The sequence below is a fragment of the Neofelis nebulosa genome, chromosome 12 (assembly GCF_028018385.1).
Source record: "Neofelis nebulosa isolate mNeoNeb1 chromosome 12, mNeoNeb1.pri, whole genome shotgun sequence".
Lineage (NCBI taxonomy): Eukaryota > Metazoa > Chordata > Mammalia > Carnivora > Felidae > Neofelis > Neofelis nebulosa.
This window is the reverse complement of record NC_080793.1, coordinates 2,928,730-3,067,166: the sequence shown is the minus strand read 5'-3', so window position 1 is coordinate 3,067,166 and position 138,437 is coordinate 2,928,730. Positions and strand designations below refer to the sequence as shown.

Below are 138,437 nucleotides of genomic sequence, written 5' to 3'. Positions count from 1 at the left end.
CCAGCAGACGGAGGACAGGACAAGATGGGCTCAACGAGAGGCTTCGGGGGCTTTGAGGGGCGCACGGCACCAGGCTGGAGCCCTGCCTGCATGCCCGAGGCTGCCTGTACCCGGTCCCATAAGGACCCCTGCCTCCTGCGGGCCTTCCTCTGCTGTGGGGGCTGCTCTGTCCATGAGTATGGAGGACAGAAAGCCGCCGGAATGACCCCCAGGTGGTACGGGATGGGAAGGGCTAAGTCCCCCGTGTTACCAAGCACCCAGCAGAGAGCGCCCAGCAGGCCGAGCTCCGTCCACCTCCTACACCCGCCCGCCTCACACTCAGTCCCAGGATCACCTCCAGAGCAAAGTACTCACATCCAAATCTTTGTCTCGAGGTCTGCTTCGTTGGAAAGCCAATCTTTGACGAGCTAAGGACTCTGCAGGCTGTCCCCGACAGGAAGGTGGCGGCCATGTCTGGAAAGGAGAAGGAAAAGGGTGACTGGTTGGCACCCCTCGATTCCCAGAATTAACCACTCGATGGGGTGGCAACCCCGGTCACGGCACATTTGGCTCACGTGCCAAGGAGAGGCTCCACACCGGACCTTCCCAGAGAACTTAGAGCCAGCCCATCACCAGGCACGGACCCCCTTCTCCCTGGAAGGCTGTGTGACCCTGGTCCTTCACCTCACCAGCTTCTACTGACCCGTCAAAAGCTGACTCCAACCCCACTTCCTCCAGGAAGCCCCCTCTGGCCCCCGAGACAAGTTCTGGCCCCGTTACTTCTTCCAATGGTACCGGGCACCTGCCACTCGGCACCTGTCCCCTTGGCAATTACACTTAGTTCTCAGGTTACTCGGCTAAATCTCTCTTCTCCTCTACATGCTCGGCCCGCTCCTCTGGGATGGTGACAGGCAGGGGGGTTTTGTTCTCGGCACCGAGCAAGGTACCGGCCCAGAGCAGGAACCCAGTGGCCACCTGCTCAGTGAGTGAACGAATGAATGAACGAACGAACGAAGGAGCGAGTGAGTGAAATGCCATCCGGGCTGGGCGCCTGGTTCCTCCACCAGCGCCCCACCCGGCCGTGGCACGCAGCACGCACGGGAAGCCCGGGCTTCACCGCGACTCGGGACTCTCAGGAATGCTTCGGAGCACAAAGAATTCTGCTCAAAACCCCAACTGGACTTCTTATCTGAAAGATTGCATAAAACCCTGGAACTCGCCTTAATCCTGTCCACTGACACGCAAACCAGTAAAGCTAGGGGCCTCGGGGGTGAACTCACTGATCCGTAATCTGTAGCAGATGCCGGGCAGGGCGTGAACAGGCTCTCCTGAAACTCATGTGCTCCCGACACTCCTGGTGAAATTCCTCAGGGGCAGATCTGGGCTCCTTGGCCCCATAGGCCTTCGCCAGAGGGCTGGAGACAGCCATCTCTTCCCTGACCGGTTGGGGGCTTTGGTCGGGGCCCAGACCTCTGGGCTCTCAGCCTCATGCACCTGGGCCCCAGGAGCATCTCTGACACGGCCAGGCGGGAAGACCTCAATCAGCCTTTCGAGAAAATCCACCTTCTCCGCCACCTTCCATGACACCCATTTTCCTGACTCTGAGGGCCTGTGCAGAATTGTACAGTCAGCAATGATCCATCCTCCTGCTCAGTCATCGGGAGAGCGAACCAACTGCCACAAAATTACTCAGGGCATCTGAGCGGTTAGGTGGGTTTCCCCGGAGCTAGAGGGGGGTTCGGATCACGGCTCCCGCTCTGCTCCTCCGTAGCCCACTGACTCCCCCGCTCCCTCAACTACCAATGGGGAAAAAAAAAACACTCTTATCTTGTGGACTCAACATTTTCGCTTCCTACCACATCCTAGGCACACGGTGTTTGTGAATGACTCTGTTACGTACCTGCCATACACCAGGCTCTGGGCCCTGTAAATGTCAGCCCTTGTGGTTGCTGCCCGGGGGGCCACATTTCTGGCTACAGGAGCCTGTTTTCAGCTCAGAATATAATGAAGCCCCTTCTTCATCCACGGAGGGAACACAGACCCAGGGACGAAGCCTGCAAACGAGAAGAATCATGGAGCCTCAAAGCGACTCCCCAACAACAGGCCAAAGAGGCAACTGCTATCTCGGCAATGCTTACTGGAGGAGGCAACGAGACACGAATGCTCTCCTGGGAGATTCTGCCAGTGAGTCCTGACTGAGATAAGCTCAAAGAGCCCACCTCCCTGGCCCACACAGGCCAGACCCGGCCAGGGCAGCTCCACACTCGCAGAAACATAGTAACAAGGCAGACTCTTGCCTGTCCTTACGGTCCGATCCCGGGGCATCCTTGCCGAGCGGCCACCCTGGCCGGGTCCCAGGCTACGTGCTGTTCCCCTATTCGCTCATGGGTTCCTCCCAACGACCCAACAGGGTAGGCAACAGGCATCGCCCCGATTTCACAAACGGGAGGTTCCGGAGGGTCAGTAACTTGTCCAGGACCCCAGGTGCTGGAGTCGGGATCTGGGCGCAGACCGACTGATCCCCGAACTACTCCCTCAGGACCACTCATGTGGAAGAGGAGGACCCAGAGCAGAGGCCTGTCCTCCACAACATTGGCCAGCGGAGCCCAAAATTCCTTGGTGAGAAGGAGCTGACGTTTACTCTCAGGTCCCTGCTGGCTGTCTCTTCTACACGCTGGCTGTCGCCACGTCTACGCTGACTTCACCGTGTCCTCCCCAGGTTTCATGCTAAAGAATGGGCTCGGGGGGCGCCTGGGTGGCTCAGTCGGTTGAGCGTCCGACTTCAGCCCGGGTCACGATCTCGCGGTCCGTGAGTGCGAGCCCCGCGTCGGGCTCTGGGCTGATGGCTCGGAGCCTGGAGCCTGCTTCCGATTCTGTGTCTCCCTCTCTCTCTGCCCTTCCCCCGTTCATGCTCTGTCTCTCTCTGTCTCAAAAATAAATAAACGTTAAAAAAAAATTTTTTTTCAATAAAAAAAAAAAAAAAGAATGGGCTCAGCCATTTGCAACTTTGCTAGCCTCCCTGAAATCCCGAGAGGACGGCTCCTTGCCGTGGTATTAGGCACTGGTACCTAACAGTAGCTGCAGACACCCCCTAGCTGTTACGGCTGAGATTCTGGAACCCCAAGTAGGAAAACCAGTTATCAACATAAGGAAACCGATCCCAGCACCTACCATACACTATGTTCTTCATATCACTGATCTCCTATAAACCACCCCCCCAAACCTGCAAGTCGGGGCACCGCCTACCTTCCACGGGGAACACAGGATCTAAGAGCCGACCTGACGTGAGGCAGCAGGGTTTGATTTGAACCCAGGCTGATGGCTCGAGAGACTGGGGTCTTCTCATCGTCATACTGCCCCCTCAACTTTCACCATGGGATGTTCTCTTGACACCTTATTTCCTTCGGGAAGGGTCACACTAGGATAGAGCGGGTTCCCCGCGTGCAGGGCTCAGTCACCTCTTCACAGCCGCACTATCAGCACATCGACAGCAGGACTCTATGGTGTGTCCTTATATCCACCCCCGCCCCCCCCACAATGTCCACCCCACGGCTAGCCAGGAAACCATCCGCGGTCTCGAGTAACCAGCCCAGGAAAGGCCACCCGGGCAGATCACAGCTGCAGGAAGTCCTACTATCTCCAGCAACAACTCAGGACAGCAAACACACCCTGCGACAACAGGCCCAGCATGGACTTGATTAATACCTGGTCGCTTCCTTCATTTCTGCCCTCGCTTCCAACTTAGGACCCACCAGAGAAAATCAAGTACGCACGCCTGAGCAACCCCAGAGGATGCCGCGTCTGGCTAGCCCACCTACAGTCTCCCCGTGCCTTCCCTTTGCTCCACTACAAAGTTTTCCTGGCCCTCTGCCTGCCTCCGGGTCCCTGCCAGAATGAAAGTAATGATACCTGACCCTCCCGCTACCGCCAGCCGCGAATAACCGGCCTTTGCTGTTCTCATTTCGTTGGCCTTTACTGATTTTCACCTAAGGCGTTAGGTTTACAACGACTCTGAGGCTCCTCTGGCCTCAGTGGCCAGTCAGCCAGGTCGGCCACGGGCCTGTGGATAGTGACACTGATGCTCAGAATCCGCCCCCTCTTGGGGCATTTCCTCCCGCGTCGGCCAGACAGATGCCTCTGCTTCCCCGATCCCGCGGAAACAAACGCAGGAGAGGCAGCTGCTGAGGGGAGGCGGCAGGGGGGGTGGGGGTGGAGGGGGGCTCACCCTCGGTCGGGCCAAGAGTCACACTGGCACGTGGCCAGGTGTCCCGCCGCCCCTCGTCTGGCACCGGGATGGAAGGCGGCCCGCAGGTGTCCTCAATTCCCATCAGGTAACCATAACATCAGCACAAAACGCCGGGTGGCTCAGGTCCCCCCAGAGAGGTGCTCCCGGCCCTGGGGGCGCGGAGGCCCCGGGCCTGCGGTGCGGCCGCCCAGCGGCCCAGGGAGCGCCCGACACCCCGGGCGCCGCCCAGAGCCGTGCCTGGAAGCCACGGCTGGGCCGGGCCGTTTCCCAGCCTCCCTTGCGGCCGCGCGCCCCCACGTGACCAGGCCTCGCCAATGGAAGGTAAAGGGAAGTGCCGCGAAGCACTTCCGGGTCGAGGTGGTCTAAGGCGCGGGCGCCGCCATGCCCGCTGCGGGCCGCCCGAGGCGGCGGGGGTGTCGTGCGGCAGCCCCCGCCCGCGGTGACTGAAGGCCGGAGACAAAGCGGGAGAGCTGCCGGGTGCCCCGTGGGGAGGTGCAGAGCAGGGGGTCGCCTTCCCGGAGGCCAGCGTGTCCTGAGACAGGCATCGGGTGGCAGCGAGCGAGACGCACACCCCCAAGCCGGGCTCGCGGGGGCGTCGAAGCCGCCCGCAGCGCTTCGGAGAAGACAGCTTGCCGCGTTGGTGGCGTCGCAGCACGTTGGGGGTGCTCAAAGGCGCCGGGCTAGGACAGCTAGGAACGGCCCCCCTTCGGCCCTGCCCCTCACCCCTCCTCGCAGAGGAAGGGTGCTCCCCCCCCCCCCCCGGCCGATGCCCGCCCCGCAGAGCCCGTCGGGGCCCACGGCTGCGGCTCGAACCCAGACCTGGAGGCGCTCCAGGTGCCGGCGCCCCGCACACAGCGGGCCGGCCGGGGACAGGGGACACTCCAGCCCCCTCCTGCACGTGGCCAAGTTCCGGCCTGCGGGGAGGGCGGGGCTCTGAGACCCCCTGCCGCGGGGAGCCACTTGGCGGTCCAGCCGCTGGTGGGCACACGGCCGTGGCTCGTCCAGGCCCTGCTGTCCAGGCGGAGCTTTCTTTGGGGTAGTCAGGTCGGGGCCGTTTTCCCTCCGTCGTGACCTTGGCGTTACTGTTTGAGTTGTCGCCAGTGAGCAGGCACTCTGCAGAGAAAAAGCTGTTTTGAAGGAGCGGGCAGAGAGGTGGTCCTGGAGGGAACCTCCCGGAAGGTGGCAGAGGCCAGGCCCGGGTGTGCAGAGAAGGAAGACCCAGCCGCGGACAAATTCATGTCCTGGTACCTAAGAGGACCTCCGAGGCAGAACAGGGCCGCTGCACTGGTCCTTCTCATGTCCCCAGGAGCACTCACCCAGGCCCAGCCCCTCCCTCTACTCCAGAACCCTGCCCCCCAGGCACGTGGCAGCCCTGGGCTCCTCCCAACCTCTGCGACCTAGAGAGGGGGCCAGAGGCCCTGAAGGGGGCATCAGGAGCGGTGGTGGTTGACTCCCCGTGGCAAATACGTCTCAACTCTACCACGAAGCTGCTTTGAGACTGTCATGCCGTCGCCTCCCTGGGCCGCCACTGTCTCCCTCTGTCCACTGAGGAGGTGGGGCAGAGGGTGCTTAGTGGCCCCACCCAACCCCAGGAATCCTATGATTTCATGAGTCCATGGTTATTATCCCTGGGTAAACTCTCCAGCCCACAGGACCACGGACTGAGAAGTTAATTCCAGAACCGAGGAGTGTGTGGGAATGTGACCCTCACACCCACCATACCGGCCCAGCTTTGGTGCGGCGCTGAAATCACCCCGGCCTTCCGTGGAAAATCCACATCTGAAGGCCTCCCCTGAGCATCTGGGACTGATTAGGCTCTGGGCCCTGGGTCTGAGCAGAGTTTTAATAAAGTCTTAGGCCAGTGAATTGTAATCCCGAAGCAATGATACGTGTCTCAGCTTTGAAGGAGCCGAAGTACTGGGCCAGGCCCTGATGTGATCTCTAGTGCCAGAGCCACAGATGCGCCTTGAGACCACTGGTCCCTGATGCGGCAAGAGGAGCTGGGACAGGGCGAGAGGGCGCGGGGCCCGAGACCCCGAGGGGCAATCGGCTGGCCTCGCTGTCGATTTCTTTCTGCCTTTACAACCTTGAGCGTATGTCTTAACCTTCTAAGCCTGTCTCCTCATCTGTCAAGCAGAGGTGTATCTGTTAAGGTAGCTCTCGCCAGTGCCATCTGTCCCCAAGGCCCCCCTGACCCAACACTCCTGGATTTTCTCCTGACTTCCTTAGCGTCAAGCCCAGCCTGTAGCACGGGGAGGACCGAACGTGCCAGGTGGCTGACGGCCCAGAGGCGGCCTCAGCCAGCGCCCGATGGGAGTGGTGGGTGATGCCCAGCTTCCTCGCCGCCCACGCGGGACGCTCTGAGATGCTCATGTCCCCCCACGGCCTGCGCCCCAGTGTCTCACGGCAGTAATCCGCTTGATAGACGTCCCCACTTCCCTCTCGAGGCTTCCTGGGGTCGCCCCCAGGTGAACAAACGGGTTGCACTCGAATCCAGGTCTCAGAGGCTGCTTTCGAGGGACCCTGCCTGAGACCATCATGCTGGACGTCACGGACTTTTCCTTGACGAACCAGAGAGGAAGTTTCTTGAGCCGTATGAGCCAAGAGGCGAAAAGGAAGATGTTAGGTAGGCAGGTATGTAACTAATTACAATATAGTCCCAGAAAAACGTAAAAGCCGTTTTTAACTCGGGCCGACGCACAAGCAGGTGACAGGCCCGGTGTGGCCCCCAGGCCGTAGTTTGTGACCCCTGCTGTCATACATAAAGCCCAGATCTCAGTGGCTTGAGAAAATAACAGTTTGCTTCTTGTTCCTGTAACAGCCAATGATCACGGGGGGCAGGTGGCCTAGATTCCAGGCGGGGTAGTTGTTCAGGGCAGACGGGGGCTCTGCCGTCCTGGACCTGTGGTTTCCCAGAGGCACCGTGGGCATCGGTGTCCAGTTAGTGAGGGAAGGGAGAGCGTCGGTGGGGGGGGGAGGGTTGCGTGGGAGGGTCTACAGACTGGGGCCCAGGGGGCGTGTGTACGTGCATCACCCACATTCCCTTGGCCTGACCTCGGCCACAGGCCCCCCTCCCACCCCGCCACCAGGCGCAAAGGCGTGTTGGGAAGTGTCTGGGCTCCTGGGAGACGGTTCTGTACTTGCTCCCCGTGTGCCAGACCGACAGAAGCTTCTGACAGAGGCGTGTCTCGTGTCACAGCAAATAACGAAACCCGCATTCCCGTGCCCACCACCCAGGTTAAGAAGTAAAACCCTACCCGTCGTTCTGAAACCGCCGTGTTCCCCCGACGCGTGCCGGCGGTCTTCCCAGGGTTGGCCCCGGCCTCAGTTCTGCACGCGTGGGCCTCTTACCTCCCATCCCCCGCCCCGCGTGCATCCCCGGACCCCACGGCTCCGTGTGGCCGCATCTCCCGCCGGGTGGGAACAGCGCCGGCTCCTCGTGTCCTCCTGGAGTCTAGGCTCCCCTGTGCCTCACGCTGGACGTCCGCGGGGCCTCTCCATCGCTGAAGATCATTTATTTTCGTTGCTGATGCGGGCACGCCACGGTCTGCTTACCCATCCTCCTGCCGAGGGACAGGTGGGCTGTTTCCCCGGGCCGGGCCGCCTCGGCATCGTGCAAGCATGTCTGTGCACATCTCTTGGGGCGCACGCGTGCACCCCCCGAGGAGAGGCGCTGCCAGGTCAGAGCACGTGGGTGTGTTCAGCTTTAACAGGCAAGGCCAAACGGTGTCCCGCGGGGCCACCAGCAGGGCACCAGCCCCGGGGCCACATCGCTCGTGGATCCTACCTGTGGGTACGGGCCCCTCCCCCTCACCTCGTTGAGCCTCCAGACGCCATCCCACCACCGCCGTTTCTTACCATCCGGTGAGCCACACAGAACCGGAACTTTGCTCCCCTCTGACAGATACAGAAACAGCAGCTTTGGCTGACCCTTAGCAGCTGGGAAATGGGACGTTTGCCATCGTCCCACCCGACAAGGCCCAGCTCCGGAAGGAAGTGTTCGTCCCTGGCCTCCCTCCCGGTGAGCCCAAGGTCATGCCCTCGGGGGCCTGGGGCCTGCTGGGTCCTCGGCAGGTACTGCTTTGGAGGGTGAGCCCTGCCTTCTCCTCGAGCCCAGGATCAGGCCGGGGCTGCACCAGCTCATGAGGTCCCTGGGGAGGGAGACCGGAAGTTCCAGGGGCTGCATATGACTCACTGGCATGTAAAATGAACTTGATTTAAATTTCAGGATGCCAGTCTCCGCCTCCATGACAGAGAAGGAAATTCCCTGCAGAAGCCAAGGGCGAGGGCTCGTGTGTGTGGGCATCTTCCCCTGCCGCACCAGCCCCACCCGGGCCCGCTGTCCCTGTCCCCGGGGCCACGTGCCCCTGTTCTTTGGCCTCTTCCTCCGTCTTCCTCTGGGGCACCTGGGGCGGCAATGCCGAGTCGGACGTCGGGCAGCAGCCCCAAGCCCACTGCCCTTTGCTGGGCAGACTTGGCCGGCGGTCTTTCCCCCGTGAGCCTCAGTTTCCCTCTCATGAGAGGTGAGGAAAGGGAGTCTCTCCAGCCTCAGAAGGTATCCACAAGCCCGCCATGCGTGGGGCCCCGAGCCGGGCTCAGAGGAAGCACAGGTCATTGCCTCAGGGAGCTCAGTGTTAAGTTGAGAAGACACCCCCCAGACCGTTATTTAATTTCAGTCCCATCTCTGTGGCCGAAGGGGCAGAAGTGCAACCTTGTACAAGAGGAGAGATGAGAGCCGCAAAAACCGAAGACGGCTAGCACACTCCGGGCGAGAACTTTCCAATGTGGGCCACCCGGGACACGATGGCCAGCGTTGGAAGGAGGCGGGCTGGTCAGGGCGGGACACAGATGATGAAACCCCAGGGCCCAGATGAAAGAGCTTGAGGCCGGTGACTACAGAGGGAAGCCTTTGCCATCTCCGCATCTGCCGGAGCATCGGGACCAGAGCCCCGGAGTTTGGGGGCGTGAGGAGGGGCCTCCGGACGAGCGGCAGCCCTAAAGGGCGCCAGGACGGGGCAGCAGGGTGGGGGCGGGAGAAATGAGGGGCCACCTCCCTCTCTTCTTCCTTGATCTCCTGCCAACACTTCCCACCAGCCAAACCCAACAGGTGGCCCCTAGAGCTGGGCTCTCCGGACCCTCCAGACCACGGGGCAGGATGGATCTGAGGGCCGAAACCAGGGTAGCCAGTTTGCGAGTGAGCGCTCCCTGTGGAGCACGAGTTTAGGATGGCCCCCAATCTCGCACCTTCTAGAACGGATGCGCTTGGATAAACCCCTCCCTGAGCGTGGGCGGGACCCGCGAGTGGCTTTTAACCAAGAGACTGTGGCAAAGGTGAGGGCGCGTCCCTTCCGTGGCCAGGTTACGTAGGACTGTCCTGTCTGTCTCTGGCTGGCTTGGCCGAAGAAGGTGGGGAGGCGATGAATTCCAGGCGGCCTTTGGCTAACACCACCTGGGCGCTGAGACTGGCCTCCAGCGGGGGGAAATGGAACCTCTCCGTCCCACGCCACAAGGGACTGAGTCCTGCCAACAGCCCTCCCCCGCCGAGCCTCCAGATGAGACCCCAGACTCAGCAGGCACCTGGGTGGCCGCCTTGGAGACCCCTGAGCAGAGGACCGGCTGTGCCCTGTCCAGACCCCCAACCCACAGAGACTGTGAGGTGATAGTTGGGTGTGGTTCTAAGCCACTAAGTCCGTGGTAATACTGCCGTCCCCCCCCCCCAGCTAAGGGAGGGGGGGTTGGTACCCAGAAGTGGGGGCCGTCTTTGCAAATAGCTGGAGACGTGGGGGTGGCTTTGGAACAACCAGCAAGGGATGAAAGGCGGCCTCTGGTGAGAGCCGGCAAGAAGCTGAAGCCTTCCTGTGACAACCCTCAGGGACCCCGGGGCTCCCAGCAGCCGCGCGAGCTGGTCCCTTCCCCAGCCGAGCCTTCAGACCGGAGCCCGGCCCTGTCGACTCCTTGGCGGTAGCAGAGGACCCAGCCGTGCCCAGACCCCTCCCCCAGGACCGGTGAGGCCATCAGTGCGTGCCGATTCAGGCTGCCGAGGGAGTGGTAACGGTGTGTGGCATCCAGGTCACGCACCACGAGGTGCTCAAACCGCCGTGGCACTACTGGGCGGAGGACCTGCCGTGCTGAGGAACCTTGAATGACTGCCCCTTCGGCGATCGTGCTGCAACCTAGAAGTCCTACTCAGATACCAGGGGCCACTGGGCTCCCAAGTGAACCGGAGGCAGGGTCAAACCCCAAAGCCCCAGATCTCTGTGACGGGGAACATACCCAGGTTCCAAGGGGAAAACGCCACCCGTTTTTCCTTCTGGATGTTTCCAGAAATCGGAAGATTCTCCAGCTCTGATCTCTGCTGGCTGCCACTCGAGGCCTCCGTGTTACATCCGCTCCACTGGAGCCACTGATCACGCCGCATTAGCACCGCTGAGCCCTTGGGCATCGGCGCCCCGTCCTGCCCAGGCGGCCGCAACAGAACGGCACAGACTGGGCGGCTTCAACAGCCAATTTATTCTCACGGTTCTGGACGCTGGAAATCCAAGATCGAGGCCCCAACTGATTCATTTTCTGGTGAGAGCTCTCCTCCTGGCTTGTGGATGGCCACCTTCCTGCTGTGAGCTCCTGTGGCAGGGAGAGAGGGAAGACAGAGAGAGAGAGAGAGAGAGAGAGAGAGAGAGAGACCGCGTCTCTCCTTAGGACATGAATCTAACCTTGATTACCTCCGTAAAGGCCCGTCTCCAGATACAGTGGCCTTGGGGGTTGGGCTTGACAATATCAATTGGGCTGGGGGCAGCGCGAACATTCAGTCCGTCGCAGATCCCCCCTGGGTCTGCAGAGAGGGCTAGATGCCTCTCCCTCAACCGCCTACCACGGATCCTCTCTTCCTTCCTCTGACAATGACCAGTGCTGCCGAACACTTCCCAGTATGTTTCCCACCAGACACCCGTGTGTCTTCGGAAAACAGGATTCCACGGTGAAAAAGCTTGGCCGTGCGGGGTAACCCCGACCTCCCAGAGCCCCGCGGAGGGACACCGGCCCCAGCCAGGGCAGTTCTCCTCGGATGGGCGGCTGGGGGATGGCACCTCTGGCCCAGCCGCCGCGTGGCCACTCGCCCTTCCGAGTCCAGCCACTGAGTCCCGTCACGCCGCCCCCAAGGTGAGTCAGAGCCCAGCCAGGAGACCCACCTACCCCGGCAGACAGACCAGCCCCAAGGGAGCCTCATCCAGGCCAGCACCAGTGGCTCCCACCCATTCGCTGACTCTTCCCGAAGCCGGTTCCTGGCTCAGTCAGGGTTTACTGCTGCTTCATAAACTGCCTGAGGTCACCCCTCCTGCCAACCCATGAGCAAACTAAAACGAGGAGCTTTTCCTCCCTCCAAAGGCCTGAAAGGGCATCTGAGGCCCTGTCAGCTGCACCCGGCACCCGGCTCGGACCCATCACTCCGGGCCGCCCGGCGTGTGGGCAGGGCGCAAGGGAGGACCCTTAACCCCACCGGGGGCAGGCAGGACCCCTCCCGGGTCGCCCTGCTCACCCCTCCGCCTCTCAGCAGGGTCTCCTGCCAGCCCTTGCCCTGGGGACTCAGGCAGTAGCGAAGTCCCAGGTCCCCATCGGGTGGGGAACTCTGCAGAAGGGGCGTGACGGGAGCCCCCCGAGTCCGGGCGGGCGGGGAACCCCGCGGGAGGGGCGTGGGGACGACCACGCGTGCACCCCTCCCGTGCTGCTCTGGAAGCCATCAGAGCCCAGCACCGGCAGGCACCCCGGCTAGATGCACCAGCCGTGCCCAGTGTGGCCGCAGTGACACCACAGGCGCCCCCTGCCTGCACAGAGCCGCCAGCCCGCTGGGGAAATGGCGGTAAAGCTTAGCTACACGTCCGGGTCGCGGAGCCCGACCTCCCCCTCCATCGCGGGGGGTCCGGGTGAGCCCTTCTCACGCACCCACCTGCGTCCGTACCTGGGGGACGGGAGAGAGCTTTCCTTCCAGAGCGCGGCTGAGGCCTGTGCCTCTGCAGGCCCCGCGGCCTGGGGACACGCCAGCTGCCACCACCTCTGGTCGTCCTCGCCGCAGGGAGGCCGTGCCCTTCCCTCTCCGGCATCCCGCGTTTGGGGGCAGCGGGAGGGCTCTGAAGGTCCAGGCATCCCAGCAGCCCCACCCGGGACTGACAGGGCCCCCACAGTAGCAACCGCTCCCCCCCCCAGCCTCCCTTCCCCCTGCCCCACAGTGTGGATCCCTCATACATCTCTGGCCCCCAAAACTCCACGTCTGCTTCCAGAACACCCAGCCCGAGACAGTGGTCGGAGAAGGCGGGGCCTGCCCAGGTGGGGTGGGGGGGCCCATAAACAGCCCTGGGGGGGGGGGGTCAGCTGCCGCAGCTTCCCCAGGAAGAACTGGGAGGGGTGCATCTGGCAGGGACCAAGGGTCTGCGAGGTTATTTTGAAGCCCACTCATGTCCTAGAGAAAGACAAGGGACAGCTGAGTGCCAGGGGCAGGCAGTGGGACCCCAGGTGTGAAAGCCAGGGGGCCTGCAGGGAGGTGGGGGTGGAGAGCGTGTGGGACCAAGCCCGTGGTCCCGGACATTCAGGGCGGCTGGACTCGGCAGACAGCCAAACAGCCGACAGGGCCGGCCTGCAGGCCAAGGTCAGGGGCCTGGTTGGGAGAACCCGGGACCACAACCCACAGGGAGACACCCTCTCCCCAGTGCTCCGAGCCATCCATGTCGGCAGGTGAAGCCCACCCAGCCCCGGGACAGCATCCCTCCCCCTGGGTGGGGGCCTATAACCGGGCTTAGGGAAGAGGGGCCATCAAGTGGGGTTTGAGTCGGAGGGGGCTGGAGCAAGGGGCCAGGGCCCTAGAAACATCCGGGGAGAGGCTGACTGCACAGAGATGCTGGGGAGACAGGCAGGCCCTGGTGGGAGACACGCAGTGAGGACCCCGGCTCTGGAGAGGCCCATCCACGGTGGAGACGGTGTCCCTTTTGCAAGGCAATGCCCGGTGGAGACTGAGGGCCGGACGGTGGGACCCCGGTTCCTCCAAGTGGCAGGGTCCCGAGAGGGCAGGGCTGATGAGCGGCGCCCGGGCCCCTCACTGCCTCATCCCTCAGCGGCTCCTCTGTGACCTGGCGGGGGTGGGGGGGGGGGTCCCACAGACAGCTGAGGGAGGAGGAGCCCCCCACCTGGGGGGCCGAATGGTTCTGCTCGGTTCGTGGACACAAGCTGACACCGGCCGGCAGGTGCACGGTGGCCCGGCCTCGGGGTACAGCGTGGAAACCCTGACCCCAAACCCGGCCGCACCCTCCAGCACCTGTGCCCACGGAGCGGCGGCAGTTCTCGCGAGGTGACACGGCTCCTTCTGCCGACCTTGGAGGAAAGCGGTAAAAGCTCACCGAGAGCCACATCCGAAGCCTTGAAGGCTCCTGGACTCGTGAGCGCAAAGCCGCTTCCATGCCCTGGAAAGGAGAGTCAAACGCTGCACCGAGGCATTTTTAAACGCATTTCACGAGTGTCATAAGCCCTGACTGCAGATAATTTTGTCCACCTGGTTTCTGTATTTCCTAAATAAAGCTTCACAAGGACCTAAAATCCTTTCCCATTCCAGAGGGTGCTTGACAGCACATTTATGAGGGTGGATGAGTCAAACCATGCCGGAGGTGGGGGGTGGGGAGGTTGGGGAGGGCGGCCAACCCCCCAACTTGGGTCTGACTCCAAGAGTCAGCACAGCCCACACTCGAGTCTGATTTCATCAGAGCTTCCCTGCCCCAGACTCCTGGCTCCGGGGCCCGGCCAGGACTGGGGCACTTTGTGTCTTAGGGGCCCAGGCCCCGGGAATCCGCTGGGCCCACCCTTTCCGCCCTCCCGGGCTCCCCACGGGCCGCATCCAGGCCACAGCCCGTCGGAGACGTGCCGAGCACAGCCTGTGGCGGGGTCGACACCTGAGAAGCCGAGAGGCTGAGACGGAGAGGCGGCGGGGGGGCCCCGTGCGTCCCCATGTGTGCCTGCCCCACACCCTCCTCCGGGGCTCTGGACCCGCAGCCCGGATCCGAGCTCCCTTCCGCCCGCCGGCTGAGGCTTCCCACCAGGGCCCGGGGCCAGGAAGCTCTAGAACGTCCCCAGAGTCCGCGCCACCGGGCTCTGGATCGGCGGGCGGAAGCGGCCACGGCCGAGGCTTCGTCGGCGCCCGCTGCGTAGACAGGGAACCTGAGTCTCGGGCAGCGACAGCTTGAAGCTACACGGCCGACATGTGGGCAGACTGGCAGCCGGTCCCTCGTCTACACCCCCTTCACCACCGGGCAGGCATCTCCCGGGACCACCTTGCCCATTACACAGGTGGGCAAACTGAGGCCTAGAGAGCGAGCAGCGGGCTAACGGGTCCCGGGTGTGTCCCTGCTCTGCACTGAGGAAGCTCCGGGAGTCTAGGACTTTCCGTAGACCCCCGCCCTTGGAATGTGTGGGGGCTGAAAGGGCAGCTGGCCGTGGCTGCGTCCCCAAACCCTGCTGGCAAATGCGCACACAACACTCAGGGGCGGGCGGAGTCGGGGAGTGGCTTGCAGGGGGGTGGGGTCGTCTGGTGAGGAGAGGGGACAGTGTGGGCTCCCAGCTCAGCCCCAGCCCCACGGAGCGGGGTGGGGGGTGGGGGGGAACTAGGAAACAGCTCCCTGGCCAGGGCCCGCCTCCCCGGGAAGAGGCCCAGAAAAGGAGGAGGAAAAAATCCACTTCCTGAACATGTACGGAGACAGGGAAGGCAGTGTCCACGTGGCAGCTCCCACGGCATGGCCAGCAGCCTCGCCCCCGGCAGGGGACCGGCGGCGCCCGCTCCTCAAAGCCGGGCCCTCGGGTTCCACCCCTTCAGGCCCTTCGAAAACCCTGCCCCCCTGCCCCCCCCCCCCCGCTCCTCCTTGCTCCCAGGACGGCGGGGCAAGGACCCCAGGGAGCCAGGCCTGGTCGGGGGGGAGGGGGGGGGCGGGGGGGGGCCAGGGTCCCTCCCACCAGCGGGAGCAGGCTCCCCAGCCCCGGGCCAGGCTTTTTCTTGGGGCCAAATCCATGCCTCCGCGTGCTAGGCCTTCCCCGGGGCACCAGGACCACAGCTGGGAACATTCATGCCTGTTTTGGGGCCAGCGCAGAGAGAGGGAAGACACCTCCAAGCGGGAGGAAGGAAGACACAGGGAGGAGAATGAGTGCAGGGGAGCGTGGGGACATCCCGAACGGCCCCTCGGAGAAGGCCCTGCCCAGAAGCGGACGCCAGAGCGGAGCCTCACGGAGAGACGCGGGAAGACCGGGGAGGAGCTCTGGGCAGAGGCCCCGGCAGAAGCAAAGGCCCTGAGGCAGGAACGTGCCCCCCAAGCGCAGCTGCGGGGCTCCCGGGCACAGGTGCCGTCCTCTCACTAACGGGCACCGAGCACCAGCTGTGCACCCGGCTCTGCAGGGGTGGGGCTCTGCCTCCGCAGCTCAGGCTCTCGACGGAGGACAGGTGCGCCGGCCGACGGCCACCCTGGGGGAGCTCACAGCAGGGCGAGGGGCAGGGGGTCCCCAAGCTTAGGCCTTACCTCGTGGAGTGGCTCAGAGGCTGGCCTTGGGTGCTCTCTCCAGAGTGGATAAGTCCTCCCCCCCGGAGTTCCGCCTTGAGGACCCAGGAGGACGCCCCCATCCCCCATGGCGTCGGTGAAGGCGTCTGCGCCGAGCAGACCCTGTGCGGCCCTGCACCCTGTGTTGGCCTCCCTGGTCCCCAGGAGTCTGCGAACGCCCCACGCGGGGCAGCTGTGAAGGAGAGGGGCACTGGGCATGTCACATGACCTGTCAGCTCACCCGGGAGGGGGGATTGCCACCTCCCACCCCAGACATGGGGCACACGGAGGACACAGAGGGCACAGAGGCCAGGGTCCACCACTCCGTCAGTGGTGAACGGGGCCCGCGATGAGCCAGGGCAACCGTCACAAGCCGTCCACACCCTCGAACGGAGCGGGGTGTGAGGGGGGACCCTGTTCCGGGTGCTAGACGTGGGGAGACAAAAGCAGGAGAGTGTGGCAGGTGGAAACGAAGGGTCTGTGCGGCCAAGGGTCCTCGGAAATGCCCCACACGGGGGTCCGGGCAGTGGGGGCTGACTCCCCCTTTGCCAGCTGGGAACTGGGGGGGACCGGGTCCTCTCCGGACCGGGCCTGGACCCTCCCTCTTCAAGACCGTCGAGGCTGGGCCATGAGAGCCACCCGGGGAGGGAGCCCTCCACCCCAGCGCAGGACCCCCACCCCCAGCGCCCTGCTTGAGCGGCCTGCTCTGCCTCTAGCGTCCGAAACCCCAGAGCCGCAGGGAGCTGCGTTCCCCGCCCCCCAGGGGCTCAGCCTGGCCGAAGAAGGCCCCGGATTCTGCGAGAGCTCAGTGACCGGGACCCGGGGCCAGACTCCCCACAGCCCCGCGCTCACCCAGCCGGCCAGGGTCTGAACAGCCGTGTGAGGGGAGGAAGGTTGAGACCCCACGGCCCCGCGCTCAGGAGGCCCGTACCCGGGTTCGTCCTCTGCGGTCGCCCTCTGGAAAGTCTTACTCATTCTCGAATACGGGGCCCTACCCGTCCGTTTTGCGCGGGCCCCACACGCTCTGCAGCCGGTCCAGCTGCCAGCTTTCACACCGAGTGCGTCAGACCCGCCGTGCCCCCACCCCCCGCCTGGACCGCCCATCTGCGGAATGGGTTTATGCCCAGTCCCCGGGGTGGTCTGGGGGAGCTAAAGGAAACAGAAAAGTTCCGAAGCCCTGGGGTGGGTGGCGAGGGGGGGTCCCAGAGAGACGGAGGGGTGAGGGGGAGAGGGAGGAGGGAAGGGGCAAGGAGGGGCAAAGCTCTCTGTGTCTTTTCCGCGTGGCGGGGCCCCCTTCCCTCCTTCCTGCTCCGCGCCCACCTCACCCGGGGAGCGAGGCGGGTTGGGTACGAATCCCGTGGAAACGCGGTGGGGCTGCACATTTTCCGAGTTGTTTTAAAACGTTGTTTTGGCAACGTCGCCTCCCCCGTGGCCCGGGGCCCTGACATAAAACAAGCCTGACCCGCGTCCCGCCAGCCCGGGCTCCCAGCTGCCAGACACTGGGCAGGAGAGGCCAGCCTGCCCTCTCCAAACGGCCTCTTTTTGGGGCCAAAATACACCTCTGGACGAGCCGGGCTCTGCAGTCACTAAATGGCAATACTGCGTCGGTGGGGACGGTTCCAGGCCCCGTGCCGACATCCCAGGCCGGGAAGGGGCCCAGCTCAACTGGTGTAATTGGGCCTGAGGCTCTCATGGCACAGGAGGGGAAACTGAGGCCCGGAGAGGCGGAGGCGCGCGCCTGGAACTCGGGGCAAATGGCCGAGTTGGGGCGGGTCCCCAGGTGGGTTGTGGGATAGCGAAGGGGACTGGCCTGGGGCGTGCAGCCCAGCGGGGGTTCTCTGAGCCTCGCAGCCCACCTGTAGGTGAGAATACGGGATGCTTCTAGACGTGAAGGACCTCATTGTACCCCGACTGCCTGGCCCAGGGCCTGATTCGTGGAGGCCAGCAGAGACTGGCAGCACATCCAGGAAAGGAGGCTGTGCCCGGGAAGGACTCGGACGCGTGAGTAGGAGTTCGCCAGGATGACAGGTGGACACAGGGACCCAGGCCCCCGGTCAGCAGCGGGAGGGAGGCCAGCAGGCCCCACCCTGGGCAGGAGCAGGGCTGCCTCCCCTGCCTTCATCCGGGCTCGTGTGGGGGCCTCCTGTCGGGGAGGGAAAAGTCCCTCCTACCCTCTTAGATTCAGAGTTGGAGGGCTGCAAATTAAACCAATCAAAGTCAGATTCATGACAGAAAAGACAGATTTTTATCTGTATACGTACAAGCTTGGGAGCTACAGAAAAAAATGTGATTCACAAGGGCAGTGTGGGGCTTATCTGCCATCTCACAAGGATAGAAGAGAAGAGGAGGGGAGAAGGGCACTTACAGGAAAACAAGTGACTTTCGGGAACGCTGAACAGGCCTCAGGAGAATCGGTGGGAGGTCTGACAGTCAGGAGAGGGCAAGACCAAGGACTGTGGATGACCCCCCGGCGCTCAGCTCCAGTCCTGCCCCTCCCCCGGCCCAGGCCCTGCGGAGGGAGGCCCCAGGGTGGCCAGCAGCAGGTGACCCCACCTGCCAGCTCCAGCCCCGGAATGGGCATGTGTCGTGTGTCAGGCAGGCCCATCGGGACTGAAGCCAGGGACACACGTCAGAGGTGCGCAGGGCACCCAGAGGTCACGGCCTGGGCACGAGGGAGGCCAGCCACATGAACGGAACAGAGCAGAGGGCAGGAAGACACAGCGGCGGGACACAGGGTCCCGGACAGAGGCCGCGGCTCAGCCTTCCCCGTTCTACCCGCAAGAGGCCCACCGGACTCTCTTCCTCCCCAGGAAGCTCCACGATGGCCCGTCGGAGCCCCAGACGCCGACGCCCTCCGCGCGGGTCGGGGCCTCGCGAGCATCAGACGTAGCTGGGATCCCCCGGCCATCCTCGGCCGCACCCACAGTCCCCCCGGCAGGACTCAAACTCTCGGTGAGGGACAGGAGCTCTGCCGACAGGGCCCCCTCCCGGGGCTGAGGGCTGCCGGCCCAGAACGGGCTGGCCACCCAGGCCCCACGTCAGCCAGGCCAGGACCACGGGGAGAGGCCGTCCACTCATGAGTGTTCACTCTGGGTAGGCCACGATCGTGGAAATTTCCTTCCTCCCCGCCCGGGGAGGGAGGGTGGTGACGGTGGCCTCCCCTGGGGGGGCATGGGGACAGAGAGGAACAGGACAGCGGCAGTTGTCCCCAGACCCAGCTTCCACAGGGAGCCCGCAGCTTCCAAAGTGGAGGCCAGGTGACAAGCAGGCTTTGAGGGCAAACCTTGCCCTTTCCTTTTGAAGCTTCTTTTATGACTTTTTCAATGAGAAGGAGGCATCGAGTGACCGGGAGTGAAAGCGATCGGTATGGAAATGTTCGGGAGGGACTCTCACCAGCGACGTGCACAAATATGGAACCTTCTGGAGCGTGGGGCGGGGCTGGGGCACCGTGCCCGTGGACGGACGCCAGGTGGGCCAGGACGGGACCAGCAGAGGCCGCCCCGTCTCAGCCACTAGCGTCTCCTGGTTGCATCGACGCCACGAGCCTCCCGCCAGGCTGGGCATTCTGCTGGCTGGGGTTTTTATTGTCGAGCTGTTTTAAAGGCTGCGTTTCTTCCCCCTCGCCGCACAAAATTGATGCCCTTACTCTTTTTTTTTTTTTTTTTTTTTTCAACGTTTTTTATTTATTTTTGGGACAGAGAGAGACAGAGCATGAACGGGGGAGGGGCAGAGAGAGAGGGAGACACAGAATCGGAAACAGGCTCCAGGCTCTGAGCCATCAGCCCAGAGCCTGACGCGGGGCTCGAACTCACGGACCGCGAGATCGTGACCTGGCTGAAGTCGGACGCTTAACCGACTGCGCCACCCAGGCGCCCCGATGCCCTTACTCTTCAGACGGCCGGCTGTCTTCGGGCAGAAAAATGCAACGGGGGAGCCCTGCACCCGTCTGGTCTGTCTCCGTAAGAGGAGGGGGCCCGAGTCCGGCCGCCAGCAGCCGGCCCAGGAGCCGGCAAGGGCCGGTGACGAGCTCGGTGCGTTCATAAGACCCTCCCGCCCGGGGGTGTGGCTGGCTGGGCACCCCGGGCATGGCTCAGCCCCCGGCCCGGACCCGCTTCAGAGCTGCTGCCCTCACTCTCCCCCTCCCCGGTAGCTGGGCACCGAACACCCTCCAGCCCCACAGCCCATGTTAACCTAGCGTCACGGCGCTGGGCCTGCTTCCGGCTTCCCCCGGCCACGGCCACTGAGCGCAGCCTGTACCTGGGAAGCCGGTGCCCCTTCCCTGCCTCCACCCTCCTGCTACGTGCCCCCCGGTCCTCCTACCGCGGCGAGGCCCAGCGCGGCCCTCCGAAGGCAGAGGCCAAGAGCACAGACCCCGGCTTGGGGCAAGTTGCCGTCGTGGTGATGCCCACGGGCGCGGCTCCCGGCCGGAGAAGGGGCGGGGGTTCCATTATCCCCAGTTTACAGAGGAAGAAACTGAGGCCTGGGGGAGCTCGGTAATGTGCCTGAAGCCACACAGGCTGGGTTGGAAGGCACGTCCCTCTCGACGGACACCAGCGCATTGCAACACGCCTCCGAAGCCAGAAAACGGCCCCCACGGGCCGTCCAGGGTGCGAGTCGCCCAGGCTGAAGGCAAGCCGGGAGGCCTGGAGGCCCAGTGCTGTTCGAGCACCAACTGGACCCATCCGCCCATCAGACACGGGCGTCCGTGGAGGAGAGGAGCCCAGTGTGCGAGAAAACAGGCCGCGGGGCCGTGCCACGAAAGCCACGTGGGTCTAGCCGCTGCCGGCACCTGGCCGTGCCGGGTGGGCCACCTGAGGGCCGGAACGCGTGCGAGCCACGGCGTGTGTTGGGAGGCCGCCGGAGCCGCCTCCGAAGCGGCCTTCCAGCCCCGGGCGAACCCTCTGATGACGCGGCCTCTGAAGCGCTTCCGGGTCCCCAGCTCACAGAAGCCGCGGAAGATGGCCCGTGGTCATGCGGTCTTCGGCCACGAGGCTGTGAGCTGGGTCCCTGTGCGGGCCCCCCCACGGCCCTCCTTCCTAAAGAAAGGAGGCGACGATCCCCACCCGGGCCCGCCTCCCCAGGCACGGCGGTTTCTCCCATTCGGCCCCCGGTGGGCCCCCGGCGGGCCCCCGCCATCCCGGCGTGGGGTCGGGGAGGCAGCGGGCACCCCCTCTGGCAGAGCATGATGGGGACAAAGGGTGGCCTGGCTCCCTGGAGGAGGCCCACCTGAGCCAGTCTGACTCCCGCCTGACTCGCGGGAGGACCACTGCGTCCCCCAGGGGACATGTGGCAATGGCCGAGACAGTTGTGGTTGTCACAACCAGGGTGGGGGCAGCTGCCGGCATCTGATGGCAGTGGCCAGCTGCTCGCCACGTCCTCCCCTGCACGGGACGGCCCCAGTCCCGGACGCGGCGTGCTGAGGAAGGCGCTCTGGGCCGGCGGGGGACCATGGCACTTCCCCGAGTAGCAGGACCCCGCCCACAGGTGAAGAAACGGCCTGTCCCCAGAGCCCCGGGCAGCCTGGAGGCAGGTGTTGGGGGAAGCCATGGCCCTGACTCCTCCGGCCCGGTGCTGGGGCTCTCCACGGCCGGTGACAGGGAGCCACAGAAGGTATGTGAGACGGAGCCTTGCCACCGGTGCAGAGGGCCTTCCAACTTTGGACTCAGGGAAGCCAAGGGTGGGGGCCACGGCTGACTCAGCACCACCTGAATGTCCTAAAGTGAGTTCTCAAACATGGGGCACCTGTTTCTGGAAGTCCTACCTTCGGTGACCTGGGTGTCCCCTCCCGACCCACTGAGCACCGTCTCCCCCCGCCGGCTCTGGGCCCCAGGGGCCCCGGCTGCCCTCCAGCGGCCCGCTGGCTCCGCCGGTCAGAGGACCCCCCCTTGGGCCCCGTCCCACCCTTGGCTCCCCACTGCTCCCGGCCCCGCCCTGCGCGAGTCCCGGAGGTTCCCGGGCACCAACCCCCGTCTTTGCACACGGCGACCTCGGTGAACTCGCTTCCAATCACCCCGGCGACGCGGAGTGTCCCTTTCCTGCCATCTCCAGGCCCCTGAGGCCCATACTCGGAGGCGGACTAGGCAGCCACCGCGGGGAGGGTGAATTCTCTGGCTGTGACTTCCGCAGGCCTCCGTTTCCCCAGTCGGCAGAGCGAGAGCTTATTCTGCGGGATTCTGAAGGACTTGCCCCGCAAGCCCTCGCGGCCTTCGGGAGAGAACGACAAGGCAGGTGGCCGCAGCGGGAAGTCGTCACAGCCCGGAGAAGGACCACCGCCACCGGCCGCCCCTCCCCCGGGCGGCTCGCGGCCTGGCCCCGGCCGTGTTCGCATTCAACAGCTCGCAGACCCCTCACCAGAGCCCTCTGAGGTAGAAGCTGGCCCTGTGGCACAGATGGGGAAACTGAGGCAGAGGAAAGGTCTGTCGTTACCTAAGGTCAGAGAGCCGAGGAGGGCACGGCCGGGTTCTCCCTGTCCTGGCCCAGAGAGCCCTTATCCTCCCGTCCTGCTGCCTTGTGGCAAATACAGCCGCTGCCCTTGGGAGCTGCCCAGGACCTCCATAGGGGACAAGACAGACCTGGCCCTGAGCCCACTGTTGGCTGTCGGTGCGCATCAGTGACCGCTGCAGGCCGGAGCCCCCAGGGATGCTAAAATTAATGGGCAAAGGGTCAAGAAGAAACAGGATATTCGCATCCTTAAAGGAGCCTCCCTCTCTAAAAAACAAACAAACAAACACTCACCAGTGTCAGTGGGCTATGGGTCACGGGCAGGGCGGGGGCAGAGGGCCTTCTGGAGGCGGCTCGGACCCGGATGGCCTGCAGGCGCCTGGAGATCCGTCACCGTGAAAGCCTTCCGGGAACCCAGGGAGGCCAGTGCCACTACGATCCCATGTCACAGGAGGGGAAACTGAGGCTCAGAGCGGCGGGCCACGTGGTCATGTCCACGCAGGTTGTGGGTGGTGTAGCTGGGGGTCGCACCTAAGCCTGTAGCCCAGGACCCTCTACGGGCCCACACGCCTGGCACCCGCTCGCCCCTCGGCCGACACAGCCAGCGCTCATGGGGAGCTCTCCGGGAGCCGAGATCTGCAGAGACACGAGACTTCTCTATTCACAGAAGCTTGAACACAGGAAGGGCAGACCGTGTGGTCCACAGCAGAGTCTAAAGGAGGAAGCAACTCAGGCGGGCAGACATGGTTCAAGAGGGCTTCCCGGAGGAGGGAGCAGCGTCACAGAGCTTCTGCCGTTGCAGCCCCAGGGCCACGTTGCCAAGACCACTTGCGATAACCAACCCACTTTGGGTCTTTCCTAGGCTGTATCCACACCCAGCCAGGAGGCCACCCACCCAGGTGAGAGACCTGCCGTGCGGCTGCCTCCCCTCCCGCCCATGCCACCGACAGGAATGAGGAGGGGAGGCCCCTGAGCTCGGCCACAAGCAGCTGCTCTGAGGTGACACTGAGCCATGGGTCATCACTGCAGACCCTCTGCCCCTCCCCCCGCCAGCACCGAAAGTTCTGGGGCTCCTGGGGAAGCCTGCGTTTCCCGGGGTGGGGACGAGGCCCTCAAGGGGCTGCAGGGGGGATTGCTAACAGGCTTATGGCCAAGGGGCCCGGGCAGAACGGGCAGGGGGGCACCCCACGGAGTAGGTAGGTGCGTCTCCCCCTGGGCTCTGGTGGGGAGGTCTGCGGGGGGGGCGAACACCCCCCCTCCACCTCCTGCAGCTCCCCACCCCCACCCCACCCCCATCTTCCCCTTGAAGAGCTGACAAAGGAGTCGGGTCTGTCCCCTCCCAGCCGGGCCCAGTGCATCGTCCCATCTGACCCCAGAGTGCGACTCAAACAGAAAGTAAAGCAAAGACTCAGAAGACAGGCGCTCGCTGCAGGCTGACCCAGGTCCCGAACCCGCCCGTCTGACCCCTGCCTGGTGCTCCCACCCCACCCCAGGCCGGTGGAAAGTCCGACAGAGAATCAGCAGCACACTGCCAAGGCCCCCACCGGCGGTGGGAGGGGGACAGAGAGCTCCCTGCTGAGCAGAGAGCCAGCGGCTACTTTCCATGGAAAAAATGTCTTCAGACCCCCCCCAGAGGCCAGGAGGCCCCAGCCCATGACTCAAGGCTCTGCTGCAGCCACCGCTGAATCGCTTCCCAGACAGACGCGCCCCCCCACCCCCCACCCCCGTGTCCTGAGCCAAGCTCCGACCCCCTCCCATCTCGGGGCCCGCTCCAGGCTGAGCCCCACAGCCCCGAGCAGGCCCGGAGCCCTCTGCCCGCACACCCCGTGTCCTCCGGGACCTCAGCCGGGTCCCACCTGTCCGGTGGAAGGAGAGGCTGGGGGAGGCGGGAGGGGGGGGTTTCTACTTGGGCCCTAAGGGCCCACAGGGGCTGTGCTCAGGGGACGCCCTGCTGGGTGGGCTCCCAGGGCAGGGCCTGGCTTTCAGGACTGACACAGTTCAGCTGGTCCGGTTGAACCTGAGTCCCTTCGGGTGGACACCCGCTCGTCCTTGCTACGTCACTGGGCATCTCTGGTTTTATTTCAAGAAACATTTCTGACGAAACGCGGAGACGGCAGTAGGCTAGCCACCCCCCCCCCCTCCCCATGCACACTGTCCCGGCCGCGAAGTCCTTGCAGACAGCGGGGCTATCTGGGACGGGCTGTGGTCCCCTCCGTCGGGGGCCTGGGCTCCATCAGGGTGGGGGCGGGCAGCACCCATGGGGAGGCCCTAAAATCTTGAGGACGGGGGGTTGACATCCTTTCCTGTGCAGCTCCTGTCACGTTCCAGCACCCCTGCTCTGGAGTGGGGTCTGGAGACCCCGGCTAGTGGTGCTGGGACAGGCAGAGGCCCCGACCCGGGGGCAGGGGGGCACAGAGGTCAGCTGTCACCCTCACTCCCACTCCAGGGCAAAGGTGGCCAGGACCTGGGGACGCCGTGAGGGTCACCGGCACTCAGCCCCACACCACAGGGCACCCCCGGAAAGCACTGGAATGGGGGCTCTCTGAACTGGGGAGCCCCGAGGGCTGAGCCAGCCCTGCACCCCCAGGGCACCACCCCCCCCCCCAGACCCGGGAGCCCACGATGCCAAAGGCACGGCCGGCGGGCAGAGCAGAGTGGGCTGGGCCAGGCCCGGATTCGTGCCCCCGGAGTCGGTGGGCTCGCGGCGGGCTCGACAGACACTGAACTTCGGGGAGGAGCCCCGTGGAGCGCTTCTCCTCTGTGCCCCGCCCCCCCCAGCCGGGGCCGCCCGGCCAGACACCCCAGTAAGTCCGCAGCAAGGAATCCTGTCCTGCTTCCCTCGCCTCTGGAAAAGACCCGTGGCCCATTGACTGTCCTGATTCGAAAGCCAGGAGCCGGCCTGGGACCCATTCCGTGTTCTGTGTGTCACCGAACTATCTGGGGCCTCATGTTTTCTCCTGACGTCACCCGCACGGTCTGCATCTGAAGCGGCTGTGAAACCCGCAGGGGCATAATCGCAGTTGCCTCTGCAAAGTGAGATCAGATGGTTTTTCCAAACCTCCCCCAACCCCTGCCTCCTCCCCCGCTCCCCCTCTCGCTCCTTTTTTCATTATGTTCTTTGGACCACGTCCAGATGTTTCCTGCAACAACAACCCTCCAAAAATTCACAAAAAAGAGAGCAAGAGTGAACAGCTTCCTGCCGGCCGGGCGACGTGGCGGGGCGGGGGCGGCCGGCCACGTCCGCAGGCCAGGGAGGAGGCGGGCCCCAGTCCGGCCCGGGTCCTCTGCCGCCCCCACGCCCCGGGTCTGGACCCCAGGAGGACACGGTCCCGGGGCCCCGGGGCGTTAAGGACAGCCCCTCTCCCCGGAGGCCGGGGCCCTGGCCACACTGTGGGCCGAGGGGAGGCCGTGGCCCGGGAAAGAGCAGGGCAGGGCGTCAGGACCAGGCTTCGGGCTCAGACCAGTCCTGCTGGGCCTCCCAGCCCCGCAGCCGAGGCTGAGCGGCCGCGGGGAAGCCACGTCTCCACGCAGAGCCTCCGTTTCCACGGGACGGGGGTTGTGCTGGGAGCCTTAATTAAAAGCAGCCTCTGTCCAGGGCTGGCACCAGGGAGCGCCTCAACTGGACCAAGTCACCTGGAGGCAGGTGTGGAGCTGAACAGGGAGGGCAGGTTCTAGAGGGCTCGTGGCCAAAGGGACACCTGTGCCTCAAAGGGAGCCCGGTTTTTCCGCAGGCCCACGTCGAGGCCGGGGGACAACGTTGAGCAGAGGCCCGTAGGCGGGACAGACACACTGTCGGGGTCCTGAGGCGCCTCTGGGGGGGACTGGCACATGAGGGCCCCTGGCGGGGTGCGGGACGGGGCCAGGCCTCCCGGCCCTGTTGCCACCATCAAAGCCTGGAGCCAGCGGGGAAAGACCCAGATGCTGCCTTTGGAAGCCCCTCCCAGCCCCCAAGCACTCCAGCTTCTGAGATGACACAAAGTCTTTGCGTCCAAAGTTGTTCGCGTCCCCCCCCACCCTGTCTGCTTCCCTGTGACCCAGGAGGTTGAGATCTGGGATGGGGCTGGCACAGGTCCCCCCGAGCCCACGGAGCCTTTGCACACGTGTTCTGCGCGGGGACTCTGGGCTGGCAGGTGGATGTCCTGGGTGGGCAGAGCTGGGGATCGGACGGGAGGAGAGAGGGGTCAAAGGCCCCCGGGGAAGCCTCAGCCAGATGTCACAAGCGTGTGTGGCGCCCTGGGTTCCTGGAACAGGACTGCCCTCTGGGGGCCGTGAGGGAAACGGGGCCGACACCTTCCCCACTCCCCTGCCTCCAGGACCAACCACCAGAGATGCGGCACAGGCGTCCCCAGGACCAAGCTCAGGTTCAGCGATTCACTAGGGCTCACAGAGCCCAGCCAAGCCGCTGCACTCACGGTCACAGTCTCTTCCGGCCGATGGACGGCGGTCAGCTCGCCCAGGACCCTGTGTGACCACACACGTGGGGTGCAGCCAAGCCAGGAAACCATCTGAGCTCAGGTGTCTAGGTTGTCACTGGGCAGCGGCCACGTAGACGCAGCCGACCTGAGCCTTCTGCGCACCCCCACCTCCCACCCCCGAGGTCAAGCTGAAACCGTGTGGCCCGAGGGCCCCCGTCGATGCCTCTGGCGTGGGCCGAGGCCCCAGGCAAACAAAGGCAGGACGACATCCGAAGGGCCCAGAGGTCGCCTCCCAGGAGCTGGGCCGGGGCCAGGCCTTTGGAAAGTGCCGGCTGTGGGCACACCCCGGCTGCCCGGTTAACCCTTTCCTGCCCAGTGACACAGCCCACCAAGCACCATGTTGGGAGGCACCGGGCCCGAAGGAGCCCAGGTAGGGGACAATGGGGAAGGAAAGCATCAGGCAGACTTGGAGCCCCCCCCCCCCGCCCACCCCCGGGGTGGGGGGTGGGGGGCAGGACGCCTGCCGCTCCCTCCCCCTTGTAGGTGGTGAGCAGTGGCCACGCGGATGTCACAGAACCCCAATCCACCTCCGATCTCACACGGAGGCCCACGCTCCTCCCACGCTCCTCCCACGCGCCCACTTGGCCCCTCAGCGAGGTGGGCCCTGCTCGCACCCGCCCAGGCCCCCCAAGAAGAATGCGATGGGACCACTTCAGCCGTGGAATGTGCAGCAAATGTCTGCAGGGGGCAGGGCGGGGCGGGGCAGGGGCTCCGTTTCTCCCTTCCGGATGAAGCCCCAACAGAGGAGGCAGCTTCGGGGGAGCGAGGGGCCCAGAACAACCCCCTCCTCTGATGGCAGGGCAAGTCGCCACCTCCAGAGAGTAGAAGCGACCTGCCTCTGGTCGCGCAGAGCCGTCACGGCCCTCAGCCACCCCCACACCGGGCACCCGTCCGGAGACGTCCCCGATGCGGATTTCATCTTCTCATTCTCTGTGGAAACATTTTGGAAGATCCGTATCTATCTAACGGCTTTTGTGAACACGGTGAGAGCTGTCGAAGCAGGTAGCACCCAAGCGGGCTGGCCTGGGCCCCGGTGGCAGCGAGAGACTTTTAGTTAGGCCTAAAGGGGACCAAACAAGCAGGAACCAGATAATCCTACCGGCCCTGCCTGCTTACAGACAAGTCTAGAGAATCCCCGCGGGTAACACATAGGCAAAGGTTCTGGAAGGTTCACAAACACAGGCACAATGGCCCTGTGAGCAGCAGTGGGACCAGGCAATATGCGGCCTGGCCATAGAGCTCAAGATGTGGGGCCCACCTGGCGTAGCTGAACCCCCAGACCTCAGCGTCTGTAACAAGAAGATGGGAAAACATCAGCACCGGCCCCAGGGGTAGAGATAAGCCCTACCAAGAGGGCTTAAGCCAATGGTTCCTTCAGGAGCACCTGGTGGGGCGGTCACTGAAGGTCCTTGATTTCTCCAGACTGTCCTCGACCGTCATGAGCCCCACCCGGGGTACAGGGAATGGAAGCCGAAAACTTGGCGCTCACTCAGAGAACTGCCTAGTCATCCTTCAGTGCCCAGCTCGAAGGGGGAGCCTTCCAGTCCCTCCTCCGTGGGTTGCGCTCTCCTCTGTTCTCCCACAGGACCTTGAGCGGGACCTCCTCCTGACACACATCGGCCCACATTTGCTGCCTGCATGCAGCCCCGTGAGAACGTTCCGGACTTTCACGGTCCGATACGCCAGCCACTAGCCACATGCGGCTTTGGAGAGCTTGAACGTGACTTGTGCAAGTGGAGATGGGCTGGGAGCGTAAATATATACCAAATCTCAAAGACTCTGTACCCCCAGACCAGATGCAAAATAGCTCATTAGCAACTTACATTGTTTGCATATTGAAATGACACTGACTCCACATGCCGGGTTAAATAAAAAAAAAATTATTAAAATTCGCGTGCTTCTTGACGTGACTACTGGCACATTTTTAATCCCGTATGTGGCCCACATGGCATTTGTGTCACAGGGACTCTGCTAACTGCTATCTGTGGAACCGGCTCAGATTTCCAGGCAATGTTTGCTGAATGAAAGAATGAATGAATGAGTGAATGAGTGGGTGGGTGCTCAGGCCGAGGGCCCCGGAGCCTCTGACTCACCCCAGCGTGACTGTCCCGTCGTCCTGCAGCCCCCTCGTCCGGGCTACGGCCCACCCACATGTCACGTGCTCAGCTGTGCGGGGCGCCTGGTCCTGGGCTGGGGTCTCAGGGCACCCCGAGGAGAAGACGGGGAGCCCCCGTGAGCAAGGAGCCTCAGAGGTTGGTTAGCATGTCCCTGACCGGCTGGGGACATGGGGGGGAAGGCATGGCGCTGGCCTTTTTCTCAGAGTCTGCGAGGCCAAGGAGAGGGAAGCAGGAGGGTCGTGGACAGTTGGCCGGGGGCAGAGTCACTTGAAAGGCGGTTGGGAGGAAGCCGCTGGAGCCATCAGATGTCTGGCTGACGCTTAGCCGTGCGGGCCTCATGCTGCCCAGCCTCTTTCCCAACCTCCTCCTGGGCCCCAGGCACGGGCTGCTTCCTCCCCGTCTCTACTCTGAGCAGTTCCTTGAACACCTGACACACTCCCGCCTCTGAGCCATCGCCCCTGCTGTTCCCTGCTGGGTGGTCCTTCCCTGGCTCATCACATGGTTGGCTCCTCATTGAGGCCTGCTCCCACTATGTACCCCAGGTTGTCTTCCCTTGATTCCTCAGAGTGCTTGGCTGGGGCTGATGGCCCTGGCCCCCCATTGGCCACTAGATGCCCTGCCGAGGCTGCTGGTATGTCCCTCACTGCCCTTCTCTTACACGGCTTGCTCAGAACTGGAAAGGTGCCCTCCTGGGCCTTTCTGCAGGCTCTGGGGACAGGCTGGGGGCATCACCTTGGGGTCTAGGGTGGTCACAATTCATAATCACATCACACCGGACAAGGTCTGGCCACGGAGGGGCTCCCACTGGACCTCCCCCAGGCCTGGGGGCCTTGATCCCCTCGTCCTGCATCCCTCCCCGCACCCCCCCTCCCCGGAGCAGGTGCAACCTCCCCGCCTACTCCCTGCCCTCCAGGTGTGAGATGACCAGCTGGGAGGCGCATGCAGGGGCTCTGGGGGGGGGGGGGGGGGGGGGGCCCGGGGGGGCAGGCGAGGCAGGTCACAGGGTTCCCGGGGCCTTCCTGTCTGGCTTGGAAAGCTCCCTCTCTTGTTTTCCGCTCTGTTTCCAGAACAGGATGTGGGAAAAGCAAGCATGTAAGGACAAGAGGACCCCTCAACCAAAATGAAACCAGAGATGCTGATATGGGGCCCCTCGACGTTTCGGGGCTCCGGGTCGGGCAGCTCCCGGGCCCCAGGCCCGCGACAGGGCGCCGGCGGCCCCGGACCACCCCGCAGGCAGCGCGGGGTGCCTGGACTGGGGGAGAGGGCGGGCCGGAGACGGTTGCCAGGGAGACGGCAGGCTTAGCCAATCAGCAGGGTCCACCGCCGGGCGGCGGGCCGCGCTCGGCGGGGCGACGCTGCCCTCTGGTGGCGGTCGCGGGTGCCGACAGCCTGTGCTGCAGTGTCCCCAGGCACCGGGGGCGGCCTGACCTCATTCCAGATGCATCACACCTGTCCTGAGGGGCAGGGGCTTCTCAGGGAGAAGGCTGAAAACCTCCAGGTGTGGCGAGGTTCCCGCCCACCCCGTGCTCCAGGGACGTCACTTTTTGTCGGAATCACGCCCACGTGCAGCCCCACAAGTCAAGGAAAGGGGCTTGCGGGGACTACAAAGAGCCCGTGAAATGTCTCTTTGAACTTGGCTCCGTTCAGCGCTGTAATCCGCAGAGTTCAGTGTGTGCAGAGATCGGCTTTACTGAACCCGCTAGTTCCATAGCATATGTATCCCCTAAAGTTGCAACATCGAGGGACTTCCAGCTTGGAATAATTGGATGGCGCCACCCACTGTCCACCCGGAGATGTGCAACCCAGCTGTACAAGCGGCCGTAACTCCTGGGCTAGGGGAGGGGGTCCGGGACCGTTGGAATTCCTGGAGCCCTAAGAGGGCCTGTCCAAAGTCACAGGGGTGGCCGCCCAAGGGGGCTGGCTCCAGACCCTTAAGCCGGCTGCCCACTTGCCCCCTCGCCCCCAACTGACCCAGGGGAGCAGGTGCACAGTGACAGTTCCCGCTGACTGGCTGGCGGGTGCCCTGCCTCCACTCTCCTGAAGCCGCCGCAGACCCAGCCCGTCAGGCCTCCGTCTCCTGCCCCCAGACAAGACCTCAGAGCCCTTCTCAGCACAGTGCTCCAGGCAGCTCTGCCATTGGTCGGAACCGGCAATCAGCCCGCCCCCCAATCCAGTCTGTTTCCTTCTAACTCGTTATTTGTGTGTGTGTGTGTGTGTGTGTGTGTGTGTGTGTGTGGATTGCTTTTGTTTTCCTAATGAAAATCCACTTGCTGTTGTAGCCAACGGTCAGTGCAGTTGTCCTCACTGGCAGACTCCCACGCCCCTCCCTCCGACCTGCTCCCCCCACCCTGGGGCCCTCTGAGACCTCACGGCCCTCCGGCAACACCCGTATCTTGGTCCTCCGCCCCGTGGGCAGCCTCCACTTGGCTCACCGGGGACCCTGCAGCCCAGGCAAGTCCCGCCTTCCACTCCCACCCCCCACTCCCCACCCCCTGCACTGACGCCCTGCTCGCTCTCCCCTCGTACGACCGTGGCCACCCAACCCCGGACGGGGAGAAACTCTCAGAAACCCTGTCTGCCTGGCGGGAAGGCTTGCCTGCGGGTTCCTGGCTCTGGGGCCCCTCCACCCCGGGTCCGGCGGGCCTAGGGCTCGGCCAGTGTTGCGGGAGAGCTGGGGGCTGAACCACAGAGCGTAACGTGTGTGCGGTGTGGCCCCTGCTTCCGAGGTCCCCAGTGTGCTCAGGACCCTGGGCGCCCCTCCTTTCACTTCCCTTCCTCCCCCCACCTCCCTCCTTCCCTCCCCCTTCCTTTCCTCTTCCCCCCCTCCCCCCCCCCAAATATGAGATACTAATAAGGGCTGTGGAATCTTTCTGGAAAAGCCAAGCCTTCACTTACAACAGCTGGAATATCTCACAGGGAAACGCGTGGGTTTCCGTAAGTAAGAGCTCAGACAACAGTCGATGACATTTTTTTTTGTATACATGCCGCTTCGATTTTCTAAATAAACTTTTTGAATTTCGAACAGCATTAGATTTACGGAGAGGTACGAAGACGGCTCAGGGGCCACCCACGCTGAGCCCCCACCCCCGCCCTGCCCCCCAGCAGCCTTTCCACGCTGTCCTGTCACACTGCTGGGCACATTTGTCCTAACAAACGAGCCAGGACTGGTGTGTCGGGACTTTGTTTTTCACCCAGTGCCCTCTTCCTGCCCGCAGGGTCCCCAAGACCCCACGTGACATTTAGCCGCCACATCTCCTTGGACCCCCTTGGAAGGAGAGTTGCCCAGACTTCCCTTGTTCCGAGGACGACGGGCCGGGTGTCCCGTAGAGTGTCCCTCTGCGGGATCTGGTCCCCAGGTGGGTGCTTAGGTGGGTGGGGGTGGGGACCACCAGGTGAGGCACTGTCCTCACCACATCGTCTCGGGGCGCACGCCGTGGCTGTCACCGGCGGTGGCTCTGGCCACTGGCCGAGGTCACATTGCCCGGCTTCTGCACTGTGGAGCCCCCTTCTGCCCTTCAACACCGTCCCTCGGCCCAGCCCGCGCTCCGGAGCGGGGTCAGGCACCACCTCCCGGGCGCGAAGCATCTCCGCCAATTATCTAGCATTTTTCTCACGGCTCTTTGACCGCCTCCCCGTTACGTGTTCAGGTGAGCACGGACGGACTCACGGGTGTCTGTGTCACAGCTGGAGCCGTCCGCCAGCATGGCCTCCCTCCGGCCGTCCTGGGCCACCCGGAGCCGTGCGGGTCACGCCCCGTGTCCGTCCGATGAGCCCCACTCCCGGGCCTTCGCTGTTCTGGTTGACCGGACCCCTTTCGCTCTCTGGCCCCGAGACGCTCTGGGCTCTTCCGGTCCGTCTCCCGCCCGCCCAGCCCTAGAATCGGCCCCGTCAGAGGCCGGCGGCTTCTGGTCCCCTCGGCTGACAGCGCGGGGAGGTCCCGTGTGCCTCCCAGCAGGAGCGCGCACTCCCGCCTCCGGCTCTGACCCACCGCGTGGCGGCCGCAGCCTCCGTCCCCGCCAGCCTGTCACCCCCACTCCAACAGACACAGGCCCGGGCCCCCCGCACTTAAAGGCAAGTGCCAGATCTGGCACCCCACATCCCGGGAACGGCTTCGTGGGCCCCAGCTCGCCCGCGCACGCCCCCTCCGCCTTTAGCTTTGCAAACCCCCACCTCTGCCCCCCCCCGCCCCCCGCCATCCGTGAGGCGGCCGTGCACATGGCACTACGTGCGGGAGCCTGCCCTGTGCCCGTCTGCCTCCGCCCCGCGTTCTCCGGATGGCCTGGGGCCCTCGGTCTGCACACCGCAAGGCTCCCTGCTGGGGCGGCCGAGGGCTGTGGGTTTTGACAGGTGCGCAACGCCACGTACCCACCGTTTCGGGGCTCGCCGCCCCAAAGGGTCCCCTGCGCTCCACCCGCCCAGCCTCCCCCTGCCGAAACCAGCGTCTGCTCGCCCGCTCGGTGGCTTTGCGTTTTCCAGGAGGCCCGGTGAATGGAGCCACACGCTGGGTCGCCCTCTCTCTCCCCGGCCTCCACCGGCCGCCAGCACGCGTGCGCGATGCGCCCAGGTCCCCCTGCGGCCTGACAGCTCATTTCTTGTTCTCGCTAAGTGTGCTTCGTGTCCATCACCTAACTGGGGGGGTGTGGGGGGGGGGGGGTCTGGGCGGCTTCCCGTGCGGGCCGATGGTGACCAGAGCTGCCCTGAGCAGTCGTGCGCGGGCTTGGGTGGGCGTGTTGTCAGGGCCGTTGTGTAAACGGCCAGCCGTGTGATCGCTGGGCGACATCTCGCTCTGGGGGAACCCACCGCCCCGCCTTGCAGCCTCCTCTGAGGGAGACGACGTGCCGAAGTCTCTCCACCTTCGAAGCTCCCACCTGGCCTCGGGGAGCTAGAGCGTCCGGCGAGGGGAGGTCCGCAGGCGTCGGCCGGCCTGCTCTTCTCCCGGGCGCTGCCTGGAGGCCGCGGTCCAGGCTCCACAGCCCTGTGCGACCCTGATTTGTCTCCTTCCCTCCGAGGTGACTCTCAACTCGGAGCCTTCGCGGAGCACACTCTCGACCGCGTTCACCCGGCCACAGACGGAAGACTGAGGCCCGGGAGGTAAGCATTGCACCCCCAGATCTCCAGCTGGGGTTGGGCCCGGGGGCACGGCTTCCTGACCCTCCAGCCTCCCGGGATGGCCCTGGCCACCGTGGCAGCTGCCGGTGTGGGCAGGGCAGGGGAAGCCGGGCCCTCTCCCGTCTGCACCAGAGGCCTGTTGTCCCCACCGCCGGGGAGGCTGTCGAAGCTGCTCCCCAGCCCTGCTGCACCGGGACACCCCTGAAGGGCAGGTGGCCAAGGAAGGGGCCATCTGGTCCATTCCGGCCCCTGCCCCGTGATCCTCTCTGGGCAGCGGGCCAGACTGGCCCGGAAGCTCCCAAGCAACCCGTGCCCGTAAACACCGTGGCCAACACCGGTCCCCACGCCGGTCCCCATGCCAGTCCCCCAGTGGGAGCGGGTTCTCAGCCCCGGCGTGCACAGCGCGCTCTGCTTCATAGGCGTTGGTCACAGACCCCACAGCCAGCCCTGCCAGCTTGGGTCAGGGTCACCAGGTGTCAAGACAGGGCCTGAGGCTCAGGGTCAAGAACAGCTGTGCCCGGGTTGCACCGCGGAGTCCAAGAGGTGGGGCGTGTCGTCCAGTGAATGAATGAATGAATGAATGAAGTCCCCACCCTCCAGATTCCCACCGCCACCCCCCACCCCCCCCACACGCAGGCAGCTCCAACCTGCCCTTGGATTTTCACCTTCAAGGGCACAATGATGCCCCACCTTCTGGGTCCCCCTCTCCAAAGCCACCTCCTGGGCCCCAGGCCCCAGAACCTGGGCCCACAGCCCTGGCCTTCTCCAGAGGTGGACCCCCGGGGGCTCTCTCTCTCTCTCTCTCTAAAGGCTCCAGCCCCAACCCCTGTCCAGGTCCTCGCCCCGTGTTGGAGTCTCTTCACAGCAAAATAAAACAGCATAGTGGCAACTTCAGAGCATCTGACCTGGATGACCAAGGTCTCGTACACCCACATCACAGTTCTGGGGTGTGAGGCCTTTTGCCTTCATTGTGGGGGGGCGGGGAACCGAGGTCTAGGCGGAGCACAGTGGCTGGGCTGCCTGGGCCCCCCGCTGGGCGTGTCCACAAGGCACATGCGCTGGCTTGACCCCAGACCGTCACATTTATGGGCTCGGGGGCCGGGAGCCGGCTCCTGGGGACGCTGATGCACAGAGAATTAGGAGCCGCTGCGGGTAGGGGCTGCAGGGGCGCCTGCTGAGGGACGGATGGGACAAGAAGGGAGCGGAGGAGGCAGGGTGAGCTCTGCCCCGGCGCCTCCAGCAGAGGGCAGTGCCGCTCTGTGCCTCGGGCCCCCGGGCACCAGGGGTTGGGGTCTGGCTTCCCGACCGGGCTCCCCCCACCCCCAGAGGACTCCCCAGGGGCTCTGCATGCGTCAGGGAGGCTGACCTGGGTGCCCTGGGCCCGGCGGCTGGAGGGCGGCTGGAAACGATGCGATGGCGTTCCGACACTCCCAGAACACGAGGTCCCCAGCAGCCCTTGAGTTTAGGGACCGATGGGACCGTTTGGGCACTAAGGGCTGGGGACTGAGATCTTTACATGGTCTCCCCTCCCGAGCTCCAGCCCCTTGCTGCCTGAGGTCCCCACAACTTCCCTGACCAGCTCCAAGGGGTTCCTGTCACTGGAAGCTGCTGTCCTCATGCCCAGCGATGGCACCAGCTCCTGTCATATGTGTCCTAGGTAGGGTCTCTCCCCTGCAGCCGCCACCCCACCCACCCCCCCCCATTTCCCATCCTCCCATCACACTGCCTGCTTGCTTCCTGATGGCAGGGCCAGCCCCTTCCTGTCACTAGAGAGTGAGTGCTCAGCACCGTCCCTCCAAATCCCCCTGCCCCACACTCACCTCTCCCGTTACCAACCCCAAGCCCTGCTGGGCCGATCCTGCTGGTGGCAAACCTATCAAGCCCAGCATCTCTGGTCCAGGTGACGGCCCCAGGCAGGTGTCACTGAGGCAGCTGGAGGCAGCAGGGAGGCCCGAGGCCAGGTGGCCGTGCTGTGTGGGCCCATGCGGAGCCCGGGGCCTCTGCTAGACTGCTGGAAACTCGATAGCACACAGCGGTGCTCCCACTCCGGGGGGTCACCAGGGCCCCTGCTCACCGCAGGAAGTTGGCGTCAGAACCTTGCCCACCTGGACTCACTTGCCTCCTGGCCCCATCCTTCAGCCTGACTCCTCTGTGCTCCCTCACCGGGATGGGGGGGGGGGGTAAGCACGCTGTCCCGGGTGTGCTCCCCAGAGCCTGCGTCCTGGAGAACCCTTGGGAGGACCCTGGGTTGGGGCAGTGTGGCCCCCACAGAGGTCATCTCAGGCCCCTGGCCACCCGGGACTGACTCAGTCTGACAGAGAGGGCCAAGCAGCTCGGCCCCCGCCTGGAGCCCCCCCGCCCCGCCCTCCCCCACCCCCTCCCTTGCCCCGGCTCATTAGGAAGACACAGGTCTGCCCTCCGAGCACCAGCGCAGGGCCTGGGGAATACTGCTTTCCTGGTCTCCCGCAAAGGACCCTCGAGGCCCCTCCTGGCTCTGCAGCTGTCCGGGCCGCTCTCGGACGGGGACATTTACACCTGGGGCCCTCCCAGCCCACAGGAGCCCTCCCCACACGACCACTCCCGAGGGCCTCGTCCAGAGCCGGGCTGGCACCTGCTCGGGGTACATGACCGCCGCTCAACAGTGGGTTTGGTCGCGTGGAAGGTAGGACAAGGGGTCCGTCAGCAGGGAGGAACCCTCCCAATTCTCCAGGCCCTCCCAGGACTGACCCTCCCTCTGGACCAAGGAAGCGGCCCCCCGTGGCTGGTATATACGTGCTTTTGACAGGAACAGAGCGTGGGCCAGTCCCGGCGAGGTCCAGAGTGGGGTGGCTGTGCTGCGGGGAGAGGTGGGGCTCCCCATGCCCGCCCCCTTCCAGGCTGAGCTTGCCCTGGCTGAGCTCCTGCGGGCAAGGCCAAGGCCTTGACCCAGGGGAGGGTACACGGAGGGAGCAGCAGGCCTGACAGGCGTCTTAAACTGACATCAAACCACGTCGTCACTTGCTGTAGTCCCACGGGTGCCCCCGACCTAGCCCTGGGGCCTGGGGAGCGACTCGAGGTGGTGGTGCGGCCGCCTCGTCAATAAGCCCCGGGAGGGAGAAGGCGGGTGAGCCGCTCCCGCTGCGACCGCCTCGCATGTCCTGGGGCTACTGAGGTCCTTGCACCCGTGTGTGGGTGTGTGCGTGTCCTGTGTGCACTGTGGGAAGGTACGTGTCGCGTGGGGGGCCAGTTGTGCACGTGCACACGTGGGTGAACACACGCACGTTGTGTGCTCGTGTGTCGTTTGTGTGCACGTGTGTGTGTGAGCACATTCGGGGGGGGGGGGGTAACGAAAGGGGAGCCCCCGGCCTGTTGTTGGCTGCACGCGTTCCGGCCGGGAGCCGCCTTCACCCTCGGGCCAGCTGTCTGGTGCCACAGAGCAGGACCCCGCCCTCAGGGCTCGCAGAGCCTCCCTGGGAAGGTGCCCGCTAGACAGAGGGCACACGGGAGGGCACAGGCACCACCTCCAAACCGCGGCCCGGCCCGGCCCGCAGGCAGCGTGCACGCGATTATCACACGGGACGCAGCAGACGGGGTGTCGTCACCTCGTTATTAACGGGGCGGCGAGGTGACCTCCTTCGTCTTGTGGCCTGTGTGTGGACCGCTCCCCCCGTTCGGGCTCGGGCAGCCTGGGGCAAGGCAGGTGGCCGCTTGCCCGGTGCCCACGGATGTGGGGGGGGGGGCCCTCTCAGACCTCTGGCCCGGCCACCGGGGGATCCGGAGCCGAGCACACCCGGGAAGGCCCCCCCCCCCCCCCACCGCAGCAGCCGGAGGCCCCGCTCGCCCCTCGTGCGGCCGACTTCCAGACCCAAAGCGGGAGGCCTCCCCGCCCCCCCTCCCCGCCCCCAGAACAAACGAGAACCGAATGGGGATGTATTTTTAAACGCTCATATTTTGTTTCTCCTCTCAGTTTTTCTGTGTTTCTTTCCACGTTCTGACACCGTTGTTCGTCCGTGCCCGGCACCTGCGGTGCGGTGTTCAGAGAACAATCACGCAGGGAAGGAAGTTCACAGCCAAACAGAGTCTCGGGAAGGCCGGCTGGCAACGGGGGCGGGACAGCGCAAGGCTTTAAAGACCTTTCGGAAGGGGAAGACCCTTGGACGTCTCGGGCCCACCCCCGCCCGAGGGGGACGTCTGCGCGCAGAGGTGCGTACAAAGCCCGTGCGCCGCGCCCCAGGCTTCGCGGGGGAAGCTGTCGCCTCCGTGTCCAGAAGCAGAAACAAAACAGGTCCCACCCCCCCCCATCATCCAAGTATACATGAGGGATAAAATTACATTTGTACAAAAATAGATTTTTTTTTTTTTTTTTTTTTACCTTTCCCGATGCTTTAGACGTTTTATCTCTGTATGTACTTGTCAACCTCTCTAAAGCGTTAGCTACGCGTCCCAGCTAAGGCATGGCTAAGGATTGGGGACTGATAAAGCTGCTTGCTCCAAAGCATCTTAAAATAGATGCACTCCTTGCCTTGACATGTTCATTCGAACCCGGATTTCACCAGAGGAGGGGTCCTTATTACTTGCTTACGTGAAGCAAATGTACAGGAACACGGGAGGAGGGGGAAAGTCTGGATTAAAAATGAAAACAGAACGCTGGTAACTGCTACGCGGGTGCTGCGGGTCGACGGCGTGTGGCTCCACGCACTTTCTCTCCGTACACCCCTGCGAGGGCAGGGACCAGGCCACGCGCCCGAATTCCGTGATGGGGACAACATCAGCTGATTACCCACTGGCCGCACGTCCGGCCGGGCCCTCCTAGGGGCCCCCGCAGAGGAGGGAGCCCTGCCGTGGCTCCCCATGCTTGCCGCCGGCCCGAATCCTCTAGGAACGCCGAGACTTGGAAAGCCGAGGGCGTGGGGCCATCTTCCCCCAGAGACCGTGTGTTTCCAGGTGACAAGGGCAGGCTGGCTTCCAAGGAGACACTTGACGGGGGTTGTGGGGGGGGGGGGGCAAGCCAGAGCCCGGCTTTGCGGACACCTTGCGGACGCGGGACGCGGTCATCTGGGCTCCTCTGCCGTGGGAACCCCGTCTGCATGTCAAAGCGGGGCAAGTGCGCAGAGGCACCTGCAGGCCGGGGCCCGGGCGGCGTCCAGCCCGGCCGAGGCGGGACGGGCAAGAGGTGGCTAACGAGCTGATGTTAGTGCTATCTTTAGAAAATTAAAGATTGTCCCACCAAAATAATAATAATAATAATAATAATAATTACAAAAAAAATCACCTTAATGGAACCAGATTGGTAATACTATTAAAGGTCTGGTCACATAAAAATCCTACCTCTCTACTGAGCGACGGGCCGTCGCCCCATCTACCACCTTCTCAAACAGCACTGGATGGATGACAAGGACAGCAGACAGATGGAAGAGAAGGGCAGCCCAAGGGTCTGGGACGCTGTGCCTGCGGGCTGGGGGGGGAGGGCGGGCAGGGCGCAGAGGGGCTGGGGGTTTCTGGCTGTCGAGGCGGCGGGAGCCCGGGGGCCTCAGTGCTTTACGGACTAACAGCCGGGGCCCCCGGGGCCCGGAACGATGACATTCCCACGTGCCCGAGGGGGCGGGATGGGGAGGACCGGGTGCACAAGGCACCAGGGATGCTGGGCGGGGGGCAGTCTACCACTTATTTCCACGACCGGGGACCCCGCGAGGGAGTCCCCAAGAGTCCCTGCGTCGCTGCTGGTCACAACGGAGCCCCCAAAGGCTGCTGAGATTTGGGGGAGCGTCTGGGAGCTGGGCAGGCCCCAGCACACCCCGCCTCTGCCGCCCGCCCAGCAGGGGACACCTCCCCACGTGATGGGGTGGACGGTGGAGAAAGGAGGGTTTTGTGCCACCTCAGAGCCTCTGCCTGGAGCCTCACTTTCCAGCTTGGCCGGGGACTCTGGAAGGAAAAGAGCCACAGCTACTTTCCCCATGGAGGCCTGAGGGCCAGCAGGCCTGCCTCTCCGCATCCTGCCTCAGGACCCCCCACCCAGGGTACAGGCCATCCCCTCAAGGGCCGAGAGGGCAGGAGCCGTCTGCATCCCCTCACCCCCCATCCCTGCTCAGGCCCCCACCAGTGACAAACGCTGGGTTCGTGGAGTATGAGGCGTGAGAATGGAAAGTACTCAGACCAAAGGGAGGGCATTACAGTGCAAAAGAAGCCGGTTCAACCTGAGAGAGCCCCTGCACCCCCGAAGCTCGGAGCGTGCCCCCCCCCCTCGCCCAGGAGGCAGCACCCCTGCCCGGGTCGGCAGAGAGGCTACGTAAGCAGGTGCTGGGCTGGATTGGGGAGCCATCAGCCGGAGCAGGTGTCCGATGGAGCCCCGCATAAGGCTGTTGCCCAGACAAGACAGCAGCCGGGCTGGCTGTCCCCGAGGGGCATCTAGCCACAGGCCCGAGGACGCTGGCACGCGACGTCCCCGATTCCGAGAGGCTCCTACACGCAACAGCCAGCCAGCAAAGGGGGCCTCTCTCCCAGCAGCTCCAGGAAGCGGCCCCACCGTCCTGCCGGGCCTCTGGCTCTCCATGCCCCCCCACCCCTGCGGGCCTCCCCTCCTCCCACCCCTGCGGGCCTCCCCGGAGGCCATCTCTGCCCGCGAGGTCAGCTGAGTCACAGCAGCGTGGCCGGGACTTCTAGGAAGGCCGGGAAGCGGGCTCGCCCTCCAGGAACCGGGCGCGAGCCCGCCCCTCCTCACAGGCCGAAACAGAAGGCAGAACGGAGGACAGGCCACGCACTGGGTCTGGCTACCCTGGGTCGGACGGGGCTGTGCGAGCGAAGAAGCTGAAACCACGGTGATGCAGAGAGAAAACCGAGGTGGGAAGGTGGGCGACCCCAGTCCCGGCAGCCTTGAGGTGGCCCCAAAACCCTGCACGGAGGTCAGTTCCCGTTCCGGTCGGCTCGGGGGCCAAGTTGCAAGCCATCTTTGGGAAGGGGCTGCTGGCCCGTCCCTGCGAGGGAAGGGGAGCCCGGGGCCCCGCAGCCCCTCTCAAGTGCCCCGGGGCGGGGGCGGTGCAGGTGGGGTCGTTGGCAGCCCACCACTGACGCTGGGCGGGGCGCGCTGGCGGGGGGGGGGGGGGGGGCCCGACGGGTGGCGAAGGGGTCACTGCAGACACAGGAGGGTGGCAGGGATGTTCCGATCACCAGCGGCTGCTACAGCTCCAGGGCAGGCCGGCGGCCAGACGAGCCGCGCTGCCCTGAACATAAGGAGGCGTCGGCAACTCTTAGGCTTAGCAGGCTGCGCCCCCACGTCGAACAGGCCAGGCGGAGAAGGGGCGGGGACGGGCCTCGGCCGGGACGAGCAGCTGGCGGCCAGGCGGGGTGGCCAGGCCGGGGGTGGGGGGGCGGGCGGGCGCGAAGGACGGGCCGTGGGCCTAAGTCATTTGGTGTGGAGCTTCCAGCATCTCCATGAGGAAGGTGTCGATGGGCGTGTCCCCGATGAGTTTGAAGAAGAAAAGGTGTTCCAGGCACTTGAGGCCGATGGAGCGCAGAGCAGGAAGGCGCAGCAGCAGCTTGGCGAACCTGTGGGAGGGCCCGTGGAAGAGGAAGCGGCGGCCGGCCGCTGGGCGCCTGGGGACAGGACCCAGGTTGGTCCTGCGCCCACCGCCCACCGCCCACCGGTGCGGAGCCCGAGGGGGAGGTGGGGCCGCTCAGCCGGCCAGGGCCTGGGGGCGGGAACAGGCGGGGTGGACACAAGACCCCGAAGGAAGGAAGATCCAGGGAGGAGAGAGACCTGGGATGAAGAGTCAGGGCCAGGCAGTGGCTGGGCTGGTGCAGGCTGAGTCAGGCATTACGGGAAAGCTAAAATGTGTGGGTTCTCTCCAAGGGCAATAGGGAGCCACAGCAGGATTTTAAGTCAGGGAGAGAGCTACAAAAACGGATCTGAGTATCAGCAGTGCCTCTGGCCACAGCGGGGAGACTAAGGTGGGGCCGTTCGTGGGCCGGGCAGCAGGTCTGTGCTCGAGCAAGCCTCACCCCCATAAAGCGCTGGCATCCCGGGTGCCCCATGCCAACGCCCACCCCTTCCCCAGAAATAGCTCTATTGGAGCTGGGCCAGAGGCACGATCCCCAGGCCCTGCCCGGCCCCTGGGGGTGGGGAGGGGCAGACTGACTGGGGGAGGGAAGGGGGAAGGCTGGGGCTCTTGGAGGAGGGTCACCAGGCTTAGCTGCTCTGCCACCAAGGATAGTGCCCTGTCCCCTCCGGGGATGTCCACAGCTGCCCCCCCCCCCCCCCAGCAACCACACGGACCCTCGAGGGGCTGCGGGGCCTCGTTAACTATTCACAGCGTCTGTATTTCAGGGGAGAAAGCCCTGGGGTTGGCTGCCATGCAACCCACGTTTTAAAGGCAAAAACGCAGCAGAGAGGCTGGACCGGGGCCAGAGAAAGCGGTTTTCTGCTGAGCTGGCGAGATGGGCTGCGGCGTGCAGCCAGGAAAAACAAGCAGGCCTGCCCTCCATCCTCCCCGGGAAGTTTCAGTTTAAACCAAACCAGATGAGGCTGGGAGGGAGCGGGGCACAGTCGGGTGCGCGAGTCAGCGGGCACCGCGGGGCGGGCAGGGGAGAGGGAGGTCTGGTGTCCGGGGCCATGGGGCACACGCCCTGCCAGGAGAGGCCCTTTCGGAGGGAGGGGCTAGAGTAGGACGACAGGCACAGCAGCAGCAAGCCACCTCCTGTGCATCTGGCACTGTGGACCCAGAAACGAGGCCCAGCCCTTCCGGTGCCCCCCGTCAGGTGGGAGGCAAACTCTGAACACGTTTATGAGGCACCCGCTCTGTGCTGGCCTCCGTCCCTGCTGGGGGCTAGCACGCAAAGGCCCCGCCTCTAGGGGTTCCCTTCCGGGGCGGAGGAGACCACTGGCTTCGTTTTCATACCCCACGGAGACCAGCACCCGCCGCGTGCGGACCGTTTCCGGTGAGTTGCAGGGGTGTGACAGCGCATCTGCGGGGTCCCCGCCCTCCGCACACCTTCCCTGACGGAGGCAGTGCCGCCTTCTAATTCCCACAGCCGTGCGGGAGAGCCGGTGGCAGTCCGGCCTGGGGCCGGGGGGTCTGGGGTGAGGCCCCGAGGGCCCCCGGGGCAGGGGGCCGGGGCCGCGGGCTCACCTTCCCGGCTGCTCAGGGTACTTGTGTTTGCAGTATGCCTCCAGGGACGCGTAGACCTTCTCCCGCAGGGCCTCCACCTCCGCTGGGTTCGAGAGCCCCTTGGAGTCTGCGGGGGAAGGGGCTGCGGGTCAGAGGCCTTGGCCCAGGAGGCTGCACGGGACACCCGGGCACTCAGGCGAGCTCCCCGCTCGGACAAAGCCGGCAGCTGCGGGCGGGCTCTGGGTCCCCACTTGCCACTCGCTGGCCACGGGACCTCGGGCCCATCCCTGGACTTCGCGACACAGCTTCCCCATCGGGGCTCAAACGCCAGGGGACCGCCGCCCCCCCCCCCCCGGTTACCGTGGCAACCAGGCTGATGTCCCACCCTTGCTGCACTTGGGACTCCGTTCCTTTGAGGCGGATGAAAGCTCCGAACCTTCACCCCAGCAACACCCCAGAAACAGCCACCCCCCCCCCCCCCGAGCCCTGGGACCCTGAGGGCGGGAGCCCGGTCCAGAAGGGGCTCTGCCCGTGGACAGCGATGCCCGGGACCACAGCCACCAAAGCCTCCAGGGCCCGCCGGTGGGATCCGAGGCGCACAGGGTGTGCCGGGGCTCGGCTGGGTGAGCGTCGTGGGGCTTCCGGAACCAGTCAGAGCCCACCGGGCCAGGCAGCTCCGTCCAGCGTCCTCTCTGCCTCCTTGTCTCCCGAGGCTTCCCAAGGCCCCACAAGCCAACGTCAGACGAGCCCATCTCTCCCCGCAGCAGCCAGCACTTAGTGGTATCACACTAGGGTTCACGAGGCCCTGGGTCTGGTCCCAGCCAAGTGTGGTCCAACCTGATGGCTTGGGGGCCGGAGGCTGGAGCCCACCACTGCCCGCTTGCTGCCGTCTGAAGCCGCCGCGGCCCCACAGCGGCTCAGCCACGGGACGGGCCTGCCGTCGGGTCGCCTCTGGGCCCCGGGTCGGGGGGCGCTCACAGCAGCACTGCCCTGGCAGCCTGACACCCCAGCAGGTGCGCTGAGGTCCACGGCTTGAGTGCCGCAGGAGGCCTGGGGTCCTGGGCCTCTCGGGGACGCGCCAGGCTTCTCCTTAGCTCAGCGCCCCCAGGCCCTGAGGAGGCCCCAACTCCAGCCATCTCCTTCCTGTCCCCAGCAGCCCCACACCCAGGACTCGGACAGCGAAGGGGCACCAGCGGCCGGGCCACGCACAACTTGAACGGGGACCCCACCCGGGCGGGGCCGAGATGTGTGGCCCGGCCTCCCGTGCTGGCAGGATCACAGGCTTAGAGCATAAATCTGGGGGACAAAATGCCCCACAGAAATGGGGTCTCCCCTAAAGGAGACGTCCACGGATCCACAGGCGGATCCCTTGGCACTGGAGCGGCCGCCAGGCAGAAAGGCAGGGGGGCCCGCTAACCCCCCACCCCCCACGCCCGCCCCCGTCTTCACCACGGCCCTGCCAGCTCGCCCACCTCTCCCTAGAAGCCCGCGGCGGCCCCGAGCCTGCCCCCCTGCGTCCCCACCCGCCCCTAGCAGACCGTCCGGGCTCCAGACCTTCCCTACTAGAAGTCCACGAAGACGCCGCCGCTTCCAGTGACCGGGGTTCTGGCGGCCGGTGGTGCCACACCGCGGGCGCGGGGCTCAGAGGGCTCGGCCACAGGCCACGCCGCACCGCGAAGGAGGAGCGCGAGTCACTGAGCCCCGCCGCCCGCGGAGGCCGCCACGTGCTCACGCTCACGGGAGCCACGAGCAGAAGGCGGCGTGGCCGCTCCGCCAGCGAGGAGGCCACGAGCAACGGGCCGGGGGGGCCGTACCGGGGTTGAAGAGGACGATGGCGCGCAGGCAGCCCAGCTCCGTCTTGTCCATCTGCATGTCCCGCATCTTGGACACGAGCTCCGTCAGCACCCTGTGGAGGACGCAGCACCGCGGTCCCAGTCAGGCCGCGGCCTCGCCGGGGACCCCCGCGGCTTCCCCAGAGGACTCGCTCGGGAAGCGGCATGGACGCCGGGCACAGCCGAGAACGGCCGGGCCAAACCCGGGAGCCGCCCGGCCGGGGCCTGACGTCCCCCGCGCCCCGCGTGTGGTCCCACCCGGAGACGGGCGGCTCCCTTTCCTTTCTCAGGACGGTCGGCAGGTGGCATTTGCCAGGAAGGGACCTGTGACAGCGGCACCGAGGGGAGCCAGGGACCCGGACACGGTGGGAAGAGTCCGCCGCCACGGCTCCCCATGGCCTGAAGCAGGGCCGTGGCGCACGGCACCCACACCGCTCCTGTGGGTCCCCAGGACGTGGCCCCCCCTTGCTCCCTCCCAGCTGCCCGAGGGGGGCTTCGCTTCCAGACCAAGCCACGCCACCTGTCACAGGGCGAGCCCCGACCCAACCTCAGCTGGCCCAGCCCCTGCAGGCAGCGGGCTCCTGGGTCCCCGGGCTGCCTGCACTCCCCGACCTCGTCGGCCTGCTCACTGGCCCCCAGAACTCGACGGCCGTGTCCAAGAAGTGGCAAGTGTCTGGCGAGGCTGGGCCATAGGGGACCAAGGACGGTGGCCTGGGAAGAACCTGGATGATCGCCCTGAGGAGCCGGGGAGCCCCTAAGGGTCTGCGGGCTGGAGAGGGGAAGATCCCAGGGAGCCTCGGGGACAGAGCGGGAGGGGACAGGCGCTTACACGCCCCACCACCTCTGCTGCGGCCAGCGGGGCCCTGAGGCAGGGGTCACCCGTTCCATTCGCTCGAAGGGCAAGGAGGAGCGGATTCCTTCTGATGCCGCTCTGGGCCCACTCGGGGTACAGCCCCACGCCTCTGTCGCTGTCACCCCTCTAGCAGCTGTGACACAGAACTGGCGGCTGGGTGCACGGTTGGGGCTGCATTCCTAGAGCAAAGCAGATCCCGGCAGGTATCCCCTCTAAAGAAGGCCTCTGTGGACAACGGTTGCACCCCGCAGCTGCCTTTGCTGGCACCTTGTACGTCAGCCTGTTAAAGGCCCTGAGAAGTCCTGCAGCAAAGACACACCTATATGCTGCTTAAACCAGCACTTGCCAGGGTACGTGGCCCCAGCCCCTGTTTGCACTTGACACATCCCAGAGAGCTCGAGGGCCGGCTTCTTGGTTCTACCAGAACTGCCCTACAGGGCAGCGTGGTTCCTGCGTTTATTCTCCCGTGGGTGACGGCCGGGGGGCCCCGCTCGCCTCTGGCTTCAGGACTCCCATACTCGGGCTCCCTGGGAGCCCTGCCACCACCTTCCCTCACTGCTCCCGTGCTGCGTCCCCCGCCCCAGGGAGACCCTACGACGCCTCTCCCGGCCCTTCCTCTGCGGCTGGCTCAACCAGACACCCAGGTGCCTGCAGCCGGGGACGGGCAGCTCCTGTCCTCCCTGCCGGGTGGAGCACAAGGGAGCTGTGTGCGTGGAGCGACACCGGAGGCGTGGGGCTCCCCCACCCCTGCCAGCGCTGCCTCCCTGCGTGTATGCTACGGAGCGCAGGGGTGCGGGGAGGTGAAGGAGCAGCGGCCGACACGGCAGGGCGCTCTCAGGCTTCGACGTATTAAAAACACAGCAGCTGCTGCTAAGACAGTGACTCCTCCTTTCCAGAAAGTGCAGTGCTCCTTCCGCAGCGCAGGAGTTTAAAGAGAGCCAGGAGGGGACCCCCGGGTGGCTCTGTCGGTTAAGCTTCCGACTTCTGCTCGGGTCATGATCTCACAGTTCATGGGTTCGAGCCCCGCGTCGGGCTCTGCGCTGACCGCTCAGAGCCTGGAGCCTGTTTCCGACTCTGTGTCTCCCTCTCTCTGACCCTCCCCCGTTCATGCTCTGTCTCCAAATACCAGGAACCGGGGCTCAGCATAGGAATTTTAGGGGCGCCTGGGTGGCTCGGTTCGTGAGTTCGAGCCCCGCATCAGGCTCTGTCCTGACAGCTCGGAGCCTGGAGCCTGCTTCGGATTCTGTGTCTCCCTCCCTCTCTGCCCCTCCCCTGCTCGTTCTCCCTCTCTCTCCCTCCCTCTCTCTCTCTCTCAAAAATGAAAAACGTTAGAAAAAATTTTTTTAATAAAATAAAATAAAGAGAGGCGGGAGGAAATGCATCAAAAGGTTAGGCTGCGGCTGCTGGGTGCCCCTCGCTGACAGACTTAGGGAGACGTGAACCTTCGTGCCTACACTTCCGTTTCCACATCTGAAACCCGCGTGAACGGAACCCACGCTAAGCAGGATGGGAATGTGGGCCGGGGGCCCCACCTGTCAAAGATAGCGCCCACCCCGGCGCTGTGGGCGCTGTTCCGGTGGACGTGCAGCCCGGTGGCCAGGAGGATCCCGTCCTTCACGGCGATGGACCGGTGGGAGAAGGAGGCGATGAGCAGCTCGTTCCAGCCTGGGGGGAGGAGGGCGCAGGGTCACGCGGCTGCGTCTGGGCCCCGGGGCCACCCTTCCCCCCATGGGGCTGCCATCCAAAGGCAGCACGCTCTATCACAGGACCATTCCAAAGTGGGGTCTGGGGAACCCCTACACGAGCGTGCCACAGGAACAAGGTTCCCAAGCACCTATGTTTGGGAAATGCCTCTTTCTTCTACGGTGCAAACTGGGGCAATAAAGGCCCTGAGAAGTCCTGCACAGAGCACCCGATTTGGCTCTGTTTAACCAGGTGCTCCCAAACTCATGTGCCCAGAGAAGTCTCTTCCCACAAGGGTGCGCAAGCCACGGAGGACGTGGGGGACTCTCTCCAGGGCGACCCCAGAGCTGCTTCCGCGAACCCTGTCTCAGCAGCAAACTCTCGCGTTAACGTGTGCCACCTGGGGCACCACCAAATAGTACATTGTCAAAGTGGAATAAGGCTGAGCCTCAGGCAAACCGGACCCTCTCTTTACATGAGTTCCCAGCGCAGACAGACCAGAGCAGGCATCTCGGGTCAGGAAAAGGTACGGAAGAAAAAGCTGAAATGGAAACAATTTCTGTGCTTGGTTCTCACTGACTCCCGTGGAACTGGGAAGCCCGGAGCCTCTTCCCCAAGGACAGCGAAATTCACAGCCACACTCCCAAGGGCTCGGAAGGCTCCGGGCTCCATGGCAGACGGGATCACGGGGACCATCCTGTTCAATACTGACTACAATCCTACAACAAAACCAGGAGTAGCCCCGTTTTACAGAAGGGGAAACTGAGGCACAGCAGGGGTTACCCCACCACAGTGAATCAGGTCGAGAACGTGGGCCTCTGCCCACCTTTCCCTGATGGCTCTGGGTGTTGGGTTTTATGCCCCCACTAGAGTGGGAGCTCTTGGAGAAGGCGCCCCTCCCCTCCCCGCCAGGCTGGGGGCAGAGCCGGCCCCAAGAGCACCTGTCCTCCCCAGCTGGCCCTAGCCCTGACACCGTGGGATCACTCAAGAGTCACTCTGCTCTCCCTGCTGCCCCGCGGGGCCTGCCCGGTCCCTTCCTACCTCTGGGCCCAGCTGCCCTCTGCCATTCCCTCAGCGCCCAGCTGGGGGCACGGCCGGGGTCAGGGTACGGCCTCAGCCGGTGGACACAGCACCACCCAGCATGTGCAGGTGGCCCGGTGGGGCAGGAGGCTGGCGGGGGGCGGGGGGGGTGCCCCTGCCAGCACCCTCTGAAGGAAGGCCCAGCATAGCTGGTTCCCCCGTCCCTGCTGTCCCTCTGGCAGGAACTTGCTCTGAGGACCCTAGTCTCACGGCAGAAACGGGTTTCCACCTGGCACGCCCATCACGTGTCAGGAACTGGGCCTGAGCTGAACCCCAGTGCCGACGCTCCCACCCACCTGCCGGCATCACAACCCCCACCCAGAGAAGGAGCTGAGGCCTCGGTGTGGGGAGAGGGCAGGACACACACACAACCCCCCCACCGGGGCAGCCCGTGACAGTCACAGGCCCCTCACCCCCTCCAGAGGTCCCCAGACAGCGCTTTACCTCTCAGAAGGCCACTTAGAAACCCCAAACCCAATACCTCCTTCGGGAGGGCAGAGCGAGGCCAGACGGGGCAGGGAGCCCCACGCTGCAGGAGGATGGGGCGTCCCAGGGTCTGGCCCAACCACGGGGCCCCAAGGCCCATGCCCTCTCCCCTCCGATGCCTTCCCCGGCCCCAACCAGACCGGCCACTTACCTGCCCTCAGCAAGATGACCTGGTCGTCCAGGGGCAGCTCTGAGAAGTGCGGAATCCGCTTGGCCCACTCGACCAGGGTAAAGAGCTGCTTGTCTGCTGCCTGGCAGATGTTGGTGACGGGGTCGTTGGGCTGGGCGGGGGGAGGGGCACACAGTGAGCGCCCTGCTGGGAACGAGGCCCGGACCAGGTCCCCCCACCCCCCCCGCGGCACCTGCCCCGGGCTGAGGAAGGCCCCAAGACCAAATGTGCGAACGGGCCACTTTACATCTCCCTTTGGGGGCGTGCCCCGGTGGGACGACGACGACGACGGCAGAGGAGACCGGGTCAGAGACGGGAACGGTGAGCAGGAGAGACGCTCGCTGGAGGACGCGAGCCAAGGACGCCTCCGGCACCCGGAAGGGCAAGGGGGCGTCCTCCCCGGCAGGACCCAGCCCTGCCACACCCGACCCCAGTCCGCAGACGCAGATCAGGGACCGCGGCCCTCCAGGACCAGGACCATAAGATACTAAGCACACTGCCGTCTCAAGCACTCGGTGCGGGGCCCGGTGACCCTGTGGCGCAGTCGGGGAAAGAGAAAGGCAGGTGTGAAGCTGGAGCTGGGCCGGGGGGACCCGGGGGGCGGGGGACAGTGCTGGCCCCTCCGTGCCATTTCTTCCTCCCAGCTGTGGAGACGGTATCCAGATGCGGGCATCAGAGCCCCTTCTGCAAAGTTCTAGCCAGAAGGGACCTCTCCACTCATCCTCACCGATGAGGAAACGCAGGCAGGCCTCCCCGGCTCCTGGCAGGCGGAGCCTCGGGTCCTGAGCGAGGGGGGGTGGGGGCAGAAATCCGTCGCTCCGGGAACCACAAGGGCCGGGGCCCCCTGGCAGGGGCAAAGGCTCCTCTGAGGAGCTTCCCCAGACAGCGGCCATCTGCCCTAAAGGGAGGCGCAGTCTCAACGCCCGGGGTCCCGCGGGAGGGGCCTGCTGAGGGCTTGCACGGGAAGCCGGGTGACAAACTGTCACAGAGGCCACCAGGCGGGGAGGGGCTGGGTGAGCAGGGCGGGACGCGGGCTGTAGGAATAGGCGTCAGCCAGGGCTTCTGGGGCTCACGGGACCCCCAGCCCAGGGTGACGGCCCCCAGCACACCCTTATACTTGCCCTCACCCCAAAATCCCTCTGCTGCCGTGGGCTGGCCTGTGGGGGTGGGCGTTCCCTCCTGCGTTCCCTGCAGCAGATTCCGCATCGACCAGAAGCCAGGGGCCAGGCTCTGCTCAGGGCACATGTGTCCCCACGCAGCACCCCCATCATCCGCACTGGCACAGAGGCTGGCCTGCGTGGGGTCCCCAGCTCACGAGGGCGACACACCCAATAGGTAGCCTTGTCCGAGGCCACCCCTGCCGGGCTCTGCGCCTCTGGCCCCGTCAGGTGGAAACGGGCCCGGGGAAGCCTTGTGGAGCGGGGGGAGGGGGGGGGCACGTGGAGGAGCCTCAAAGCTCCTGGAGGCAGCCCAGGGAACCAGCCTCCCTGGCCACCGGCTGTTGGCCCCCTAGGAGCCCACGAGGGGCCCAGCGCAGCCCCTGAACCACTCCCGGGCAGTGGCCTCTGCAGCTGGCCGCACAGGTCACGTGTCCCAAGAGATGAGAGCAGCACCACCCCCCCCCCCCGGCCCCAGGGCGCGAAAGGTACCCCTCCAGAGTGAGCCACCCTCCTGCTGCCTGAGGGACGGGGCCTAATGCGTTGTCCGAAGGGGGGCCAGGCCGACCCAGAGGAAGCTGTAACAAGGCCAGCCACAGGAAGGCAGGCTGCCGCCCCCCAATGCCAGCCCTCGGCACGGCCCGAAGCTCCCGGCCGGTTCTGAGGGCAGGGGGAGCAGGTGGCAGCTGGTTGTTCCTAATAACGTCTGCACTCGACAGAAGAAAAACGCTGGCAGCCCTTGGTCTATCTCCCGATTTTGTCCCGGAGCTTCTGTCCCACCGTGAACCCCTCGAAGCCGGCCCCCCCATCCCGGGGCCCTGAGGGGTGGGCTCGGTCCACAAGCAGAGTGCCGGATGCCTGCCTTCGGGCCCCGCGTGCACCTGCTCCCCGGTGGGCACCAGAGCGGAGGCCCGACAGGGGCTGTGGCCCTGGGCACCGGGCGCCCCCACGGGGGTCCAGGGAAGCCAGGTGGCCAGCCACGGTGGCCTCACAGTGCCGGGGCCTCATGAGCACACGGGACACGCGTAGCCGGGGTGAGGGCTGTGTGTGAGCACCCGCGGGCAGGCGGGGTCCCTGGCCGGGGCCGGAGAATTAACCCACCACGCACCCCGCCATCGGCTGCCGTGTGCCGGGGGCCGTGAAGGGAGCTCTGAGCCACGCCCTGGGGCCAGGCCCGCCTTCACAGGGCCGTAGAGGAAGGCCACAGGGGGCAAGGGCCCCGGGAAGAGCGACCCCTTAGCCCAGACAGACGCGTGAGGAGGAATGAGAGAGCGCTGTACGTGCAAGGGCCCTGGCGGTGCACACGGGTGGACGAACAGGGCGTGTCCAGCACGGTGGGAGCCACGGCGAGCCGGGCGGAGGACGGAGGGAGAGAGGCCAGCGCCACCTCGGGGCTGGCCACAGGCTCTGGGCCCAGCCCCGACCCCCACGTGGGCGCACAGGCGAAACAGCAGAGTGGCCTGTACACCTGGGGCACATACGGGACCCCCGACACCCAGCTGAGCGCGGGCTGCAGGCCCCGTGGGGCAGGACAGCACGTGCGGGGTCCCGGGCGTCAGCACGGCCGACAGATGGGGCCTCTCGCCCGCAACGCTCACCAGGGGCCAGCGGTCCCCAGGCAACGCCGGCCCCTGCGGTCCCGGTGGGGAGGGGGGACCACGTGGGCAGGGGTGGCGCTCACCGAGTTGGGGTTCAGCCCCATGTTCGCGTCCACGTACGTCTCGGTCTTGGGCTCGACGGCCAGCTCCGCCTCCAGAATCTTCTCTACCGGCATGTCCTCGTTGGCACTGCTGGTGGACTCCACCTCATTCTCGTTCCGGTCCTTGCCCCGCTGCCTCTCCTCCTGCACGGCTGCAGGGTGAGGGAGGCCATGGTCAGCCTGCGGCTCCCTGGGCAGCGCGCCCCCCCCCACCCCGACCAGGGGCCAAGCCGTGTCGGCCCCGAGCCAGCGTGCCCGCCAGGGCCAGTGAGGGCCAGACCACGGCCCGGTCTCTGCCTCTCAGCAGCCACACACACTCACAGAGCACACCCGCCTCTCATTAATTCGTCCAGCTAATTCCACATCAGGACCTGTCTGGGGCCAGGCATACACAGGCCAGGGCACACGGGGCCCAGCTCTCGTGCAGCTGACGGATGGTTCAGCAGGGAGCCTAACGTGCAGCGAGAAGGGTTTTGATGGACTATGGGCTCAGACAAAGCCAGGAAGGCTGCCCGGAAGAAGCGGCAAGAAAAGTAAAGAGGCACGAAAGACAAGGGTAATAGTTCAGGCATAGGAGACAGCGTGTGCAAAGGCCCAGAGCCAAATCAGAGATACTTCTGATGAATGGGCCTCTCACACCAGCTGGAGACCCGGTACAAGGGGTACACGGGAGCAGGGGCAAGTTCCTGTGCCACAGGAAAGGGACGGGATAGGACACACATCTCTGAAAGTCCCATCCAGCTGCAGAAAGAAAAGGGGGGCCCAGGGGAGACCAGGAGCTGGATGCCAACCCAGAGCATCAGCCAGGATGGCCTGGGGCAGCCCGGTAGGGAATGGGGCAGCCCTGGGGCTGGAGGGCTGAGCAGATGGGTGGACAGGGCATGGCCCAGTCCCTGGGAGCCCAGGGAGAGAAGCCGATGGAAGCAGGCAGAGAGGAGGGCCTTCACTTGCACACTGCCCCAAGGAGACCCACGTGGACAGACCCACGTGGACGCCAGGGCACCGTGCGGATGGGCGTTTACAGACCGCAGACTTCAGAGTCCACGAAGCTCAAACTGCCCTTCCCAAGAGAGGCCGGGACCCAGGGGTCAGGCTGTGGACCCCACCCAGAGCCCCACAAGCACCCAAGATGGCTCCTCGGGGCTGCCGCAGCCTCCTGGGGGACCCCCACCTCCACCCCTCCTCTCCGGTAAGAGAACTAAGGGCCCTGGACTGGGGCAAACGAGTCAGCCGTAGGGAAAAGTCACAGCCTGCAGCCCGGTGCGGGGCCAGAAGGGCTGTCCACACGGCACTGTTTCAGCCTGAGCCAGCTAGGAGTGTCGGGAATGCCCAGATGCCGTCACAGCAGCCTCCCCCAGGCCCACCCAAACCCACCCAAGCCCACCCTCCTATGGTCCCCCTCCACCAGGCCCCTGGGGTGGCCTCGACCTCCTCAGGGCCGGCTCCTCGGCCTCCCCGCCCCCAGACAAGGCCCTCAGTTTCTTGAAGACCCCATCACAGAGTGGGAGCTTGGTGAGGGGACTTCCAAGAGTGTAGCACGGAGACCTTTGTCCCCAGGCCCATCTAAGCTGAGAGGAAGGGCCTGGAAACAGCCCCTCGTCACAGAGCCCAGAGGCAGGCCGACCCCTGGGAGGCCCCGAGGACCGAGAGAGCTGGACCCACCTCTTGCGGCCACATCCAAGCCCAGAGGGCTCCCAGTAAGAGGCAGAAGATAACCCTGGGCTGGGGGAGCCCCACATGCCAGGCCCAGGTCCCCCACAGCACCCCAGGGGTACAGGCAGCTCACTCCCTTACTGGAAACCCGAGGGCTTTGAGACCTGGGCCGGTGCTCGTGGCACACAGTCCTCGGACTCAGCCCCTCGCAGCCCCCATGACTGCACCCGGCAGGCCGCTCTGCCGAGCCAAGTGCCCGACAAACCTCATGAGCCCCTCAGAACCCTCACCTGGATGGATGCCCAGACCACCCGACTCGGAGCAGCTCGCCTCACCATCCCACTCCTGGATCGCAGGACCCGGACCCCCACCGTCCCGCTCCTAGATCGCACCCTGAGCTGCAGCACCAGAGGCCCTGGCGAACGGCCAGCTCCTGGGGGGCCCGTGGGTAGAGCACGAAGATAAAATACAGTGACGTTTGCAAGGAGCCGAACCTGCAGCCCCCAGGTCACGCTCCTGCATAGGAGCCAGCTGAGGTCAGCTGACTCCAACCGCTGCAGGCCCTCTGGACCATTGCCCAGCTTCCGGCCAGCCCTGGAGGTGGGGGCTCAGCCAGGGGGCCTCACGGCCCTCCCGAGGATGCTGGCCAGACCCTCCTCCTCCAGCGGGCCTTTCCTTGTGCCATCCGGGTCTCCCACTCCCCATTGCTGACCAGTCCCTGATTTATATTCCCAAAGCCAGCTCAGAGCCCCTGCCCTGCAGACCTCAGCCTGGCATCCCGCCCTCACACCCTCACACTCTCAGGGCACTGCGCTCAGTGCCCTGTTTCCTGGTCCAATGTCCTGGGGCAGTGCCTTCTGGAGAGCGGAAGGTGCAGCCTGACCTGGGGCTTCCTGAGTCAATGGCCCCCTGGGCCTCAGATGGGCTCATTCTCCCCTCCAGGACATCTCTGTGGGGCACAGCACATCCCCGGGTCTCACAGATGCCAGCTGTCACGAGACCACCTCCTTGAACCTCCAGACCCCACCCCGCTGCCCTGGCTCTGAGGGCCTGAACTCAGGCTGCCTTACCAAGTCCTCTCCCCTTTGGTTTCCTGATGGGTTTGGCAAATGCAACGGACGGGCAGGAGGGAGGAGGGCGGGAAGAGGCGTCTGTGGCTCTGGCGCCTCCCCGCCCAGCCTCGGCTCTCACCTGCCACCTCCTCCCAAGGCCATGGCTCCTGGGGATCAGCCCTCCCCCGGGGATCCATGAGCCCCCGTTCCTCTCTCGCCACTCCAGCCTGGGGGGCATGAGGGCTCCCTGACGGTGCTGGCCCCAAGGGTCCCACAGGCCTGCCTGGTTCCCGGAGCACAGCCCACTGTTCCCTGACAGCCCAAACGGACACCTCTCTACCACCCCGCGGGGCTCCCTGAGGGCAGGCGATGTCTGCCACACTGGCCGGTGGCTATTTAGAGCCAACCCTGAGCCAGAGGCTATACTCTCCGAGACCCAGAGCACGGAAGAGGGCCTTTGCACTCACAGGGTGCGACTCAAGGACGGGGGCCAGCTCAGCACCTGCAAATCACAGCAGCTGGGCCGAAGAGCCAGGCAGGAAGCCCAAGTCAGAGTTTCTGCAAGGCTGGCGCTTCCCAAAGGCCGACAGCAGGTGGGGGCTGTGGGGGGCGGGGGGAGCTCCAGCTGGCGGGCAGGTGGCGAGGAGCCACGGTCGTGCTCCGGGCCCTCTCCAGCCAGGTTTCCAGACCCCAACATGTGGCAGGTGCCGGGCTGGGGCAGGGCACCTCCTCGTGGTCACCCTGCTGCCACCGTGCACGGACTGACACAGCCAGCAGCTGGGGTGACGGACACAGAGTCCAGGCAGGCCCGTGTCCCCGAGACCCTGAGCGGGGGGGGGGGGGGGGGGGGGTGGTCCCCGGGGTCTGTGCTCTAGGCACAATCTGAAACCCTCAGGGCCAGCACACAGCCTAGAGGCATGCGCTTTGGCTCAACTGCCTCGTTCTTCCAGCTGGGGACGCAGGTCCAGAGCAGCACGGGGGCACGGCTGAGCTCACAGGACAGCGGGTGGCTCCGGGCGCCGTGGCCCTGCCCTGCCCCGCCCCCGCCAGCTGTGTGGCCCCGCTTCCCCCCGCCCCGGAGGGAGCACCGCAGCCCCGGCCCCGGGCTGGCCCCGCGCGGCGCTCCCGCCTCCGGCCCCCACGCTCCCCACACGCCGGTCACAGATTTCCTCCCACTGCACAGGCGGGCGGACGGGGAGGCCCGAGTGTGGGGGCAGCGCCCGGGGTGGCAGCGGCGGGTGGGGGTCCCCGGCACCTGCCTCCTCGGCGGGGGCGGCGCGAATTAATTAGCCAATGCTTCGTGAAGCACTTTGAAGCCGTGGAGGGCCGGCACCTCTGAGCGGCATCATTATAAATATTACGGTTGTATTTGTAGATGGCGGAGGGGGCGGGAGGAGCCCGGGATTTATGTTTTGCCAGCTCAGTCACCTTCTAGACGTAGTCATGTTTGACTTACGTTCTGCCAGCGCCAAGGAGCCTCAGGCGGGAGGCGTCTGCGAGCACAGGGCCTCGTTCCCTGCCCCCCCCCCCCGCCCCCCGGAAGACCAGAGAGGGGGCCGCCAGACATGCGCCTGGGAGGGGGGCTCCACACCTGACAAGAGCGGGGTCCCAGGCATCAAGGGAGACGCTGACATGGGGGTCGGGGAGCGGGGGCCACCCCGACCCACTGCCGTGTCCGCTGCACCCCTGCGGGCCGTGGGGGCTGGGCAGGAAGCCAGGCGGGGGAGGGGGTGGCTATGGGAGCAGCACCCAGCCCCGCCGCCTCCTCTGTTTCCAGCACAGAGACAGGCAGGCCCGGCCCAACGCCCCTTCTTTAGCCAGGGCCACTGAGACCCAGAGAGGAGGTGTCCTGCCGGAGGGGCTCTCTAGCTCAGAGGACACGTTCCCCCTTCCTTCGGGACTCAATCCAGGACAGTCAAGGAGTCTACGCACACACACACACACACACACACACACACACACGTACACACACACACACACACACACACACACACACGAGGCGCTGCCCTCTCTGCACCTCGGTCTTTGGGTTGGGAGACGGAGCACAGAAAGCAAAGGGAGGCAGGAAGGAAGCAGGGAGAGGCCTTCCTGGAGGAAGAAGAAGGAAGCAGAGAGGCATACAGAGGGGCGACCCCTCCAGCCTGGAACAGCACCACCCCTGGTGGGGGCCGGATCCCCCCCATCGGACCAGGAGTGCCAGCAGGCCCCCCGAGCCCTGCCCCCGCGTGCTCCAGCAGACAGGCCCGGGCTCAGCCTGGCGGACGGCTGGCATGTCCCCCCCGGAATGCCGTGGAGCGAGTCCCAGGTGGTGCAGGTGCGTGCAGGCCCCGGCATTGCCCAACACAGACGATATCTGCCTGCCTGCAGCGCCCCTCATCAGCCAGCACGCGGCGGGGCGGTCCCCATCCGTGCCCACCCCGACCGCGCCCTCCCACACCGCACTGGGCAGCGCTGCCTGGGCCCGCGCCTGGGTCCTCACCCGTGACAGAGGCGTGATCGAGGGCCTCACTGACGGGCCCCGCAGCCCGGGCCAGCCTAGAAGCCAACACCTCACATCCCACGCGCTCCTCTACGGCCCACGGTCCCACTGCAGCAGCCTTGTCCCCAGGGCAGCAAACAGGAAAAGAGCTGTTTCGGGACCAGTTCCGGGGGGGGGGGGGGGGGGGGGGCGGGGCGGTGCTGGGGGCAGTCCCCAGCCCCCAGTCACAGGCCTCTTGGCCTGGGAGACCGTGGAGCCCCCTGCGGGGCCAGCACTAAAGCCACACTGCGGCCACTGGTCACCCCTCCCAAGGGTGAGGCTGTGGCCTGGGCCCTGCCACAGAGCTCCGGAGGAGGGTTTTTACCGCACGTTCGTGACTCATAAATCCAGTACGAGGCAAAGGGGAGGTGGGCCCTGACGGGATCAGGTATTTATCTAACGGCCCATAAATCAGGTCTCGAGGGCCGTGCGCCGCCTCGGGAATGCGCCCAAAGCACCAGACTTATCCATCAGGCGAGAGAGACAAACGGGCTGGTGCCACCCCGGACCAAGCCAACGGCTGCAGACGGGATTCGGCCTGTGCTGGCCCAGAGACCCCCCAGGTGCCCACCCCTGCAGCCCGTCTCTCTGTGAGTGAAGTCAGGGCAGAATCCCCACACCACGGGCAAGGGGGCTAGAGCGAGTGTGGAGACGGGCCCAGTGCCCAGTGAGGCCCCGCACGAAGCAGCTGTTTCTAACAGCCACTCACAAGACCCGGTCACTGTGGGCGCCAGGAGGGGGGTCAGACCAGGTCTCCCCAGCCCTGGGACCCTGCAGCATCCACTCTCTCCCAGACCTTCGGGAGGTCAGGCAGCTGGGGTCTGATGACGCTCAGGCTGAGGGGGCCTGAGAGGGATCCGCATTTAGCAGACAGTCCCGGGGACCCACGGAGGGTGACTCTCTGGGGCCGGGAATGGCATCCAGGCCTCGCAGCATGCCGTATCTGCTGATGCCCTCGGCCTCTGCACACGCCATCCCTTCCGGCTAGGCACCCAGTCTACCCGACACCCTTCCGCTCTGAAGGCATCAGCCTGACATCTGCCTGCAGCTGGGTCACCGCCTCCTCTGTGTCCCCTGCCAGCGCTGAGCACACCTGGGGGCCCCGCCTGGTAACGTGACAATCCCTTGCAGTGGACGCATGCCCACGGCTCGCTGCTGCGTGCCCAGTGCCCAGCGTGGCGCCTGGCACCAGGAGTGCTGAGCTCGGCCAGCGAGTGGTCTCGGGCGCTGACCCGAGCTCGCTCTGTGCTGGGATGTCCTCAAGGGAGCCCGAGCCTCCCCCCCAGCCCACTGGCACCTGGCCATCTGGCCAGTGCCCTACGCCCGGGGAACACACTCATCCACCACCCACCATGTGCCTGCCCCGCCCAAGTCCCCATCCCGGGAACACAGCTGCACGGGCCACCCCCGGCCAGCCCTCCCTGATTACAAAGGGCACCCAGAGGAACCAGGGCCGGGTGCACACCTCCTCTGGCCCCCTGGATAGCGTAAAGGAACGAGGACAGCACCAGGGGCCTGGGTCCCGCCTGGCATGTGGCCTCGGGCAAGCCCTGGACCCTCTGGGCTTCAGCTCCTCTGCCTGTCTGAGGAAGGGTGGGTGGGCAGACACTCCTCGAGGCCCCGGCCAGCCCCTGCAGCTCAGCACTGCAGCTCCCGAGGCCCCCCCCCGGCCGGAAGCAGTGCCAGAGGCAGGACATCCCGTCGTCCCGCTTGCCCTCGTGGCCTCGAGGAAGAAGTCCCACAGGACCACCTGGCCCGGCTGGGGTCTCAAGTTTCCTAACAAGGACGAGTGGGGTAAAACAGGAAGTGAGACGAGAGCCGCAGGCACCCCAGGGGACGGTCCTAGGTGGTGAGGCACCACTGGAGGCCCCACGAGGAGGTCCGAGACCCACACCCTGACCCCAAGCAGCACTTCTCCAGCCCCGTGAGGCGCCGGCTGCGAGACTGAGCGCAGAGGCAGACGCAACAGTGACCCAGGATGCAGGAGTCATCAAGCCTGCAGATGGGGAAACCGAAGCCCACGGATGCACCGCAAGTTAGGGTCAAGGGCGCAGACCCAGGTCTGCCTGAACAACTGGACGATTTCAATGACCTCAGGTGACCTTCCCTACCTGGCCCGACCCCCTGCCCCTAACAAACGGTTGTCAATAAAATGGGCTCCGAATCCAAGGCGGAGACGTCCGCTGAAGGAGGTCCGAGGGAGGGGGAGCCCCCCCCGCATGCAGCAGGGCTCAGCGGCACCCCCGGGGCGGCTGGGGCTCCCTGCTCCACTCCGCCCCCTCATCAGCGCTGTCCCCTTACCAGTCGGCCGCAACACGACCTCAGGACCCTCCCTCTCCCCATCTCCCACGTGCAGCCTCGGCCCTCATGGGTCCCAGAGCCCACGCCCTGGGCCACCGGCACCTGAAGAGGCTTTGATCGCGTTCCCCGCGCGGGGCTGAGAGCCGCCAGTGGGCAGGATGGAGGCGGCCCCCGCTAAGCCCAGGGCCTGGCGAACAGCAGGCGCTGGGTGAAGAGCAGGCGGGCCCAGGGCCCGGGGAGAGCCACGGGGGCTGGCCCCTGGAGGGAGCGAGCGCCCCGTCCGCGGCGGCGGAGGTGGGGCGTGGGAGGGCCGGGGCCGTGGGAGGGGCGGGGCCGTGGGAGGGGCGGGGCCGTGGGAGGAGCTGCGGGGACGGCGCCGGGCGGGCCTACCTTCGCGCTTCATGCCCATGGCCAGGCACTTCTGGTAGCGGCAGTACTGACAGCGGTTGCGTTGCCGCTTGTCGATCAGACAGTCCTTGTTGTCCCGGCAGGTGTAGGTCAGGTCCTTGCGCACCGTCCGCTTGAAGAAGCCCTTGCAGCCCTCGCAGCTGTACACCCCGTAGTGCTTGCCTGCGGGGAGCGGGGCCTTGAGCACGGCGCCCGGGCGCGTGGGGCCTCCTCCATCCCCGCGGTCGGCGGCCGGGGTGCAGGGGCGCGAGGCCGGGCCGGCCCCCTTCGCCGTCGCCGCCCCCCCCCCCCCCCCCCGCGGCCTCCCCTGCTCGCGATCCGTGTGCTACGCGAAACCCCCTCCTGGGCCCAGCCTGCCGCCCGCCTCCCCGCACCGCTGCGCCCTGCCCGTGGTGGGGGGTGGGGGGAGGAGTCCTGCGGTCCCGCTGCAACCATGACGGCCTACCTGAGGAGCGGTCCCCGCAGATGGCACAGATGTGCTTGGTGAAGGACGCCATGTTCCCTGAGGGGTGGGCCGGGACTTTGAGGACACCATTGAGGCCCAGCGGGGGCTTGATGTCCTCGCTGCTGCTGACGGGGTTCATGGGCGAGCTGAGCTGAGGAGGGAAAACCGGGGGCGTCCAGGGGGGCACGTGCCAGCATCCCCCCCACCAGCCCTACCGTAGGAAGGCGCCAATGAACTCCCCCCCCCCCACCTTGCAGAGAGGAAACCGAGGCTCAGAGAGGGGCGATGCCAGCCACGGGCCACACAGCACAGGAGCGGCAGGGCCCAGCCCCGCTGAGCCCTGCCCTGCCTTCAGGGACACCCCCCCCCCCCCCCCCCCCCGCCATGGCCTCAGAGGAGGACCCCCCAGGGCCCTGCTTACACCCCCTGACTCTCACCCACCTCCCATCACTAAGCGAGCCCTGGACAGGGCAGCGTGAGCTCGCGCCCCTCCCCTGTGAGACAGGCACTTTGTTTTGGGGACCCCCAACCCGCAGCTGGGCGCCGAGGCCTGGTCACAGCAAGGAAAGGGAGCTGGGGTCCACCTCGGCAGCACACCGCCGGGTGGGGTGGGTGGGGGAAGCTCGGATCACGTGACCCAAGGAGGGGGGGGGGGGGGGACAGACAGCGCCCCGCCCCACCCGGAGGCTGACAGGCCGATGCTGCCCAGGAGGAAGCGTGGGAACCTCACCGTCACCCTGGCAACAGCTGCCGCTGCAATGACACAGCAGTTTTGGTTCCGCTGCATCCACCCCAGCTCTCCCGGCAGCACTCGGGCCCAGGGGTGCTTCCCGCTGCGCCCACGGGCTGGCCTGTCTCCACTGGCGCCAGGACCCCGGCCCGGCGGCCCCCGGCCCCCCACTTCTGCAAACCCCTGACAAAGGCGGAAACCGGGCGGTGTGCGCGTCTCTGGGGAAGGACAGCAGGCGCCTGGCTGCCCCCGGGTAGCCCCGGGCCCCTCCTGCCAGCGGGAACCTCACCTCCTTCCTTCCCCACGGCCCCCGACCTCCACCGCTTTCTCATGGGGCAGCGAGAACTTGGTGCTCCGAGAACACGAAGCACAAGGCCCCCAATGCCTGTTTCCACGCTGGCCTGGGAGGCTGGGAGGGTCCTTCCAGCCCCCGTGGCTCTGGGCCCCTCCCCCGCCCGGGGCCCTGTGACTCTGAGTGCACGGACCACCCCCCCACCCCCCCACCCGGGACTCCGGGGGGGCTCCCAAGAAACCCCTGGGGGCCATCAGGTGACAGGGCGCCACGGACCAGAGCGGCCTGTCCACTGGCACCAGGGCACTCTCTGCGCACCGTCCCCAGGCCTGGGAGCGTTTCCCACAGGAAAGGGGACAGAGAAGGGGCCGTTTGCGGAGGGCCCTGTGCCCAGGTGCGCCACACACGTTCGCCTCTGCCATGTCCCTGTCCCTTCCCAGATATGGATGTGGAGGCTCAGGAGGTCAGGGGCCCGGCAGGCAGGCCTCTGGGTAGCAGGCTGTGGGCACCAAGGCGATGCCCGCATGCTGCAGGGGGAACAGGCCCAGAGCCACTCGGGGACCCCACCCGTCACACGCCGCTCCCTAAGTGCCCAGCGACACAGGACACGTAGCCCCGCGCAGCCCTGCAGAGCTCGCTGGCTCGGTGGGGACGGGGCGGAGGCGGGTGGTGGGGACAGCACAGCTTATGGCAGGGCCCCCGGATTATGCCCTCCTCCATCCACTGTGTGGCTTTGGGGAAATTATTCAATCATTCAGAGCCTGAGGTTCGTCGTGGGCCAAGCTGAGGGCCGCCGTCAGGAAAACTGAGCCGACACAGGGGCAGCTTGCTACACACACTTGGCCTCCAGGAGACGTCGCGGGCTGGGTCCCAGGCGGAGGGGCCGCTGAGCCGTTCGGGAAGGGCGCGACATGGGTGCAGAGAGGGCCGACGGGGGGGGGGGGGGAGTCACTGAGGACATGGGAGCGGGAGGCCTGCCCCCGCTGCAGCCTTCCCCACGCTGTGGGAGCCCGGCCAGGACCCCACGTGGCTGGATCCACTCGAGGGCACCAGGGAGAGGAACCTGGGCATTTCCTCTTTCATGCTTGCCCACACCGTGCTGGGTGGGTGGCAGGCCACCTGCCCTGTCCCCCGTGTGCATGCAGGCCCTAAGAACTTGTGACTGCCCTAGGTAAACTGAGGCAGGGCCACTGCAGTGAGGAAGGCAGGGCGGGCCCCACGTGGGAAGGAGCTCCAGGGGGGAAGGACAGTCAGTGCCGTGGCTGGCGGCCATGTGCCGGGGGCATCCCTGCCCTCCCGGCCTCAGGCTTCCCAGGGGCACAGCCGTCAGCCCAGAGGCCTCTGGGAGCCCTAGGAGACCCTGCACACGTGGGGAGACGAGGCTGGCTGTCGCCCCCACTCACCACAGGCCTGGGGCCACCCACATCGATCCTTTGCCTCAACTAGTAAACGGTGCCCATGAGGCCACCAGGGCCAGGCTGTGCAGGGTCAGCGGTCACACTTCACCCTTCCCAGCTCCAAGCTGATGCGCCTTGGGCTGGCCCCCCCATTCTTTGAGGAGCTGTGCCCCCTCCCCCCTGCACCCCATCCACGGTGCCAACAGCCCCTGGCTAGGGCCTGGAGGCCATGTGGTGTGGCCAGGGTGGGGCCCAGTCCCATTTCCCTTTTCATATCCTTGGCATTTTTTTCAGTTCCCACTGGAGCCTACAGGACTCGCTGACAACCAGCAGCCTCATCAGGGCCCCGCCAGGGTCTCCTGCCGCCTCTGGAGGCTCCTCTCTTCTGCACCCACCACACTCTTCCTCCTGAGCCAACAGCAGGCTTCCCCCCCATCCGCGGCCAGAACTGGGGGTGGAGGCTCAGGCCTGCCGCTGCGAGACCAGGCCCTTGGCCTCGCCTGCCTCACAGGACCCGCAAGGCAGGGGCAAACCGTGGGGACGCCCCGTCCTTGGAGGTCTCACGGCCACGGGACCGCCGACAAAGAGCAGGCAGTGCCAGCCGGCCCACTGGCCTGAGCAGATCCCCCACCAGGGAAGGTCTGCTGGGCTGGCGAGGGCTACATGCTCTGGTGCCCACGGCAGGCCCGGTGGGGCCAGGGGGCTCTGGGGCGTGGTGGGGGTGCTCCTGGGCCCTGTGCTGAGCCCCCAGACCAGGAAAGAGGCACAGGGCAGCCCGGGGGGGGGGGGGGGGGGGCCGGTGCCTGGGATCTGGACCCCCAGGCACCCATTTCTGGGCAGGGAGGGCAAAGCGAGGCAGACCGGGGGTGCTGGCGGGCCTTCTGGGCTGTGTGGACTCAAGCAGGCAGCCCTCGGCAGGGCGCCAGCCCTTCTCCGGCAGCAGAAATCGGAGAACCTCGCTGGTTCCGCCAACCATGACTTCGCGGTTGTGGTTTTGGGGCAGAGGGTGGGGCATGCCCCCCTTTGAACTCCACCCACACTCTTCGTGAATATGGGGAACCCCAGGTTTCCAGGATGAGCTGCTGAAGCCCAGAAGCTCCACTCACTCCGGGAAGGCGCTACCGGGAAACTGAGGCCTCGCCAGGACGGGCAGCCACAGGGGAGGCCGAGTGCGCGGCTCAGACCGTGGCAAAACTCACTGTGGCGCGCCTGACTGATGGACAGAGGGACACGTGGGACGGGTGGCCACAGGACAGCAGTGACCATCTGGGGCACAGCGGGCTTGCTCCCCACACCCTCTCCCAGGCCTGACTCTTGCCCCGATCCCCTCATCAGCCTCAAGGGGCCTGGGGCCCCTCACTCACACACAACCTGGGTTCAACCAGCACCACCAAGTGCCAGGAACTTGGCTGGGTGCCGAGAATAAGAGCGAACAGGACAGATGTGGTCCCCCAAACCCCTCACTCCCCAGTACTACCCCACCCCCGCTCCCAGACGGGCAAACAGTGCCAAGTGGCAGGTGACCCCAAGGTCTAGGGGACACCACTGCCACGCCCAGGCTCCTGCTGTACACGAGCCCTCAGGGTGTCCAGGGCAGGTGGTAGGCCTACGACCAGCAAGGAGCCTTATGGGGCTGAGGGCCAGCAGGTGCCTGCCTCTGTCGCGGTCCCCAGGGGGGCAGGTGCAAGCTCAGTCTTCATCTGCCCCCTGGCTCGCTGTGCAGCCAGCCAGAATTGGGGGTGGGGCGGCTGTGCTAAAAATAACCTGGCCAGGCCCAGCAAAGCAGCCGAGCCTCCCTCAGGCCAGCACCTCAGGCCTCCTGCCTGCTCCGGGGGCCAGGTGACGCGAGAGGAGCACGGAGCTCTGCACTGACGCGTGAGACCCCAGCTCTTTTGCTCCCTCCCGTCCCCCAGACGCAAAAGGCTGACAAGGTCACTCTGGAAAAGCCAGCAAGATTCTCCTTCTCCCCCCAAGGCCAGCTCTGGAGGCCCAGCGAGAGGGGCAGTGGGCTGGCTCCAGCTCGGTGTTACCCCGGGGCCAGCAGCGAAGGGGACTGCCCCGCACGCAGGGGCTTGGGAGCCCATAGGATGTGGCTGTCACGAGGGCATGTGTGGCTCTGGACAGGGAAGCCTGCGCCCAAGTCTCTCCCCAGGAGGCTGTCCTGAGGCTCCGTGGAGATGTGCCCCGAGGCTCTCCACCACGGGGCTGTCATCTCAGGGCAAGAATGGCCGAACCCAGCCTTGGACTCGGACCTATTTCAGGAAGGACGGCTCGAGCCCCAGAGAGAGGGAGGTCCTGCTGGGATTCAGGCAGGCCCTCTGGCCGCCCAGCAAGAAACCCAGCAGGAACCACACGGAGCTGGGAGAGAGGACACCCCGCTGGGCCCCGGGGACCCGTCACCACCCAGGGATCTCCAGAAGAGCTCCGGACAGCTCTGCAGGGGTTTGGATGACAGGTGCCCAGGGGAGGGTGGACTGGGCCCCCACGGTCCCCACGGCAAGAACCAGACCGAGCCAGGCCCCGCCAGGCACCACTTCCTTCCTGATTCAGAAACTACCCTGAAAGCCAGACTGTTCCAAACCCACACCCGAGGAAAATCCCACCGAGCCCTGACAGATGAGCTGAGGCCACCGTGGAGCCTGGGGCCCGGCCTGAGGAGGGCACATCGACACAGCGGCCCGGAGACACCACCCGGGGCTCTGGGCCCGGGGCGCCGGAACCACCTGGTGTGGGCATGCGAGGCGGCCAGGAGGGAAGGGCCGAGAAGGGACAGGGGCTCAGGGGGGTGGGTGGGTGTGAATGCTGAGGAAGGCGGCACCCCGCCCTACAGAGCTCCGAGTCAGGGGAGCAAGGGAGCCCCCCGCGGGGTGGGGGGGGGGGCACACTGGAGTAAACGACCAGCAGCGGGGAGGCCAGCTGATGACCTCGGAGAGTCGAGGGCCAGGGAGTCAGCCAGACCCGGGCTCAAACTCAGGCCGAAGCCACCGCTCGCTCTGAGGCTCGGCTTCCCAGACATAAAGGGGGGAGAGGACCCCCTGAGGGTCCGCAGGATGGGGCCCGCCTCTGCACTTACCTGGGGGCTGCTGGTGCCGAAGCCCAGGGTGGGCGTGGTGGGCACTGACATGGAGTGGGGGCCCATGGGGGAGCTGATGACCGAGAACGGTGGGCCCATGCCGTTGATGGGCGGGCTCAGGGTGCTGATGGGCGAGTGCAGCTGGCCGGGGGAGCCGAGCGAGGAGCCGATGCCGGGCCCCAGAGAGGGGTGCAGCGAGGGGGCGGCCATGGAGCCACGCCCCGTGGGGGAGTTGAGGGAAGAGGAGTTCACCTGGGTGGAGAAATCTGCAAGACAAGAACCCAGAGGCGGGCGGTCAGGAACCCACACGGCCCCGGCCTGCTCCACGCAGGGCGCAGAGACCGCGGCGAGGCCGGGCCCCAGCGCCCCCATGGCGAGCGTAATGGCTCGGGCCGCAAATTCCCCCCAACACGAGGTCCGGCCGGGCCAGGGCGCCGGAAGCTCCCCCTCCGAGGTGGCCCCGGTGCTGAGGCTCAGGCTGGGCTGGGGGGGGGGGGGGGGAGGGGGGGACAGACACCGGACAGGCAGGGAGACGGGAAGGCTGCCTGTCCGCCTGGGATGCCTGGTCACCACGAGCTGTCAGTCCCTTTGCCCAGACGCTCAAGGGGCCGAGGTAAAGGTGTGGGAACAACGGCACAAAGGACGAGACCAACGCCGTCAGGGTGCCCACGCCGTGGCAAAAACCAGTCCGTGTCCTCGGTGTAGATTAATGCAAGGGAGGAGGGGGGAGGCCTGCGGCAGGCGCTATCATCACCCCATTTGACAGACGGCACATCCGGGCCTGTGTTCTTACAGTGCCCAGGGCACGGCGGCTCTGGCACCAGGAGGCGCCCCAGCAGCCGTGGCCCTCTGACCCACGAACCCCAGATAGATGCGCACTTCCTGTGTGCCCCAAATCCGCGCGCTCCCGAGAGGGCCGGTGCTCAGAGCCGAGCAGCCCACGGAGGCTGTGGGGAGGGGCCGGGACCTCCCACACACAGACTTTCATCTCAGGGATTTCAAAGCCCGGCAAGCGCTAATTAGGCCTCCCCACCCCAGCCTGGGGGCTCAGCAGGAAGAAACCTCCCCGGAGGGGGGCTCTCAGGTGGCGAATGTGCTGCCCACAGGGCGAACACTCCAGCATTCCATCAGGAGGCCCGTGGACTCCACCTCCCCCCCCCCCCCCCCCCCCCCCCCCCCCCCCGGGCAAGCAGGGGCCCCTCTGGGCCTCAGCCTTCCCGTGGGCAAAATGTTCCCCCGGCCCTTCTCGCTCCAGCCCGCGGTGACCACAGGTGCTTCCGCCAGGTCGAGCGGGACCACAGACACGATGGCGTGGCCTCTGTCCACATGCACCCCAGGTCAGGGGGCTGCACCCCTCGACGGCCCCGTGGAAAACCCGCCTCCGCCAACCTTGCAGTGGCCGTGTCCTGAATGTTCCCTGTGCAAACGGTCTCGGGGTGGGGGGTGGGGGGGGGGCATGCACCGTCACACTTCAGGACAAAGCTGCCAACCAGCAGAGTCGGAGCCTGGCACTCGTGACTCCAGCCGAGACCCTCATGCAGGGATTTATGAACTTGTCCCTGGAGACGCTGGGGGGAGGGGGGGATCAGCCCGAAGGGCGCGGTGGGTGGCTCCGGCAGGAACACAGCAGGCTCTGCCACTCTGCCAGACGCCCTCCTCTGCGAGCCTATACCTGCCCCCATCGCGCAGCCCCCTGCCCGCTGGGCACTTCCCGCTCCGTGGAACCAGAGTCCCACAGTGGAGTCGGGGCCGGACGAGCCCGCCTGCTGCTGCTCGCCGTCCAACTCCACTAGTGGGCAGCTTCGTCCGATCCGTCTGAAATCCCAGCCGTTCACAAAAGTGGGGATCAACCGCTTCGCTGAACTTGAAAACCCAAACTGAAGGATTCCAGAGCCGGATGGTAGCAGCACCTGCTGGCAAGGATGGGTACTGCAGATCGGCCCTACTAGTCCTTAAGGGCCCCAGGTCCGCACCCCCGGGAACTCCCGCGGGAGGCCTGCGGTGGGGGGGCAGGGCTGACGAGAGAGGACAGGCAGGGAGAGGCCAGGCGGTCGAGCACAGCGGACGCAGGCCCGGCTGCAGATCTTGGATCTCACGGAGCTCCCACGTCCCTGCCTACCCACTTGTGACAGCCGAGGATATTGAGGCACAGAGAAGGCAGCGGACCCGCCCAAAGACAGGAGCCCAGAAACCCGCAGCTGCCCCTGCACCAGGCGAGCACTGTGGCCTGCCTCTCCAGCCTGCAGTCGGAGGCTCGGCTTCCCCCTCCGCACGCCTGCTCCACAGGAGGTAGCCACGGCCTGGACCAAGGCTGTCCCCTCCACGCGGTCTAGAGAAGCACCTGTCCGACTTCTGGGTGGAAGGAAAAGGGGAGCAAGGTGGACCCTGCAAAACAGGCTTGGCGGACGCCTCCCAGGGCAGCACAGAGAGAGAGGCAACGCAGCCAGGGGCGTCTGGGGCTCCCGGCCTCAGGACGGCGTCCCTGGGGGAGCCGCCCACCTTCCTTCCCACAAGTGGGAAGGAGACCGTGATTCCAGGGCCGAGCAAGAGAAGCCACTCCTAGATTCCACCCCCCCCCCCCCCCGCCTCCGCCAGGTACTCCTGGGGGCCCTTGGGCCCTGATCAGAGCAGGGCCCGCAGGGTTTCTCTGCGGCTGTCCTCCCTCCATAAGGGGCCGGGTGCAGCCGTAGCCACAGCCACCGGGAGGGGCCTCGGCTGCCACCAAGGCTCACAGCTGCAGGGGCCGGTGCCCCCCCCCCCCCCAAGCTTCTGGTTGTTTGTTTGCTTGCTGCTCCCCCCCAGGAGAGGGAGGGAGAGGCAGGAGAAAGCTTGGCCGGAAGGGGGGAGGGCGGCAGGGAGGGAGGCCGGGAGGGAGGAGGCCTGTTTGACTGCCAGCTGCCAGCCTGCACCCCAAAGCTCCCCAGCCCCCCAAGGCATTGCCCGCACCCAGCCCGAGTCTGCGAACCAGGAGGAGGGGAGCCCACGGGGGAAGGAGCACCCCCCTCGAGCCTCTGCAGCAGGCACCCTGCCCACCCGGCCCGAGGCTGTGTGTTCAGTGTCCAGAAATCACTCCACCCTGCTGTGAGCCCCTGGGGCTGCTGGGTCCCAGGCCCCCACCCCCACCCCAGCCCGCCTCCTCAGGACCCCTGCTGCTCCCAGGCCCCCACTCTGGGTGCTTCCTGTTTACACAGAACATCCACAGAAGACACTTTCCCGGAGCCTGGGTGACAATGGGCTGGGTGTGTTTTCTGGAGTCTTCTGGAGAGAGACACTCTGGCCAGGAAGGGGAACATTAGAAAGAAAAGGCAAAAAAATGCCCAAACATCCTCGGCTCGCAGAGGCCCTGCCCACCCCCCTCCACGTGGGTGCAGGCCCCACCGCTGCCATCCGTCCCTACCCGCTGATAAGCGGAGGCGGCGATAAGGCCTTATTCTTTAAAAGTCATACTTTGGACCTGCTGGGGCCTTGTCACTGGCTGATCGCCACACACTTATCTGATCCTCGCTCAGTGGGGCTGGGGGCGGGGGGGGGGGGGGGGCGGGGCTGCAGGACATCAAGCTCAGACACGGGGGAGCCAGCTGACACCCGGCCCTCCCTGCCCAGGGGGGGCGCAGAGGGGCGTGTGGGGAGGGGCGGCGCCCAAACGCCGAGCCTCACACCCTCAGCACCCCCGCACCTCACACCCCTTCCACCGGTCCCCGCCGCCATGCCCTCTTTGGGACGATGAGGCATCAGTGGGACTCGGGAGCTCATAGGGACCTCCACGAGACAGGCCTCTGTCCAAACAGACGGGAGGCCCAGCAGCCCCCGCACAGGCAAAGAGACCTGGACGGGCTGCCAGATTCAGTCCAGGAAGGCTGCACGGAAGAGGTGGTGGACGGATCTCTCCTTTAGCACAAAACATACTTGAGGCCACAAAACTGCATCTCACACACAAATACCTGGAGGGCAGCCTCAGAGCCACGGGCAGAGGTGGGAAGCCCTGGGCTCTCAGCCCCAGAGCAGGCGCCCAGAACCTCCCTGAGCCCCAGAGCCTGGGGGTTAAGAGCTACGCTTGATAAAGTTTGAAGCCGAGAACGGTCTCCTGGGGACCGACAACGGCACGGGCCGCTTCTTCGGGCGGTGGGCTCTCAGTCACGGCTGCTTACAAGCGGAAACCACTGCCACCACTCAGGAACAGGTGGCCTGAGGTCCCTTGGAGAGAGGGAAGAGACATCTCCGCTCTCCAAAATTCCACAGCCGCATGGGGTCCCGCCAGGACCCCCCCCCCCCACCCTTGGGACCCCACGGCAGGAAGCCGGGGAAGCCCCACCGCCTCCTTTCCGGTGGCTGCATGGCAGGAGGGAGGCGGGGAGGAGGCAGGAAATGCCAGCCTCACCGCGGTGGGGTGGGGGCGTGCCCCGGGGGCTCCACCTCCCCCAGACAGCCAGGGAACCCCTGACTCTTATAAAGGGGAGCTGGGGCTCCTCCAAGGCCCTTCTTGGCAGGACTGATCGGGGCAGGGTCCAAGCAGGCCACGGGCTGGGGCCGCGTGTCCAGTGGGAAGGAGGAGGACACCGGGCGGGCCACGCAGGAAGCACAGAGTGGGGAGGGAGGGACAGGAGGTCCAAGTGAGGGAGCCCGGGGGGGGTCCCACTTCGGGGAGGGGCAGGAAGGCCGGCGTGGGGGCGGGAGCGAAGGTGCCCAGGAGGAAGAGGGGCACAAACGTAGGGGAAGAACGTTGTAAGAACAAGAACAGTTCTGAGCACAAGCTCCCCCCACCCCTGCAACGCTGCGCCCCTGCCCGGGGACCCCCCCCACCCCGGAACCGAAACCCCACATCGAGGAGCTGGCAGGCCCTCAGGAGTGTCCCAAGACACCCACCTACAGCCCCCACCTTCCGGAAGGACTGCTTCCCCGAGGCCACCAGGGGAGGGAGAAGTGGCGGCCTGGTGGGGACACGGTGAGAACCACGGCGCGTCTGGGTTTGGGGGAAGCTGCGAGTGGCTGGAACACAAGGAGGGGGAGGTGAGAAGCTCCCGCTGGCCCCACGGGGCGAGGGGCCTTCAGGAGCTGGGGCTGGCTGGGCAGATGGCCCCTGACATGTGGAGGCTCCAGCCGCAGGGAGAGCCGACCGCTGCCGGGACTCAGGGCCCCTGGCCTGTTTCCCCTTCTGCCAACAGAGTGCACCCAAGGCAGCAGCTACTGTGGTGGCCCCTGTGCCCCGTCCGTGCCTGCTTCCCACCCTGCAGAGGGTGGGCTGGGACCCAGGGGCCTGTTACCTCCAGCCCTCGGGGAGCATGGCCCACCCACGACCTCCTGGCCCAGTGTCAGCTTACGGCTCAGGTGGCTCAGGCTGAAATTTCAGCTCCTCTGGGGTCACTCTGCCCTCTCCCAAACCAGTGGTCCCAGCCCCAAGTCTCAGCCCCTGCTAAGGAGGACACAGGTGAGCTGGGCCTTTACAGAGGTGAGGAGAAACCCCAGCCTGCCTCTGTCCTGCCCCAAGCCCGGGGGCCTCGAGCACGAGGGTCTCTGTCCTGCCCCAAGCCCAGGGGCCTCGAGCAGGGTGGCGAATGTGCCAGGCAGGAAGCTTCGGGGGCCTCACCCTGCCGGGCTCAGCGAGCACACGGACCCAAGGGGGCCAGAACGTGGACCTGCCCAGCTCTACACAGGGTCCGGGGTGGCCCAGATCCACCCAGACCCCAGAGAAGAGAGGGAGGGAGAGGACGGGGACAGCAAGCCAAGACGTACATTCCTTCACCCTGCCCCCACGTGCCCACAGGAAACGGCTCTAAGGGTTTTGGTCCCTGGGCACCCAACAGGGACTTCACCCCCATGGGTCCCATGGAGACCACCAGCTGGCTTCTCTAAAGTCCTATTTCCTGGCACGGCCCCCACCCCGCCGTCTGCAACAGACAGGGATGCCCGGGGGCCCGGGAGGGGAGGGGTGGAGAGGGGGCAGGCAGGGTAGACACCGAAGGCCAAGGGACGGACATCATGACCCTGCCGGCCCCAAGGCCTTGTGTTGGCCCCAGAATGAGCAGCCACCACGGACCTAATAGGCAGAGGCTCTGCCCGAGACTCGGAAAGAGTCAGGCGCTCCCCTGAGAGCCTCAGGTGTCCTCACCTCAGAGTGACGCCGGGTGGGCTGGGCCAGGTCAGGGCCCCGGGGCCCAGCTGAGCACAAGGCCTCAAGAACTCAGAAACGCCAAACCTGTCTTTAAGGCCCCCGACCCCCACCCACATCAGGCAAACCAGGGGCTCGGCTCCTTTCCCCACCCCAGAAGCAGCCACGCAGCTGGGCTCTCCTTCCTTGATCTCATACCCTGGCCCCCAGGATGTGATCAGGGGCTGAGAGTAGGAGTGTGGGACGCACGGAAAAGCGAGGGGCTGCGAATCAAAGCCCCTCACAGGAGGCTGTACGATACAAAGCATGGCTGCTCACACGTCTGGACCCCCAGGGGAAACAGATACAAAGGCCAAGAGTAGGACTGCAACCCCGATCTGTAGGGCCCCAGTCAGGCCGCTCTCCCGAGGAACTCCCCGGCGTCCCAGGGTGTGAGAACAAGAAACAGTAACACAGGCGCTTGGACTTCTGGGTCCCAATGAGGAGACACCAACCTAAAGCCCTCAGCCCTGACCAACTTCAAACTCCCAGGGTAGATGGAACACTCCTTGCAATGCCCCTCATGGAGAAAGACCCCAGAAAGGCCCAAAGGGTCTAACAGGGGAAACCACTCTCCGTAACAAAGCCCAGGGTAACACAACGTCTGTGCTGATATCCACTGAGCACTCGATGACAGATACGTCTATACCATCACCATCAGCATCACCACCATCACCATCATCACCATCAACCTCACCACCTGAGCAAACCCCTGTCCTGCCCCACGGCACGCATGAAAGCCTAAAGCCCAGAGAGACTGATGCTAAGTGGGTGTTGCCGCAAGCAGCGAAAGGGATGGGGTGTCGGGGTTCTGCTGGCCATACTGAGCAGGCCAGGGCTGGTGAGGGGCAGGGGAAGAAGAGAGGCGCGGCTGCCCTCGCCCAACCACCTCGTACAGAAGGGGTATCGCAGCTGGGCCCGGGGGCAGCAGGTGTGGCTGGAGTCCAGCCACCGTGGAGGAAGTGAGCAGCACGGCCAGGAGGCAGGGGGTGGCCAGGAGGGGCTCCCCGTGAGCAGCCAGCCAGTGCCTGGGCCCGGGAGGTGCTGGAGAAGGAGCTGAGGACAGCACGAGTGCCCCGGGGCACTCCCGCAGGGGTCTTTGCCGGAGGCTGCCCGCCGGGGCCACACCAGGCCCAGCCACAGAGTCAACCAAATGCACCTGCAACCCTTCCCCTCATTCTGGCAGCAGGGGGTGTCATCACCCCCCCAGGCTGGCAGTGCTCTGATGGAGGCCCACGGCGAGCACTATCTGGGGTACCTGACGACGAGCTGCACACCCAACCTAGGGAGGCAGCGCTCGGACCATCACGGAGCAGAGAGGGCGGTGAGTCCCGGAGCGGCACACACCCCGAAGTCTTCGCAGCTTAGGGACACACGACGCCAGGAGCACGGCGGGGCCGCGCTCCCGCCGGAGCCCTGCCTGTCTGGCCCAGCCCCGTCCTCGCCCGGCCACCCTTGTGTGCCCTGTGTGCCCGGGTGCGGCAGGGAGAAGACCCCACGGGCCGCTCGCAGCTTCAAGGTAGCAGGTACCAGGACCTGTCGCACAGACAGCCCCAAACGCGGCTCAGGAAACCCCAACTCCCCACCTTCCCTTCCCTCTTCCCCGTGACTCCAGAGCCTCCCAGGACCCAGGGTAGGGCCAGTGTTTCCAGAAGCCACGTGACCACGGGCGATGGGCAGGGGGGCGCTCAGCACCAGCAGACAGGTGGTCTGCAGAGGCCTAGGGACTCGGAGGGGCAGTGGTCAGGACCGGCGGCATCAGGTCAGTGGCTGTGGGACGGAAGTCCCATCCCGAGGGCTCGGGCAGCCTCCTGTCCCCGGTGCCGTTCCTCCATCCATCCATCCATCCAACAGGCAGAAACCTCAAAGATGCCCGGCCCCCGAGTGCAAGCCACACAGCCACCACCTAGGGCCCCCAAATCTTGAGGGGCTCCAAGGCATCTGATCTCACCAAGAGGTGCCCACATCCCTCCACCCCAGAGACAGTCGAGGGGGCAACAAGGCTGCGGGTGGCCTCGCCGATGGGGCTACCCACCAGCCCAGCAACTGCGGCCAGCACTGCAGGGGGAGCCAGGAGAGGGCCCCAATCATCAGTGCAATGCTCCCAGAAAGATGCCAAGGAGCCCCGGACAGTCCACAGAGCTGGTTTCCAGCCCTGTGGCCAGAGACCCCCAGCAGGCTGGCCGGGCCCGCGTCCCCGGGCACAGCAGGCAGACCTCCCCACGCTGCGGCCAGACATCCAGGCCACGGCCCCGCTTGGCAGTCTCACACACGCTGCCTGCTGGACGGCCTGCCAGACGGGCCAAGAAGCAGCAGCCGTGGACGCCCCCAGACCTGCTGGAACGCCGGGGGAGGAGGCACAGGGACAGAAACGGGGGGGGGGGGGGGGGACAAGAGGAATGCAGAGGAACCGGCAGCCTGCCCGGAAGAGCCTGCAATCAGCACCCCGGCCGCTGCAAATCAGAGATCCCCACGCACGTGAGCCTGCCCCGCGGCCCCGCAGAGGGCTGTGCAGTCTCCCCGAAGACACCCCCGTATCGCAGAGGGCGAGTCTAAGCAGGACTCGACAGCACACCGGCCCCACACACCCCGTCTGATCACGGGAGCTCTCGTCCAGCGGGCAGGGGGATGGCTCGGTGGGAGAGGCTCCTCCCGAGCCAGAGCCAGAGCCCCCGGCCAGGACCCTTCACCCTCACGAAGACCCCCCCCCCCACGCCCAGCGGGACAACCGGGCACCGAGCCGCAGGCACAGAACCTGGCGCCCAGCAGCGACGCCCACTGTGGGGACGGAGCGCAGGGAGCGGGAAGCGCGCTCACCTCTCCGAGGCCAGGCGAGGGCTCCTGAGCACCACGGCCTCCCCTCCAGGCTGTCCCTTCCACTGTCCCCAGCACCTGTGGGGCGCTGCCCAGACTGTGGAGGACGGTGGGCGGGAAGGGGGGATTCCTGGTGAAACCCCGCCTGCGGCAGGAGAGCTTGCGGGGGAGAGAGGGCCCCGAGTCTGCGGGCTGGTTGAACCAGTTTCTTCTCAACAGGAAAAGAAATGATTCTTGTTTCATTTTGAGCCACGTTGCCCTGGCTGGCGCAGAGGACCTGCTCCGTCGGGGAACACGCCTGTGCGTCCTGCCCCCGACAGCTGTTTGTTCTCACTCTCACGTGCATCCCCGTCGGGCCCTGGAACACATCTGCAGACACCAGGGCTGAGCCTGCCCACACCCCACCCGCCTGTGGTGGAGTGTGGGGGCCTCCAGGCAGGTGGCCGGGCAGGTCAGAGCTTTCCGGAAGGGCCAGGGAGAGGGGATGCTCCGGGTGAAACTCCTCTGGGCCTGGGGTGGGCTGGTCGCACCCGGAGACACTCCCACGTCCCCCCTCTGCCCAGGAGCACCACCGTTTCACGGCCGTGGGCACGAATGCTCAGAGCCCGGGGCCGCACGGTGGGTGGGGCGGGGCCAGGCCAGGGGTCCCCAGGGAAGAGGGCGTCTGCTCAGCTCCCAAGGAGTTCCCGGAGGGCTTCCTTCCCATGACCCCCACTGCCGCGTCCTGTGAGCCCTGGCCACGCTCCCCTCGGCAGAGGCTCACCCACGCCGCACCGACTCAGCCAGCAGCTCCCAGCCGGTGTCAGTCGCGTGCGGGGGCCCGCCTGGCGGGGCCCTGCAGACCGGAGACAGGGCCTCACCAGTGACACAGACCGAGAACCTGTCGTCTGCCTGCTGGAGCAGGGGCTTCCCCATCTCAGCTAGAGCCGGGGCACCTCCCTCCGCAGGCGAGGGCCTCTGTGGGTGCTCACCTGGACAGCACAGCAGCCCAACCCCCGCTCCCCACCCACCGGGCCCTACAAGGCCAGGGCAGCCTCTTCAAAGGTCACCCTGGCACGCCACCCCCGCCCCACCCCTGCTGAAAACCCTGCCAGCTCTTCTCTGCTCTGGGCAAGAAGCTTCCGTGCGGGACCCGCTCTGGGACCAGCACAGGCTGACCTGTGAGCCCCTCGGGGCCTGCGAGGCCGACGGGCTGGGCTGGGCTGGACTCCCAAGCTGAGATCTGCTGGGGACCCGCTGTGTGCCAGGCTCCGCCCATTACTTTCTCCTCTGGGCCCCCAGCAAGAGCAGGGAGCGGGGAGACAGAGGCCCCGAGGTGGCCGTGCGAGCACAGGGCCAGGCCCGGCTGACCCCAGAACCTCTGCCCTGTCCTCACGATCCAACCACGCCCCCAGGACACTGACTCCTGACGTAGCTGGGGGGGGGGGGGGTGGGGGTGGGGGGGTGGTGAGGCCATGGAGAGGGACAGGCGGCACCTGTTCCCAAGCACCCAGGACAGGGCTACAGGGAGCACCCACGGGAGCGTCTAGCCCACAGGGTCCCCAGGCAGAAGCGGGGATAAAGAGACTGACAGACGGCCCAGGAGGGCTTCCTCCTGGGCTCTGGATGATCACAACCTCCATCTGCACAGCACTGCCCCCGGCAAACGCCCACCAGTCCCCCTGGTACAGAGACCCGGCCGCAGCCACCTCGGCACGGTGTCCCCATGGCCACCCCCGCCGCTGATCACCTGGCAGGATGGTCATGGTCCGCCATCACTGCTAGAACCTACCATGGCTCCCCATTATACAGCCCCCAAATCCCAAAGCCCCCGGCCCATCCTGGAGCCCCGGGGAAGCCCCGTGGCTGCCCAGTGCTCCTGCCTGCTCGCCCCGCGGGGCCGGGGCCTCCACCCGCACACTCGCTGCCCCCGTGCCCCTTCCTGGCCCCCTCGGGCTCACCAACGTCCACTTCCCTGGGTGTCACGAGCAACCCCCAGGGGGTGGCCAAGGCCAGAGTCAATGTGGGGGAGGGAATCTGGGGAAAGTATGTTTCCACCGTTTGGTACTGTCCTTGGGAATATCTGAAAACAGCTTCTGTGAACTACCAACAACACGCATTTTTGAATGCCTCGGGGTGGGGGGAGGGTAACAGGGCTGGGGGCCGGCCAGCCGCCACAAGACGAGTCAGGTGACCAAGTGTGCTCCCCGCGGCAGGGCTGAGGGGCCCAGGTGACCCGGGCCCCGCCCCGGGGCGCTGGAGCTCAGTGAGGCCGGGCGCAGAGGGCTGGGGGGAAGCCAGCCGGCAGATAGCTGCACCCAGCTCTCACCCCAGCCAGGGACAGCGGACGCCCTGTCAGCATGAGAGAGAAGCGGCGAGGGCCCAGAAACACGCCTTCTCAGACGTGGAACCCACCCCACTCCCCGAAACCCACACACAGTCCGTGCAGCAGCAGCCCCTGCCAAGTGGGAAAAGGGTCTGGATCCTTCCAGCAAACACACAGCTCGCCGGATGCCTGGGGAATCCCTACCACCTGGCCCCGCGGGCGCCCGGCTGTGTCACCTGGACTGCGAGGACATCAAAGAACAAGCTGGCTCCGTCAGAGATCTCCCACCCAGACGTCGGAAGACCCCAGATCCGGGTGCAGAAACACCCCAGAGACAGGCAAAGAAAGCCTCAAGCACCCGCAACAGCCCCCGCTGACGGACTCCAGAGCCCAAAACCCATGCACTCGACTCACGGAAGAAGTCCTTGCTCAGAGCCTGCGGACACAACATCGCACACCAGGCGAACACACCATTTCCCAGAGAATAAACGATCGGAAAGCACTAACCGTGGCAGCGAGAGGTGGGAGGTGGGGGACGATGGGATAAATCTAAACGTCCGACAAACGCCCAGCAGCCAGGCGCCCGCTCCAGGCAGACCCCGTGCTCACCTGCACGTGGCCAGAGCGATGTCCCCGAGCCGTCCGCAGGGGAGACGGTCAGCAGGCCCCGCGGGACACTTAGAAAGCCCGGCCCAGTCACCAAATGCCCACGAGGACCCCTTGCCACGCACACGTGGGCTGCACCCACAACGCCCCGCTCGCACATCTCACACCCGCCTACCACTTTCCAGCTGAGAGCCACCCAGCCAAGTGGGACGGGCTCGCCTGTCCCACATTGCCCAGCGGCAATGTTCTAACTTGGGTGCCAGGCCCAAAACCCATGGTTCCCAGAGACCGTCTTGCCCGGCGCCCAGCACTGTCCACACGGCACACCACGGGCCAGGCCACGGCTCTGGACACAGAGACGCAAGCAGGAGCCTGAGACGTTATGGGCTAAACGCCCACAAACCGCCAAAGGACTTTAATAAAAGGGCTGGAGGAGAAGGGCGCTTGGGCGGCTCAGTCAGCTGAGCGTCCGACTCTTGACTTGGGCTCAGGTCACGATCTCACAGTTCGTGAGTTCGAGCCCCCCGTCGGGCTCTGTGCTGACAGTGTGGAGCCGGCTTGGGATTCTCTCTCACCCTCCCTCTCTCTGCCCCTCCCCCACACACCCTCTGAGTAAATAAACTTAAGAAAAGGGCTGCAGGAGCAAGGTGGTCCGAGCTCCACCCCCAGCCGCCCAGGTCTGTTTGAGCCCCTCGCGAGCCCCTATGTGGCCCTGGACAAGTCACCGCATGCCCCAGCCTCAGTTTCCCCTGAGCCTGGGCACAGAAGACGGTGTCCTCCCAGGGACGTCTAGGAAGGTAAGTCGGCAGCCTATACAGATCCTGGCACAGGTGAGGGATCAAGACACAGGCATCCTCACAGCGAGCCGAAGAGACACACGGAGCGAGCCGGGAAGGCCAGAGGTGCACCCCCGTCACCACGAGGGGCTCGACTGGGAGCGGCTGGGGCTCCAGCCTCTCACTCCTCAGCAGAGAAGGGCTACCAGCCACCCCCACGGGCCTCCTCCCCACGTACCCCGCACTCAGGCCACCGGGAATCCACACGCCCCACCCCACCCCCGCCTCCAGTTAGACCCGTCCCACGGTCCCCATCTCATGTGCAAAAGGGGAGTGAGCCAGACCCCGAGGCGCCCTCCCCAGAGCTGGCCGCCCTCCCCGGAGTCCAGCGCGCACGTATTGGGGGCAGGCCAGAAACCCGGAGTCCGAGCCCGAGGCCATCGGGTCTGCAGACCAGAGGACCCCAGTCACGGCCGTGCCCACGGGACCTCAGATGAGTCTCCTCTGTTTGCGCATGTAAAGCACGAGGAGCTGAGAGGCAGCCAGGGATGCTGGTCAGAATCGGGAGGGAGCAAGATGCCCTCACCTGGGCCCCCAGGCAGACGTCCCACGAGCTGAGCCCCACACCCCACAGGCAAGACACCGGCACCCTCCCAGGCCGGGTTGCCCCCAGGCCCGCCCGCCCGGCCCGGCCCTCACCTGCCGGCCACCTGCGGTCCCCTGCCCGCCAGGCCAGGCCCCCTCCCGAAAGAGAGGCCAGGAGGTGCAGCCTCATAGCGAGCGTGGGCGACAGGTCCCACCACGGGGGCGGCCCCATCAGCCCCCGGCCCGCTGGCTCGGGGTCCCACGGCCTCTGGCGGTGCAGTGTGGCGGCACACGAGCGGCGGGAGCTTGGGTGGGGAAGGAGGCCCGGGAGGACCGGCGTCTCTGCAAGGCAGCTGCGAGCCTCAGGAGCCAGTGGCGCTCACGCTGGCCCAGCGGGCGAGTTCCCCTTTCCCAGGGCCCGCCCGGCCCACCACCCTCACCCAGACACCTGTGACCACAGGCAGCTCCCATCGGCCGAAACCGGCACTTCTTGGAAGAGGACACGGACCCCAGCCTCGTTTCCTCAATCTGAGCCTGCAGATGGGGCCGGGGGCCGGGGCAAGGCCCCGACGCAGGCGGACCAGAGCCCCACCGGCTCCCCTGCCGGCCAGCTGCCGGCTGACCCGGCCAAGCCCCCTTCCCCGGCTGCACGCCGTGAGGATGGGGCGCGCTTGCCCACGTGGTGCCAGCCGCCCGGGGGGGGGGGGGCAGGGGGGGGGGGGCTCCTTCGTCCTGACGGACCGTGCCTGTCCTGACCGACCGTGCCTGTCCTGACCGACCTGCATGCCGTCCTCCTGCACCCCAGCAGGAGACACTGGGCACTGAGCCCTGGGAGTCTTCCTCTTGCGGGACTGAGTCCCAGCCAGGGCGGGGGGCGCGGAGGGGGGCGTGGGGGAGCAACGAGGAGCCCCACAGCCAGGGAAGCAGGGCCTGAGCCGGTCTGGGTGGACCCCGCCTCCGGGGGCCACAGGAACTCAGCCTCTGAGGGGAGAGGGTCTTCAGGAAGGCTTCACGGCCCCCGGCCCCTCTTTCAGGCCACAGAATGCGTCCCGGGGCCCATCAGCCCACGGTTCGGGGCCGGCGTTGGGAGTGGGGCCAGGGGGACCTCAGCACGCAGACTTCGGCCCCACAGGCCCCCCGCCAGGCGAGGAGCCTGAGGCCCAACCAGGTCTATCCACGCGGGGCTGCCCTGCCCAGATGGCAGGGGCCCAGGCGGCCCCCAGACCACGCCAGCGCCCTCTGCCGGAAAGCCAGCCGGCCGTGGGACTGGGGCAGGCCCCTGCCCACGGGGCGCCCACCGGACTCCCGACGCCTGGCCCACCCCCAAGGCAGGCTCCCCCCAGCGCTCGCGTCCCCACGGCCCGTCACATCCTCCAAGCCAATCCTGTCACGTCACCAGGGACCCACGTCACGCTCAAGCCCCCCATGAGTATCTGCCCAAGCTGGGGTTCCAGGATCCGGGGGGAAGGCCCCAGAAGTCGCACTGCAGACTGGAGGGGCCTGGGACTCCCACACCCACGGCGGGAAATGGCACGTCACTTCCTGCACTTCTTTTCGGTTTGCGTTTGGTTTGCGACGCACGTGTCGTTTTCATGACAGTGACACAAGCCACCTCTGCAGCAGCCTGACTTTAGCAAGACTCTGGCCACACACAAGACCCAGGCTGCTGCTGTCCGCCCTCCAGGTTGGCCGCGATCCCTCATTCACTCCTGGTCGCACCCCCCAGCGCCCGTCCGCCTGGTTCAGGGCCCGGGTCCACACCTGCGTAAGATCACCCGATGGACAGGTGCGGCGAGGCCCTGCCTGGAACCGGCACCACAAGCCCAGCCCAGGAGAGGCAACATGGCAACCGAGCTGTGGCTGGTGGTCCACTGCGTCCCCCAGATCGTCCTCAGCTGCCTGTGGCCTGACCAGCAGGCCTACGCTCCCAGGGCAGGGCAGTCCCTGTGAGACCAGCCCCCTGGTCACCAGTCCCCACCGCGGCCCGCCCATGTGCGGACACCTGGGGAGGCCAGCCGCCACCCACCCCCTCCCAACATACGCACACGAGCAACATCCATGTGGGTCATGTGGCCCCAGAGTCCTACCAGCACAGCCCCCGGGGCTCTCCCCCACCAGACCCCGCCTTGAGTGGGCCCATCCAAAGGCACTCAAACAGTCAGCAAATGCCAGGAATGTGGTAGGTGCTAAGCAGAACCGGGAGTCTGGGGGGCGGACAGAAAAGCGGCAGGGGTGGGGGTGGGGGTGCCGCCCAGTGGGTGCGCATCTCCTCCCGGTAGGCGTTTCGCGACGTGAGACATCGTCCGTGGCTTGAGGTCAGCCGCGGAAGCATTCGCAGCACAGAAACCAGGAGACACCCCAGATCAGAGCTCCCCCACCCCACCCCACCCCGGAACCATGGGGACACCCCCTGCCGGCCTCAGCTTCCCTGTCTGTAACCAGAGGGGGTTGGCGGGACCTGAAAGGCTCCTCCCATCCCCCAGCGCCCCTCAAGGCCGCAGACCCCACTGTTCCTCCCGGGCGCAGGGCCCCTTCTTAGCCAGTCCCCTGCCTCCGGTCCGCCCGGCCAGTGCGGCCACGTCCAAGATGGCGGCCCAGAGGCCTTCTGCCCACTCAGGCCCGCGGCCCAGCCTCCCCCTCCCACCAGCGGGCCAGATCCACCCTAGCACCAGGCCCCAGCACCAGGCCCCGGGCCCCTGCAGCCCCCGCCGCCCGCCCCGGGCCCCGCGCCCTCCCGGCCCGGGTGCCCCGTGAACAGCATACCGGACCTCAGCTTCCTTCCTCTCCACACGCGGCGGCCGTGAGGGAGCGGCGAGAAGGGCGAGGGCTGGGCAGGAGGTCCCAACCCCACCGCAGCCACTCGCTCCCGTGCTGCCAGGGGCGGGGGCTGCCGCAGAGGCCAGCTGGCCTCCCCCATTCCCCCGGGGCCGGGGGGGTGAGGACATGCCCGGGGAGGGTCCGGGACAGCTGTGCCCAAACAGCCCCCACGGAGGACCCCCTCAAGGCAGGGAGCCACCCCTCAAAGCCCTGACCAGGGCGGTTGAAGACCGCTGACCATCAGCTTGGAAACCTCAAATTCACCCTGGGGTCTCCCGTCCATCACCCGCACCAGGGCCAGCCCACCTCCCTCTCTCAGAGGGGCCACGGGGGCCTAGCCCCCCAGCCCTCTCCAGTCAGTATGCCCATGGGCCCCTCCTAGCCCCAGCCCTGGCCCTCTGAGCAGGCACAATCATTCACTGTGGGTCTTCCTGCCAGGAACACCTCCTCCAGGAAGCCCCCCCCCCCCCCGCCCCTGCCAGACAGAGTAAATGGCTGGGACAGAGCCTCAGCCCCAAAACCCTCTCAGAGCACCAACTCCTACCCTGTGGTCGCCGGCTTAGGTCTGAGCCCAACAGCCCAGGCTGGTCCTCTCCCACCCCCGCCCCTAGCCCAAGCTCGGCCCTCTGGTCACCACTCCCAGCCATCTACCTCTCGAAAACCTCTGAGCCTCAGATCTGCTCCAGCTGCCCCCCTCCCCTCCAGGACCTCCCTCAACCAGCCCAGCCTACGTCTGCCCTTCACAGAGGTACCCGGATGGCCCTCCGAAGGTCTGGGGCTCTTTCCTGAAAAGCTGTGCCCAGGTCACAGAGCTGGCAAGAGGTTCTGCCAGGCTCAGGCCCTTACCAGTCTGTACCCCTCCCCACAGTGGGGGAGCACGAGCCTTCCGGCCCGCCCTTCAGGGGCTCTGCTGTTTCTGCAGCAAAGAGGGCCTTCAGCACAAGCTGTGGCTACAGTCTACCTTGGGACCTGCCGCTCCAAGGCCCCCGATCCCAGGACTGGTGGCCCTGAGCCCCGCAGAGGGCCTCTTCTGGCCCCTGGCCCCCAGAACCAGGTGCAAGGGATTGGCAGAAGGTGAGGCTACCTGGCCAGTTTTATCCCTGCCCGGCCCAGGAACAGGAGTGGGGCAGCACAGGGCTGGTAGCCGTGGGGCACAGGCCCAGGAGGCCCACCCTTCAGGCCCACCGCACTGCCATACCTGCCCCCTGCACAACCAAGGACGCTGGCCCACCCGACCCAGGGGCCAGACTCCATGTTTTCCGCCTTCCTGCCTTCCCTCCTCCCTGCCCCATGGGCTTGCTGCCCAATCGTAAGGTGGGTGCGAAGCAGCCTCTGCTCCTTGGGCGGCACCGACCCGGGAGGCACCAACTTCTCACAACCAACTGCCCGGCCTCCCCGGCCCACAAGAGAGCCCCCCACCTCCCACCGCACAGCCTGGTGGGAGGCGGGGTCTCTGAGAGGGAGGCCACGCGCAGGCCCCCACACACCCGCTCCCCCTACTCCCCCATGCCAGGTCAGCGGCACGTCTTAGCACGTTACCCCACAGCCTGGCCCCTGCCACCCCCGCTCCTAGGATCAGCGTGACTCACGGGGCTGGAACGCCGCCTGGCCCCCAACACAGGCGGCCGCCCTCTGCACACACACCTGTCCAGACTCGATGCTGGCAGATGGCAGGAGGGCCCGGGAACTGGGTGTCCCCAACGCTGTGGGGCCGGCCAAGCACCGTGTCACGGAGGGGCTCCCAGGAGGGACGCGGGAAGGTCGTGTTCGGGCAAGTGGCTCAGGAAACGCAGCCCCTACAGGGCTGGAGGCCCGATCCCGAAAGCCCGAAGGCCCAAGGGCCTCCACGAAAGGGCCTAGAACTCAGATGGGGTCACCGCCTCCTTGACTCACCCGACCCAGAGGCCAGCAGGCCGACCGAGCAGGGAGGGTCCCAGACCCTCCAAGTCCAGGCACAGGGGCCACTGCCTCCCCCCACAGGAGGCCAGGCTTCAATCTAGGGGCCAAGCAGATCTACAGGCCCCACCCCCACATGGAGTTTCCGCTCAGGCCAGGCCAAGGTGTCAGCTGTCCATCAGGGGTGTCCCGTCACCTCCTGGGAACGAGGGATGCTTAGAAGGGGCAAGAGACAGGAGAGCAAAGCCCGGCCAGCAGTCAGGGGCACATGGGAACACCCCCAAGCGGGCAGCCACATCTTGGCTCAAAGGGCCAGAGCTGGCCTCTGACACACAAGGGCCACCGACAGCAATGCCCATCACCCTGACTCACCACCCCAAAGGTGGGGGGCCACTGCGGCCCCTCCTGACCACAGGCCCCCCGAGGCCGTCCCTACAGATGGCCAGAGAACAAGGGAGTCCCCGTCCCGGGATGCCTCCAGGAGCACAGAGTGCCGGCCACCCAGGTCTCCCGTGCATGGGTCACAAAGGTGTCCTGAGATGGCCCCGACTTCACCCTTGGGGAGCCCACGGGAAGTGGGCAGAGACCTTGGAGGAAGATCTAAGGGGCCTCACTTAGTGCGGGTGAACGGGGCCAGGGACTGAAGGAGAAGAAAAGGAGAAGGTACGGGAAAGAATACGGCCAAGGACAAACAGGACAGGGATCAGCCAGGCATCCAGTCCTACTGCACACCTACGACCCCCCTGGGCCGGTGAGACAGGAGGGGGCCAGGAGCCTGGCCCCAGGCCCCAGGAGCTGCGCCAGCAGGAGAGCCACTGACCGGGTGGTGAGCCCTGGCAGCAGGCCCTGCCCCACCCGCACCCCCCGGGGAGGGAAGGAGAGGGGCTCACAGCCCCGCCCAAGGACAGAAGCGGGCCTCTCTTCCGGGCACAGGATGGAGTAGGACAATCTGACTCGAGGAAACAAAACAAAGTCACAGCCAAGGGCAGCCCTGCTCCCACCCTCCGCTCAGCTTGAGGGACTCACACAGGCAGCACGTGGCCAGGGGCCAGGACGGCCGCCTGCGTGCAGGACCTCCGGTGACGGCTGGAGACAGACGGACGCACGGTCAGGCCAGGGCACCTCTGGGATCCGGAGCCCTCGGCGTGCAGAGAACAAGCCTCCCTCAGCAAACCCTGACTCTGAGGAGAGCCGCAGGGCAGTGCACCACCTGGGGGTCAGGGGCCCCCCTCTCCCTGGCTGGTGAACCTCGGCCCTGAGCTGGCGCTGGATGGGGAGGTGGGGGGGACCGCCACCTCCACCTGACCCGGGGCACTGCCACGGTCTGGCTGGCATCTACCGCCCTCCCAGCGGACAGCACCAGGGGACAGGGAACAACGCGCCCCAGAGTCTGGCTGCAAGCAAACAAACCAGCAAGTATCCTCAGTTCTCTCCAGGCCACGGTCCCCCCAGGGCAGACTATCACTTCCGCTCCACCTTGAGACAGGAGGGTGCAACCCGCCTGGGGTGGGGGTGGGGGGGTAGTATTAAAGCAGAGGAAGGTGTGGGGCCAGGGTCCCGGTGCAGGGCCCTGTGCATAACCTTCACACTCGCGGTGGCCAGGCACCCCCGGGAGCTCAGGCCCTCGCCCGCACTCTCTCCCTGCCCTGGCCCTGCCGGAATCCCAGCTTCCTGCTGAGGGCGCCCCTAATCCCCAAAGGCAGTCGGCCAGGCCATGCTATCGGCAGCCCCACACTGGCCCTGCCACCCCTGCATTTCCCCAGGCCCCCTGGGGCCTTGCTCAGTGCCCCATCGCCTCCCCAGTGAGGCTGCGACCAATGAACACACACACACACACACACACACACACACACACACACGGGAGCAGAAAGGAGAGAGCAGAAGCCGTGAACAAAAACTCTAGATCTCCGGGAGAACAGGGCAAGATCCAACCAGGGGGAGACGGCACATGTGGACCAGGCCACGCAAGACCCTGCTTCGACCCACGGTGACGACACTGGGGGCAGGCTCCCCCGCACCCCCCCCCCCCACCAAAACAGACACCCAGCGTGCAGCCCGCGGCCATGGCGGAGAAGGCGGCGGTGCCCAGACCCCGGGGCCACCAGGCCGGCACAGGGCGGGCCTCACCAGGCACAGTCCTGCCTCCAGCACCAAGGACACTCACACACCACACCGCACAGGCAAGGGCTTCAGTAAGGACAGACACCTCAAGAGGCCTTTGACGTGAGGTCCAAGAAGAGACAGAGACACAGAGCGACAGCTGCCAGGACAGAGGTGATGGGGTTGGTGGGGGCCGTGTGGGGTCCCCAGGCCGAGAGGTCCCCAGAGCCACACGCAAGTGGGATGGATGTGCAGTGTTCATGGTGAGCACATTGGGCCTCGAAGCAAGGGGCCGGCTGCCCACGGGGGCTGCACAACGGGGACCCTGCCCCGGAGCGAGCCCCTTGGTCAGGTGATCAGGAACTCGGGCCACCACCCCTGCGCTAGGGGACGGCACAGGGTGACCGGGGGGTACCGGCCCAGCCCGTCGGTGGCCTGATATCCCGGGAACAGAGGGAGGGCCCCCGGTCCCACAGCTCAGAAGCAACAAGCCTAGGGTTCCGCCCCCCACCAGGTCCCAGACGCTAACCAAGACTGGCCGGGGCCCCTGCTCTCCAGTGCCGGCCCCTCACTAGGCTCACCTCCAGGCCGGGGGTCTCAGGGCCCCCAGCAGGACCCGCCGGCCCCAGCCAGGGACAGCAGCCGAGAGTGTGCCAGGGAGGAAGGGAGGGTGTGGGCCCAGGACGCACAGACCACGCTCGGCCTGGAGGTGAACTCAGGCCAGCCCACCCTCCAGGCCAGCCACGGCGAAGTGAGGGCAGCCCGCAGCCACTCCAGCCCTCCACAGGCCCAGAAACTCCAGGGCCCTTGGCCCTCACTGCGGCTTCTGGCCTCTCTTGAACCCCACAGACAACGTGAAACCTACCGCCCCTCAGAGCCCAGATGGCTCGTTGGTCTCAGGTGCAGGATGCTGGCCAGGTCCTTCCCGAAAGCCCCTGTACCCTCAGATGGCAAAAACGCCCCTGCCAGGTGCCCCAACGGCTCCTGTAAATGCCAGCCGGAGGGGTGCCAGAGTCCCCGGATTATCCCTGATGCACAGGACCCCGCACTGGACGCTTTGGAACGTGCGCCTCATTGAGGTCTTTCGAACGCTCTACGGGCATCACCATCTTTTTACAGACACAGAGAGCGAGGCTCCGTCACACAAAGTTCAACCTACCCAAGGCCACACAGCTGGTCAGTATGGGCCACACTATGAGATCAAGGCTGCCCGGGCAAAGGGGCGGGGGGTGGGGGGGGGGCAGGAGACAGCCGTGTTAGGAGACACAGCAGAGCGGGCAGCAGGGGCGCTGACGTGAGGGGTGCTGGCGGGAGCCTGTGCCCTCACGGGTGGGTGGAGACGACTGAGGCAGGGCAGTGAGGCCTAGATAGGCATGAGCACACGCACACGCCCCACAGGCACACCCTGCTGGGGGTCCGGTAGCCCCTGGAAACCCCAACCCCGGGCGAGGCCCTCGGGGAAGCGGGAGGGCAGCGACCAGCACGGGACCCCCAGGGTCCTGGGTCCTCTCCAGGAGCACCCTGGTCCTGTCCTCCACTGTCCATGAGTCCTACCAAAAGGCCAGGTCTCCTTCCTCCCCCAAAAGAGGGCAGGCCGCTTCTATGGAACCTCCCAACTTTGACAGAAACCAAAAATCTGGACTCCGTTTTTGTTTCAAATGTAAACACCGGGATATGCCACGATCTATCTGCGCTCGAGAAAGAGGCCGACCCCAAGCAAGACGCCCGCGGCACTAACCTTGGCGGTGGGGGGGACGCGGTGGCTGCTTTTCGCTTTGGCTTTGGTAACAGAGTCACAGGGTGGTTGGTGTGGGGTTTGGGGGGGCGGGGGGGGAAGTGCTGTATAGAATCTCAGCATCCCCCTGTCAGCCGGCCCCTGGCACAAACCCCCGACCTAAAGCCCCTCCACACCAACACAGATTTGATTTTCCCCCAAAACTCCACCCACCCAGGAGCCCCTCCAACCCCGCCCCCAGGTGAGTTGGAAGAAGCCCTGGGAGCTCCCTGCCCGGACCCCCGCCCACTCGCCTCCCCCGGCCCGTGGTCCTCGGCCGTCAGGAGGAGAGGCCACTCGGCAAACTCGAACGCCAGCCCATCCGAATGGTCCCTGCCTGGGCTGACCCAGACGTGAACCGGGGTTTACTCTGGGCCGGGGCCCGCGGTGGGGGGGGGGGGGGGGGGCCCTCTGCCAGCTGTCCAGGGCCAGCTCCCCCCAGCATGCCCCAGAGCTCCAGAAAGGGCCAAGGCCCACGAGGAGAACCCTCCCCCCCGCCCCACCCCGCCCCACCTCCCAGACCCAGACCGCACCAGCTGAGCACCCAGGAGCCGCTCCAATTCTGGAAGCAGGAAGGTTTCCTGTGGTACCCGGGCCGACCACGGCCACAGCGGCCACCACCCCCCCCCCGCCCCCCGCCCTCCTCTTGCTCGTGCTGTCTGGGCCTGCCCACTCTCCTCCCCCAGCCTTGGGAACCAGGTCACTTCCAGGAACACGCCAGCTCTCTGGCCTCTAGGCTTGGACAGGGTGTTCCCTGGGCCGAAATTCCCTCTACGTGTCTCCTGGCTCTCTCCAACCCAATTTAAACAACACCTCCTCCAGGACGCCCTTATGATCCTCTTAGCCAGAGCAGGGACCCCCTCTACCACATACCCCTGAGAGGGCCCCCCTGCTGGCTTGTCTGAGGCTGCTAAGGTCTGGGGGCTCCTGAGGGTAGGAGCCCCAACTGGTCCATCAGGCATCCCTGGGGCCTGGCGCGCAGAGGTCCCCCATGAAGTCTTACAAATACGTGGACAGGGTGGTGGTGAGAGAGGTAGGAACGAGCCAGGGCAGAATGCAGGATTCACCAAGAACCAGCCAAGCAAGCAGCAAGTTTTAAAGAGATCCCAAAGCACCGACAAGCTGTGCAACCCCCAGCAGTTAAACAGCCCCTCTGAGTTTTTATTTCCTCTTCTGCAAAGAGAGGCCATCACGTATGAAGAAAAGGGACTAGGACGCAAGCGGAGGAGACGAGGGGCCACAAAACTGGCCTTTCCTCATCCGTCCCCACAGACGGTGAACACAGGTGGAGAGCGGCCAGCGGCCCACAGCCAGCAGACCGGGGCTCCACTCCTGGCCACATGACTCGTGGCCAGGTGGGGCCGCAGGCATCTGACTCAACCCCACTGGTCTCAGAGCCCCTGTCCTCAGAAAGGCTTCTGCTCCCTTCACATATCACGGAGTGCCCGCCAATGAGACACCTGCTCCCCACTGACACCCGTGCTAGGAATAGGCAGATAAACAAGGCCGGGCCCTGCCCCGGGACGCGTAGTCCAGACTCACACGGAGACCCTTCCAGGAGCCCACAGAGAAAAGGTACTCTTATCTGAGAGCAGACATCAAGGAAGGCTTCCTGTAAGAGGAACCACTCGCCTTCCTCCAGCTATAACACAGTAGATTCCTATGTTCCCCTCCAAACCAACCCCTGCACTCTGTGCAAACGGGACAGACACCCCTGCCACAACCCCAGGGAGGCCGGCAGACAGATGCAGGGACCCCTGCTAGCAGGAGGCATTGAGACCAGGCCCCAAGTCCAGTCCTACCCCCTCCTGGCCATAAGCCACAGGGAACGACGTCACCCCCCTGGGCTAGGACGTTCTCATCTGGAACACAGTTCAGGACGGAAGCGGGGTGGCTGAGCGCGGCCCTGGCGCACAGCAGGTGCTCAATAACCAGGAGCCACTCCGGGCCTTCCCACCACGGCAGTCCCAGCCCAAGTGTCACCCACATCCTCCCCACCCCAACCACAGGGACTCCCACCTTACCAGAGCCCAGGTCTCCCGACACCCCCTTCTCCACGGCCCCAGGCTTGGCGGTTGCCTCGCTGTGTGGCCCAGACCCAGCCCATCATCGTCTCTGGGCACCTGCTTCCTCCTCCATAAGAGACCAGTCTCCAGCGCCCCTCCCCTGCTGACGAGCGACAGTCAGACGCCACAGCCAGGGTGAGGCCTGACCACAGGTTCCCAGAAGCCCGGGCCCCTCCGTCCCCGCAGCAGGGGCCTCGTTGTCCTGCGAGGCCCTGTCCTGCTCGCCTACACCCAGAGAGCCAGACCTTGGAAGTGTTCTCAACCAACTCTGTGCCCGGGTTGGCAGAGTCCCCGTGGGGACCCTGGGCCACTCGCCCGAGGTGGCCCACCTCAGAAGGGCAGAGCTGGGGTGTGCCCCCGAGATCACACTCTCCCACCATACCGTGTCCTCCCGGTCTGACCCAGAAGAACCCCAGGGAGGGTGGCCTTCACCGTCCGGCAGGGTGGGCGGGGTTTCCTGCCCACTGGCGGTGTGACCTCAGCCGCTCACTTGGGCTCTCGAAGCCCCATTTCCCCCCTAAACACCAAGCACGAGCATGCAAACCCTAGGGGTTATGGGAAGGCTCCCCGATCCCCCCAAAGTCAAGGGCCTGGAGCACAGGGGGTGACCAGTCACCACAGCCATCGCGGCCGCTGTCTGCCCTCTTGCAGGGCGGTCCCAGGCACCAGGCCCTGCTCCAGGGCCCCCACTCTCCACCATCTCCTCAACAGGAGGTCGGCCCAGAAAGGGGCCCACGCTCGGCCAGGCCAGTCCCCAGGGGGCGCAGGGGCCAGGACCCTCGGCTGCACCATCGGCTACCTGACTGGTGCACGCCCACCAGGCTGGAGAGATGTCCTCGGGCTGCCTCCGCTCCTCCTTTCCTTTCCCTTCCCTTCCCTTCTCCTCCCTGCCCTGCAGGCCACAGCAGCACAGGCTCCAAGCTCTGGGTTCAAATCCTGCCCCTTCCCCCAGTCCAAAGCCCAGTGATCTATGGAAGATGGGCAGGTCACAAGGACTACGTGGGCCCGGAGTAATGTCCCGCCCTCCTGATGCCACGAGCGCTGCCAGAGCCCCGGGCGGCCTCTCCTTGTCTCCTCGGGGAGGAAGCGGGGAGCCGGGCACCCCGGACAGGGAGGCGCAGGCTGCACCAGGCTCCCGACACCGGGTCCTGTGACGGGCTGGCAGGATGTTGGGAAACCCGTGAGCGCTTATTTCAACACCGCGGGCCACGTCAGCGACTGGTTTCAACACGCAGGCACCCGGGAAGGGCCATTGCCGTCCTGTCAGGCCACCTGCCTGCCACGCCGTGCCACGCAGGGGGGATGCTGGCCTCGGGCACAGCGCTCTCGGCCCCCTCCCCTCACCGTCCCCCAACTTGGGTGACATCCTTTGTCCTCAGGGACTCGCGGACACAAGGGTTGGGTCATTTCAAAGGTGCAGAGGCCACCCCCAAAGCCGGTTTGCCACAGCCCTGCGCCGGGCTGCAGGCCCAGTGAGCCAGGGGGCACCAGGCCTAGCATCAGCCACCAGGCTCTGTCCCAGGCCTGTGAGCCACGGCTGTGAAACAGCGACAGGAGTCCCCTGCGGGCCTGCCGGGGCGAGGTCGGGGCCTCGGGGCACCCCGCCAGCCCAGACCTCGCCAGGCCATCTCAGCTGACACGGCGGCCAGTCAAGTTGAGCGAACACGCGCCCCTCTGCACAGCCCAGCCCAGGGCCTGCTTGCGGCCTATACCGCTTTGCTGAGTTATAAGCAAAATGAGAGTGGGGCCCGTGCTCCAGGAAAACGGTCCCACTGAACTCTCAGGGAGGTCCCGCCCCACAGAGGAGGACACTGAGGCCCCGCGAGGGCAAGGGACTCCCCCAAGGACATACCTACAGGAGCGGGCCGGCAGGGGCCCCACTCTGACCCACACCCAGCTGCCTCCATGGGGCCAGCTGGAGGGCAAAAATGTGGTTGGGGTGGGGGTCGGGTGGGAAAGCAGATCAGCTTTAGGGGTAAATCCCTGGGGAGCGGGGACCGCCTGCTACCGGCCTAGGGTCCTGCCACCTGCTGACCCCAGAGCCGGCCCAGGGGCCCCAGCTGCAACCAACTCCCCCCCCCAGCTGCATCTCCAGCTCGGGGGCTAAGGTTCCCGGCACCACCACCCACCATTCAGCTGGACGTGGCCTTGCCCCAGGCCCCTGGTACGCATCGCATCCCGAATGAGCTAGCAGAGCGGACCCCGGGCTGGCCACCGCCTCCCTCCGTGACTGCGGTACACCCTCCACCACCTCCCCTCTTGGCCGTGTCCTCTCCTAGCAGGGCTGGCCCAGGAGCGTCCCTCCCTCCAACCCCCCCCCCCCAGCCCCCAGAGCCTGCCTCCGCCGGCCCCGCCCACCCTGCAGCCTCCAAGGGGCCACATGTCTGTCTGGGCGCCCCCACCCCTGCGTCCCACACAAAGCACAGACGACTGCCGGGGACAGCTTAGGGTGACGAAGAAGGATGACTGGGGCTGCCAAGCTGCAACTGGCTCCCTGAAATCCCCAAGGGCTCAGCACAGCCAGGCCGCACCAACAGAGAGACACAGAACTCCAAATGAGGGGTGACCGGCCTGCCTTCCACACCAGATGTGGGGACACGGCAGAAAGCCCACTGCGGGAGACAGAGGGTGAACCAGCACGCAAAGGAGGGAATTAGGGGTCGAGGGGCAGGGAGGCCCGGTGTGGTTCTGGGGACCCGGAAGGGCTTCACGGAGAACCGGGAACAGGAGGGGCCGGTGGGGCCGAAGGCAGCCCGGCGCTCAGGGCAGGGGAGCAGCCGGCCAGAGGGGAGCCTGTGGGGGGAGAGCAGGCTCTGCCAGGCGGCAGTGGAGCCAGGGTTCAAGCTCAGGTCCGAGGACATCCAAACCATCAGCCCACACGGCCCCCTGAGGCCCCTGAAGGCATCCGCTGGTGAGGACGGGCGGGCCTCCTTCCTGTCCCCACATCAGGAGACCGAGGCCAGATCCGGGGAGTCAGGCAGTCAGGCGCCCCCCGCCACACGCCCAGCCGAGGCTGCCACCTGCTCCTCACACCGGCCCACGCGAGTCGGGGTCCCCGTGCAAGCGTACGTGTGCGTGTGCGTGCGTGCGTGCACACCCATGTGTTTGCGTGCAAGCTTCCGGGTTAGATGGGGCCTTGAGCTGGGAGGAGGGGTCTCCCGATTCGGCCTCCCCGACCCCCCTTGCCGCCTCCAGGCCATAAGGCTGCAGGAGGCGGTGGGGCAGCGTGGGGTCGGAGGCCCGCCTGGCCCGGGGGGAACGCGCTAAGGTCACCCAGCCGCCCCTGGGGGAACCGTGGACCAGGCCCATGACTCCCAAGCCCAGGCAGCACGTGCGGGGAAGGGGGCCCTGGGTGGGGAGCTCGTGGGGACAGCAGGGCCCAAAAGGCCCTCAGAGGTGTGGCGGCCACCAACCCCCACAGCCACACGTGCACACACACACGTGTGCACCACCCACAGAACAGCACACCCGCTCTCTCTCGAGAGGCAAGACAGCCAACTTTCCGGAACCTTCTGCTGCCTGGGCCTTTTCACTCCACAGGGAGCATCTATACCGCATCAGAGCACAGGGAGGCCCCCTGGCAGGGGGTGACCGGCGCTGGGAGGGAGCCCCCAGGCCCACAGGGGCACCCTCATCGGAGCCCTGGGACCGCTGCCCTTCTTTCTGGAAGGAGGCCTGGCCACGCCCCCGTCAAGCCCTGAGCAGCCCTTCGAGGAGCCTGTGGGGGCACCGGGCAGCGAGGGAGCAAGAGCTGGGAGCAGGTAGGGCCACACACCCAGGCGTGTGGCCTCCCTCCCTCCTTCACTGGGAGGAGGCCGCTGCAGGGACAGGGGCCTGCTCAGACTAGGTCCACGACGAGGTGTAGCTTTACGGGGACCACCGCCCTGCTGTTCATCTTCTGCTGGCTGCTATTCCCCAGGATGGGGCTGGGGAAGCCCCCCGCTTCACCCCTCAGACACTGGGAAGAGTCCCCAGGGGCTGGGGAGACCTCCCCCCCGCCCCCAGATCCATACCCGCTGCAGCCAGGCTCCCGGGCGTCGCAGAAGCGGGGTGCCCTCGCGGGGCAGCCCAGGCCTGGAGTACAACCACACAGGCGGCCTCTCCGAGGAGGGGAGAGGTGGCTCCAGAGCGAGCCAAGCGGTGTTTGTTTAATGACAAATTACGCCAAGCAGGCAGAGAGCGTCTTATCACAGAGTCTCCCGCAAGGCCGATACCATCAACCGATGTCAGGGAGCTCTGGGAACTATTAGCTTAATTAGCAGTTCCTGCCGGGTCAGCGAAAAGTGCTGGCTGAGCGGGGCTGCCAGAACCGGGCTGGGCAGGTCCTGGGGTGGCGCCTGGTGAGGGAGAAGCCGGCACGGCGTCGCCCCTCGAAGCCCTCCACCCGCTGTGCCCCTGGGCGGGTGTGTGCGCCCACACACGCCCACTGCCCAGGGGGGGCAAGTGAAGGCCTGGGAGGCAGCATGAAGGCAGGCTCCACGCCCAGGACACACCCCAAAGGCCCCGACGGCCTGGCAGGGGGCTAAGAGCCCGCCTGGGTTCACACCCGGTCTCCAGGCGGCCGGGTCCCGCTCTGCACCGCCCGCCCACCAAGGCCCAAGGCCGCCGCCCCGGCTGACCCTCCAGGGCGCACGGCGTCCACAGCCCCGCAGGGCCCGCCGGGGCACTGCTCGGCCTCAAGGGAGGGATCCACCTCTCTGGGGCTCAGTTCCCCGCACGCCCACGTCGTCGCAGCTGTCGCGGGGACAGTCTCTCCGGGGCCCTTCACACCCTGAGGCTGGATTTCCAGGCGCTACTCCCCCGAAACTGGAAGACCAGGCCAACAGAGACCCTCTCCAGCCCCACCCGGCTCCTCATGGGCGGGGAGGGGGGCACACCCCCTGGGGAGGGACGGTTGTCCCCGCCCTCCCACGACCACACTGGCCCCAGGCCGGCCTCTCCCGTCCAGAGGGGCCCGGGGCATGGGGGCGGGGGGGGGGGGGGGGGGGCAGCCGTGGCCGGTGCTGGGGAGGGGGCCGCTTCCGCTGCCCCCGGGAGCCCGCTGCGGCCGGCCGCTGTGCCGCCGACACCCCGAGGTAACGCGATCCAGATGTGGCCGGTGGTGCGAGAGGGGAGCGGCCTGAGATAATGTGGGATTCCTGAGCCCGCGCCCAGGCCCGTGGACCCGGGAGGGTGGGAGAGCACAGGCCGCTGCCCCGCCCCACGCGTGCGCGCCCGAGACCACCCAGGCGGGACGGGAGCAGAGACACCCCCCACCCCGGGACCGCGGCCCCTCCGCTGCGGCCCCCGCGTCTCCGAGCCTCAGTCTCCCGTCTGTGCCCGGCAGGGGCACCTCTCCCGGGCTGCTGCTGAAGCACCCGGGGGCCGGCCCGAGATGCTGAGGAGGTGCCCACCCAACCCCTCCAGGAAGGAGGGGGTGCCAGCAAAATCCCGTGGTCTTGAGGCTCCAGCCAGGACAGAATACTGCTCCTAGAGGTCACTCACCTGACCCCTGACCCCCAATCCACCCCCCACAGAGGACCCAGCTTCATTGCTGAGCATTTGCAAGTACCTCCCTGGCCAGCCCCACCCCACACGGGACTCTTTCCCCAAATCAGGCCTGAGCTGGGCAGGATGACGGGGTGGGGGGATTCTTCCTGCCTGACACATCTTCCTTTCCTTCCAAGTGCCCCTACTTGAGTCTGCCTGGCCCCTCACAGCCACGCCTAGCCAGGGTCTGCAGCCACTAAGGGCAAACCAACTGTCCCATCCCAGGTGCACTGAGGGTCAGTAAGAGCCCGGTCCACACACGGCACAAACCCCGGGGCCTGGCACTGGCCTCGTCCAGCTAGCAACAGCAGAAGAGGGTGGAGCAGGGGGCCTGGCCACACACGGCCCCAGAGCGCCCCATCCAGGCTGAGGCCGGTGTGTGTAAGACCCCGGATGAGCCACGAACGGTCAGCTCTCTCGGAACGCGCGGTACAGCTGCTCTTCTCGGAGCAGGTGCACCTGCCGAAGTGTCCCCGAGGCTGGGATGGCTGATGCTCCGGGTGCTACCTCTCTGGCTCACCCGCCCAGGTACCACTGCCCCCAAAGCAAAGAACAGGTGGGCAGAGGGCCTTCTGGCCAGCTGCTGGTGGGCTACTGGGCTGTGGCCCTGAGTCTCCACCTCTTCGTCTTTAAAGGGGGTTCTCGGGAGGACCCTGTGAGACGGCATGCATGGATGCTTTCCCCGAGGCCTGGGGCGCAACCTGCACCCTGACCCCAGCTCCGTTCCCCACCCGAACCCGCACAGCCTTCACCATAGGAACCACCCCCCCCCCCCAGACACTGCAGGACTGGCCCCTCACACAGGGTGCCCGGGCACAGGGCACAGCTCTCTCCGGCCTGCCTGCTCTCCTCTGAGAGGCAGGGGAAGCAGCGAGAGGGGACGGACGTCCTCATCCATAACGCTCTCCAGCCGGGGCCAGGAGGCCAGCTCCGCCTCGGGCACTCAGGGCCCACCGCCACCACCTCCCTGACCCCGGCCCAGGTCACCTCCAGCAGGAAGCCACCCAGAAGTCCCAGAGGAGGCCAAGGCCAGGCGAGCAGGGCAAGGCCCCAGTGAGAATCCCAGTCCGACCCGTCGGGGCCTCAGCTTCCAAACTGTAAACTGCCCCGTTAGGCTGTTGCGACCCGAGCGGGGACAGTGCCCGTAACAGGCAGGTACCCGAAAGGGGCTTCTGTCATTAGTGTCAGCAAAGGCCCATCCTGGATCCTCTTAGCAGATCACCTGGCCTGTCCCCACTGGGGTTCCAGGCCCCCGCACGTCGGACGCTCACCTGACCTTCTGCCCCTCCCGGGGCCCATGAGGTCCCGCCCCACGGCTCCTACACCCTGTCCCTGAGCACCTGCACCTCAGACAAGACGCCGTGAACCTTGGAAGCTCAGCTCAGTGAGAAGAGGCCTTAATTCAGCTTGACATTTGGAGGGAAAGAAAGATCAGTCACAACACCAGTCCTAAAACGAGTGGGGATTACAGAACGTAGGGAGCCCGAGGCTCACTCCAGAGTCTGCGGCCCGAACCCGCGTGCGCCGGAAAGCAGGCGCCGCCCTGGACGTGAGGAGGCCCAGCGCGCCCTCCCGACCGGGCGCCCTCAGCGTCCGCGTCCGCGTCAGCAAGGGGCAGCGCGGGGCCGTCCCGAGGACCCAGGGGCCACGCCGACCGCGCCCAGGCAGACGGGCAGCCGTGCCACCGCATTAGCCGAGCGCCGACGTGCACTCAGTACCCGGCCCGGCTCGGGATGCCCGGCTCCTGGCGGCGTCCTCGCCGCAGCTTCACACGGCCCTGTGGCCGCGGGCACCACCTGGGGCCTTCCTGGAGATGGTGGCAGAAAGTCACAGAACCCAGACGGCAGCAAACAGCCACGCAGACACGGGAGCCCCCGCAGGGGTGAGGGGTGAGAAGCGGGCCAGCACTCGGTAGAGAGCCTGCATGCCGGGTCCACCCCGAGCCCCCCAGGGATGGGCGCTCAGACGGGAAACCGGTGAGCGGCGAAATCAGCGGATCCTCTAAATGGACGCTTTCCACCCCTCCCCTCCTGGCAGGGAAGGGGTGGGCGGACGGCCCCGTGGGCTCCGCAGGGAAGGGGACGCCTCGGAAGCAGGCCGGCCGTGGCTGGATGTGTGGGGACGGAGAGCCACGAGGTCCTGCCGCCCCACTGGCCCGCAGCCATCACACTCGGGTTACACCCATCACCAGACATGGTGCCCCCCGGCTGGGTCTGTGTCCCCAGGCGGAGCGCTGCAGAAACGAGCACCCGGCACCGCCAGGAGGGGAGGCGGGTGGGAGGGAGGGGCTCCTGGTGGTATAACAGTGTCAGCAGAGCCTGGGCAGGAAGAAAGGGGTGTGGGAGGGAGGCAGGGCACGGGCTCGGGTGGGCGGTGAGAGCGAGGTGAGGTCCCGTGGCCTGGCTCAGCTACGGCCAGCAAGGGCCACACAGAAAGTGGTGGTGGGCCCGGCTCCCACACAGACCCCAAGTCTCACTCCGGAGGGGCCTCTTGCCTCTCCTGCTCAGAGGGACTGGCCGCAGGGGCCCCTGTGCCCAGCCTGGCGTGGCTCCTGCCCCCTTGGGGCTCACAGCCAGGTGGGGACAAGCCACCAAAGCCATGGAGCTTGGGGCACAAGGGAGAGATGCTGGGGGCTGTGGGAGCATCCGACGGGGACCCCGACTTGGGAAGGGGTCCAGGAGATGCCCCATCCAGCAGAGCCCCCTGTGGGGCTGGTCCAGGCTGCGGGACGCGTGCACCTGGGCTGAGGCTCCAGGCGGGGCAGGGGCCAGGGATGCAGGTTAGCCCAAGGACCACGGGGACCCACAGAAGGCAGGCGGGGCGGCACCACCGCAGCCTGGACAAGCACCGCTCGCCATCCGACCGGAGCCGCGTCCCCTCCCAACCCACACGGGAAGTGGGACAAAGGCCAGGAGAGGCGGTGCCAGCCAGGGGCGAGCTCAGGGCTGGGAGCGGGCCAAGTTCAATGGCTGCACTGCGGGGCTGTCCCTACAGGAGCCAAGACGCCCGCCCAGCAAGGCTGTGGGAGCATCCCGGCTCCCCAGGGTGCTCGCTGCAGGGGACACTGTTGTCCCCAGTCTGCAGACTGGCAGGGGAATCTCCAGCCCGGGTTAGACCAGGAGGACACCCAAGGTGCCCAGGCTCTGAGCTCTTGTTCTGGAAGCTTCTACCACCACCTGGTCACTTGGGCGGAAGGAAGGCAGCCCTGAGAGCCACAAGCCTGTTCCCAAACAAGGAACCTCCAGAGCCATTAGGTGCTTGCTTGGCAATTAAGAGGCACAAATTACGGTGCCACAAAGCTCGTTACCAACGAATGACCGTGTGACCACCAGCAGCAAACAGTCCCTGATGAATTGTGTTAGAGGCGTTCGTCTCCGGGAGCCCCAGCACCTCCATGCCTGCAGCCCTATCTGTCACCTGCACCCGCCCGACACTGTGTCCCAGCCCCAGACAGCCCGCACCCCCCACCGGAGGGACCGGGGCTGGATGGAGCATGGACGCCACACGGGGACATTTAGGGAGAGAAGGATGCGGTGGGATGCACGGGACAGTGGGGCAGGTCCTCAGATGAGCCTCTGCACGCAGTAGGCCCTCAGCTCGAGCTGGTCATGGGACCCAGGGTGGTGTCCGGGGGGGTGGGGGGGGGTGGGAGGGGGTGGGGGGGGAACAGCACAGAGACAGCCACCCGCCTGGAGGGAGGCCTCAGTTTCCCCATCTGTGAAATGAGAACAGGATCTCTGAGTTCCCCTCTGGCTCTGAGACCAGGTGCCTGACCCAGAGAAAGTTCCAGAATCATTAGCCGATAAATCAGCAAAACGGTTACTGCGTTAACGTGATGAGTCAGATGGCAGGGCACGTGGGAAAGTCAAGTCTGACACCAAAAGGCCCGCTCTCTGCCATCAGATAAGACCTGGCGAGAGCCGGGGAGAGGAGGAGCTTACGAAAGGCAGTGGGGGGCCCAAGCCAGGCACGGTGTGGGGGCTCCTCCGGCTAGAGGCACCCCAGAAAACTTGCCAGCCTTCCTGGATTCCAAGACCACCCGGAGGGGGCTCCCGGACCCCAGACCAGAAAGACAGGGCTCAGCTGGGGCTCTGACAGCCACTGGCGAAGGGACCCCCTCCCCGCAGCCTCCCCTGCCGCAGATCGCGGTCCCAGCGGGCCCTGCCTTCCTGAGCACCCAGCGCCCACTGGGGCCTGCCCCACCTCAGCCCGGATGGAGGTCCCAGGCCGTGGCCCTGCTGGGGGCAGCCCCTGCTCACACTGCCCCCCAGGGCCTGGGTGGTGAGACCCCAGCCAGCGGCCTCAGATCCCAGGTCTGGCCCCACACGAGGCAGGCCCGGCGGCCAAAGCGCCGCCTGCCCGACGCCCGAGCAGGTTCCTCCGTCGCTAATGAAGCTTCCCCACACCCGAGCCGTGAGCCACGGTGGCAGCGGCACCTGCAGGGGCGTGGGCACCCACACCGGGGAAAGGAAGCGGGCTCAGAGGGGCCACATTCGCGCCCGAGGCTGGTGCAGGGCCACCGGGCACCATCCCGCGACCAGCAGGGGTGGCAGCGGGAAAGAACAGCTGCTTCCTGCCCGCTCTGCCCCCACCCCTGACAACAGGCGAGTGTGCAGCGAGTACGGCGCCGGCCCAGCGCCCCGCGGCTCCCGGGGATCCCGGGCCGCCCCCAGGCAAGGCGCGGTGAAAGCAGGGCCTCAGGGAAAGGCCTCCTCCGAAGTGGCCGAGAGGAAACCGGCCTGCCGTGTGCAGCCTGCAGCGGCACTGAGCCCTGGGAATGACGTCACTGCACCACTGCCCTGCCTGGCTCCCCGCCCCCTTGCCCGCCTTGGGGCCCCGGGCAGCTCCAGAACCTTCTGCCGCCCTTTGGTGGGGCGATGAGGAAGCCGGGCTGCACGAGCCCCTTCCCTGCACGGGCCGGGCCCGTCCAGGGCCCCTTCCAGGCTGCCCTGCCCGAGAGGGAAACAGACGGGAGGCGGCCTGGGGCCCGGGCCAGGGCACCAAGAGCTGCCACAGGACCTTCCACACCCCAGTGAGAGCGGGGGTGCAGCCTGCCAGCTGCTCCCACCAGGGCTCAACCCTGCCTTGTCCTGGACCCCGATGCCACACCCACCCAGCCCTCTCCTGGGATTCGGGCCACAAACGATTCTCTGTATTCAGCGGACTCAGTGAGCCGTCTTCATCCAGGCCAGGAAAAACCAATCCAGGCCCACTGATGGGGAGAGGGGGTTAGCTACCTCCCCGGGGGTCCCACCCTCAGTGGCCCAGCACCTCTAGCAGACAGAGCCACACTCCAGCGTCCCCTGAGGCGAGAATGAGGGGCTGGGGGGCTGGGAGAGGGCAACCGCCATGACTAATTAGCTCATTACTGCCGCGTAATTATCTCAGGGCCGCGCTCCAAAACACAAGAGGCCCAAGGGCGCCCCGTCAAAGCCTCTGAACCCGACACGCCCTCGTCAGGGTCTGCATGGCCTTGGGTGTCCCCTGCTGGGCCTCAGTTTCCCCAGCTGCAGAGTGAGACCAGTGGCTTTCAAATCTGGCCCTAAGGTGCCCTCAGATGGAGCAGGGACCCCCCCCCCCCCCCCAGAGCCCAACCCAAAGGAACACTTGCCCCCTCGCTCTCACCTACGATGGCCCGGGACAGCTCTCCATGGCCACTTCTGCACCTTGCTCCTCACCCAGCCCCCGCCCGGCCCCCCGACTCTCTGGCTGCAGACCCGAACTCTTCCTGGGCCTTCCCCAAGCTTCTCCCGTACCCAGGCGTGCTCAGTAAATGCCCCCTGAACAGAACGGGCCCCACTGTCATGGCGGGGGTCGGGGGAGGCTTGGCCCACGAGGGCTCCACCTGCACCTCCCTTCTCCTGTCCTGGGACCCCCACCCCTCCCCTGAGCCCAGGGCCGCCCATCGCAGGGCTTCCGCTCCCCCCACCCCCACCCCGCCGCCTGAGCAGCACGTTCTCACACACAGGCCAGGCTCAGACCTGCCAACACTCCCAAGGCGGCCGCGCCACCTCGCGGAGACCCCAGCCCTGGCCCAGGCCCACCCCAGGAACAGCCTGTCTCCGCCAGGGCTGAAGGGGCTGACTGATGACCAGGCCCAGGAGAGCGGGGGAGGGAGGGCCCAAGGCAGCTCTTCTCTGCTGGAACCACACCCAAACAGAAGCCTGGAAAGCCAGATCCCGGGATTCCTGGAGAATTCTCTGCGACTGGACCGTCTGGTTCCCGCACACAACGCTTCCACGATTCCCGCAGGATCAAGTCCAGACTTCATACGGGGCCCCTGAGACCTGCCAGGCCTCAGCTCTTGACCTCCCTGCACACACCCAGGACTCCTCTCTGCACAGGCCTCTGCATAGGCTGCTCCCTCGTCTGGACCTATAGACTGTCGCTTCTTCCAGGAAGCCTTCCCAAAAGCTCCACCCCAGCCCAGGTTAGCGGAGACGCTTTTGCCCAAGTCCCGTCCCTCACCTCAACTACACCCCGCACCCTTGCCCACCTCCTGCCTGAAGACTGTGGCCGCTGACAGTCTGACGGGCCTCTCGGCCGGCTTGCGGCTCATTGAGCCGGGATCCTCACCGGGCAAGGACACCCCGGCCGGGCTGGACAGAGTCTGCCACTTCAGCCCCGACGGGGAAAAGAGCTCACTCTTGGCCCAGGCCGGGGGTGGGGCACCAGGGTGGCCTCTCAGAAGCGACACGCAGCCTCCTGTGGGGACCGCCGTGAAGGAGAGGACCCTCGGGTGGCGGGTGACCAGGGTCTGTCCATGGGAACACACGGAAGCATCACCGCTCATTCCAGCCATGTCCCAGACTATCAAAAAGATCCCACGATCCATTTCCCCCACACTAGCAGACAGAGCCACACTCCAGCCACTCCGTGTCCCCGGGGCACCCTTTCACTGGGTGGCCCAGGTCACAGTTGGTATCTTCTGCCTCCTCCTCGGCTGTCACTTCTCCCTGCTAAACTCGGGTTTGCTACAAACTGTCCCCGAGGTCTTGTCCTATGATAAGACAGGTCAAAGGTCACCAGGGCAAAACTGATAAACTTACTAAGAAACCACGATTTACGAGTTTCTAAGAACAGAGGATCCGAGCTGAGGGTAGCCCTTTTTGCCTCCTTCTGGCACATGTCTGTGTTCCAGAAGGTTCTAAGAGAAATCTGACTTCCGGCTGGGTAGGGCATTTTCTACCCAAAATCTGCTCTCGATTATGTCCACCAGCCAGTCCCCTGCTCTGTGCAAAGCCCCCTTTCTCAGGACCCGCAAGGAGCCTACATGAGCCGCCCGCTCTAGGCAGTGACCTCCGGCCAGGTTCTCCCCTCCACCCCGGGCAGGAACCAAACCTGTCCGACTGGCCCAGACAGTCCTCGCCTGACAACTATCTCTCCATCGCATTTCCCCACGGCACCAAGCAAGAGATTGCAACAGGCCCCGGAACAGATAAGAAGACTCGGGGTGTGGGCTGGGGGCTGGGGGCGGATTCTTGTTTTGTTCTCTTTCTGCCCTAGATGCGCCTCCACTGCTCCCCAGCCCTGCGAGGGGCCCGAGGCCTCCTGGGGGTGCCCTGCAGGAGCCTGGGTGCTGGGGCTCCGGGGCCGCCTGCCCGCTGGGTGCCGGGTAGGGAGGAGACAGGCGAGCGGGCCCCAGGGAGCCGCCCTCCGTGACAAGCTGGGGGCTGAGCCAGCCCCAGGGCAGGGTGAGGCTGGGGCGGTGTGGCCATACCCCTGAGAAAGCAGCTCTTTCCCAACCGTGAGGACACACCTGCCACCAGCCACGCGGTGCCCTTCCCTTCCAGCTGGCCCCCGATGAGAAGGTCCACCATATGCCCAGTCTGGGGCTCTAGGGCGTCGGGTCCAAGAGCCACCGAACAGGACCATCACCAGCACTCTCAGGCCCTTCACTGGGGGACAGGGGCTGGTGCCCTCGGGGGAGGCACTAACTCTCCCCGAGCCTTCTCTGGATAGAGGGGCGTCTGGCCCAGGCACGCTCACCTGCACGGCTCCGCGGCGGGTACACAGCGGGGTCCCTCGGCCCCCTTGGTCTGGAGGTCCGTCAGGGACCGTTCTCATGGGCCTGGCCCGACCGCCCGCATGTGTCCCAGGCATGAGCCGGACAATTCCTTTCCACTCGACAAAAACCCAACACACGACTCTTTTCCCCCCAGTTCACTGCTGAGGAAAGCCTGGCTCAGGCCGTCTGAGTCACCTGCCCACACGCCCTGCTCCCCAGTGGGGGTCGCCCACAACAGACCGACGTAGTCCACAGGGTGGGGTGCTGGGAAGTCGGGTGAAGGTGGGGCGGCTCCCAAGGAAAGCCCCCGCCTGCCCCAGCCCCCAGCCCCCCAGGACGGCCAGCAGGGTTCGTGGTCTTCCAGCCCCGAGAGGAGGGAGACCTGGCCTCGGACAGGCCCTGCCGCTCTGCAGGAGGGCGGGAGGGCGGGAGGGCAGGGGGGCGGGGGGGGGGGGGGTTACATCAAGGCCCAGCAGCTGTCCCCGAGGGCAGGTGGCCACTCCAGAACCCAGCCACAGTCCAGCCTCCCCCACTCAGGGCTTCTCTGACCCTTGGGAGCAGGCCAACCTCAAAACCTCCGGTCTCCCAGGACCAGGGTGCCACAAAGCTTTCCAAAATGTGCAGACTCCTGGGGCAGGGCAGAGCCCAGGGCCCCGGGAGGAACCCCCAGCAGCGTTCCAACCTGTACGAGACAGCCGGGTCCCTACCTGCCTCCGTGGTGTGGCAAGGGCCCGCCGCCCTTCCAGGCTGCCGTGCATGGAAATAGAAGCTGGGTGCGTCCCCCCACCCCCAACAGCCCTCATCCGGCCCTGGCCACAGAGGGCACTCTGAAACCTCCCTGCGGACAGCTGCTTCACCAAGCCCCTTGTTCCGGGCCTGGGCCTCTCCCTCCCTGCGCCAGCCGGGACGCGCAGCCCCGGGGAGCAGAGAGTGACCCACACTGACCAACAGCGACCCCTGGGCCGGGCTGAGCCGTGAGCACTCGAGCATCGTTCGCCAACCCAGCCCTCCCGAGGGCAAGACCAGGACGCGGAGGCCAGGAAGGCGCGGGGGTGAGGGTGCTTTCCAACACCTCCCAGACCCACAGCGAGGCTCGGGCTGGTTTTCGCTGACAGGCCGGGGCCCGCCGGACAAGGGCTCCCTGCCCCCTCCAAGCTGGACAAGCCGCACGGCCCACCCAGCACTGCTCGCACTGACCCGGGGAACCCGCGGCACAGATCCCAGGGCCAGGGGACCGCGCTTCTGCCAGATGAGGACGGACCCGGGGGGGGGAAAGAGACAGAGACACGGGCAGCAGGGGCCTCCCCAGCAAAGCCGCTGCCCCTCTCACCCGGGGGTGGTGCCCAAGCACTGTGCGGGCAGAGGGGAGCCCGACATAGAGGAGGGCTCAGGGATGCCCAGCCCCAGCCCCACCCTGGACCCCAAAGGCCAACATGGGCAGATGAGAGAGGGATATGCGTTCTTCACGGAATTCTGCGTCCCGGGCCTTTCTACGACGGAGACCCCACACGTGCAGCTTCCCGAGAGCAGGGACGCCAGTCTCTCTGGGGGTCACTCTGGTCCAAACACGCCAGAACTCTGGGGCAGGCTCCCAAACTCCCCAGTGACACTTCCTGTGGCCCCTGCAAGGACAGAGTGCACGGATCTACAGACAGAAGCCACAGATTGAGGGCTGGGATAATCATCGCCTGAGGAACACGGAGGGCCTGGGGCCCGGGAGGGCGGTCTGACCCAGATCTGAGGCTCACGGCGACAACAGAGCTCCTGAAGCCTGGAATCTCACGGATGCCCGGCGCTCACGCGGAGCCGTGCAGAGGGCGCCCAGGAACACGACCCGGGTGCCCTGAGCCGGTGGGTCTCGACCTGATGGCACGTTAGGACCCGTCAGGGAGTCGCCGAGAAGCCCCAGCGCCCAGGCGCATCCCCGGGGCTGCTGGTCTAGTTGGTGTGGGGTGTGGCCCGGGCACAGGGTGCTTTGCAAACTCCACCCGTGGCCCCGAAGGGCAGCCACGGCGAGCGCCACGGGCTGGCCCACGCGAGGCTGCAGTTAGGGCGGGAGATCCGCTCACCCCGGCACCTCCTCTGGAAGGCCTCCTCCGCCGGGCTGCTCGAGGACAGAGGACGTGGAACCTGAGGCAGTGAGCAGCCGACGATTCTGCACGAGACAGGACAACAGACACAGCCCCCTGGCTCAGCTCTCGGTGGAGGAGCCCGGCTGCAGGAGCAGCGGGGGGCCGAGGACCCCGGCCAGCCCCGTAGGGCACGTGCCTCTTCCTGTGCCGTCCTCCCGGGCACACGCCGCCAACCCGGCACGGCACACCCTCCTGCCAGGGCCCAGACCCAGACTCCTCGCTGCTGAGCCCCGTTTATTCAGCCCACCGGAGCAAGGGTGCCGGCCGCACGCGCCTACTGTCTTCCCAGGTAGAGGCGTGGGGGCAGACGTGTTATGGAGGCAAGAGGTCACGGTCTAGTCCTGGCTCTCTTTCTCCAGGGGCCTGGGGGCCACCGCTCTCGGAGGCGGCACCTCCCCCTCACCCCGACCTTATCCAAACCAGCACCTTCGGAACACTTTCCCCCACGGCAAGGACCGTGGATGTGTGCAGAGCCGTCCCCGAGTCTGGCCAACGTCACCCGGCCCAACAGAGGTCAGGAATCCCGGGGGGGCTTGACTTACCAAAAAGGTCCACCCAGCCCTGTAAACGGATCCCGTTCCGAAGGCACCCCTTCCCTTCCCGAGGCCTGGCATCACCACACAGAGGGCCCCTCGAGCCCCCTGCCCAGAGACAGACGAGGAGGGGCAGACCACCTGCTGACCTGGAGAAGGAGGGGCGGGCCCAGGCGCCACCTCCAGGAGGCCCGGAGCGTGCTGGGGACACACAGGTTCCAAGAAGGTGACAGGACACCTCTGGGTAAAGCCAGCGCTCTTGAAAGCAGGTGAAGGTCTGCTTAAAGCAAGGAACGCCAGGCCGCGAGAAGGGAGACCGGCCTAACGCGTACAAGTGTGAGCACACGTGCACGTGGACAGATGTAGGCATGCACGTGCACAGGTGCACGCCTACAGCCCAGGCCACCCGGGCTCCCCAGGACCCCACAGCCCAGGCCACCAGCATCTCGGCCTCCCGGGGACGTTCGGGAGCACACCTCCAGCGCCCCTTCCCCGCCGAGCCAGCTCAGGGGGACCCCGGCCCCCAGAGCCCCCTCTGGGCCTGCCCTGCCCAGCCTGTGCCACACGGCCCGAACCCCCGCGCTCGGGGACCAAAACCGCAGGACCCGCCAGGTGTAAAATGCCCGGTGACGCCCACGACAGGAAGAGGGGCTGAGTCCCCAGGGAAAGAAAACAAAGGCAAGGAGAAGGCGGGACTGCGGGCTCCCTGCTGCAGGTACGGGTACGGTCGGGAGAAAGAGCAAATGTGCACCAGCCCCGCTTCAGGTGACTCGGCCCCTACCTCCCCCTACCCGCCAGAGAGGCCAACCGAGGCCTCAACGTCCCCAAAGGGAGTGGGGCACCCTTGCTCTCCCAGCTGACTGTGCAAACAGCAAGCAGGACCCTCTCTGCGCCCCCGCAGGACACACACGTGGACATTAAGAACTGAACGCAGAGCCGCACCCCCAGGCGGGCACCGCCCCCCCCCCCCCCCCCCCCGGCCCCAACCCCTCGGCACCTGCACCGGGAAACCGATGCCCCGCCCGTCAGCAGCCGGGATCGGCTCCAACCGGCCGAAGGAAAACAAGAGAGGCCCAGCAGGAGAATGGCTGGAGGCTGGGTGGTCCAGACAGTCAGCCTTCTGCAGTCTGCTGCCTGGCGAGGGGCCACTTCTGCCCGCCGCTGGGCAGGAGGGAGGCGGGGAGGGGCAGGGCAGCCCGGCCAAGCCCGGCGCGCCTGCCGGGGGGCCTGGAGCGGGGCCCCTGCACCCTCCCTGGTGCCTGAGATGCACCCAGGGGCCCTGATGCCGTCTTTCGGACCCCTGGGGGCCCCCGGCAAGCAGCCACCTGGCTGGATGCCCCCACCTCCGTGTCCTCCTGACCCGGCACACCCGACAGGAACCCTGACGTGCTCTCCTGGAGCGGTGGCACTTCCCATTCAAGCACAAGCTCCCTAGGCCTGGAGGCCGCGTGTCAGCTGGCCAGCCCCTCTGGTCTTGCCAGGCACCCGTCAATCCACCTGGGCAGCCCCGGAAAGAGGCCTTCTCTCCCTCGGCCCCAGGGCCCAGAACACCGTCCCCCTGCTGCACCCGAGCCCTGCCTACCCTTCCCACATCACACCTGGGACCCTCACCGTCCCCAAGCTGCCCGTGTGACCTCACGCCCCCCCTGGAGGGCTGCCAGGGCTCTGGCTCTCCGGGTGCCAGGCCACGCAGTCACGACAGGTCTCCCGACTGGCGGGAAGCCAGACCTCAGCCACCCAGGCCCTCTCCAGCCCCACACGTGCACACGCACAGAGACCGGACTCTCCCACCCAACCCTACGTATATGCACAGACCAGAACGACCCCACCAACGCGTGCCAGCACGCGCCCAGGCCCCGCCACAGCCTCTGCGTGGCCTCCACCGAAGACTCGCAGGCCCCCCGCACGCCCGCTCTGACAGCCCTCCTGTGCACCGTCGCCTCTCGCTCGACGGTCAAGGATTCATTCACGGCAGCAGATTGGTTCTTACGTCTTAATTAAAGAAGGCCGCGCAACGGCATTTTCAACAGCGACGTCACGTTCTAAGAGACATGGCTCTGTCACCGAGAAAGATGCTCCAACGGGCCGGACACAGAGGCGGCGCCCCTCCTCCGCCCTCCGGGAGCAGCCCTGCTTCAATTTTTAATCCGTTGATGAAATATTCACAGGCCAGGGAGGGGATCACATTTCCCGAGGTGTCGGTTCCCTGCCCTCTCCAGGGGCTCCCCCAGCCAGGAGGACACCAAGTTCGGGGGGATGAGGTCAGGGCGGCCTGGGGGAGCAGAGCCCAGGGGGCAGAGGCTACATGCCCGCTGGCCCCACAGCCAGCATCCCGCCCGTCACCTGGGTCGTGGGTGCTGCCTTTCCCGTGTCCCGGCTCCGGGTGCCTCGCGAGCCGTGCCAGTGGTCGGGGGCCTCTAGTGGGTGAGTCCCCGCGGGGAGTCTCCAGCAAGACCTCCCTGGCCACAGTCCTGCCATGGCTGGACCTCCGATGCCAGCCCGACCCTCCGGAAGGACCAGCCCCATCCGTAGCACCGCAGTTTCCGAAGCAAAGCATCACAGGGCCCGGCCCCTAATGCCAACACTCCCTCACGATCGGTCAGTTACGCCTCAAGGTTGAGTGCGCTGTCCCTGTTTTACGGGAGGGGACACTGAGGCAGGAGAAGAGAGGCCCTGCCCGCCGTCCCTGGGCGCCTGCCCAGCCTTGCCGAGGAGCAGAAGCATGGCCAAGCTGTCAAGTGCGGGCCCCGTCCCCTCACGGAGCCACCACACGGCCCACAAGGGACGGTGCTTCAACCGGCAGTGGGACCCTCAGCTCCCCGGAACGTGTCCCCACGTGCACTGGTAGCAGGGCAGGACACCCGGCCTCCCTCCCTCCCACCTCCACCTCTCAGCAGAGAACAAAAACATCTCAGGTGAGCAGCCCCTAGTGTGGCCAGGAGACTCCCGCCTGGAAGGAGAGGAGGGGGAGGGGGAGGAGAGGGAGGAGGCAGGGGAGGAGGGGGGAGGGGAGGGGGAGGGGAAGAGGGAGGGGAGGAGGGAGAGGATGGGAGGAGGGGGAGGGGGACGGGGAAGAGCAGGAGGGGAGGGGAGGAGGGAGCGGGGGAGAAGGGGGCGGAGGGGGAGGACAGAGACCAGGGGGAGGGGGGAGGACGGAGAGGAGGGGGAGCAGCGGCAGCGGCAGCCCAGGCCGCCCGGAGAGCAGGGCTCCCCACCCGGCAAGCGCCCCCCACTTCCGCACAGGCACCCGGAGCCGGGGCCGGGGGACACAGCCGCCGGCCCCGCGCAACCCTTCCCGGGGCCGTCACCAGGTCCTCACCGGATAGAAACCACGGGCCTCCAAGGAGGAGCACGAGCCCCTCCAGCCGCCGACACACCGTCCACACGGTTCCGCACCGCCTGTAGAGACGCCCTCCCTTGCAGATGGGGAAACTGAGACTCCGAGGGGCAAAGGGCCCCCCGAGTCCCAGCTGGTAAGTGGGGGCCAGGGCCCGGGCCCGGGGTCTCTGACGCCCACCCCCTCCCTCACCGGCCTCACTCCCTCCCTGCCAGGCGCCGGGTGGCTTCCACGCCTCCTGCCACGCGAGCCTGACGCTGACCAGCTGCCCAGTCACCCCGGACGGGTCGTTCAATCAAAGCGCGCGGTGGGCGTGACGCCTCCTGGTACCTTCGGGCAGAGGAGCCCGCCCAGCCATCTGCTGGGCCCGCTTTTCCCCACGCCCGTGGACCCCGGGCCCGCGCGTGCCCCGGACAGAGGCGTGAGTCAGGGCTCCGGGGTGCGGGGCAGGGGCCCAGCAGTGCCAGGGACCTCCAGGCAGGCCAGGCCAGGAGGACAGGGGACTGCTGGGGTCGGGACTCTGCCACAGACGACCGCCGGCCCGCCTCTGGGCAGGCTTCCGCAGCGGGCGGCACCCGCGGGCTCAGATCCGTGCACACACAGCCGCGGCTCGGGGTGTCCCGTGGCCAAATACGCACCCAGACCCCAGGGCGCAGGCAGCCCCAGGTGGGACTACGGACCCCCAACGTCGCGAGACCAGATGGCTGGCCAGAGGGATCCGCGCCCTCCCGATCTTGCCGGCCTGCCCCACGCACGCCCAGCCAGACGCTGGCGCCGGTCCCCGCATGTCCTCTGCACATGAAGAGCTTCAGGGGCTGAGGGACCCCCGCCCCCAGCCCAACCGCCATGGTCACCACCGCCTCTCAGATGCAGGCACTTCGCACCCAGAGGCACGACTCCCTCAGTCCCACGGAACCTCAGAGGCACAGCTCATGAGGGCACCGGCCACCCCCCCCCCGGCTCCGGGGCACGCCCCAGCCCCCCAGCCGAGGCCCACTGACACACAGCCCACCCGAGCAGCCCACCTTCCTTCGCTCCCTCCCAGACACCGGCCCCCGCCTCCAGAGCCCCCCACAGGCCTGGTCCACGCCCTACTTCCCCGCCCACGGGTGCCCTCTCTCCGCTCCCACCAAACCTGGCCAAGCCCATCACCCGGGCCGAGGTGCTCCCTGCCCAGAGCTCCCCTGATCGGAACCACCAACAACGCACAGGTGACGAGGCACAGAGCCCGCGGACTGTCACCAGGCACGACCCACCTGGGGCACGACCGGGTCTCCGACGTGCCTGCGCCCCTGGCCCCCGGAGCCTCTCTCCGTGGTGGGACGGCACGGCCCACGCTCAGCCAGGCAGAGCAGGTGTCGGGGGAGAAGCCCGCCCTCGCCGGGGCCCGGCTGCGCCCCTCGGTGCCCCGCATCCCCGGGAGGTGCCCCAGCGAGCTTCTGCTGCCTGACAGCCAAGGGCCAGACACACCAGAGCCCTGGGACCCCCGGACCAGGCACAGGTCTGACGCGCGGGAGCGACCTCTCTCAGGAGGGGAGGTGACTGTCTGAGGAAGAGTCCCCACAGCCGCCGACCTCCGCTAAACCGAGCTCCACGGTGCGTGTGGCTTCCCCGGCCACGACCCACCCCAAACTGCGGCCACCCTCCCCGCACCCATCCCTCCATGGACACCGCACCGCCACGCCAGCAAAGGCCACTGCCACTATCCGGAGTCAGCGGACAGAATGCCGCCCCTAGAACATTCTGCGCTCTGACCGCAGACCCCGGAGTCCCAAGCCTGGGCGGCGACGGCTGCTGCTCCAGCCTCCATGTGGCCCCGTGAGGCCCTGCCGTCCTCAAGGCCCACCCAGAACGCCGGACCCCGCCCCCGCCACACCCCACAAACAGCACCCCCACCCGGACCCAAACCTCTCGGGCAGCTCAAGCCCCCGGAACCCCGCCCTGGCCTGTCGATCGTGGCTCTAATGACAGCCCAGGTTCACGAGCCACCCCCCCCCCACCTCCTCGCAGCCTCTCACCCAGGCCAGGGTCCCCCAGACTCCCACAGAGTCCCGCTCCCCGCTGAGCCCCATGAGGACTTTGCATGGCTCTCGGGACAGGCCCAGCAGCCCCACCTGTACCCCAGCCGGCTTCGTCTCCCGCCGGCCCCGGCCCCGGCCCCGGCCCCGGCCCCTGCCTCGTGGTGGGACCCGGCATCCGCCTGCACGCTGACCCTCGCAGGCCGGGCTCGCTCCCATGTCGGGGCCTTTGCACGTGCTGCCTCTCAGCCCGGAATGCTCTTCCTCCACGCCTCTGCCTGCCACCTCTTCCCCTGCTGCAACCCCACCGCGAACATCACCCCCACACACCCGGGGCTTGACCATAGTCACCGCAGGCCCCGGGCCGTCTCGGCCTAGCCCCTGAGCTCCTCTGGAGACGGGGGTGCAGGAGTCAGCGGAGAGCCTCCTTCTGGGGCCTTCCTCCTCAGCAGATGCCCCAACGCTCCGGCGGCGGCCCCTGGCGCTCCGGCTCCCTGACCGTCCGGGCGGAGGGCGTGGTACCTGCCCCTCGCTCTCTGGCCCCCAGGGCCGGCAGAAGCACCAGGCTCAGGGGCGTGGAGACAAAGGCAGGCTGACCACCAGGAGCCCACAATTAATCTTGGTCAACACCACGGTGAGGTGGGTCGTCCTCCGCCCCACGATTTACATTTTTATTAAATCACGACGGAAAATTAGAAATACGATGACTTCGCTCAATCTTTAACCCCTTCTCCACCAGGCCCTGCACCCAGCTGCCCGTGCCATCCGTCCAAGGGTGATTCCTAGGCTCCCACCTCACCTCTGCCTGCCTATCGCCTCCACGGTGACCTCCTGGGGCCCTCCCCGTGACCTCAGTGATGGCCAGGGGCCCTCCCCCACAGCCCAGGTCCAGCCCAGGATGTGCAGCCGGGAGGCGGCTCCTCTCAAACCCTCCCCCGAGGCCTCGATCCAGGCCAAACACCTCCCCTTCAGGCCTCAGTTTCCCCCTTCTACAAACTAAGAATCAGGACGTGGGTGGAGGGATCCCGGCCAGGCCCCCGGCATCTCTCATCTATCCAGACACTGCCCAGCTCGGCCTCCCGAACCCCCGAGGCCCCCGAGAGCGCTCACTACGCAGAGCCCGGCAATGCTGCGTGGGCCGTCTGTCAGAGGCAGCACCTTCCCTTCACCCCTCCCGAAGGGTACCCCACGGTCTCGGCAAGGTTACGAGTGGGAGGAGGCAGAGGGCAGGGGCAGTCGCAGACCCCAGAAGTGGGGGCTCAGCCGCGTTCTCGCTGCACCCACCGTGAAGACGTGTGGATGCCAGGATACAGGCCAGGATACGGTCCCTGGGGCGGCCACAGTCCCGGAGCACACCCGCCAGTCAGGGGGACAGACAGCAGCCCCATCAACAAACCCTCAGAGGCTGAGGTGGCTGAGGTTCACGGTGGGGGTGAGGCCACGGCACTGAAGGGGTCTGTGGGGGGGCGACACCCAAGCGAGACCAGAAGGAAGGAAATGGGCCACAGGGCGATACGAGGAAGGGCATTCGGGGAAGGGGCAGCACGTGCAAAGGCCATGAGCAAGGAGAGGGCTGGGAACATTCTAGCAACAGAGAGCAGGTCAGTACAGCCGGTCCACCCCCCAGCAGGGACGAGTGCCAGGGCCAGAGCTGGGACTCCAACCTAAGGACCATGCCAGCGTGGGAGAGATCTAAAACGCACGGCACGATCAGGGCCAAGCGGCTGGGGACAAGTGTGCAATGCAAGCAGGGGGTCCCTAACAGCACATCACGCCCCCACGTGCCCCCCCAGAGCTGCTGCCTGCCCCCAACTTGGTCCCTACGGGGAAGGCGGGGAAAAGACACCACCAGAGGCAGAAGACACTGGGCCTCCGGGGTGGGGAAGAGCCTCCCAAGTGGGGGTTATCGAGGAGGGCTTCCTGTAGGAGGGGGCACCTGGGCACAGCACGCCAAGCGGGTGCGGTCGCCCTGCCGCTGTCCCGCCGTGCGGCGCCCGCTCGTGCTTATCTGTGCCGGGAGCTGACCCAGATTTAGTCATGAATGAAGCGAGTGAGTCGAGACTCTAATTACGTTTCACTCTCCCTCGTCACGCATCGCGCACTGACGGTGAGTGGGGGGGCGGGGGGAGGAAAACCACGCAGTGCAATTCATTTCAGCTTCAGTCGTTCCCTCCCTCCTTGCGCAGGCCAAACCCCCACCCCGGGGAAGAACCTGTTTTAGCTCATGTTTTGCGAATACCTTAAGGGATCAAGCAGGCAGCTGGCACCGTGGGGGGGGGGGGGGGGGGGGGCACTTAAGCGGCCATCAGGCACGGAATCAAGACCCGGCAGGCGCGGCCAGGCCCAGAACGCGAGGTCAGAGTGACAATGGCACGTACCCACCAGACCCTGCTTGCGGGGGGCCACCCAGACCCCGAATGCAGCTCTTCAAACCCAGGCTCCACACCCGGCACGGCCACCCCCACGCTGGTCCCAGGGTGGTCACGAGGTGCGCCCACCGCTGGTGGCCACGGGGCCGCGAAACCCCGTCTCTGCATTCAGCCCAAACCCTCAACCTCCTCCCCAGCACCTCCACCCCCAGGAGCAGGTGCAGCCCCAGGCAGTGCGGACATGGGCCCCAAGACACCCCGACGGGGGCTGGTCTCCCCACCTGACAGTGTGGAAAGTGAGGCCCTTGCCCCAAACCGCCCCCTACCGAGTACTCACGGATGACCCCTGGGGCGCATCCACGTCCCTCCCCTCCGCAGACCCTCCGTCGGTGGTCCAGACAGAGGAGCCACCACACACACGGGACTGGGACAGACGGAGCCTCAGGGGGCCGGAGGCACCCTCTCCAAGGAGCTCGAGCAAAGGTCCTGTGACCACCAGCCCGAATGCCCTGCTGGGCAGCCCCAGGCCCCAGGAGGCTGGCCCCGCTAGAGGGCTTCAACGCTCCCTTCCACATGTACGTCTGACCATGGGGTCCAGCACGGACGCCGAGGGGGCTCCGAGCCCCACCCTGCCACTACCACCGGGGTGATGGTTCGCCATCACTGCTGCTGAGGGCCGGAGGAGACCCAGCCCGGGAGGGCCCCCCGAGGAGGCCGCGTACGTGCACACCGGACAGAGCAGGAAGCTTGCAGGTGAGGAGGCGTGGGGCCCAGAGGCAGAAGCAAGCCTTGCTCCTGAAGACCGAGGGGTATCCCAGGTGGCGGCAGGAGGGGCAGGGCGGGCAGAAGGACAGCCAGGCCGGGAGGCAGTGAGAACTTCCTCCTGTGAGCACTGGGGAGCCACAGAGGGTGGTACGCAGGGGAAGGGCAGTCGGGGGTCGGGGGGTGGGGAGACACCCTGGCTCCAGCCCCAGCCCCCATCTTCTGCTGGGAACCCAGGGGCAGGAAGCAACCCCACTTCCCACCTTGGAGAGAGCAATCTGGGCCCTGTGGCGGATGCCCAGGGTTGGGGTTTTTGTGGAGAAACCTCCGGTTTCCCCTACCCTGCGGCTGCTGAGTCAGGAGCACAGGGGTGGGACCCGAATCACAGACCCTTCCAGCAGTGTGGGCAGGAAGCCAAGTCCGCTGGCCCCAGGCCCTGCCAAGCACCCACAGCATGCTAGCCAGATCCCAGCTGAGTGAGCCAGCTCCGGGCCCCCTGCCACCACAGCGGCCACCCCCCACCCCGAGGACCATAAGCCACACCGTCCTGGCTCCTCAGCGCCGGAAGGGAACACCTGGGGCTGGGGAAACTGAGGCGCGGGGTGAGCCAAGGCAGACTTGTCCGCGTGTGGCCCGATCCCCTCCCGGGGCGCGGAGCAGAGGTGCGGTGGCAGGGACCCTCACAGGGCAGGGACCCGCAGCTCAGGTCCGGGGACCAGCTGCAAGGGGGGAGGAGGCTCACTGGAATCGGGGTGCAGGGCTGGAAGAGCCAGGGCTGGGCAGGCACGCCCAGCAGAGGGAAGGGCCTGCTCAAAGGCTCAGAGGTGGGAGCGGCCAGAGAGAGGCTCGCTCTGCCAGCGGGGACCCCCGGGAGACCGCCAGGTCCCGGCCAAGGGGGATCTGGGCCGCCCTGGTGGGGCCGTGAGGACGGGCAAAGGGCGGGAGGGCACTGCTGGAAGGAGGGCAGGAGGGCAGGAGGGCAGGAGGGCGGGGGACGTCACATCTGCTGACCAAGCCCCCACCCCCGCCCGCCTTCGGGGAGAAATGCTCTTTCCCACAGTTACGAAAGATCCTCTTTGCTTTACCGGAAGAAGGGGAACCCAACCCAGAATCACCCCCCTGCAGGGCTCGGTGCTCGCTCCCTGAAGCTGGGGGCCGGGACGCTGCACAGGGAGAGACCCGCGGGGACTACACGGGGGACGGACCCCCCAAGTCCATGCCAAGGTCACACCAGGCAACGGGTCTCGCTTCCCGCCCCTGGAGATCCCTGGTGCCCAGGATGGTTCTGGAGCCAGCTGCCCCTGAAACCGCCCCCTCCTAGGGGAGAACTCTGGCCCAGCCCGACACCGAGTGCCCCCCACCTTCCTGGTGCCACCGGGCACTGACGGGCAATCCCTCCCAGGCCCGGGCCCCAGAGCGAGAAACTCCTCTCCCCACCCCGCAGACGAGGACACCGAGGTTCAGAAGGGCCCCCTGCCACCAATCCTCCCTGCTCCCAGGCAAGAACTGAAGGTCTGTCCCGACTCAGGCCCTCCCCAGTGGCCAGTGTCACTGCCCCACCTCACAGGTTTTAACAAAGTCCAGGCCCCGAGAGGGCGACACTGGCCCAGGCCACACAGCTAAGGTGTGACTGCAGCTGCCCCAGCTCCCCAGGGCCACCCGACCCACACAGGGCTTCCCAGGCCCCAGGAGCCCCCCACCCTGTAGACCCACCGCCCAGATGTCCCCTGCCCACATACGCCACCTCCCAAGGGCAGGGCGGGGATAAATCCTGTCATCTCTGGGCCCCTCCAGGGAGGGAGCACCCCTCACCCGCCGCAGCTGCGGGATTCGGTCTCCTGGCCTCTAATCAAGGGATCACCAACAGTCCCGGCACCCACACGTGCACCCGAGAGCCACCCACATCACCCACACGGTGGGATTTCGGCAGAGGACTCTCCCGAGCCAGCCAGGACAGGAAGGGCCAGGAGGGAGGCCGGGCAGGTCCGTCCACTGCCTCCTGGGGCCAGAAGCCCCCAGACCCACGCGGCAGGCCTGAGCGCCGCTGGGGCTCCCACGTCAGCCCAGGAGACCACACCTGTGCCCTGCAGAAAACGGGCCGCAGGCCCTACCTGGAGCTCACCCCGCCCCTTCAGGATGGCAGAGGGTCCCAGTGGACCTCGGCAGGGTGCAGTTCGGGACCCGTGGCCGCTCGGCACCCGTCGCTACCGCCAGTGATGGAGAAACAGAGACAAAGCAGGCACCCCCGGGGCGGGGCCAGACCTGGACAGCCCCACACCAAGCCTGTGTCCTTCATCAGTCACCCCGGCAGCCCCCCCGACCATGGAGCCCTAAGCCCCCGTCCCGACCCACCCGTCCGCTCTCCGGCCGGCCACCGGCCACCTGGCCCGGCTCGCACCACGAGCATCGGCAGGGTGGGCCTGTCCGCGTGGGAAATGTCTGTATCCCGTGTCCCCATCCGGGCAAGCAGCGCCCCGACGTCAGGGCCACGCGGGCCTTCCATTCTGATGCTGCAGCCCTCCACCTCGTGCGTGGCCCCCAGCAGGTCCTGGGTAAACCTGCTGCCTTCCTTCAAGCCCCTCCCCCACCCACCACCACCACCAAAGGCCCGGCACGGGCAGCACGGGGTGGGGTCCCAAGCTGCCACCCGTGGGACCGTGGCAGCAGCATTCCGGCTTCCTAGGCCTCGGCTTCCTGGTCTGACGAAGGAGACAAGGAGAGAGCGGGGACGGCCACCCCACACCCCGAGCTGTGTGACCCTGAGAATCTGCCCAGCCTCTCTGAGCCCAGGCCTCACCTGCAGCAGCTCTGGCACCGGCCGCACCAGGCACCTGGTGGGCTACAGCTTGGCTGGTCCCGCACCCCAGCCCCACTCAGCCTGGGAGCCCGGAGGGTCAGGTGCCTTCTCTGGCCTGGTCTCACAGTTCAGGACCCCAATCCAGCAAATGCCGGCACACCACCCAGCTGTGCTCACACAGGCAGGTACGGTCCCCAAGGCCCCTCACCCCAGGCTGGGCCACGAGCCCCCGGGGAGTCGCCCCCTAACCTGAGGTCTCCATGTGGCCCCTAGCCAGCAGCACCCACCTCCGATGCTCCAACAACCCCCACCCTGGGGCGGGGGGCTTTACTGGCCCCACAGCATGGCCGGTCTCTCAGCAGGTTGGCCCAGGGCCCTTGGTGGACACGGTCTGAACAAGGCCAAGTCCAGCCCTGCCCTCGGCCCGCCCTGTCCAGTCCAAGGCAGGCACACGGCATATTTATTCACCCACGTGTCCACAGCCCACCCCACCCAGCACACACACCTATACCGGTCCTGCCTTCCCCTCTGTCACGGCCACCGCCGGCCTCAACCTCCAGCTGAGAACCAGGCAGGGGTGTGAGGTGACTGAGTCACGCACCAAGGCGCCCCCGCCACCCCCGCCAACCCCGCCGGCGGCTGGTTTCAGAGGATGCAAAGGGGCCGCTACGGAACTGTCTGGAGAGGGAGTGAGCTCCCCATCGCCAAGTGAGTGCAAGCCAAGGCCCGAGTCCCTCCCCCCACCCGGAGCCACACACACTCATCTTCTCTGAGGCCCCAGGCCCGGGCCAGGAAGCCGGGTGGAGCCTGGAGGGCGGGGGCCTATCTGACCCAGAGCTGCTAAAAAGAGCCAACGGGGAAGTAAAAATAGGAAATAAAAATAAAATTGCTCCAGCCAGCCCCGGCTGTTTGTGTAGGAAACAAGGCATCTACGGGCCCCACCGGGCGGGCAGGCGGGCGGGCCGGCAGGCGGGCTCAGCCACCGGGCCCCTCCCAGACGAGGAATGTCTCCCCCAGCCTCCAGCTGCCACCAAGACGTGCCTCAAAGAGGAATCCCGAGAACCCCGTTCAAACCCCAGCTCTGCCACCAACCGGCCGGGTGGCCCTGGGCAAGGAGCCGAGCCCCCCTTGTCACCAGTGGGGTACAAACCCACCTCCTGGGTACCGAGAAAGGCACCACATGCAAGGTTCCTGGTACCCCACACGCCTCTCCGCCAGGTTCTCCCCCAGGTGTGTTCCCCTCTGCCAGTTCCCCATCGGCTCGCTCACCCCACCGCCCCAAGGGGGCAGTCAGAAAATAAGAGCGCCGGCTAGAGTAAGACATTGAACCTGGCTCCCCGCTTGGCCAGCTCACCACGGACAGGGCAATCGGACCTAAATGTCCTCACAGAACAATCGGAGGAAACCTGCCTTCCTATCCTTTCCTACTGGGCCCATCCAGGATGGGCACTAGGCTCGTTCATACTAAAGTGAGCATGACTGACCCTACCTGCAGGACTGGCTCGCCCTCCAGGGTGTATAGACCTAGCTGCCCGGAAGACGGTGAGCGGATCCTGGAGCTGAGACACCCAGCCAGAGGGCAAGGGGGGTCCACCTGGGCCGAGGCACAGCTCATGCGTGCGGCCCCCTCCCCCTCCTCAGCTCTGTGAGGACCCTCCCCTACTGGCTCCATTCAGTAAGGCATCCGCTGGGTCAGTGCTCACCGACTGGTCGAGGGTGCCAAGGCGGGAGCTCAAAGGGGCTCTGAGGGCGGCCCCCGGCCAGCGATGCTTGCCACAGCCTGGGCCCGCGGCAGTGGGCACGCGCCACGGGCGGGCCCCAGCAGCCCCCATTACTCCCAGGAGCCCTCGCGGGCCACCACTGGATCTGACGCTCACAGCCCCCTCCCGGGGGGGAACTAACATAGGCTCCGGGGGGGGGGGGGGGGGGCTGGCCAGGGAAGTCTAACGGGGATGCGCCCAGCCTCACCCAGCGTCAGCCGGCCCCAAAGCGCCCTCCCTGCAACGGTCTGCCAGCTTCCCAGAACACACCTCTGCTTCCGACCCTCTCCATCCTCTGGCCTCCACGAGTAAACCCCAGGTCTTCGCGCAGCTCAGCCGCCCGCCAGCCCCCACCCGGCTCACGCCTGCCCGGCCTCCCAGCAGACACCTGTCAGCCCTCGCCGAGGGAGCCAGCCCACAGGGCGGGGGTGAGCCCGTGTGCTGCCCGGCCAGCCGGAGGTAGGGGCAGAGGGCACACGGGACACACACACACGTGCACACCCAGGCACGCACACTCCTACGGGCTCACGCACTCACACGTTCTCGCACACGCGCGTGCAGCGCGCTGACTCCAGACAGGGGTGACCCTGCCGGGTCCCCCTGCCCCGTGTGGCTCTGCCTCCGAGTCCCTGAGGAGAGTCTGGGAAGGACGGGGGCCCCCAAGGGTGGGGGTGGGGAAGAAAGACGGAGCGGTGGGCAACGTGCCCTCCACCCGATCCCGGCCTTTCTGCCCAGCACCCTCCAGCCGACAGACCCTCGGCACCTGCCGGAAAAGGTGGGGTAGAAGCCCCCATGGCTGGGAGCAGAGGACAAGAGGTAGACCCTGGGCCCCGTGACCGCCGGGTCCTGAGGCCAAGCCTGGGGTCAGAGACACCAGCAGCCCACCTACCCCAGGCACGTGGGCTGGGGACCCAGATCCCAGCTTGCGGTCCCAGGTGCTGGCTGGTGTGGGCCACCAAGCACCAAGCGTGAGTCCAGGCAGCCAGGGGGACAGCAGTGGTGACAGCAGTCACCTTGTTCTCTGAAACTGGGGGGGGGGGGGGGGGGGGGAGAGGGGCGGACACCCAGAGACGGAAAGTCAGCAGGGCAGGGAGGCCCAGGCCCAGGCCAGACCATCTCCTCGCTCTGGGGTCCCTGAGACACCCCCAGGTCCCCACGAGGTCTGATCGCTAACCCCAAGGCCATGATCTGCCCGGCCCCTGCCCCTCTCCCACCGGGCTGAACGGGACACAGGGCCCGACCTCCAGGCAGGACCGTAGTGATGGCCAAGGGGGTGAGGGACACTGGCCGGCCCCTCCGATAAGAAGCTCTGCAGCTTATCGGCCACGTCCAGGGTCAGCGTGGGCTCCGGAGCCGCCCCTCCCCCACTCGGGCCCAGTGCAGGACAGGCAGTAACTGCCCATGAGCAGACAGGTCTCAGGGACGGGCTGTGGGCAGGGAGGGCGCTCGGGAGGGCACGCCTCTCCCAAGACTTGCAGCCAGCGAAGGCGTAAGGAGACGTGACCTCGCCCTGTGACCCTGGGGCCGGTCGGAGGGGCCAGGGATACCGCCGGGGCTGGGGGCCGGTCAACCTGGAGCGAGCGCTGCCCGCGGTCCCATGCTGGGAGGACTCAGCCCTAACTCCTGACGGCCGTGGCCTGTTCTCTAAATTCCACCAGACGCAGCCAGAGGTGTTCGGCAGGAATCACCCGCCTGGCGGTGGTGGGTTCCGGGCGGAGGGCCAGGCCCGCAGACCCGCCCACCCCTCCAGCCCGAGGAGGGTCACCAGGAGAGGCTGTGCTCCCCACTGGGCCTGCAGCGCCCCGTGTCCTATAACCCTCAGGCACCCTGGAGCTAGCGTGACCCTACATGCAGGTGTGGACACTAAGCTGGGACCCAAACCAGGCCGCAAGGCCAAGGCGCATGCTCCCTACTGCCCAGCTGCCTTGGCTCAGGTGGCCGCGGCCCAGGACAGTTCTCCCGCGTCTCAGGTGCCTGGGGCTGGCCCTCCCGGCACGCGCCAGAGAGGCGCCCGGTGAGGAGCGTGCCGGGTGCGGTGCAGGGGGACCCGGTGTCCGGCCCGGTGACCCAGGACGCGCCACACTCTGGCGGTGACCCCAGCTGCAGCGGGGGGGGGGGGGGGGGGGGGGGTAGAACAACCTCTCTCGCGACGGCTGCCACATTCTTCCAACGGGCCATCAAAGAGCAAAGATCCTGGGCTGGGGGCAGAGGGGACGAGCCACGGGAGCCCCGCCGGCGCGGAGGGAAGTCCCAGCACGTCTCCGCACCCCTCCTCAGGGTGGGGCCGGGGGGGCTGCCTCTAGGAAGAGGCCACTGCAGCTCTGCGGCCACAGACCCACGAGTGCCACGGGCACAACTCCCCAGCAGGTGCCGAGAAATGAAAGGGAAAGGGGAGGGGGGGGTCCCGCCTCCAAGGCCCGGCTCAAACAACACCTCTCCCTGCAGGCGCAGCCCGGGGGGGGTGGTCCCACCCCAGCAGGGTTCAGGACCGCCCCTCCGGGTACCCCCTCCCGCTGCCTGGGCTTGCCGACCCCCTGGGGCACCGCCCACCACGGCCCGGCCCGGGCCTCTCCCCTGCACTGCGGGCCCACACAGCCACTGCCTGACCTCTCCCGGGGGTCAGAACACCTCCCCGGCCAACAACCCGACCGCCCCCCAGACCTGCCCCCTCTACCGCTCTCCTTGTCTGGTAAAAGGCACATCATTCTTTCAGGCACTCGGGCCAAGAGCCCCGAGACCACGGCCGCCTGGCTAGGCTCCCCCGGCCTGCGCTCCGGCCCCGCTCCTCACACAGCCGCAGAGCCTCCTAGGAAGCACAGGCCAGATGCCGCCCTCCCTGGCCCAGGAGCCTCCCCTGGCTCCAACTCCCTGGAGGCAGAGGACGCAGAGCCTCCCCCATGCCCTCGGATCCCCACTCCGCTCCGCTCTAGCCACACAGGCGAATTCAGGGAGCTGCGCTCTGGGGTGGCCCCTGACAAAACAAAGCTCACGTGCACGTCTGAAGATACAGAAACCGACTTCTCGCAGGTAAACTCCTATTCATCCCTCACGACCCAACTCACAGGGCCCAACCCACCAAACACCAGGGCAGGCTGGTAACGCTTCTTCTGTGCCCCGCCTGCCCTCTTCCTACCTCTTCCTACCAGACTCACAGCATCTCCTTCCCCAGAAGGAGAGCAGGGATCACATCAGGCCAGTCAACCTCAGCTCCGCTCTCACTCCAGGCGACCTGCCCTGACACACCATCAGCCCCACTTTGCAGACAAGAAAACCGAGGCCCCGAAAGGCTTTAAACATCGGGCCCAAGGTGACCCGCTGTCGACTGGCAGCACTGGGTCCCTCCCTGTTCTCTGACCCCATCGGGGGGTGGGCCTCACTCAACTCTGCCTCCCCAGCAGGGCCAGATGTCCACGGACACACAGCCAGTCAGACGAACAGACAAGAACAGCAGGCAGGCGAGAGATTTGCTCCGGACCTCTTGGCCAGGCCTTAATCCCCCCCCCCCCCCCCAACGACCCAGTTTCAACAAGACGTGCTGAGCAGCAGAGGAAGGAACCAGGTCCCGACAGGGCTGGTCATGGGGGGCTGAGGGGCCTTCCCCACGTGCATCTGCGCATCTGGGCCCACGGGAAACCCAAGATCTCCCCGGCAGCGGGCAGCCGCTGGCATCTACAGGGGTCCACCGGGGGGCTCGCCCCGTGGGCAGGAACGCACACGGCCGCAGGCTCCCTCAAGGGCGCCCGCGGGACCCTCCAGGGCAGGGGCCTGGCCCACTGTCCGGCCTCTCCCTGCCCCCCTCCCAGGCTACACACAACGGGACCCCCCTCCCTCGACAGCCAGCAGACCCCGGAAAAAGAGTGATTCGCGCCACAGCAGCAATTGTGAAAGCCAACTTCGCGAGGGGCAGGCTCCCCCCACCACCTCTCTGAAGGGCAGAGGGCAGGGGAGGCACCTGCGGGAAGCACTAATTCAATCAACAAACATTTCGCAAGGCCGGGCAGCGCCTGGCACCGTGGCTTCAGCCGCAAACGGGACCAGAAGCCACTCCATGGATGAGGAGGGACGCTCCGCGGGCCGGGGGCCCGCGGGGGGGCAGAGCCGCTCCCAGGCAGCACGGCTGCCAAGGGTCCCGGCCGGGAGCAGCCGCCAGCCGCCGCACTTCCCACCTCCGGCCCCAACATCCTTCCTTCCATTTGACAAACGAGGAAACCCAGATAAAGAGGGAGGAAGTAACGTGCTCCCTGTCACAGAGTTCACGTGGCAGAGCCGGAACGGGACAGGCAGGCGGGCCACCCGTCCCCCGGGGCCCCCGGTCTCGAGGGGTCAGCCTCCCGGGGGTAAGGCTCCCTGGGGTCCCAGCCTTGGGGGCAGGCGGGCCCCGCAGGTCAGGAGGGCTGGTACCCTGACCCTGTGTCCCCGAGACAGAAGAAGGAAGAGGGAGGTCCCGGCTGCCCTCCCCTGGCTGACCCCCCATTTGGGCCCAGGAAGGCCAAAGCCAGCACTGCCCTGCCCCAGGGGTCACGCACCCAATGCCTGTGGTCCCCACCTCCCAGCCCTCCTCCCGACCTTGGTCCTAGGCAGAAAGTCCAGGAGCAGGGGTGGGGTGAGCCACCTCCCGTGGACTCTGGCCCCATCGGTTTTCTCCTCCAGGCGGTGCTCACGCAGGAGGCCCCTGGGAAATGACACCTAGCTGCCACGGGGGAAGGGGCAGGCGTACAGCAGGGGGCACCGCGGGGACGGCCAGGCGGGGTGGGGAAGGGACCCCCGGCACCTCCACCCGGAGGGGGACGCAGCAACGGCCACTCACCCCGGGAACCAGAGCTCTGCGCCGGCGTAACACGCGGTGGGCCAGCACGGGTCATGCTCCGGACAGGGACATGTCAGGGCCTGGAGGTAGAGGGGACATGAGGCCAGCGGGCAACCAGCTCCGAGGGGCTGCCTACAGCCAGAATGGGGTCCAGCAGGTGAGAGCCAGGCCTACCGCCACCCTTGACTCCTCACGGGGTTAATTATTCCCAGACCAGCTGACCAACCCCTCCCCCCCAAACCAATGCTCCCATGGTTCCTCACCAGCACAGACAGACCTGAAACCCAGCCATCACGGGGCAAGCCGCAGTGGCCCGGCCCCACAGTCAGATCCTTCCGAAGTCCTCCAGGGAGAACGCCCGGCCACACGGGCATCCCCTCCCCACACCCTTGGCTGGAGCCAGAAATCCCCAGGGAGAGTTCACCCCTTCTCTCTACCTGGACTCCCTTCCCAAGCCTACCCAGCAAACTCCTATTCGTGCCTCAAAACCCAACTACAATAATACCTTTTCCGTGAAGCCTCCCCAGGCGGTTTACAGGTGAGGAAACTGAAGGCCAGACAGGCAAATCTGCCAACCCGGGACCACACAGCCCCCACCTCAGAGCTGGCACTCACTCCTCACACAGGATGGCCTTCGCCAGCGAGCTACAAACGCGAGAAGGCGAGGAAGAAGGAGTGGTGCTTCATGAGGCCGGAGAGGCTACAGGGCCACGCGACACTGAGCAGAGGCCTGGCCTCCATGCTGGGGGCAACGGGGAGCCATGGAGTGTTCCAGGCAGGGGAGGTCAGAGCCCAGGAAGAGCCTGGCTTGGCCTCGGGTGGTGACAGCATGCCCCCGCCGCCCCCTACGATGCCCAGCCATTCCTAAGGCTCACCATTTCCCCATTACGAGCAGCTCACCCCGAAGTGTTTGGCCCTAACTCTCCCAGCTCAGAACCAGAGCCCCACCCCTAGCCAGCTCAGAGCCCACGCTTCCCAGCACACGGGCAGCCCACCCCCAGCCCGGGGCCCATCCCCCTCGGCCCAGGGAGGGCACAGAGCCAGTTCCGGAGAAGCTGGTCCACAGCTGTGACGCCCCAATCAGACGGCCACGAGCTTACGGGAACAAGGCCAAGGTGCCAGGAGGGAAGGGCAGAAGCCTCCGGCAGCCAGAGAAGCCCAGGGAAACCGAGGCCAAGAAGGAAGAAGGCGCCTGCCCAGGCATGCAGCAAGCCGGTTCGGGGAGCACGGCACCACCCACCCCAGCCCTGCGCCGCACCTCTGCAGGAAGCGGCTCTTGGGCCCCGAGGAGGCAGGGGTGGGCGACCAGCCACCCACCCGAGCGGGCTGAGACAAGGGGGCTCCAGGGACGCCCCCCACCCAGCGCCCCTCCCGAGAGCGGCAGCCACAGCCTCCGCCGGGAGCACCCCAAAGTTGTTCTGGACAAAGCCAAGCCACAGGGGGTACCAGGTGGGCACCAACCGTCCCAGGGAAGGACACCCGCCTCGCCTCAGACCCCAGAGCTAGCCTTCGGGGCCAACCTTCCCGAGCCAGAAACAGCCCCCACGCACGGACCGTCCACGGACACGGCTGAGTGGGAACACGGCTCAGGACGTGGCCCCCACGGCGGCCACCGCTGTCACCTCGACGGTCACTGGCCAACGCTGCCCGTGCCCGGCCCCGCCTCTGAGGGGCCAACAACCAGCAAAGCGGGTCCCGCGGGCACGAGGCCTGGGTTCACTGGAGAGTGGGGGCCGGACCCACCCCCCCAGCCCCTCGCCAGGACACTGGGTGCGGCCCGCACAGCGTGGGAATCCAGCTGCCACCGACAGTCAGTCGCGGGGTCTTCTCCGTCCTGGTCCTGAATCAGCCGGGGGCCGCGTGACTGCACACGCCTGAAAGGGCCCTGCTCTCAGGAAGCCTCGGGGACCACGGAAGGCGGGGCGGGCGGCCAGCACGTCAGGAGCCCCCAGCAGGCGGCCTCTAGTCCCCCGTGCGCACCGAGCCGGCTCACCCTACCGGGTCCCCACGAGGCAGCACGATGACCCCGCGATGGGCACGGGGGAACGGCAGGGCCAAGGGCCGGGGATCCGACGGCGGGGCCCGAGCGCCCAGCACGACTGCACTCTGCGCACAAACCGGCTCAGGCTGGGGCAATACGCGGGCCTCCAGAAGGCCACGGCTGAGGACGCGGCTTTAGGGCAGACGCCACAGACAGCGTGGGGGGCGGGGGGTGTCCAGGCGGGGGGCACAGCACCAGCCAGGCCTGACGCGCGCCTGCCCCCCAGAGCTTCGGACGAGGCGGCCGTCCATCGGGAGCCCGCGAACGCAGCGACTCGGGCCACCTGGGCTGTCACCGCCTGACCTCTGCCCGGGGCCGGTGCGGACACTTAAGCTAAATTGGTCAATTATGGGATACTTAGATCCCTCCCCGGGGCTTCCCAGCCTCCCTCGGTTCTGGGCCGCAGCACCAGGAAGCCTGTTGAATCAGTAACCTCATTACAACCGGGCGGCCGCACCCGGGCCCGGCTTTGAACTCCACGGGTTTATCCGCTGCGCTGCAGGATTTACACGCCGCCTGGCCCAGGCCCAACGCGCGCTCCCCTTCTCTTGTCTCCCCTCTCCTGAGGTCCATCGCCACCAGCACTGCGCCCCAAGCACCTCAGGGAAACCGAGGCACGGCTGGAAACCACCGCTGCTCAGATGGGCCCACGGAGGTGCAGAGAGGCTAGGGCCAGGCCCTCAGTCACCCCAGGAGCAGGGTCTCAGACCAAGGGTTCCCCTTTTCACCCCCAGCCCCAGCTAGCAGAGGTAGAGTCCTCAGGAACTCAGAGCCAAGGGCCAATTGTGAACATCTCAGGAGGGGACCTGGACGTAATGCCTCACACTGAGGCCCCAGGGGCTCCAGCCCCACAAAAGCCTCCCAGTGTCCCATTCCTCGGCCCCAAGGCCAGTCCCAACATGGCCCTCGGGTACCTGCTCTGACCCCAGGAGGCCCGGCCACCCTGCCTGCCATGGTCACCCCATCCCCTCAACTTGATCGGGTATGCTGGGCCTGACTCCTCTTCCGGGACTGGGCTTGAGCCCTCTTGACCACTCTAGTGTCTCATCCTCTTTCCCAGAGCCCCACTAGCACCCCAGGCCCTGGGACATCTCAGTTAACGTGGGGCAGGGAGCACGGGCTGGAGGGCATTGCCCCTGAAGGACAGGCCAAGGGCCCCAGGGCCCGGAAGGAGGGGAGCAGGGGTGGGGAGGGAGACAACCACTCTCCCAACCCCGTGACCAGGGGAAGGCAGAGAGACCCGCAGCCAGCCCAGAGGCCTGGCCTGACCCTCAGGAGGCTGCTACTCGGGGCGGCCCGGCCAGGGCAAGGTCAGCAGCCCACACCCGCCACGTCAGGTTCCAGGCCCACCTGGGACCCCTCCTCCTTCCAGCCCCGGCCTGCCTCCGGCCCACCCTCTGCACAGAGCTGGACGCCTAATTCCGGCCGCAAACATCACCATGCCCATGGTGCCCCGTGGCCCCGGGCCCCCACACATCTACCTGCATCCCAGGCCCTCGCCAAGACACGTGACATGCCGTCTCCTTTCACAAGCCACCATGTCTCCCAGCTGCAGCCACGCAGGCCTGGAGGACTGGCCTCGGGCCTTTGCCTGGGCTGTCCCTGCCACCTGGAGTCCCCTCCCCTTGCCACCTGTTGCCAGGCCGTCTCTCCTCCAGACTCACGACAGGGACCAGCTCCAACAGGAAACTCTGCCTGCCCTCTGCTCCTCAGGCCCACCCCGGTGGGACGGCAGGACAGGCCAGCACCCAGCAGGTACAGCCCAGGTGCCGTGCAGACCGAGTCCAGCCAGCAGGCCTGGGTCCCCCTAAGGAAAAGCTCGTGGAGACTTTGTTAGGATAGGCCGGCAAGGCCCGGCGTGTGCACGTGTGCCTGCATTTGAGTGAGCACGCGTGTGTGTGCATGTGCACGCGTGCGTATAAACGCGTGTTGACGGGTGTGTGCAAGTGTGCATCTGTGGGTACGCACCTGTGCGTGCACACGGGGGTTCATACGCGTGTGTGCACGTGCCCGTGTTTGTGTGTGTGCGCTCGTGTGTGCATGTATGCACATGCGTCTCCGTGCACGCGTACTTCACGCGTGTGAGTGTGTGCGTGGGCAATGGTGATCACAGAGACAACCAAGGCCCCGCCCTGCCCCGGAGGCCCGGTGTGGCCATTCTAGCCCAGCGACCACCACGCAGTTCCCTCAGGAATTTGTTCCTGGACAGCTCGGTCCTGGCGGGATGAGGAGGCGGGCACCGGGCCACAGGGGTCCTCAGGCTGTGCCTCTGGCTGCCGACCCCACCCCCAGCTTTCTGGCCCATCAACAGCCCCTATCCTGCCCCACCTCCAGCCAAGGACAACCCTGGATGAGGATCGGGGGGTCTCTGCTGCCCAGAGAGCCTTCAGTGGGTACAAGGGGACAGAAGGGACACAGTGAAGTTTCAGTCCTTCCCCAAGTCCCACGGAACAGAGCACTCATTCACCTGGGGGCCCAAGATCCGTAACAGAGCTCCTAGGCAGCCCAGTCGGGGCACAGATCCGGGCCCCAGGACGCAGCCTGAGGGCCCCAGCGTCTTCTGAAAATGCTACCTGATGGTCAAGACGCCTGAGGGAACAGCACTCCCGATCCTGGGGAACGGTCCTGACCCAGAGGCCCAGCAAAGGCCACATCAGCCCTCATGGGAGAGCTCAATTTCCCCATGTGCTCAGTGGGCCTGCCTCCTTGCAGCCTCCATGAGGTCCTGAAAATCAAGTCCCAAGGACACAGCAGGTGCCCCAAGACTGGAGCCATCAGCACCCTCGAAAGGGGCAGCCCAGGGCCCAGAACTTGGGAGAGGTTCAGACAAACGGGGTGGGCAGGGACCACGGAGGCCCGTCTGGCTTCTGGAGATGAGGAAATCAGGCCCCCAGTGGCCCCCTCGTTCACCCGGGGGCACAGAGACCCAGAGATGCAGGGACGCGGGGACACAGATCTCAGGGACACAGAACACCTCCTGGTGGAGCACCGGGCAGGGCCCAGCTGCGAGGGCCACAGCCATCGGACAGGGAGAATGTGAGCGTGAGCGTGCACACATCCGGGCCCTGCACGCTCGTGTGCACCGCCCACCCCCACCCCCACCCCAGGCCGGGCCAATCTCATCTAGCTGCTTTCTGCCCCATTTCGCGCTCGCTCAACTGCCGAGCGCCATAACTGCTTTGTAACTCCAGGGTGCGATCTCCCCGTGCGTGCGTGCGGCCCCGGGCACAACCGTGAGCCTCAGAACGCCTCGCGCCAGGATGGGAGGACGGGGAGGGGTGCCCGCGTGTCCGCTGCCCCCCCCCCCCCCCGCCTGCCGGGGGCCTCCGAGAGGGCCGGGGGTGAAGGCGCCCGGCAGAGGGGCCACAGCGCTCGCTCACTCAACTCACCGAGGCCGGGGCGGCCCTCCCGTCCGCGTCTGCTGCCTGCACGTGAGAGCACCTGCCGTGGTCTCTGCTCCGGGGTCCTGTGGGATCCAGCTCTCCGGGCCCGGGCCCGCCCCGACCCAGGCAGAAGTCCCGGGGAGCCCTCGGCCACAGACCTCACCGTCGAAGCGGGGCCGTCAGGACGAAACGGGCTGCCTTCCCCAGCACCCGCGTCCATTTTACAGATGCACGCCGAGGCTTGAAAGACAGACAGGCAGGCCCCACGCACTCACACGGCAAAGAGAGCACCGGACCCCTGGCGCATGACCACCAGCCCAGCAACAGGACACAGACCCCCACGAACGTGCTGCTCCTGGTCCCTCCCACCCCCAGGGACGGTCGGGTCGTTCCAGAGAGAGCAGGCGTGGGGAGCAAGTGACAGAGTGGCGTGATAGGAGGGGGGAGGAGGAGACGGAGGGGAGGGGGCTGGAACTGCATCGCACCGAACATAAATGGTGCGGGCAGGGCTGCACAGAGGAGGGAATGTACAGGCGGGACCAGCTCTCCCCACCCCCGCTTCCATAGCATCCCTCAAATCAACACGCTTAATGGTGTCCGGACAAAGGTCTGGAAGGGGGTCCCCAAAGGGGCACCAGCCCACCAGCCACCCAGGCTCTGAGTCCACACACACAGGGTTGGAGGGCCCGGACCCCTTCCCCATCCGTAGCACCACCAGTGGCCAGTTCCCATGGGAATGGACACCTCAAAGCCCCAGCCACCAAAGCCCACAACGGAAGACACACTTGGAGCCAGTGGAGAAGGGAAGGAGCAGGTCTAGGCTTACAAAGCCTCAGCCCGATGACGGCGCCCAGACTGGGCCGGCTCAGTGGCCCCTGCCCTGTGTCTGGTGGAGAGCAGCTGAGCTGGGCCCAGGAGCCCCTTCCAGAGGACGGGCCTCCCTCGCCACTCGAGACCACAGCCCTAAAACACACCGTGGTGGCAAGAGCCACGAGGCCCAAGATGCTAGAACTCTGTGGGAGGCTCCACGGGGTCTGGGCCTTTAGGGGATTTTAGGACCCCCCCCCCCCCCCCCCCGCCCCACGCCACCTCTGTGCTGCCCAAGTCTGGCCCACCTGGAATCACCGCGGGGCCACTGTCCTGACGCCCAAGCCCCTGGCATGGGCACCCGGCCCCGCCCCATCACCCACTCTGTGCCCGCACAGTCCCACGGCCCCCCCCTCCTCCCCTCCCAGGAGAGGAAGCAGAGGGAGTGAGGTGGGGGCCAGGGAGAGCAGGTAGAGGGCTTCCTGGAGGAGGTTCAGTTCCCCCGCAGGCCCTGAAGGACGCGCACAGCTGGAAACACGACCCAAACTCCCCAGCAGCCGCCCCTGTGTGAGCAAGTCCACTGGCTCAACACTGCCTAACCCCAGCTCCCGGCCGACGGCGCTCCCAGCACGGCCCTTCCCGGGGCCAGCCCATTCCACCCACGTCTGGGCAGAGGGGATCAGGGGTGCACGCCGGGCCCAGGCCCGGCAGCTAGATGCAGGCAAGTACGCAGGCTGCAAGGCCTCGGCCACGGTCAGGCCGCACCGAGGGCTGTTTTTCTCGCCCTGACACTTCTCCTGTCAACAAACAGAGCCCCCTCCGGAGTTTACCAAAACAAACGCCCCAACAGTCGGCAGTGCCCAGGCCCAGACAGAACTGCCTCAGCAGGCCGGACTCCAAGCCCGGACTCCAAGCCCAGCCTCCCAAGAGTCATGTGACCCTGTTATTTCGGGAGGCCCCGGAATGTGCTCTATTTTGGGTCCCTCGGGGCCCTGATGTTACCAGAAGCCCCTCACCAGGGCTCCCAGCTCACTCGGGTCCCTGAGAGTCCCCCAGAGGATGGCCGGGGGGGCCTATCACTCTGCTACTGGCTGCCCCATCCCCCCGGGCAAGTGAGCCACTACCAGCCCAGCGGGGTCTGGCCAGGCCTGAGACCTCTGGCCGCCTGTGCAGGCCCGGCCTTCTAGCCCCACCGCCCAGGTGGGTGCCAATGCAGGCCTCCTCCGTGGGTTGTGGGGGGCACCGAGGGGCAGGGGCAGGAAGCAGGGGTTGCCCTGGGCCACTTACCAGCACCAATATCTGTACCTTGGGCTCGTCCCTGCCCTCACCAGGGAGCTCAGCGGGCAGTAGCTGGGGGACACCCAGGGAGGTGACGGCCAAGTGCCCAGACCCGCCAAGCCTGGAGAGGCCCTCTCTGCCCAGGGCCCGACACGAGAACGCGGCAGGTGGGTCAGCCTTCCCAGCAGCGCAGGGCTGACCTAGGGTGCCAGCCGGGCCCCGGACGAGTGCGCGGGGCCTTCCGAAACTCACCCCAGGAGGGATCAGGCCGTGTTTACAAAAGAGCCTGGGCAAGTAGCTGCTTCAACAGGCCTTCAACCCCACTACACTTCAGAGCAGGCCACAGCTCAGAAAACAAATAAAATGTCATCAGAGCCCAGGACTCTCCACTCAAGCCTGGGGCTGGGACTGCTGGGCAGGCCACCAGCCTGGTGGAGGCGAAGCCCGAGTCTCTGAGGGACCCGTCCAGGTTCCCGGGGCCAGGGCTCAGAGGCAGGACCTCGCCTCTTCGGGGGGACTCCAGCACGGCAATCCTGAAACCTGGGCCCTGCACATGTCAAGTCCCAGGACCCTCCCAGGACGTCAGAGACCCAGACCTTTCCTGCTCCCAGTACCCAGCCAGGGCCCTGCCACGTCGGGGGCGGGGAGCCAAGACAGCGGAGCATTCTTGTTCCAGAAAGGACCCTCCGGGAGAGCCTAGCTCTGTGTGCGTGCGAGCGCGCAAAGCTTTCACGGGGGAAACGGAGCCGCTGTCGGCCCACACGGGGCCCCGCCACCCCACACTTAGCTTTCTTTTCTCTTCCCCACACACCGGCACCCACCTAGGGGTGCGGATCCAAAATTTACCACTTTGTATCCTGTGGCCTCAGTTTCTCAAAGCCAGTCTGCAAAATGGGCAGGAGTGCCCACCCCTGGGGGGGTCTGGGAGGAGCTTGGCGCCTGCAGAAGCCATCACCTTAGAGGCAGAGAGGGGGTGTTCCCAGATCTGACCACCCGTATCCCAGTGTCCCTGCAGCGTGCCCTGTTTGTGAGGTGGGGGCGGGGGGCGGCTGGAGTGCTCAAATCCTCACCCTGACACCCAGGGTTGGGGGGCACCTGCTGGCTCCCCGCCACCTCCCAGTCTCAGCAAACGTTCCCACAGCTGTGCCCGGTTCTGGCTGCCAACCTGGTGGCCAAACTGCGCCCCAGGCTGCAGGGGGGCGGGCAGGAGGGACGACTGACCGAGGGGTTTCATTCATAATCAGCTGTTTGAATTTCCATTCAGCACAGATCCTTCACCCAGCCTCACAGCCTGGCTGCCGGCCCCACCACCAAATTAATATCCTTCCCGGCGCTCGTTCATAAAGTCTCCCCACCCCCTCCCCCCTTCCCTGCCTCTCACTGGCTCCTAAACCCCAGGGAGGGCAGCGGCCGCCGCGGGGGGGGGGGGGGGGGGAGACGCCTGGCCAAGCCCCTTCCTCCTGCTACGTGGGTCAGGGCCTGGAGTCGGGGTGGGGGGACAGTCTGGGGTAGGGAAGCCGCTGGGCGGGATGGCAGCAGGAGGACAGGAAAACTGAGCCTCCGCGCCTTAGGGGGGTCCTCCCCCCAAGTGCAGGGCCAGCCCCCCCCCCCCCGAGAGCGCCCCGCACGGCAGCCGGGTGCGCCGGAGTGAGGGGCCCCATTTCTGGAATGGGGCCTTCCCGGGTCTGAGGCTCCCGGTGCTAAGGCCCCCTCGTTGACCCTGCCCACCCGCGCCCTGCTCCGGGGGAGGAGGGGTCCCGCGCGTTCCAGGGCCGGCGGCCTGCTGGCCTCGGCAGCCCGGGCGGCGGCGCACAGGCCGTCCCGGTGCCAGGGCGGCCGCAGGCTGGGAGCGCACAAGTTGCTCCGCCCGCCCCGGCCCGGCCCCTGCGCAGCTCGGCTGGAGCTGCGCGCCCGGGGCCGCGGGCGGACCGGCGTAGCCCGGGGAGTGGGGGGCATGGGGGGGGGGGGAACCAGGGCGGGACCCCCTTCCCCAGCCGCCCGCCGCCCCCCTCTTCGCCCCGCCGCCGGCCCGCTGCCCGCTCCCGCCCCGAGACCGAGTGGCGGCCCGGCGCCCGCGCCCCCCGCCCCGGCCGGCCCGGGAAAAGTTGCCCGGCCGCCCGCCCCGGGCCGGCGCCCCAACAACTCGGCCAGGGCCGCGCGGAGGGGGGCGCGGGGCCGAGCGGCCGGGAACGCGCCCCGCCGCCCCGCCGGCCCGGCCCCGCGAGCACTCACCGAGCGGCAGGAAATGTTTGGTGTCCATGTCGGCGGCGACCGCGGCCGGCGGCGGGACGGCGGGCGAGCGCGGCGGCCCCCGGCGCGGCCGGCCGGGCCCGGGCGGCGGGAGCCGGCGGCGGCGGGGCGGCGGCGGCGCGCGGAGGCCGCGGCGCGGCGAGTTGTTGCAAAAGTCGCCCAACAATGTAAACTACTTGAGCTGCGCGCCGCCGCCGCGCGCCCGCGCCCGCGCCCCCGCCGCGCGCGCGCCCGCGCCCGCTCCGCTCCGACCGCGGCGGCGCCGGCGGGGGGGCGGCGGGGGGCCCGCGACGGGCGCGGACTCGGCGCAGCGCCGCCGCCGCCGCCGCCGCCGCCCCGCCCGGCCCGGCCGCCCCCGCCCGGCGCGCGCCCCCCCGCGGACCCCGCGCCCCCCGCCCCCGCGCGCGCCGGGCCGCGAGCGCGGAGCGGGCGCCGCGCAAACTTGCGAGTTGGCCGCGGCCGGGCCGCCGGGGAGCCGCGCGGGGGCGGCGGGGGAGGGGCGCGCGCGCGCGCGCGCGGGGTTCCCTCCCCGCTGTCCCCAGCCCTCCGCGCGGAGGGGGGAGGCGGGCGGGCGGGCGGCGGAGCCCTAGGCGGCCCGGCCATTGTCTGGGCGGCCACACAAAGCGGCCGGCTGCGCCGCGCGCTGCCCCCGCCCGCCGCCACGTGGGGAAACTGAGGCTGGCGGTGGCCCGAGCTCCAGCGGGCGCACGGGCTAGGCCTCCGCCAAGGAGTCCTCCAGTTTCTGGACGCGTCCTCTGGCCGGCCCCCACTTTCACGCCCATGGAAAGCCGCGGTCCCCGGGTACCCTCTGCCATGCCCCGCGGCCGGCGCCACCGGGCAGCCGGGCCAGGCCGGGGCTCGCGCTCCCTGCACGCTGGCCGGACTTCGGGGACCCCTCTTTAGAAGCACCGGGCTGGGGAGGAGCTGCCGTGAGTTGGGCGCTGACTTTGGGGCCGGTGGCTACTTCCCTACCCTGACTTTTAAATTTGTGATTTGTTTAAAAACGGAAGGAAGCACGCTGGCCCTGAGACCGGGACCGCCTGGCAGCAGGACTTGGGGTGCATGAGTTACCTGCATGGGGCGACCCTCCCTCAGCACATGCAGCCCAGGGGCGCCCCCTCCCCACCAGCCCCCAGGAGCCTGGAGCACTGCTCCAGGATCTTTCCCGTGGAGACCCACCCAGGCTCCGGGAGGTGGAGGGGCTTACCGAAGCCACGCTGGCTGTGCGCGGTGGTCCTGGGGCCGCCCTGGCCTGATGTGGAGGGAGATGATGACTGGATGTGGACGGCCTTGCTGCCCAGAGAGACCCCAGCCCTGACAAGGAAAGGGGGATCCTGCCTGGTGCACCCCTGAACAAGCCTTGAGACCCTGCTGGGTTTTACCTTCCCCTCTGTGAAATGGGGAGTAACAGGACCCACCTCCCACCTGACGGTCAGGAGCTGGGTCTCTGGAGGGCCATTTGGGCCTGTCCAGGAGGGAGGCTCTCATTCCACTTGGGGCAGGAGGATGGTGGGGGGTGGGGGACAAACACTGTTGGAGAGCTACCCCCCACGGCAGAACTCCCCCCCCCCCCCAGGCTGGTCCTGTCCCCCTGGCTCCTGCTTGATCCACACTCCCCTCCCCTGCCGCAGAAAGCCTCCCCTTTGCTGGCCCTTGAGCCCCCCACCTGTACCTGTAACCCCCCCCCTCCCCCCCCGCAACCTGCACAGCTCCCTGCCTTCCCTTTAGCCTCGGCCTGTTAAACTGTGGCCTTCAGCCACTGTCTTCACACCCTCCTCACTGCCTGGGACACAGCTTCAAAAACTCACTTCCTCCTGCCAGGGCCGGGGGCAGGCAAGCACACAGGGAAAGTTCCGAGAAGGAGCAGACGGAGGCACTGACATGGAGAGCAGTCCTCAGGCCTGCCTCTATCGCCCCCCGCGCATCCTTGGCCATGGTGCACGGTCAGGTCCCTTTGGGCCCTGTCCTCCCGGCCGGCATCATCAGACCCCACCACTCCCGCTACAGAAGAGGCCAGATGCCCTTTTCTTGCAGGGACCCCGCTGGGCACAACGGACCAGGAAGAAGCTCCCCAGGACCACAGCCCCCACTCCTCTGCCTGACACGGTCATCCAACAACCCAGGAGCAGTGGACAGTACAAGCCACCTGACTGACGAGAACACGAGGCTGAGAGAGGGGACGTACGGGAACATGTCACACAGCAGTGAGGACAAAGTCAGGATTGAACCCAGGGCCCATCCTTGGACTCTGTGCCAGCAAGGGTGCAAGCCTTCACAGGCCCCGTGGGGGCCTGGGTGACCATCAGTGACGCAGCCTCCCTACCACCTCCTGTATGGACAGCCCGTCCACAGTCCAAGGCTCTGGGCCTCAGGACAGAGAGGGTGAGGGTGAGAGTGAGTGGGGAGGAGCAGGAGAGAGAGAGAGATAAGTAATCCCTGCTGTCCAATGTCGTGGATCATTCATTCATTCAACAAACGTCCGTTGAGCCCTTGCTCAGGCGGCGGTGTGGTCCCAGATGGACAGGCATGGGCCAGATCCCAGCGCTGCCCCTTTCCAGCCGTGCAGCCAGGCCAGGTCACCCCCCTCCCGATGCCTCAGCTTCCTCATTTGCAAAGCAGGGACAACATGCCCTCCTGCCTGAGTCACCGCGATGACGACATGAGAGGGCACCAAGTGAGCTCGGTTGCCACTTGTCCTGCCGCCACTATCATTAGGTGATGAATTAGGCCCTCTGGGAGCCCCAGCCCCGAGGAGAGCCGGGACGTGTCCGCAGGGAGCTCTCTTTTAGGTGCAGAGTAATGGGCACGCAGGAAGAGGCGCGGACAGTGACCGGAGGGCCAGGCCACGTGCAGCCGGGGGCCCCGGGCGCTTCCGGGTCCGGCTCGTCCTCCAGCTGGGTTTTGAAGGAGGGAAGTTTTCACCGGGTAGAGGCAGGGGTGAGGACACTCCAGGCGGCCGGACCGGACCCGTGTGAGCGCTGGCCTGGCCGGGAGGGGCGGTACTGAGCTCCTGGAAGGAACGGCAGGCAGCCCGCTCGGCCGGCAGGTCGGCAGGTCGCAACTCGCTGGGCGCTGTGGGAAAGCCGGTCCTGGAGGCCTGGGAGGCTGGGCTCGGGCATCTGAAGTCACCTCTGACAGTGGGCAGCCTGGCTCCCCGCCCCTCCCCAGCCCTGCCCCTGCCACGGAAAACTCGACGCTGGAACCATTGGGGCCTGGAGCCAGGGAGCCACACGCAGGCGAATTTCCATGTGGGCTCCCTGCCCCAGGGAAGGCACAGAGGCCAGGAGGCCGGGGGGGGGGGTGAGGGCCCCTCTGTTCCTAAGACAGATCCAAGGAGGGGTCGTCCAGCCCCAGCCTGCGAGCATGTGGACAGGGGAGCGAGTGCGGGGTCCCGGGCCTCAGACCCGCTTGTACTCCCGCCCCAGGGCCCACAGATGCCGACCGACCACAGGTGCCCTCAGCCTTGCCTTCTGGTGAAGGGGTACAGGGCGCGGGGTGCCCTGGAGCCACCGCCAGCGGCCACGGGGCCGCAGCAAATCCGGCTCCTTGGTGGAAAATGCCTGTGCCCTTTCTATTTCTAGGTTTCGCTCCCCTGAAACCGGGGCTCTTTGTGGAGGTGCTCCCACAGGCCACCGCCCGGGACGGCGGCTGCCCCATTTGGTGTAGCCGGGTCCAAACTAACCATGGAAAAAAACGCCCCCAGCCTTCCTGCCATGTAGTCCGCAGCCAAAAAATGTTTTTATAGTAATATCCCATCTATTTACAACCTGAGATCTAAGAGGGTTTTGTTTTTTGTTTGGGGCTTTTTTTTTTTTTCTTTTAAACGATCCCTGAAGGATGCTTTTTAAGGTATTTCGGTCTATTTCGTGTGCCTGTCTCGGCAGAGTCTGGTAAACAGTCTCCGGAATCACTTGGTGAATAATATTTTTTAAAGGCCCACGTCTGCCGGGCAGGGGCCCCTGAGGCTAGTGTCTGGGTGGACAGCTCCCAGCAGTTCAGGGGACACCAAGGGGCATCTCGGCCACTTCTGGCTCCTTCCCGTAAACAGGGTCCACGTGATCCTGAGCTGGTGACCAGCAGGACCTCATAGGGGCTTAGGCTCGTCCTCATGGGTGGGTGGCCTGCCTCTGTCCCCAAACACCCAGCCCAGAGTGCCCTCTCTCACTGACTCCGCGGCTCTTCTGGGGGTGACGCTCTCTGTGCTGAGAGGTGACTCAAGTTGAGAGGTGGTGAAGCCCAGAGAGGCAAGGGCTCACCCCAGATCACACAGGGAGGTCTGATGGAGCTCCCCTCAGTCTCCCCCTGTCACCCCCTCAGTCTGGAGGACACGAAAAGTTGCCTGTGTCCTCGGCCTCCAGTGTTGTGCTTAGCGGAGGGAAGGAGCAAGGATGGGAGAAGATGGGGGGGGGAGGGGAGAGGAGGGGATGGGAGGAGAGAGGAGGGGACCTGGGGAGGGGAGGGAGGGGGGGAGAGGAGGGGGAAAGGCAGAGGACAGAGATAAGGGGAGGGGAGGAGAGGGGAAGTGAGGGGAGAGGAGGGGGAAGAGGGGGAAAGGGAGAGGACAGAGATAAGGGGAGGGGAGGGGAGCGGAAGAGGGAGAGGAGGGGAGAAAGGAGAGGACAGAGAGGGGACGGGAGGGTGCCTTCTGTGGCCGGGTTTGGCCCTCTGTGGAAAGCCAGCAGCCCTGCAGTTCCCACACCACACCTGTCCACAGCTCCTGGCCCCAAAGGACAGCTGGCCTTGCACACCCAGGCCTGGCAGACCGAACCCCAGAAAGAGAGGATGGGTGCTGTGTGAATCAGGTGCCCTGAGGGTTGCTCCCTCACGGGGGGGGCGCGGAAGCCCAGTTCCAAACCTCCAGGGAGCCAAGGGTGGTTTGGGCAAAGCCATTCAAGTGAGCCAGGCCTGAGGG

The 138,437-nt window shown here is 66.4% G+C and overlaps 1 protein-coding gene and 1 long non-coding RNA gene across 4 annotated transcripts; both read right to left on the bottom strand.

Annotated features, from left to right (window-relative positions):
• Positions 1 to 10,712: 10,712 nt before the first annotated feature.
• Positions 10,713 to 23,280, bottom strand: LOC131491114 (uncharacterized). The gene is made up of 2 exons (XR_009251313.1): positions 22,516 to 23,280; positions 10,713 to 10,846 (listed from the first exon to the last, which is right to left on the bottom strand). It is a non-coding gene; the product is annotated as an uncharacterized LOC131491114 (long non-coding RNA).
• A 14,552-nt stretch (positions 23,281 to 37,832) lies between these two features.
• RXRA (retinoid X receptor alpha) lies at positions 37,833 to 133,662 on the bottom strand. 3 transcript variants are annotated; one of them, XM_058693631.1, is made up of 10 exons: positions 133,508 to 133,662; positions 65,831 to 66,096; positions 60,339 to 60,489; positions 59,876 to 60,055; positions 51,944 to 52,113; positions 49,088 to 49,217; positions 47,220 to 47,352; positions 44,817 to 44,908; positions 43,024 to 43,129; positions 37,833 to 41,443 (listed from the first exon to the last, which is right to left on the bottom strand). In XM_058693631.1, exons 1-10 carry the CDS (start codon positions 133,533 to 133,535, stop codon positions 41,296 to 41,298), a joined length of 1,404 nt encoding a protein of 467 aa, XP_058549614.1. In that variant the 5' UTR covers positions 133,536 to 133,662; the 3' UTR covers positions 37,833 to 41,295. The 3 variants fall into 3 exon arrangements, with proteins under 3 accessions (XP_058549614.1, XP_058549613.1, XP_058549615.1); XM_058693630.1 differs by lacking the exon at positions 133,508 to 133,662 and adding an exon at positions 123,767 to 123,836; XM_058693632.1 differs by lacking the exon at positions 133,508 to 133,662 and adding an exon at positions 89,673 to 89,801.
• Between the last annotated feature and the right edge of the window lie 4,775 nt (positions 133,663 to 138,437).

Coding starts and splice junctions, on each gene's coding strand:
- RXRA (XM_058693630.1), bottom strand. CDS start 123,821: ATGACCCGTGCTGGCCCACCGCGTGTTACGCCGGCGCAGAGCTCTGGT. Junction 44,909..47,219: donor GTGGGCGCTATCTTTGACAG/GTGGGGCCCCCG, acceptor CGTCCTCCACAG/GGTGCTGACGGAGCTCGTGT. Junction 43,130..44,816: donor CATCGTCCTCTTCAACCCCG/GTACGGCCCCCC, acceptor CTTCCCCCGCAG/ACTCCAAGGGGCTCTCGAAC.